At 33.1% G+C, this 135,529-nt stretch overlaps 11 protein-coding genes, 2 long non-coding RNA genes and 1 other non-coding gene across 15 annotated transcripts; 10 read left to right on the top strand and 4 right to left on the bottom strand.

Moving 5' to 3' along the window:
* The first annotated feature begins 14,908 nt into the window (after window positions 1-14,908).
* On the top strand, window positions 14,909-36,591 carry LOC25491123 (linamarin synthase 1). Its single transcript, XM_013605634.3, is given in 4 exon segments — window positions 14,909-15,168; window positions 29,786-30,275; window positions 35,510-36,115; window positions 36,118-36,591. Coding segments are annotated over 4 exon segments (1,482 nt in total). The 5' UTR covers window positions 14,909-15,117; the 3' UTR covers window positions 36,453-36,591.
* LOC120579414 (uncharacterized) lies at window positions 25,662-26,097 on the top strand. Its single transcript, XR_005645211.1, has 3 exons — window positions 25,662-25,720; window positions 25,807-25,843; window positions 26,010-26,097. It is a non-coding gene; the product is annotated as an uncharacterized lncRNA (long non-coding RNA).
* Window positions 36,592-42,293: 5,702 nt separating the features above from the next.
* Window positions 42,294-46,527, top strand: LOC112417833 (linamarin synthase 2). The gene is made up of 3 exons (XM_039831522.1): window positions 42,294-42,620; window positions 43,594-43,917; window positions 45,515-46,527. Exons 1-3 carry the CDS (start codon window positions 42,449-42,451, stop codon window positions 46,456-46,458), a joined length of 1,440 nt encoding a protein of 479 aa, XP_039687456.1. The 5' UTR covers window positions 42,294-42,448; the 3' UTR covers window positions 46,459-46,527.
* Window positions 42,696-43,584, bottom strand: LOC120579413 (uncharacterized). Its single transcript, XR_005645210.1, has 2 exons — window positions 43,253-43,584; window positions 42,696-42,908 (listed from the first exon to the last, which is right to left on the bottom strand). It is a non-coding gene; the product is annotated as an uncharacterized lncRNA (long non-coding RNA).
* A 1,430-nt stretch (window positions 46,528-47,957) lies between the features above and the next one.
* Window positions 47,958-51,151, top strand: LOC25481837 (linamarin synthase 1). The gene is made up of 2 exons (XM_039831520.1): window positions 47,958-48,621; window positions 50,134-51,151. Exons 1-2 carry the CDS (start codon window positions 48,105-48,107, stop codon window positions 51,075-51,077), a joined length of 1,461 nt encoding a protein of 486 aa, XP_039687454.1. The 5' UTR covers window positions 47,958-48,104; the 3' UTR covers window positions 51,078-51,151.
* Window positions 51,152-51,693: 542 nt separating this feature from the next.
* LOC25481472 (linamarin synthase 1) lies at window positions 51,694-56,234 on the top strand. Its single transcript, XM_013586041.3, has 2 exons — window positions 51,694-52,357; window positions 54,805-56,234. The coding sequence occupies exons 1-2, from the start codon at window positions 51,835-51,837 to the stop codon at window positions 55,746-55,748; spliced, it is 1,467 nt and encodes a 488-aa protein (XP_013441495.3). The 5' UTR covers window positions 51,694-51,834; the 3' UTR covers window positions 55,749-56,234.
* A 17,470-nt stretch (window positions 56,235-73,704) lies between these two features.
* Window positions 73,705-76,119, top strand: LOC25491120 (linamarin synthase 1). Its single transcript, XM_013605631.3, has 2 exons — window positions 73,705-74,369; window positions 75,023-76,119. The coding sequence occupies exons 1-2, from the start codon at window positions 73,847-73,849 to the stop codon at window positions 75,964-75,966; spliced, it is 1,467 nt and encodes a 488-aa protein (XP_013461085.2). The 5' UTR covers window positions 73,705-73,846; the 3' UTR covers window positions 75,967-76,119.
* Window positions 76,120-76,288: 169 nt separating this feature from the next.
* Window positions 76,289-77,362, bottom strand: LOC112420046 (uncharacterized). The gene has a single exon (XM_024778649.2). It carries the CDS (start codon window positions 77,249-77,251, stop codon window positions 76,484-76,486), a length of 768 nt encoding a protein of 255 aa, XP_024634417.1. The 5' UTR covers window positions 77,252-77,362; the 3' UTR covers window positions 76,289-76,483.
* A 187-nt stretch (window positions 77,363-77,549) lies between these two features.
* On the bottom strand, window positions 77,550-84,453 carry LOC25491119 (disease resistance protein RPV1). The gene is made up of 6 exons (XM_024778966.2): window positions 83,741-84,453; window positions 81,039-82,116; window positions 80,459-80,758; window positions 79,078-79,384; window positions 77,828-78,961; window positions 77,550-77,701 (listed from the first exon to the last, which is right to left on the bottom strand). Exons 1-6 carry the CDS (start codon window positions 84,244-84,246, stop codon window positions 77,550-77,552), a joined length of 3,477 nt encoding a protein of 1,158 aa, XP_024634734.1. The 5' UTR covers window positions 84,247-84,453.
* Window positions 84,454-90,072: 5,619 nt separating this feature from the next.
* Window positions 90,073-96,351, top strand: LOC25491118 (linamarin synthase 1). The gene is made up of 2 exons (XM_013605629.3): window positions 90,073-90,792; window positions 95,144-96,351. Exons 1-2 carry the CDS (start codon window positions 90,297-90,299, stop codon window positions 96,085-96,087), a joined length of 1,440 nt encoding a protein of 479 aa, XP_013461083.2. The 5' UTR covers window positions 90,073-90,296; the 3' UTR covers window positions 96,088-96,351.
* Window positions 96,352-112,025: 15,674 nt separating this feature from the next.
* Window positions 112,026-115,065, top strand: LOC25491117 (linamarin synthase 2). The gene is made up of 2 exons (XM_013605628.3): window positions 112,026-112,616; window positions 113,985-115,065. The coding sequence occupies exons 1-2, from the start codon at window positions 112,100-112,102 to the stop codon at window positions 114,923-114,925; spliced, it is 1,458 nt and encodes a 485-aa protein (XP_013461082.1). The 5' UTR covers window positions 112,026-112,099; the 3' UTR covers window positions 114,926-115,065.
* A 5,758-nt stretch (window positions 115,066-120,823) lies between these two features.
* On the top strand, window positions 120,824-124,823 carry LOC25491116 (linoleate 13S-lipoxygenase 2-1, chloroplastic). Its single transcript, XM_013605627.3, has 9 exons — window positions 120,824-121,187; window positions 121,432-121,700; window positions 121,854-122,094; window positions 122,313-122,639; window positions 122,764-122,849; window positions 122,943-123,053; window positions 123,139-123,440; window positions 123,527-123,793; window positions 123,930-124,823. The coding sequence occupies exons 1-9, from the start codon at window positions 120,839-120,841 to the stop codon at window positions 124,687-124,689; spliced, it is 2,712 nt and encodes a 903-aa protein (XP_013461081.2). The 5' UTR covers window positions 120,824-120,838; the 3' UTR covers window positions 124,690-124,823.
* Window positions 124,824-124,972: 149 nt separating this feature from the next.
* Window positions 124,973-130,647, bottom strand: LOC11442192 (linoleate 13S-lipoxygenase 2-1, chloroplastic). Of its 2 annotated transcripts, none has more exons than XM_024779887.2 (9): window positions 130,085-130,647; window positions 128,919-129,184; window positions 127,792-128,032; window positions 127,280-127,606; window positions 127,085-127,170; window positions 126,865-126,975; window positions 126,483-126,784; window positions 126,133-126,399; window positions 124,973-125,889 (listed from the first exon to the last, which is right to left on the bottom strand). In XM_024779887.2, the coding sequence occupies exons 1-9, from the start codon at window positions 130,428-130,430 to the stop codon at window positions 125,130-125,132; spliced, it is 2,706 nt and encodes a 901-aa protein (XP_024635655.1). In that variant the 5' UTR covers window positions 130,431-130,647; the 3' UTR covers window positions 124,973-125,129. The 2 variants fall into 2 exon arrangements, with proteins under 2 accessions (XP_024635655.1, XP_003601325.2); XM_003601277.4 differs by having other exon boundaries at window positions 128,919-129,187; window positions 130,085-130,645.
* Window positions 130,648-132,969: 2,322 nt separating this feature from the next.
* On the top strand, window positions 132,970-133,088 carry LOC112420601 (U5 spliceosomal RNA). The gene has a single exon (XR_003010772.1). It is a non-coding gene; the product is annotated as a U5 spliceosomal RNA (small nuclear RNA).
* The last annotated feature ends 2,441 nt before the right edge of the window (window positions 133,089-135,529 follow it).

The raw sequence follows: 135,529 nt of genomic DNA, 5'->3' as shown, positions 1-135,529 counted from the left end.
TTAATTGCCTTTTGAGTTTTGAACACAATATCGTATTCAGACAAAAGCATCTGCCAGCGTGCAATCTTCCCAGTAACAGCAGCTTTCTCAAAGATATACTTTATCGGATCCATTCTGGATATCAACCAAGTTGTATGATTCACCAAATAATGACGCAGGCGTTTAGCGGCCCAGGCCAGAGCACAACAAGTCTTCTCAAGCATTGTGTACCGAGTTTCACAATCGGTGAACTTCTTGCTTAGATAGTAGATAGCATGTTCTTTCTTTCCAGTCTCATCTTGTTGACCAAGTACGCATCCCATGGATTCATCAAATACTGCCAAATACATAATCAAAGGCCTTCCTTCCACGGGTGGGACAAGGATAGGTGGTTCCAGCAGGTAATTCTTGATGCTATCAAAAGCTTCTTGGCATTCATCATTCCATACAACAGGCTGATTCTTTCTGAGTAGCTTGAAGATCGGCCCGCAGGTTGCGGTCATGTGAGATATGAATCGGGAGATGTAATTCAAACGTCCGAGGAAACCTCTGACTTGCTTCTCGGTCTGTGGTGCTGGCATTTCTCGGATGGCCCGGACTTTATCAGGATCGACTTCAATGCCCTTTTGGCTGACAATGAAGCCTAATAACTTCCCGGATCTGACGCCGAATGTACATTTGTTGGGATTCAATCGAAGCTTGTATTTTCTCAACCTTTCAAACATCTTTGTCAAATATTCAACATGTTGCTCCTCATCTATTGACTTCACAATCATATCATCCACATATACTTCGACTTCTTTGTGAATCATGTCATGAAACAGAGTAGTCATTCCCCTTTGGTAGGTAGCACCAGCATTTATTAGGCCGAATGGCATCACTTTGTAGCAGAAAGTACCCCATGGAGTGATAAAAGACGTCTTTTCTCTATCTTCAGGAGACATTTTGATCTGATTGTAACCGGAGAAACCATCCATGAAGGAGAACACCTTAGACTGAGCGGTATTATCAACAAGCACATCAATATGAGGTAATGGAAAGTTGTCTTTTGGACTGGCTTTGTTCAGGTCTCTGAAGTCAACACACATCCGGACTTTACCATCCTTCTTTGGCACAGGTACAATATTGGCAACCCATTCAGGGTACTCAACTGTCATGAGGAAACCCGCATCAATCTGTTTTTGAACCTCGCTCTTAATCTTGAGAGCCATATCTGGATGAGTCCTTCTCAATTTCTGCCTGACGGGAGGACATTCAGGCTTGGTGGGGATCCGATGCTCCACAATCATAGGATCTAGACCTGGCATATCTTCATACGACCATGCAAAAATATCCGGATATTCTCGGAGGAGTTGGATGATCTTCTTTTTAACCCCTTCCTCTAGAGCAGCACCGATCTTGATCTCTCGCTTGTTCTCCTCGGTGCCTATGTTGATGAGCTCAATCTCTTCCTGGTGAGGCTGAATGGCTTTCTTTTCCTGCTCAAGTAGCCGAGTGATCTCATATGGTATGTCATCACCTTCCTCATCTTCGGCCTCATACACTGGGAACTCAAAATTCGGAGGGAATGCAGGGTTACTGTGCCCAACGGGTTTATTATAGTTCAATCTGCGTAAAATGGTTGGATGATTTTAGAAAGAGGTTTTTTATGCAGATTTTTGAAATTAATAAGAAAATACAGATGTTTTGGTTTTTTTTGGCATTACCATTATTTCCAAGGAAAAAAGGCACTAAAAAAAAAGCAGTCGTGGAAGAAACGACAAAATTTTTATTAATCAACGGCAATGCCGAAACAAACATGCCCTTACAGAAAATATCACTCTCGCTTTGGGCAGAGCGAGAGGATTGTTATTTTGAAAAAACAAGATACTTAAGCAACAAGGTATATTACTCAGAAACATGCATGATTGAGGGAATGTCAATGGCATCCCAATCTCTCGCAATGCCTCCTGGTATAACAAATACAGGCCTCGGGCCAAATCCAGTTGCTTCTTCTGTGATTGCGTTGACAAACCCAGCACTACAGAATGCCCCGGTGGAAACTCCTGAAGTTGGGGAGAAGCCAAGACCTTCCTTATGCTTGTTCTCACGAAGCTGTATTAACCTGCCCCAGCCGGCAGCTTGACCCTCTCGGACGGCTCTATGTGCATCCTTCAAAGAAGCCATTGCAGTCCCATCCCTCTTGGGCTCCGTACCTTCGACAGTTAATCCTTGAAAAGCGGTCCCCTCTGCAGACCCTGCCTCTATGCAAGAGAAAGATGATAGCTGGCTAACCAGGTATGCCTCCTCTCCATGAATGGTAACAAGCTTTCCACTTTTTGCAAATTTCAACTTTTGGTGCAAAGTAGAGGTCACTGCTCCCGCGTCGTGTATCCATGGTCTCCCCAAGAGACAGCTGTAAGAGGCATTAATATCCATGACCTGAAAGGTGATTAGAAAGGTTTCGGGGCCGATAGTTATTGGCAAGTCTATCTCCCCGAGAACGCTCTTGCGGGTTCCATCAAAGGCTTTGACCAAAAAAGTGCTCTTCCTCAAAGGAGTTCCCCGGTAACTCAGCTGATCCAGCGTTGACTTGGGCATCACGTTCAAAGATGAGCCAGTGTCTACTAACACATTTGAGATCATGTCAGACTTGCAATTCACGGAGATGTGCAAGGCCAGATTATGATGCTTTCCTGCTTCGGGCAATTCATCTTCACTGAACCACAGATTGCTGCAGGCGGTAATGTTTCCCACTATGCTACCAAAGTGATCCACAGTTACTTCATGATCCACATAAGCCTGCTCCAATACTTTCAAAAGGGTATCTCTGTGGGCAGCGGAACTCAGGAGTAGAGACAAAATGGATATCTTCGACGGAGTTTGCAACAGCTGATCCACAATCTTATAATCACTTCTTTTGATCAACCTCAAAATCTCGTCCAGATTAGAATCCTCTATAGACCGGCTTGGTTGGCTCGCGTCTCTGTTAACGGGAGAAACATCAGTCGGGGTTGGCTTGTCAATGGGTGGCACGGTAGGCGTAGCTGCCTTCTTTTGAAACAACGGTGGACGGACTCTTCCGCTCCTAAGGGCTGCTGAAGTTCCTTCGGCGGTATTGTTCATCACGGCCAAGGACACCAGAGGCACTTCTACTCCGTTTTCAATTATGGTAGCATTATATTTGTACGGGATAGCCTTATCTGAAGTATACGGTACCGGTCCGGGCAACCTTATCACCAAAGGCTCAGCATTCTTCTTCAAAGGTATACTCTTGACAGGCGGATCGTGAAAAACTGGCACAATCACGCAGACGTCACTAACAGTCAAAAAAATTTCATTCATCAAGCTTTGGATGTCGTCTTGAACAGTATAGCAACCCAAAGGATTACGAAGGCATCCTAGGCACTTGGCATGATCATGGCTGAACAGAGAAGCTTTGCACAGCTTGATGTGTAGAGGCACCAGAGGAGTTGCGACGTTACGGACATCAAGTCTAGGAGTTTCCTCACATACTTCGATCATATTCACAGCGGCATGATTTGGAAGAGGATTGTCGAGGACGTGTGGGACATTATTCTCAAAAGTCAGCTTTCCTTGATCAATGAGCTTTTTCACGATATACTTCAAAGCATAGCACCCCTCGACATCATGACCTAGGGCGCCTTGATGAAAATCACATTTGAGATCGGACCTGAACCTTGGAGGCAGCGGATCAGGTGGGGGCTTGCCCTGTTTGGTTGTACAATGCCCTCTATGGAGTAAAGTTGGAAGCAACTCAGCATATAACATCGGTATCGGAGGGAAAGTAGGTCTAGCTTGCTGATTTTGTTGTTGTTGTTGAACTGGCAACTGTTGTTTCATCTGTTGAGCGATTGCATTAACGGGTACTTGAGGTTGACCCGGTGGCAGAGGGTACTGATGATAAAATGGCGGAAAGAAAGGATGCTGAGAATACGGCACATATGGGTATGACGGAGGCATTTGAGCTGCATTGATAGGAGCAACAGTAGCCATGGATTGACCGGCTCCAGCTGACACCATCCCTACTTCCGTTTCTTTCTTCTTGTGGTGTCCATTACCATACCTCTTCGATGCATTCACAGAGGATTCAGCTTTCTCGAACACAATGATTCCATCCCTGACGGCTTCCTCCAGACGGGTTCCCATGGTGACCATCTCCGAAAAGTTATTCGGGGCAGCAATGATCATTCTCTCAACATAATCCTTCTTCAAGGTCTTTAAGAATGTCTGGGTCATTTCTTCTTCATCAAGAGCGGGAGTAATGCGGGCAGCTGCCCCCCTCCATCTCTGTGCGTATTCACGGAAGCTTTCCTCCTTCTTCTGGGAGAGAGATCTGAGGAATTCCCTGTTCGGCTTCAATCGGGTGTTAAACCCATAGTGGCTCTTGAAAGCAGCGGCTAATTCGTCAAAGGTATGGATGTCATTTTTGCTCAAACTAGTATACCACTCTGCAGCATCTTCCATCAAACTATCCTGGAAGCAGTGGATCATAAGGGAATCATTGTCTTTGTAATTGCCCATCTTTCGGACGTATTTGATGATGTGGTTCTGGGGACAAGTCAGCCCGTTGTACCGGTCGAAATCTGGGATTTTGAATTTCTTAGGGAAATCCACCTTTGACACCAAGCAGAGATCTTGAGTTTTGAAAGAGTCCGCATTTCCTCGATTGGCTTTGATCTCATGACGGAGTTCTGCAGCAAGTTCCTCCATCATCTCTTCCATGGTTTTGGTTACGGGGATGCTTCCGTGCTGTGTGTTGATGTTAATACCTTGAGGCAGGGTATGCACAAGAGGCTCGGTGACAACTGCCGTTGTTTGTGGCAAAGTAGCATTGATGGAGGCAGCATTTGTTGCAGGGATCAGAACATTGTTAGCAGTGCCCGAAGTGCCCGCTGCAGTACTGGGAGTGAAGAACGGTGGAAGCCCATACGGAAACCCAGCTGGCATAGCAAAGCGAGCGTCTGCAGATGCGGTTGGGAGCATGCTTGTAGTCACCGGTATAGCTGTGGCTATAGGGATAGCCGTGGCTGATTGTTCTTGAGCGGCTAGCAGAGCGGTCATGACATCATTAGCTTTGGCCAATTCTTCCCTTAGAGTGGCTAACTCGGTACGGAGCTGAGCGTTCTCTTCTTCCATGGCTGCCGAATTCTTCTTTCTGTAGAGTCTTGTCCGGTGTATTCTGTCTGGTTCGTAAATTTTCCGAGCACGAGCCACCTTTCAATCTATGTGGCAGAAGAACCAGGAGGCAGTGAGCACTTGGAAATCTTTTGTGGCTTGATGAATGATGCACATGATGCATGATATGTACAAATGCAAATGCAAAAGTTGTTTTTGGACATCGAAGGATTTTTAGACAAATTAGGAGTTTTGTAAACAACATCTAAACAAGCAAAGCAAAATGAAGCGTTTACAAGATGAATCCCTTTGAAATACTAAGCCAAGGGAGGACTTTTGAAATATAAACAAATAAAACTCTCAAGCATAGGAAGTAGTGGGATGATCCTCAGACTCAGACTCCGAATCCGAACCGCAGTATCTAGCATAGAAGCTGCGTCGTCCTCTGGCTCTCTTGGAGTCCCGCATAAGTAGCTCATCCTTTTCTTCAAGTTCCCTTCGGACCTTAACCAATTCCTTCTTCAACATTAGGTTCTCATGAGTCTTCTGCTCATCCTTACCATCCAAAGTCATGATTAGATTCTCAGCCTCATTGTATCGGGCCTTCCACATTTGTTTCTCACGACTTTCCATGGCCAGATGCTCCTGATACATCTCCTGAGTAGTGGGAGGTAGAGGTAAAGGTATAGATAGAGCAGATGCAGCCACATGTCTCATAGCAGGGTATGGCATACCAATCTCTTCGGCTCGGTTTATTACCCACTGAGTATAGGCCTCATGAGCAATGCCAGATCTCACACCCAAATGCTTCACACTCTTCCTACGGACCTTAGACCAAGCCCTTGCGAAAGCCTCCCTTTGTCCGGTGGGGGCGTTCGAATAATAGAAGAACTCCGGAGATGTAGCAAGATTGATGGGCTTTGTCTTCATAGGGAACCCAAACTGTCTCATAGCAAGCTCCGGATTGTAGTTGATTCCCCCACGGGTACCAAGAAGAGGTACATTGAGAAAGTCTGCACAACCAGTAATAATCTCCTTGACTTGAGCGGCGGGAGTGATCCAGACCACCTCATTAGGAGTGAGAGCCATAATCCGCTGAGAGTAGGACCAATTCTCCGAGTTGTCATGGAAGGAACTCGGAAGGTGCGAAATAAACCACCTATATAGAAGAGGTATGCAGCAAAGAATGTATCCACGACCTTTGAGAGTCCGATCATGAATAGCATGGTAAGTGTCAGCTAGCAAGGTGGGAACCGGATTCATGGAATGGAAGATCTCGATAGCATTCATGTCCACAAAGTTGTCGAGGTTTGGAAAGAGAATGAGCCCGTAGATAAGCAATGCAAGGATAGCCTCGAGCGTGTCCTGACAAGTGGTTTCGAGACTAGCTTGCTCAAGTAGATACTTGGAAGTGAACCCTCGGATGTGAGACTTAGTAGTAAGATGCTTGGAGACATCGGAAGTCTTGAGATAGAGATCCTTAGCAATAACCAGAGGAGTAAGAGAAGCTCCGGGACCGGTGAAGGGCGTCTTCTCGGCTATAGGTAAGCCTAACAAGTATGAATAGGCCTCAAGAGTAGGGACCAACTGAAAATCCGGGAAAGTGAAGCAGCGGAAACTCGGGTCATAGAATTGCACTAGAGTGTGCACGAGCTTCTCTTCAACATTAGTCCGGAGAATAGTAAGCAAACCACCATACCGGAGTCGGAAACCTGTTTGATTCTTCACCTTGAGTGCCAACTCTCTCAAACTAACCAAATCAACCTCCTTGAACTTGTAGGATTTAGTCTTCTTCATACCTGTAATGTTTACAAAGTTTTTAATTTGTCCAATCCTTCGATGAATGCATGAGAAAAAATTTATGCATGAATGCATGTATGCATGATAGTTTTTTTCAATTACAGAGAAAACATGGAGGGTTGAGATTAAAGTCGAGGAGCCAAGGGCGGACACGGTGCCCGGTAAACTAGGGCTTAGGATAATAATACCAAGGTTCTAATCCAGTTCCCAAACTTCAACCTCTCTTACGTATATCATGGTAGCACGGGACAACGTCCGTTCCATGTTTATTCGCAAGAAGGTCTAGTTTGAGTGTAGTATCGCGTGACGACTAAAACTCGAGACAACACTCGGTTTAGCCACCGCACTACGTCCTAAAAAGGCCAAGGATGGGTTTGGTAACTACGGTCCATAGCATCGTCGAACAATTGAAAGCAAAGTGCCTAAGCATGACAACACACGCCGACAATATTACTTCCAAAATGCCTCAGCTATGTGAGATTGATCGCATAACCCAATACACGAGGCAACCCTCGGATCGAATTGTCGATTATATCTCTACCTAATCATAAGTTCACTCAGCCCGGGTATAGGACTTTTGATATTCTCACCCCACACGTCAAATTAAAATAAACAAGTATTCACATATGTAAGCAATAAAACAAAGTGTAAATATAAACTAAGGAAAACTAGGCGTGACCCGCTAAAAGAGATTCCCCAGTGAAGTCGCCATTTCTGTTATCGCGATTTTCGGGTGTCAAGTCATTAATTAGGCTTGAACCTTTCAATCTTTGATATTCTCTATTTTTTCTTGGGAAGGGCAAAATTGAGAAAAAACCCTTAGATTCGAAGTTCGGGGGTCGCTTTCGCTACGGGAAGGTGTTAGGCACCCGGAACGATTATGGTATTCCATAAGAACCGTTCTCCTAAGTTTATTTCTACGCTTTATTTTTATTGCCTACTTATTTAAAAGAGAAATTTTATTTGAGTGAAGAATGGGGGAAGAAGATGATTGAGATTTTATTTTACTTGGCTTGGAGGAGTTTTAACTCATTGCCTACGTACCCTTTTAAGGGATCAAAACCAAACGTAGTTCGTTCTCAAAAAGGTTTTTGGTGTGTTTGGTTGATTTTAATTTTTTGTTGGAAAATGGTTTTGAAGAAAAGAAAGAGGCCTTAAAGGCATAAGAGAAGGAAATGGTGAGTGTTGGTTCAATTGTTTATCAAAAAAGTCTAAGTAGAAATTAGGGTTCATTTGGATTTGTTTAAGAAAATAAGGGAAGAAAATCAATGGAGTTTTGACTCCAAGGTTTGTTTGGAAAAATTTGAGTGATGGAATTGTTTCATTATTTTTTGAAAATGGGCATTTGTCTAAAAATCGCGTTTCCTAAGCATACATCTAAACGGTAGTCATGCAACGTGTGTGCGTGTCGGTGCTTGTGTCAGTGTACATCACTTATAGTGTCCATAGTCCTTTACATTGTCCTAGATACATGCTATGGTCTTTGTGAAGAATTTTAAAAGGAACTAATCTATCTAAAATGTTACACCATTTATCATATGAATAAAAGTAAAAAAAAAAATGGCTAAACTAGTGGAAATAGAAATGGAATTGTGAAATGCTCATGAGATGAATGAAACAAAGGGTGAGATGATTAGTAAAACAAAGCATAGAATAATAGAAGTGCACAAGAAATAATATTGAAAGGAAAGACATAAAAGAAGCAAATAAAGTGGCAAAATGTGTGTGAAAATGGACATAAAACTCTAGCACATGTATGACCCATAATCCCTTTATTTTGGCGTTTTTAGAGGTCTTGCTTTGTGTAAAAAAAAATGAAAAAGATGGGACATATTTTATGCTAGAATTTATGGCGCACTTTCAAAACATTTTGACACTTTATTCACTAATGAAAATGCATACAAATTGCAAGGTGAAGAGGGAATTAAAATTGATATACAAAAGCAGCAAATTGCACATATAATCAGCAGCAAAATCATCACAAAATTGCACTCCAAGAAGTCATATCACATGTCAACGCTTCATGAGGAATATTGCACTAAAAAATGCACATACATGGACCAAAAATACACTAATTGAACAAAAACATCACATGTGATCTTTATCATTTTTTTTTTAGTTGAAAAGCATCACAAAGATATGAGAATCCACCAAGAATCATGTGATATTTTTTGTGCAATTTTTAGAGTATTTTCAAACATGCAGAGGTTCAATTAGTAAAGAAACGGGGTGCAGATAGCAAAAAAAAAAAACAAAAAAAACGAAAAAAAAACTAGGCCCAAACCCATGCTGCTGGAAACGGATCAGGTGGAGAGCACAGGGACCGTTGGATCGATCCAGGAATTAAAATCTAGATCCAACGGATGAGAAAGAAAGAAAAGAACCAAGAATAAACCGGTTCGGTTCAGCAGCCTATATATAGGTGTGAAAACCGGTTTTTCTCATTTTTCTTCTCCTCTTTCTCTTTCTTCCCTCAATCTAGTGAGAGAAGCTCTCACTTCTCTCTAGGATTTCCGGTCACCTTCTCCGATTCACATGGCTTTTCCGGCGCGGCGGACGGCGGTGGCGCCTCCGCGCCGGAGTTCGAAACTTCTCCGATTCAAAAACTTTTTACGTTTTTGGACATCCTTTTTTGCATACTACTCGAATCCGAGCTTAGATTTTTCAAAGGAGTTTTGAATCGGAGTAGATCTAAACTTGAACCTTGATAAAAAAAAGATTTAAGAAAACGGAAAAGAAGAGAGGGAGAACGACGGCGGTTACCTCTTTGGCACTTCGAACTCACGATTGCAGCGGCTCTTGGCTTGGCGTTGTTGCTTCGTGTTCTTCGCGTGTGCGCTTCGTTGCTGTTGCTTCGGCTTCGATTGTTGTTGCTTCGGCTTCGATTGCTGTTGCTTCAGCTTCGTGTGCTTGTGTTTCTGTTGCTGGCTTCGATTGCTTGCGTTTTTTCGATTCTGTCCTCTTCTCCTTCCTCTGTACAGATTCGATTTTCCCTTCCTCTTCTCCCACCGTGATCGGTGCTTGAGTTCTTCACTTCCGGTGAGGAATTCGCACCTTGTATTGCGGTGGAATCGATTCAATGATGAAGATTCGTACACGAATCTCTGAGAATTGATGATGAATTTCGGTTAGGGTTCTTTGTGTTCTTGAGAAATTTTTTGTTTTGATCTAACAGAAAAGAGAGAGAAAGTGAGAATCTGTTTTTTCTTTTTTGGTGATGTGTATTGCAATCAATGGATCTGTGCAGAAAAAGTCTATTTATAGACTGCCATGTGTGATTCTGGACCAATGAGAAAAGGACATCTGTTTTGGGACCTTTCTGCAAAAAAAATGAAATTAAAGGACTGGACAGCAAATAAAAAAAAAAGGACTAAGAATGCAATTTTTAAAGAGTAGTGGACTGAAATGCAATTCTGGAAATTGTTTGATGGACTAAGATGTAATTAAAAAATAAAATTGAATTAAAATTGGTAAATTGGGCAAAATGTAAAGTGAAACCAAAAATAAAATCAACAAAAGGACTAAAATGAACCAGTTCCAAAAATGAGGTATTTTAAAATACCTATCTGCCGAAATTTTGACAAGAAAAGACCAAAATGCCCCTAGGGACTAAACTGACTCAAACTGACTCAGATGCAATTTTTGAAATGATTTTTAAACAAAGACTCAACAAAGATTTGTACAAACAAATTGAAAAGACTCAGAGACAACCACAGGGATTAAAATGGGTTCCACTGCAGGAAATGACCAAAATACCCTTTTGTATGATTTTTGAAATAAAATGCAAGAAAATGTAACGCGACGTTTCAGAGAGTTCTTAAATGACTTGTAATGCAAGAAAAGACAGACAGAGGCAGTAAAATATGTTTTAAAAAGAGAGTAAAGATTCAGAGAAAAATAACAGAGAATTGACAAACATCAGTGTTAAAAAAGAAATTTGAACGAGTATTTTTAGGTCCAAAATCAGGGTATAACACCCTTAGATTATTCTACAAACGGTATCTTCCACGCGTAAAATAATTTTCTATGAGGACAAAAATATATATTAAACTAGGTATATAACCCGTGCGTTGCACGGGTTTCATCAAAATACTGCTTGCAATTTGCCCAAGAACCATACCCAAACAATATTTTTAATTGGATCCACCAATTTTCCCACATTATCCATCCCACCTTGAAATATAATATTGTTTCTAATATTTTAAATGCACCATATTGTTGCCAATCAAATCAATTGCTTAAATTTCTTTATATGACTTTGTTATAACGAAGCTCTAAAACGTTCTCTCGTATTGTTATGTATAGAAACTAAAAACAAAATTAAAAGAAAAACAAACATCAATCTTGTTAAAAATAATAATGTGCTCTCTCTAAAAATAAAACACAGCAACAATCTTGTTAAGAAAATAATGTGCTCTTTCAATATATAATGATACAAAATTGAAGAATATCATCCAAGAGTTGGTTGAAGAAAGTGATAATGGTGATCCAAAACCAAAACAATACCACCGAAATTTATACCCAGAAGGATATGACAATAGCTTCTAATTAAAATTATAACCAACCAATTTTCAACAAAAGTGTAAAGAAGTATTTGTTGTGAAATTGATATCAATAGAAGGCATGGTGGAAACATCCCGGGATTGACTGAAAATGAATGTGGCATAAGTTGTGGTTATAAACGGTGAGTGGGAATTATAAAAAAAATATATACTTTAAATTTTTCCATTTTGTAAGTTATAATTGAAGGAATGTTAAGATACATTCAATGGTGATGGTGTAAGAAATTACATAACGTTTGAATAGTTTGATAGGTGCATAAACTGTTACTATTAGATTCTTAAAACATGGCTATAGAAAAACAATGATGTTTCTATTCATTAACGTAACATCTTTGTTATTTTTTGTCTAGAGTGAGATCATAACCCATTATTTTCTAATGCATTGTATGATTGAGTTAGCATTGTTGTGAAGAAAAAAATGTGAGAGGTTACGTATTAGATTAGTTTATTAGATAGAATGATTAGAGAATAGAAATTAAACCTTTTTTAGAGGTGTCGCATAGGCACAATCCTAGCATTAGAGTTAGTCAAGTTTAGTTTACAAAGAGAAGAAGATATAGATAGATAGATGCTCCAAAGATGCGACACCCATCTTGTTCCTCAGCTCCTTAAACTTGTCATGCTTCACAAATTTTGTTGGAACGTCTGCTTCATATATAGTGATAGGACAATGTAACGGTTTTAGTCTCCTTTTATTTACTTGATCTCATGATTCCTTGTCTCAATGTGTTTACGGTAAAATGTCACAATATTTTTTTTTAGATAGGTAAAGTTTCATAGTGTTTAATTTAAGTTTAACAATTAGATTGGAGAAAAATATGACAACTTATAATTTTTTTTCTTGATTTACCTTGTATTTCAAATGGTTCAAGTAAAAAATAATAATTTATTTAATATGGTTCATAATCTTCACAAATTCTTTTCCCATAACTTATAATATATTAAAATAGACCTCGAAATTATTTGTTTACAACTCATCAATTATACACTACATGATTACCTCACATCCTCCTCTAATCACTACACTCCAAAAAAATCATTCCCAACACTTCTTTTAATTCATTTCTCATTCTCTTTTTTTTTTTTTTTTTTTAACTCTTTCTCACATTTTCTACTCTCTAGGCCTTTTTTAATGGAGGATAAATAATAACTACAAATATATTAAGAAAGGATGATAAGTTTTGTAACTTAAAATTACTTCCACTGTTATAATTATTAAATTAGATAGATTAGATAGAATAAGAAAGGGTGAGAAATTATTATACTATATGGGAGAATGATTTTTTAGAGGTGACGCATATGCATAATCATAGTTTAAGAATAATGAGTCAAATTTAATTTATGGGAATATCTTTGAGGTACCATATCATCACAATGCTAGATCAAGAGTAACTCAAACTTACTTTACAATATAAATATAGAAGACAAATATATAATTGATATAAACACTTATACATTCAACCATAACCTCATACTTTCAAATATATAAAATCCATATAAACTTTCTTAAATTAAATCTAAAAATATTGCTAATAAATTTATTAAACCTTAATTAAAAGAAAACAACTAAATGACAATAATGCCATTTAATTATCCTTAAAATAAAGTAATAATAAAACTTCCCCAAAAGAATGTGAGTATAGTTAGACAATTTCATAAGATGCATCCAAATTTACTCTTAATTGTAGGAAACTCAATTGATGGAAAGTATGAAGGTCAGCCAATTCCATGATCAAAGGTTAAATTTCCATGTAAATCATCAAAACATGATTTTGACTCTCCAATTTCACGAAGATCAAGAACATTCCATTAGAATTTTGAATAGATGTGTGCTTCTACAATTAGTTACCTAGGCCTTGAATAGATGTGTGCTTCTACAATTAGTTACCTAGGATACTTGATCTTATAAGAACCTATTCAATTAAAAATATAATAAGAGTATTTTCACTTATTACAAAGACACGAATACTTGATCAAATTAAACTAACACCTATGGATAAAGATTCTTACTTTCTCTTATTCGACCCTTTAGGATTTTTGGTGTTGAGAGTTGAGTTTCTTGTAAGATCCAACCAAATCCTCCTCCATCTTATGGCAATTAGTTGAGAAGGAAAAATCTCTAATAGTTATAGCAACAACCACATGTTGGCTTGGAATAAAAATGAATAAAAAAATATTCATTTTTTATGCATTTTTAATATGTTTCCTTCCACATGTTTAGTGAACTCTTGATCTCATAACAATGTTAAATAAAAAATAATAATGAAAAAATACTTTAATTTCAATGAAAAAAATACAATCACCATTTCATGTATGAAGTGTCCTTTCAACAAAACTCTCTCTTTTCCCAAAACTTGTGTATTTGAAATCAAAGAAAAAATATCCATTAGAGAATACGAAAAATTATAGAAATAGAAACATACACACACAAAGCTTGAAGAGAAAATCAAAACTATCAAAAAATGAAATGGAAGAAGAAATGAAAAGGATAACATAAGCAACATATATATAAGTTTAGAAAAAAATGAGGACCTTTATAGTAATAAACTTGTGTGTGTAAGAGGATTGATTAAGAATATGAATAATTTTAAAATGTAACCTCTCAATATTAATAAAATGGATTATAATGCATTCATTGTGTAACTTGCATGAAGTGAAGTAAATGGAGAGTTTTCGCAACTGATGGAAAATGAAAGATAGATAGTAAGGAATGACTAGTAAAGAATCAAGAAGAAAAGATAGCCACATGGCATAAGTATGAGAGATTAGTTAGAAAGGGGGGCATTGGTAAGGTGACACATAGAAAAAATGTAGCTTAGAATATATATATATATATATATATATATATATATATATATATATATATATATATATATATATAGATAGATAGATTTTAGTTAATGGAAGCAATTGCCATGCCACATAAGTTAGGTTAACCCTCGGATGTTAGGCCCAGCCAGAAATGTCAAACGTCGACCACTGGTAGTCCCATAATGTCGGGATGGGTTTGCCTGCTGTAATAAACACACACTGTTCCACACTAATCAATCTCAGCCACACATTTGCAATTAGACGGTTCAGCTTAACGCAGTTATAAAATTACTGTAAACCATCTCAGCCACACATTACAATCTGACTATCCTAATTCGTTACAGCGTGCTTTTTCTACAGCACCAAATCCAAACCCCATAACATCCCCTTTGGTGGTGCAGGCAGTAAATTTCAAGCAAGCATGAATCAGTAGATTAATGATTAGTGTGTTGTAAATTTTAGTTTCGCGATATGATAAAAAAAAAGTAAAGACCGACAAACAAGAATTTTCTAAAGAAAAAAAATAAAAAATGTAGGTTCGAATCTACAATTCGTCGTTTCTAAACACTTAATGTTGTAAATCAGCTAGCTATACTATATATAAAGAAAATAGAGCGCAACACGCGATCCGGTGTGTCCTACTATTTTAAGGAGTAAAATAATATTTGATTACAGTTTATAAAGCAATCAATTACTCATTATATTGTTATTATATATACAAGATAAGATATATAGTAAGGAGAAAGCTTCACCGCCATTGTACTACAACTCCTTCTTCTTCTTCACCCTATTCATCCAAAAACATAAGTGCTCCATTTGAATCCAAAAAAATATCAATCCAACAGTAATGTCTCAAGAAAAGCAAAATAAAATAGAGTATACTCCTCATGGTCATAGCCAAAAGCCTCATGTTGTATTAGCACCATTTCCAGCACAAGGTCATGTGAACCCTTTCATGCAATTAGCCAAACTCCTACGTTGCAACGGTTTTCACATAACCTTTGTGAACACTGAATTCAACCACAAACGTTTGATAAAATCTCTTGGAGCTGAGTTTGTGAAGGGTCTACCAGATTTTCAATTTGAGACCATACCTGATGGTTTGCCAGAGTCAGATAAAGATGCAACACAAGATATTCCAACGTTGTGTGATGCAACTAGAAAAAATTGTTATGCTCCTTTCAAAGAGCTTGTGATTAAGCTCAACACTTCATCACCTCATATTCCAGTTACTTGCATAATTGCTGATGGTAATTATGACTTTGCTGGAAGAGTGGCTAAAGATTTGGGCATTCGAGAGATACAACTTTGGACAGCTTCTACTTGTGGGTTTGTGGCATATTTGCAATTCGAGGAGCTTGTCAAAAGAGGAATTCTTCCATTCAAAGGTAAATTTAACCGATCTTTTTCTCTATGTTTCTTAATAAGTCATCGTGGTTTTGTAAAAGCTAAATTTATAACTTCAATTAACTCGTGATGAAATTAGTATATACTTCCCTAAAGACTATTATATATAAATAAAAAAAAAACAATTTTTAGATGCATTAAATAACTGATTTATATAATAGTGTTTGTAAGAAGTATTCTGCAGATTTGTACGTTAGATACTCAACATACAATCTTTAATGCTATGTCATTTTATAATTCAATTATTTTAAATTTACTTTAAATTTGAAATTATTTTTTCCAGAGACTATTGGTATCTAACAAATCTCAAAAGTACCTAAGAATATTCCAAAAATAATTTGGTTATTCATATTTTCTTTCACCTATAATCTAATGAGATGAAAGTTCTTAAACAGCATGAAAAAAAAATCCACACCCCTGTTATTAAGTAGTAAATTTTTTTTGGATAAATCAGGAGAGAGGACGGACATCGAGGAGAAACAACGAGATTGACATCTCGATGAGCTCTCATCCTATACCGCCAATCTCAAATTTTAGGATCTAGGGAGATAAATATTAAATACGTATGAATTTTGAAATTAAGTAGTTCAAATCGGATTCTTTATGGTCAATTTTTTTACACATTCAAAATATTTCATGGTCATTGAGTCGTCCGTTCTAAAATTCAATACATATTTTTTTTTTTATATTTTAATAAAACATACTCCCTCCGTCCCTAATTATAAGACCCTTTTGAGAATTTTTTTTGTCCCTTTTTATAAGACCCCTTTGTTATTTTCAACTACATTAATTATTTTTTTACATACACACCCCTATTTATTATACATCTTTTTCTTCAATCAACAATAAATAACATGTTGAAAACATAAACTAACCTTCTTTCTTAAAGGATAAAATTATAAAAACAATAGTGATTACAAACAACTTTAATATAAATATGCCCTATCTTAATTCCCGTAATTTTGGCAAAAGGATCTTATATATAAGGACGGAGGGAGTACTAAATTTAAATTTAAATCGTTTGATCTTGATTCAACAATTATAATTACTGTTTTTTTTTTTTTTTTTTTTTGTGTTAACCTCTTACGATTTTTAAAAGAATGCGGTCTTGTTAATCCATAATCCAATATAAAATAAATAAAAATTGGTCAATAATTTTATTTAAAAATCGAATTCGATTCTCTTAAATAATTTTTCATGTCCTAAAGACCTAACATGACCCTTATATTAAATGCGTCCTCATACTTTGATGGATGCCAATCATGGACCCTAGACATAGTTGTCACTTGCCAAGGTACCAACAAAAATGTAGTGGGCACAGAACATGTCTCTATCAGAGAGAGAGAGAGAGAGAGATTGGATCCACCCTACAAGTGTGCCTTGACTAATTCCAATTCTAAACCCAAGAAGTAGCTAAACTAATGTTATGTTCGCATACTTCTCCATCGAATGAATCGTAACGTTGCTTCAGATAAGTATTTTATATTAAACTAATGAAAACGACATTAGCACCTAGGCATATTCTAATCATATCTAATCATATTCTAATTGTTAATGCGATATGTTGACATATTAGATGTTGTTAAATTTTTCACTATTATATAGAGATAAATGATGACATATTAGATGTTGTTAAATTTATTTCGATAGATATTTTAAAATATTAAATTTTTAATGCTATATAAATTTTTGCGATTGATATGGTTAGGATTTTTATCCGTCCACATAATTTAGTTTTTTTTGTTAGACCTAATTTTTGTCGTGTACATGTTTTTTTATTAAGAAAACAAAATATACAATTTACCTTGTTAGACCTAATTTTTGTGGTGTACATGTTTTTTATTAAAAAAATAAAATATACAATTTACCTTAGTTTATATTGAATTTAATTTGCATACATCGTCAGCGTACACTGTCAAATCATTAAAAATGTTTGATTTTTACCGTAATTACTTCTTCTAAATCCACACACACATTATCGATGTTGACATCATTTAGTTTATAAAAAAAAAAAATTATTATTTCATAATTTTTTTTTTTTACAAGTATTATTTCATAATCATTAGATTGTGAAACTTGAGTAACTTACTTTTGTCAAATTATCAGATGAAAATTTTATTGCCGATGGCACCTTGGATACAAGTTTAGATTGGATCTCTGGAATAAAAGACATCAGATTGAAAGACCTTCCAAGCTTCATGAGAGTCACTGATCTAAATGATATTATGTTTGATTTCTTTTGTGTTGAGCCACCAAATTGTGTGAGATCATCAGCAATCATCATTAACACATTTGAAGAATTAGAAGGTGAAGCCCTGGACACCCTTAGGGCCAAAAACCCTAACATATATAGCATTGGCCCACTTCACATGCTTGGTAGGCATTTTCCTGAGAAAGAAAACGGTTTTGCAGCAAGTGGTTCAAGTTTTTGGAAAAATGACTCTGAATGCATAAAATGGTTGAGTAAATGGGAACCTGGCTCAGTACTATATATTAATTACGGAAGTATAACTGTTATGACAGATCATCACTTGAAAGAATTTGCTTGGGGAATAGCAAATAGCAAATTACCATTTTTGTGGATTATGAGACCAGATGTAGTAATGGGTGAAGAGACTTCATCTTTGCCTCAAGAGTTTCTAGATGAAGTTAAGGATAGAGGATACATAACTAGTTGGTGCTATCAAGATCAAGTGCTTTCTCATCCATCAGTTGGGGGATTCTTGACTCATTGTGGTTGGAATTCTACACTTGAAACTATTTCCTATGGTGTGCCTACTATTTGTTGGCCTTTCTTTGCTGAGCAACAAACAAATTGTAGGTATTTATGCAACACTTGGAAAATAGGGATGGAAATTAACTATGATGTGAAAAGAGAAGAGATAAGAGAACTTGTGATGGAAATGATGGAAGGAGAAAAAGGAAAAGAAATGAGACAAAAGAGTTTGGTGTGGAAGAAGAAAGCTACAGATGCTACTAATTTGGGAGGATCATCATACATTAATTTCTATAATTTAATTAAAGAGCTTCTTCATCACAATGCTATTTGAGTTATATTATAATCGGTCTATTACTTTTAGTTAAAACATTTCTATTTGATCATCATCAATCATTGTCATGTTGACTATTCTGAATTTGGTGTTATCTTGCATTGGTGCAGAGAGAGTTTGTGGCTTTTTTTCTTCATAATCTTTCAACTGTAGGGACATGAAAATATCGTGGTTCTTGTTGACAAGGACGATTGTGACTAATGTTGCTTCATTTATCCTTGATTATGTTCCATTGTATTGCTCATTTGGTTGATTTGAAAATGTAATAGTTTTGTTTTGGTAAAAAAATTAATATATTGTTCCATTAATGTTGGTTCTTATGAGATTGATATTATTTCAAAAGTTAAAAGAAAAAAAATGTATTAGATATATCACCAATGATAATTGAACACTCCAATTTTTTTCTACTAACATCTCATTTTCTCATTATATCTCTGTTTCACATTATCAATCTATCACATATCACTCTCTTTTATCTCTATCTCTCAAGATGTATACATCTAAAAATATAAAGTGTAAGTCTACCCTAGTTTTCTAGTGAGAGAAACTTCAACTTCTCTCTAAACTTTCTTTCTCCTTCGTTCCTCGAGGAGGGGTGGTTTTAGGTCATTTTTGATCTAAAATCATCCTTCTACATCTTTTTTCCTCTTTTCTTTCAATCTAAATAAGTAGTTTTCACATATATCAAGTTTTTCTTTTGTGTTTTAATTTGTGATTTCGTCGTCTAATTGCGGCGTTGTGTTGTTAGTCGTCTTGTGTGGCGTTTGATTTTGCGTCTTTTCGCGGTGTTCGTTTAGTTCCTATTGAAAGATCGACATCAATCAATTACAAATTCAATCAATGATTTGGACGTTAACATTGCAGATCTGGAAGCATGAGTAGGCATTTTGCCATTGTATGCTATTAACTTGGATGTTGTGAGGTTGTTCGCAAATTCATTTTTTACGTTTTTAGAGATGTTTGTATCTGATGTGATGTACTCTATCAATTTGAATGAACGAATATCGTTTTATTTTTGTTAAAAAAAAAATAGTAATGATATTTATAGTATATTATTTTGAGTTATTAATTATTAATAGAGGGAAATAAATTGGTACTCCATCTCGATACAAATATTTGGTTGTCGGTTTGTGTGAGTTTCATTACTAGGGTGTTATCGGTCCTGCAATCAATGGTAAATGAATATCTTCATTGTTATACGATAAGATTCTCGGTGAGCAATTGATGTCCTAAATGACGGTGCTCCAAAATATCTTACTTGCTGCGAAATTTTCGTTGACCATAATTAAGAATTTCATAAACAATTAATTCATTTTTGTTTAAAGACTCCAAAATTTGATGGTTAAGATTCTTTAACTATACTATATATAGTGACGGAATCCAGGATTTTTGAATAGTGGAGGTATCATATATAAAAAAAAATTGCATTATGAAAATTTTATGATTTTTCATATTATGGAAACTTTCAATGATTTTTTTATTTTCAATACAAGGAGAAGTATCTTTCTCTATATAAACAACTAAACAATCATTTAACCGATCATCTCTCATTCAATTTCGCATTCAAATCTTGATAAAATTCATATTATCAAGAAAGAATTTGAGATATATGATGATATGTGTAGGCCAAAAGAGAAATGATTTGTGATAAGTGAGGGCAATGTGGTAAAAATATCAACTATTAGTACATTATACAACAAAAAAAAAAGTTTCTGAAATTTTTGTGTCGGCAGAAAGCCCACACATTCACCATCGTACATCCGTCCATGACTATATATAAAGAAAACTACTATTTTGAGCACTTTTGGGTTTGAATTTTATTTTCAAAAATGCCCTTAATTTTAAATACAAATAACACATGTAACAAATAGATAAGAATAAATTTAATTTAGTCCTCGTAAGCTTAGCTCAGTTGGTAAGGACAATACATAATATATGCAAGGTCTGGGGTTCAAACCTCGGCCACCACAAAAAAGAAATTAATTTAAGGAGAAAACTTACACACAGTTCCTTATGTTAGCCAATTATAAAATAACACGTGGATTACTAATCCATGTCACTAATCGTCCCCGTTAACCATCTTATATCTTCGTACCACATATCAAACTCACAAGAAACTAGCACAAAACAAAAACTCATGTTACTTTTTTATCAGCCTTTTTTATGTTGTACGTATGTGTTGTTCCCCTCATTACAACCGACAAAGATTGCCAAGTATTTTCACATCCCTTACACAAAAAACAGTATTTCCATGTTATTTTATTTTATTAATATAAGTTACTCTTCATTAGCCTTTGATCAGGTGTAACAAACGTGAGCAAAAAATAATAATAAAGATTGCACTTTAAATCCTCTAAAAAAAAAGATTAGTAACAAATGTGAGCAAAAAATAATGTTAAAGATTGGACTTTAAATCCTCTAAAAAAATATTAGTAACAAATGGTAGCAAAAAATAATGTTAAAGATTGGACTTTAAATCCTCTAAAACAAAAAATAATGTTAAAGATTGAACTTTAAATACTCTAAAAAAAATATTAGTAACAAACATGAGCAAAAAATAATGTTAAAAATTGGACTTTATCCTCTAAAACAAGATTAGTAACAAACATGAGCAAAAAATAATGTTAAAGAAACTAATCCCAGGTTATGTGAAGTTATTAGAGTACCATATTCAAGTTATGTGTCATCCGGTTCTACTCAATCCCAATTCATGGAGTTTATCCTAATCTCAGGATTTTCAAAGAAGTGATGTTTGATGCCTAATTAAATTATGCTTTTGGAAAATGTAATATTTAGACTGCTTAAATTATGCCCCCTAGTTGGGTTTCTTTTTGGATATGTAATATTTAAGAACATGGAATGTATGACTCATGACTTGTTAATGCCCCACAGTTGGGTTGCTTTTTGCCTATGTAATATTCCTGCACTTGTAGTGTAATGACTGAATTACGACTTATTTGATGGTCTAATCAAGGATCAAATTGTGTCTCTTTACTTTTTTACTTTGTTCTGCACATATATGCAACAAGGATCACATTGACATCTGTTTAAATAATTCAAGGACTTATCTGATTGTATTTTTATATAATGTAGAAATCAATTTGATATTTAGGCAAACAATTTAAGGACTAATTTGATGGAAATATTTCGACAAAAAGGTTTCATTCATTCATCTTCAACCTTTTTTCATTACAATATTGCACACACCTAATACAATATAGTATGTTAAACAACTCAAACAAGCAAATTATGATTATCAAATACTTAATCAACTTAAGCTCGCTTCCTACACAATCAACTTTGTTCATCAACCTTGCCATGCAAACCTCTTCATTGCCACTTTCCTTAGGCTTAACCTTGGACTAAAACTTCTCCATCAATCTTGCCTTTCTTCCATGACCTGCATCAATTCCATTGTTTTTAAAGTAACCTAGTTCTTCAACTTCATTAATCCAGACAAAAAATTCACAATTTTCAACATCATCCTGTACAAAGAAAATTCAGAATCAGTAGAAGTTAAACAAATGACATCACACAATAATGGTTAAACAAACCTTTGGCTTAGGGCAAGCATAGAAAGGCCTTCCTGAGTTTTTGACAGTATTGACTTTTCTTAAAACACAAATTATGGGACACCAACACTCAAACACTCTCACATCACCATTAAACATAGAGCTTGAAGATGAAAATCAACTTTGATAATTGTTTTTGCCCATACGTCCACCACCCATCATTTCAGATTCAACCTGAACACCAAAACTTGAAGGAATTTTGGGGATCTTTGAATTTCGGATTCAATAAAAAAAAATAGGTTTAGAAGTTTTTTAAATGGGGAAGAATGTTGTCATCAATTAAAGGAAGATATTTTTGGGGATTTTGGACTATAGATTACAAATTTTATAATTAGGGTTTCAATTTTATAGATTTGGGGAAGAAAGAGCTGTTGTATAACGACCATTTTTCTTCAAATTAGGGTTCCAATTTTCTGCAAATCAAACGATTTCATCTTTGGCAATTTTGTTAATTTCAGCCAAATTAGTTCCTGCTTGTGTAGCATCTGACATGGCAAGCCTTTTGAGAGGTTCACAGACTACATCAGCATCGTTAACACCACAACTTGACAGAGAGACTAATTTGATTGACATTTGACAAATTCAAGGACTAATGTGATATTTTGACAAATTGCTGAACCTTGCAAATTTAAGGAAGAATTTGATGATTTACTCTATTTTTAAAATTCTAAATATGTATGTAAAAAATCATGAAAAATTCAACCTCTAAGCATGTGTTTGGAGTGACGTATTTTTCTAACATGCGGCAAGGAATCACAGTACTGTGAAAGCTATGAAACAAAGCTTTTCTATTTCCACGAAAGTAGATCTTTTACACGCGAGTTTGGCTTTCCCACCTCCAAACCAAACAAGCTCAAATCACCTTTATGAATTTTATGTCAACTTGAAGAAAAAAAAAAAAAGTGGTCACAAATAAGAATAATTACAAATTAAGTATTTCTTTACAGAGTCATTTTCTGAGTTTTACATATATTACAAAGTCAATTTACCACACCAAACAACAAATTGAATAAATAAATATGACACTTTTATCACATACCGTCTCATTATCTTGTGCATCAAAGGAATCATGAAGTTTTGTTAAATACGTACATCCAATCAATTAATGTCATATTATATTTTTTGTTTTTATGTTTTGAATTAAAATTTAATTTGAACTAGTTACAAACCCGTGCTTCGCACGGGTTGAATAACGTATTTTTTTAAAATTTAGTTATGAAGGAGAAATCTTATAAATTACGGAAAATTGTTGTCCTTTATAAATGTGAAATCAAAGCTGCGTAAACCAAAAATTTGCAACACAGAGCCTAAAGCACTACATAAAAAATAACATAACAACTATTGCAATCTCTTATTCCTTCAAGTTAACCCGAACGCAAAATTTTGCCATAGATTTAACATAACTTTTGTGCTTAATTTTACTGTATTAACCCTATTTAATTTAATCAAAATGTTAAAGTTAATTGTTAGGGAAATCAAAATAACAAATCGCTCCTAATTTTTCTCCTTAATCTTCTTATTCCTAAACAACTTCTTATTCCTAAACAAAGCTTTGTTGCCCTAATTTTAACCTAATATTTTAGCAACTTTTCCCTCCTTTAAAACCTAACCATATTTCCTAATTTCCTTCCTCCAAACGCTAACCATGATTTCCTAACTTCACTCCTCCTAAAACCTATCTAATTGATTTCCATAAACCATATCTCCTAACTCCCCTCCTCCAAACCCTCACCAATATATCTTATCTTCTTATTCCTAAACAAAGCTTTGTTGCCCTAATTTTAACCTAATATTTTAGCAACTTTTCCCTCCATCAAAACCTAACTATATTTCCTAATTTCCCTCCTCCAAACCCTAACCATGATTTCCTAACTTCACTCCTCCTAAAACCTATCTAATTGATTTCCATAAACCATATCTCCTAACTCCCCTCCTCCAAACCCTCACCAATATATTTTAATCCTTTCTCCTAAACCGAAATCTCTTTTTAAAACCATACCTTTCACTTAAACCGAAATTTCTACCTATCTAATTGATTTCGATAAACCATATTTCCTAACTCCCCTCCTCCAAACCCTCACCAATGTATTTTAATCCTTTCTCCTAAACCAAAATCTCTTTTTAAAACCATACCTTTCTCTTAAACCGAAATTTCTACCTATCTAATTGATTTCGATAAACCATATTTCCTAACTCCCCTCCTCCAAACCCTCACCAATATATTTTAATCCTTTCTCCTAAACCGAAATCTCTTTTTAAAACTGTACCTTTCTCTTAAACTGAAATTTCTACCTATCTAATTGATTTCAATAAACCATATTTCCTAACTCCCCTCCTCGAAACCCTCACCAATATATTTTAATCATTTCTCCTAACACGAAATCTCTTTTTAAAACCATACCTTTCTCTTAAACGTTCCTAAACAAAGCTTTGTTGCCCTAATTTTAACCTAATATTTTAGCAACTTTTCCCTCCTTCAAAACCTAACCATCTTTTTTTATAAACCTAACATTGTTGCCCTAATTCCACCTAATATTTAACCTAAAAAATTATAGCCACTTTTCCCTCCTTCAAAACCTAACCATATTTCCTAATTCCCCTCCTCCCAACCCTAACCATGATTTCCTAATTTCCCTCTTCCTAAAACCTAATTCTCCTCCTTCAAAACCTAACCATATTTCTTTTTATTTATAAACCTAACATTGTTGCCCTAATTCCACCTAATATTTAACCTAAAAAATTATAGCCACTTTTCCCTCCTTCAAAACCTAACCATATTTCCTAATTCCCCTCCTCCAAACCCTAACCATGATTTCCTAATTTCCCTCCTCCTAAAACCTAATTCCCCTCCTTCAAAACCTAACCATATTTCATAATTCCCCTCCTCCAAACCCTAACCATGATTTCCTAATTTCCCTCCTCCTAAAACCTATCTAATTGATTTCCATATTTTCTGTTGCCATATTTTTTTCCTCACTTCCTCAACTCATTTACCCTAATATATTATCTTTTATCTTTTATTTATTAAAGTTAACCCGAATGCTAATTGTTGCCCTAATTTAACTTAAATTCAGTGCTTGCTTTTACTGTATTACCCATGTTTAAAATATCAAATTGCAGAAATCTCCTTTTTTTTTTTTAAAGAAAAATTGTTTCCTACTAAACAGATAAACTTAAAAAAAAGAAAAACAAATCACTCCTATTAACAAATTGTTCCTATTTTATTGCAGAAATTCCCAATTCTTTTGAATGAAACAAATCCCTCCTATTCTTTTGAACAAAACAAATCACTCCTATTTTTTTTTAACAAAACAAATCATTATTTCCTGCTACTACTGCTAATTGATTTTGTTACTCGCATCCTTGGAGGTTGACTGGTCTAAACTCCCATAGAATTTCTGAATCTGCTAATATCATTTGTGTAAGATGATGATATATGCAATGATTTTCAATGTTTTTTCTTTCTCCACCATGTTTTGATATGTAGCTTTATTTTACAAATTGCAGATTTTGTTGATGGAAATGTGGATTTGGGGATATGCAGGTATGTTTGTTTATTTCACTTTCATTATGTAATTGTTTCATTCTAATTATTATTTTTTTCTTCCCTTTTTTTGATTTTGTATAGAAGTTTTTTTTTTTTTTTTTTATAAAATTGCCTCACTTTCTCTGATGGTCCCCGCTATGTCGTTGGATTTATCACCAAGAAGCTGGAAGGGTTGGTTCTATCCAGAAAGTTGCAGATAGGCTTCGTTGTTACACTTGGTCATGACTTCTTCATCTCACTTCAAAATTGCAGGTGCGTTTTCTCTCTCCATGCGAAAATTATTAGCTTATCTTACAATGGAATTGATTTAATTAATTAATTTATTAAGTATGTAACAAAGAGGGCTCCACAATGATTTAATTGTTTCATTCTAATTTAATTTTTGTGTTTATATAGAAGCATTGTTATTGTGTTAACATTGAGAAGAAAAATCAAATGGATTTTTAGCTGCTCCTCCTCTTTTCTGTGACTAAGGTTAACCACACATCTTTCTTTCCATTCAATTCCTCTATTGTACAAAATAGCTTGCAATAGCTTTTTAGGCTTCTTACAAAATCAAAGTAATTGTTATATGATTGGTGTGGGGTTTGGTTTGTTGATTTTGCAGTTCATGAATTTTCAAATTCGGGGTTGGAATAAGAGTAGGAGCATTTGTTTAGTTTGATTTTTGGTTATTTGTAATCTGATGACTTTTTGAATTGCATTGCTATCTAATTTATTATCATCTCTTTTTTTGTTTGTTATATTCTAGAAGGAGGTTTATGCGGTGGTGGTTGTTGCAAGAAGGCCCTCGCGGTGATAATTTATACAGTGGTGGTTGATTATACTATTGTGATTGTGTCTTAGATATCCCCTGAGCTATGCAAACTACAAATTAAGTTGTAAACCATGATTCATATCATTGTTTTAATAAGGATTGGCCCAATGCTTCATGTGATATTCTATTGGCTGAATAAGGATCTATCTAAGCATATGATTGTGTCTTCAAAATATGCTTAACTTACCATTAACTATAAGCATGATCATTGCAAAACATTAATTGTAAATCATACCTTACCTACATAATATAGCTATATATTTCATGTTATTTTAATTTACGGTTTTTATGTGATATTGAACTCCTAAATTACTAATATATTGTGCTCATCATTGACCCGTGTGGTAGCACGGGTTAGCAAATTATAAGGTTTTGCTTGACATGAAGGCAATTTCCATTATCTGTCGTCTCATTTGCAATGACTATTAACAAGAGTCAGGGTCAGTCGTTGAAACATGTTGGTGTTTATCTATCTTCTCCTGTTTTTTCACATGATATTCTATTGGCTGAATAAGGATCTATCTAAGCATATGACTGTGTCTTCAAAATATGCTTAACTTACCATTAACTATAAGCATGATCATTGCAAAACATTAATTGTAAATCATACCTTACCTACATAATATAGCTATATATTTCATGTTATTTTAATTTACGGTTTTTATGTGATGTTGAACTCCTAAATTACTAATATATTGTGCTCATCATTGACCCGTGTGGTAGCACGGGTTAGCAAATTATGAGGTTTTGCTTGACATGAAGGCAATTTCCGTTATCTGTCGTCTCATTTGCAATGACTATTAACAAGAGTCAGGGTCAGTCGTTGAAACATGTTGGTGTTTATCTACCGTCTCCTGTTTTTTCACATGGACAGTTGTACGTCGCAATATCACGGGTTACTTCGAGAGGTGTTTTAAAAATATTGATTAATGACGACGACGGCGATGATATCGATGTTGCATCAAATGTGGTCTACAAAGAAGTTTTCCGTAATGTGTATGACTTTTTTGTGTACTGTTCATTTTCTTACTTATTGAAACTATTTGCATGTCAACGAAATTCAATTTCCCTTTCAAAATTATATGTTATTTTAAAGTAACAGGAACTACGTACTAGAATTATGGAACAATAACAAAGTCTTTGATATTGACATTATACTTTGATTCACGACAATTTTTATATTCACACGAACTACAGTGTCTTATTTTTTCAGTGAATATTATCATTTTTAAATGACACGTGCGTTAGCACGGGTCAATGGTCTAGTTTTACTAAACAAATTATATTAACCCTAGATTTAATTTATGTAAAATGTTAGCTCATTTATAAACGTTAACCCATGACGCAATATTAACCCTAGATTTAACCTAATTTTTTCGTGTGACTTTACTATATTAACCCTAGATTTAATTTATGCAAAATGTCATCTCTTATTTTTAAATGTTAACCCGTGACGCAATATTAACCCTAGATTTAACCTAATTTTTTTCGTGTGACTTTACTATATTAACCCTAGATTTAATTTATGCAAAATGTCATCTCTTATTTCTAAATGTTAACCCGTGATGCAATGTTAACCCGTGATTTAACCTATTTTTTAGGGTGACTTTACTATATTAATCCTAGATTTAATTTATGCAAAATGTCATCTCTAATTTTAACCTAATTTTTTCCTCCACACTTTTGCATTTAATGTTTATCTAAAGTAAAATAAAAGTATGTTCCCAATTATATGTTGTTTTTTTGGAAAGGAATAACCGTTAACCCGTCTCGCTATACTTAACTTAATCTCTTACTTATAAATGTTAATCCGTCTTGCTATATTTAACTTATTTTATTTTTGAAAGTTAACCCGAACGCAAAATTTTGCACTAGATTTAACCTAACTTCTTTGCTTAATTTTACTGTATTAACCCTATTTAATTAACCCTGTTTAATTTAATCAAAATGTTAACTTTAATTGTTAGGGAAATCAAAATAAACAAATCGCTCCTAATTTTTCTCTTTAATTTTACTAAACAAATTATATTAACCCTAGATTTAATTTATGCAAAATGGCATCTCTTATTTCTAAATGTTAACTTGTGACGCAATATTAACCCTAGATTTAACCTAATTTTTTCGTGTGACTTTACTATATTAACCCTAGATTTAATTTATGCAAAATGTCATCTCTTATTTCTAAATGTTAATCCGTGACGCAATATTAAATCTAGATTTAACCTATTTTTTCGCGTGACTTTACTATAGTAGCTCTAGATTTAATTTATGCAAAATGTCAGCCCTAATTTTAACATAATTTTTTCCTCCACACTTTTACATTTAATGTTTATCTAAGGTAAAATAATAACCTTAGATAATCACGGCATAAAAAAAATTCTTCGAAAGAATGTAGAAGCAACTGAATTTGGGAGAAAAAATAAAAAAATAGTTAAAAATATAAAAATTGGAAAATAATTAAAAGTTATTAAAAGTATAAAAATTAGAAAATAATTAAAAAAAATTGGTTAGGGGCAAAAATGGAAATTCATAGCCCATGATTCAAAAAAAAACTTAACCAATAAATAGATTACCAAATTGCCCCTTATAGGGGCAAAATGGTAAATTTAAGGGACATTTCTTTTCTTATTAGTATTAGTATATAGATACATACAAATCGACTCGAATGTGTTTAAGAATTTAACAAAAGTATATCACAATTATAATTGGATTCGATGTTGATTGCGTTGGAATCAAAACTGGATACGATGTTGACTTTTGGCAACTGTCCTGATCGTGTGATTAGTAGCTATTAAGTTGAATAATTTTCTTCAAATACCTCTATCTAACCATTCTTAAAAAGTTGCTAGCTATCCTTTTATTCTTACCTCAAAAACAAAAAGACAAATCCATCTTAAGATACATATTATAGCCTCACAATATCAATTATTGATATTGCCTAAACATTATCCTCAAGATTACATTATTACACTAATATATATAAACGACAAGAAAGGAAAGCTAAACCGCCAACATTATTGTAACCAGAAATAAAAATCACCAAACATTATACAAGTCCCTCGGGCCTATTTAATCATTCAAGTATCACTCCCACCATCACAGAAAAACAAACTAAAATGGACCAAAAGCCTCATGTTGTATTAGTACCATTTCCAGCACAAGGTCATGTGAACCCTTTCATGCAATTAGCCAAACTCCTACGTTGCAACGGTTTTCACATAACCTTTGTGAACACTGAATTCAACCACAAACGTTTGATAAAATCTCTTGGACAAGACTTTGTGAATGGTCTACCAGATTTTCAATTTGAGACCATACCTGATGGTTTGCCAGAGTCAGATAAAGATGCAACACAAGATATTCCAACGTTGTGTGATGCAACTAGAAAAAATTGTTATGCTCCTTTCAAAGAGCTTATCAATAAGCTTAACACCTCATCACCTCATATTCCAGTTACTTGCATAATTGCTGATGGCATAATGGGATTTGCTGGAAGAGTGGCTAAGGATTTAGGCATTAAAGAGCTACAGTTTTGGACTGCTTCTGCTTGTGGCTTTGTCGGATATTTGCAATATGATGAGCTTGTTAAAAGAGGAATTCTTCCATTCAAAGGTATATTATGGTTTGTTCAATAAAACAAAAATATGAACATCTAAAAATGATTTAAAGGTGAACGTTAATTTTCCTTCAAAAAAAGGTGAACATTAATTTATCATCTTTAGTAAGATATACAAAATTATAATAATTAAAAAAAGAGGAGATCAAATATTTTATTAAAATTTACTAAAAATTGTAAAAGACAACTTTTAAACTTATTTTTGGAGAGGAGTGTTAAGAACACACTTTATCCAATACTCAATCTTTTATTGAGTAAAACTAACATTTTATGTGAGATCTATTTATAAAGTGTGAGATCCGCGTACGTAGATTTCATCTAACAACATGGTTGATTGTTTGGTGGTGCAAGTAGACCAACAACACATGACCCAATAATTTATCAAATTTTGAATTTTTTGTGCTTTATTTGGTCAAAATATAATATTTTGAAATAATTAAGAGCTCAACTGCACTTTATTATTTTATCATAGGTTCAATTTTTAAGATTAAATTGAGTTTTTGATGTTTCATTGGATAAATATGTAATATTTTGAAATAATTATGGGTCACGTCCACTTTCTTTTTATTAGAGGCTCAACTTTTAAGATTAAATTTATAGTTTTTGATGCTTCATTTAGTAAAAATGTAATATTTTGAAATAGTTACGATTTCACCTTTCTTTTAGTAGGGACCCGATGTTAAGATTAGAACGAGACCAAAATCCTACCTAAGAGAATGAATGTTAGGGTGAAGATTAAAAATAAGAATTCTGCTTTTTATCTAAACGGTTTTGTTCATTTTCAAAGTAAATGTTTATATTATCTATATGTGAGTTAACTTGCGTTGCGTGAGTTAAGCCACGCTTAAGGGGAAAAAATATAAAAAAAATTCACAGAAGTTAAGTCCGCTAGGCATTCTTACCCGTACTAGTTTTTCTTTATTGGTTTGAGGGTAAGACCATTTACAATGGTTCACACTCTCAACACCCACTTTTTCTCTTCCCAACACTCCACATCATTTTCTCTCTCTTATTCAACACTCATTCAACTTTTACTATCTCCAATGGTTTTTTCATTCAACACTCTACCCCACCGCTTTTATTTCATATTCTTATTTAATTTTATATTTTTGTTTCTCTGAGTACATAAAATTACAATTCTCGATTATAATTAAATTAAAATAATAAACACTTAACAATTTATTTTTTAGTTTTTTTTGGAAAAACAAAATTTATTTAAATAATTTATTTTTATTTTCTTAACTTAAAATGCAATACAACAATTTAAGCGCACGACAAAAAAAAAAAAAAACTAATAGAAAGATAATCTTAAGATTAAGATAGTGAAAAACTTGGTTTTTTTTCTGTGTCCAAATCAAATGAACCAAGTCTCTATTTATAGACAAAATAAAATCATGAATTTTGGTAAAAAAAAAAAAATTAAAAATAATAATTTGCAATAAAATAATTGAGTTCAAATTATTAAAATAAGTAAAATCCAGACAGTCAATCAGAATTTGCCACGTGACGGCTACGGGTCCCGCATGGCAGAATTCAACATAGTTGAACCAATTCAACTCCTCTCTCCTCTCTCCTCTCATTCAACACACCATTGCATTGCATTCAAGTGTTGAACCTTACTTTCAACACCACTATTCAACACCATTGCACATGGTCTAACAAAGCTAAGCATGTCATGCTCCTCCTCGTAGCTCCTCGTCCTCCCCCCACCTATTCACATGTTGACATCCTCAAACTAAAACCTCCTCCCTAGCTTTTTAATTATTGTGGTGGCTGTCATCACAACTCAACCAACTCACAGCAACTCGACTCTACTTAACTCGCCGAGTCAACTGACCCATCCCAACCTTAAATCAAAACCACAACAACTCTCTCTTTTTCCTTTCTGCCGTCTGCACCGTTAGTGATATTCATGCTATTTTCTTCTAGTTTAAAGTATTGAAAATTAAATAATAATCCAAATCGACAATAGCTTAAAGTATTGCACATGAATTCTAGAACAGTTTCACATGGATTTCATCATTAACACGGTTTTTAAATTAAATAATAATCAAAATTTGGATATTGCCGATTGGGTTGGGTTTATGTGAAGCTTGCCTGAGTTCTGCTTGAGAGGGAGGAAATGGCTGTTGTAATAAACGTAAGTCACGTTGAAATTTTTTTAAATTTACATTAGCGTGAGTTTTACACTAGCGTGAATTAACATGCGTGGGGTATTTCCGTTTGATTAAAGAGCAGAATTCTAAAAATAAAGTGTTCTCAACACGTTTCTTTTTTTTGAGTTCATATTAGATGCACCTACGTAAAATTAAATTGTGTATATTTCACTGGGTTGGTTTTCAATTTGGTATTTTTTTTTACATTGCTTTAAATGCCATTTTGGTTTCCCTATTTTAAAAATCAGTTTTCTTATCTCTAATTTTATTATATTTTTTCTTCTTCTGAATTTTGGTCTCTCGTCTCATTTTCATGTCATTTATAGCTATGTGGTCTATTCATTTATACTTAATAGGTGACCAAACAATCGAGCTCAAATGGAAGAACCCGAGTTCGATTTTTGGATGGAACAATTCTTGACAAGACTTTCCTTACTTTATGACCAAACTCCGGATTACTAGGACCTCTTTCTCTTGAAAACCGGAGGATTAACGCAAAGAAAAAAAAATATCTAATAGATGTTGCCACGTCATCTAAAAAAAATGTTGTCATGTCACAAATGAACTGACCACATCATAAAATTTTACCCAAAAATAGGATAACGGACCATAATCTAGGAAAAAAAAGTATAATTGAAGGACTAAAAAAATCGGTTTTTAAAATAGCGGGACTACAACTTTAATTTTTTTTAATTGGAAAATTAAAAGTGCATTTAAACTTTTTAACATTTTTATTATCAATTAGTTATGAAACAGCAACAAAAAAAAACTGAAATTAAAAATATTGGGTGAAACTATAATTTTTTATTGCTCTATAATTTTATCAAGCAACCCACTATATATAACTTCGTATCTCATCAACAACAATACTACAATTGACTTCTCTCCTTATATGGTTTATATTATAGACTCATACAGTGACGGACCCAAAAAATTTAAGTAGTGTAGGCCAATAAATATAAGTAAACAAATATTTAACCATATTCCATGCAATTTTGCATCGAATTCTCGTTAATACTCGCAATAAAGAAAACTATTTAATTAGTTGCAGTTGCCATGTTTTCTCGTGGAATAGGGTTTGCAATTTGGGAATTGAGATATACAATATTTGGTTTTTAGTTTATGGCAAAATTACATAATTCGTCTTTTAATTTAATTTTAGGTAACACTTTCGTTCTTCATCTTTTTTTGTCCCGATTTAGTCTTTTATGTTATAAAATGACAATACCTTATCACTTTTTATGAGATTTTTCAATAAAATCTAATTTTCTAGGTTTGTATGATGAAGATTTGAATTTGTTTATGAGTTTGATGAATTGTTTTTTAGTTTTTTATTATTATTTTTTTCATAAAAAAGGATATTTATGTTGATATTTTATATCATAAAGGACTAAATCGGGACTAAAATCTTACCTAAAGTTAAGTTAAAAAAAAAATTGTATAATTTTATCATAGTTTATTAAATGTTGGCCTTTTACCGTTCATCTATTTATTCATCAAATAGAGTATATATATATAGGTAAAAAAAATTAATGAAAAGTAGTGAGGGCCTTGGCCCTCAATGTCATTGACGTCGGTCCGTCCCTGGACTCATAAGATATTAATCATAAATTATAGATAATTTAATCATTTATAATATTTTGGCCAATATACACTACAAAAAATTAGGGGGTTAGTTTACTTTCTATGTTTTCTGGTTTTATTTTCAATTCAACTAATAAAGATGAGAGAGTACTTTCTTCACCATCTTCTTTTACAATTTTTGAAAATATATACAAACTTTTCAAAATATATAAAGATGTCAAAATGGTGCTTTCATTATTTTTGAACATGCATTCTTTTAGTTTTCTTTCCACCTTCTCTATCATAGATTTTCACTACATGAATCTTCCCATTTCCTTGTCCGCAATTTAAAATGAACATAAATGTCAAAAAATAAAAACTGAAACTGTTTTTATAAAGTAAATGGGTTGAGTAGCTCAACTTATTTAAGATAATAGTTAAGGAGTTGAAGGTTAAGTTTAAGTCTTGCCATTATTTTCAAAATGTAAAAAGGAAATTATTTGGAAGAGCTTTACAATTATATAGCTTTTCCTTATGGTTTTGTTTTAAATATATATCATTAACTAATATAAATTTTTAGGCAAATATAAAATCGTTGGATATGTTATTGAGACCCATAAAAATTAATGGTTTATGTTCTTTTATTGAATATCATTAATTTTGGTTGGTCTCAATAACATATCAAATATTTTAGATTTGTGTAAAATTTTACATGAATAATTTGTATGATATTAACTTACAATTAAACGGTCAAATTTCAAGAATTTTTTTTACCTGAATAATCTATACGATATTAACTTACAATCAAACGGTCAAATTTAAAGAAAAAAAAAAGATATCGAATAAAACGATATTGTAAAGTGTAATATTTATGAAACATTATTATATCGATATAATTTGATTTCTCCGCGTGTGTGTATATATATTAACATAAGGGAATTATTTTTTTTTGGTCTAGTAGTTTAGTGGCTGGAGCTCACACAATTAAATGGGGAGAAGTGGGGTGTTTGGGGTTCGAACCCCGGCCCCTGCATAAATTATGCAATGTCGTTGCCATTTTTTTATCTTAACAAAAGGAAATTTTTATCTTGTTTTATATTTAGACCATTTTTTTCTCCTTTCTTCCTTAAATACATGTAGGCTGCTTTTTGAAAAGTTGCCCAATAAAAATTCTCTTTCTTTGTCCCATAGCTCAGTTGGTAGGACAATGCATTATTATATGCAGGGACTGTGGTTCGAACCTCAGACACCCCACTCAAGCTACCCGACAAACAAACAAAAAAATTCCCTTTCTTTCCTTTGTGACATAGAAACGAAACACATATTCTATTAATTAAACTTTCTTTCTTATTATTTTCTTTCTCCATCCTCTCTTCAACCAGATGATACTTAGATATGAGAGACATTACATTAGAGAGAGGAATTTTATTTTGGTCGTAATTCTTTTGACACTTTAACCATGATAATGTTTTTCTTTTGTATTTTTGACATTTTCACTATGACATTTTTAGATGAAAATTTTATTGCCGATGGCACCTTGGATACAAGTTTAGATTGGATCTCTGGAATAAAAGACATCAGATTGAAAGACCTTCCAAGCTTCATGAGAGTCACCGATCTAAATGATATTATGTTTGATTTCTTTTGTGTTGAGCCACCAAATTGTGTGAGATCATCAGCAATCATCATTAACACATTTGAAGAATTAGAAGGTGAAGCCCTGGACACCCTTAGGGCCAAAAACCCTAACATATATAGCATTGGCCCACTTCACATGCTTGGTAGGCATTTTCCTGAGAAAGAAAACGGTTTTGCAGCAAGTGGTTCAAGTTTTTGGAAAAATGACTCTGAATGCATAAAATGGTTGAGTAAATGGGAACCTGGCTCAGTACTATATATTAATTACGGAAGTATAACTGTTATGACAGATCATCACTTGAAAGAATTTGCTTGGGGAATAGCAAATAGCAAATTACCATTTTTGTGGATTATGAGACCAGATGTAGTAATGGGTGAAGAGACTTCATCTTTGCCTCAAGAGTTTCTAGATGAAGTTAAGGATAGAGGATACATAACTAGTTGGTGCTATCAAGATCAGGTGCTTTCTCATCCATCAGTTGGGGATTCTTGACTCATTGTGGTTGGAATTCTACACTTGAAACTATTTCCTATGGTGTGCCTACTATTTGTTGGCCTTTCTTTGCTGAGCAACAAACAAATTGTAGGTATTTATGCAACACTTGGAAAATAGGGATGGAAATTAACTATGATGTGAAAAGAGAAGAGATAAGAGAACTTGTGATGGAAATGATGGAAGGAGAAAAAGGAAAAGAAATGAGACAAAAGAGTTTGGTGTGGAAGAAGAAAGCTACAGATGCTACTAATTTGGGAGGATCATCATACATTAATTTCTATAATTTAATTAAAGAGCTTCTTCATCACAATGCTATTTGAGTTATATTATAATCGGTCGAATGTGAAATATATATTGTTCTATTACTTTTAGTTATAATATTTCTTGTTTGATAATCAACAATCATTGTCATGTTGACCATTATTAATTTGGTGTTATCTTGCATTAGTACACAGAGAATTTGTGCCTTTTTCTCTTCATAATCTTAGAACAGTAGGATTGCATAGTTGAATTTGATAATACAAGATTATGCTAAACACATTCATGTATCATCATAATGAACTTGTTAAAGATTATAACATATAAAAAGAGGAATGATGTATTTCTACTATACAAAGGAATTATTGTATCTATGATTCCTCTAAAAAGTCTAATACTAATTTTTTATCATGTATTATTGTTGTTATGAGTTTAACCTTAGCGAATTTTGCATCCAAAAGCTTAAAATTTAGTTAATTATATGAAGATGGAAAAAAAATTTAGGGACTAAAAACTAAAGAAATTTTTTAGAGGGACTAAAACGAAATGTTGACATATTTATAGGAACCAAAAACATATTTAATCATTTTCAATAATACTGGTGCTAGTCACACAAAAAAAAAAACAAGTTACACCTCAGAATGACTAATATACCCTTTAACTAAAATAAAAATTTCAAATCAACTAAATTTACATTAACGTAAATTGAACATATGTAAACTTAATTTACATTAACCTAAATTGAACATAAGTAAACTTAATTTACATTAACCTAGATTGAAAGTAAGTAAACTGAATTTACAAACTTAATTTACATTAACCTAGATTGAACGTGAGTAAACTGAATTTACATTAACCTAGATTGAACATAAGTAAACTTAATTTACATTAACCTAGATTAAGCGTAAGTAAACTTAATTTACATTTACCTAGATTGAACGTAAGTAAACTGAATTTACACTAACCTCTTATATACATACGTAAACTAAATTTACATTAACCTAAATTGAACATAAGTAAACTTAATTTACATTAACCTAGATTGAATGTAAGTAAACTGAATTTACACTAACCTAAATTGAACATACGTAAACTTGAATTTACATTAACCTACATACGTAAACTACATTAACCCCTTTTATATACATACACGTAAACTTAGTTTACACTAACCTCTCACTTAAAATCAAATTGACAGGCATATCTTATACCAAAACAAACAATAAACAAATAGAAACTCATCGAAAATGAAATTCATGAAATTCACTAACCTTTATGAATATAGTACAGATCAATAACAAAGATGTTGATTCAGATATTGGTTGCACATCTATGGTGATTTGTGGATGAAAGGGGGTAAGGGTTCAGAATGATCATAAAAGATGGGTTTTTAAAAATTTACATGAAGAGGGCAATTTTGGTATTATTGTAAAATTTTAAATAAATTTGGGTGTAACTTGTTTTTTTTTTGGGTGTGACTAGCACCAGTCTTTAAATAATAATAAGAAAAATGATAACATGTGCCCAGGACACATGTTAAAAAATTTAAAAAAGAAACAATTGTCTCAAAAGCTGTGCATTCAACTTTATTCAATTTTTAAAAGTTAAAATTTTGTTATTTTCTATAAAAAGTTTCAAATTTTGAATTCCTTAACTTGTGCCCTAAAGGCACAAGATAACAAGACCCTAATAGCACAAACATCAGTGGTGGCATTGCTTACGTGTGGCATCTTGTGTCCGTATGGATACCACTATTTAACAAGGTGGTAGTAGCATTGGTTGGAACCGTGGTAAAAAATGGAACCGTATCCATACCATTTGCTTTTGAGTTTTTATTATTATTTTATTAATAATTAGCTTTTGCCTATTCTATTTTGAAGACATGTTTTTGAAATATGACATAAAATTATTAGAAAATATTAGATTAGTGGGACCCATTGTAAGTTTTGTAAGAGTGGTAGGATATTTAGAAAATGTAGTTGAATGGTTTAAATAATTGAAAAGTGTAAAATAATATAAAGTATTACGTGAGACCCATTTATTCCACCATCTAGAGTGACATGGATGTGGGTGCTCTAATAATAATTGGACTTGGCATGTGTATAAACCAACTGTATTATAATCATTAAAATAGTCCATGTGACATTGCAGCGTCGTTATCTATTAGAGTCATACTTGACTGGGAAGACAAAAAATGTAGACGAAATTTTGTATTGGAACCAAATTTGATGAATTTTTTTAGAGGGGTCATAAAGAAAAGTTGTGATACTTAAGGGGCCGAATTGTGGCCATAGAGAAAAGTTATATTTATTAAGATTAACTTTCGTTCTATGAGAATCTTCTTAAGAACTAAGCTTTTTATTTATGATAATTTTATTAAGACTATGAAAACTTCTTAAGAACTAAGATTCTTACATGTGACAATCTAACTAAAACTAACTTCTATTTTATGAGAATTTTCTCAACAACTAAGATTCTTATCTATGCCAATCTTACTAAGACTAACTTATGTTCTATGAGAATCTTCCCAACAACTAAGGTTCCAATTACCAATGATAATGTTATTAAGACTAACTTTCTTCTATGACAATCTTCCCAACAACTAAGATTCTTACCAATGATAATCTTACTAAGACTAATATTGATATTTTGAAAATAATCGTAAATTTTTAAAATTTTATCATATCGACTTTCTTATATCAGTACATAAAAATTTACCTCCGTAAATATACACACATAAAATCTGGAACAAGGACTGTCGAAATATATAAAGATGTTTTGCATATTAAATAACAAAATATTTAATAACTATGAACTTGAGTAAATTGGTACGACAGAATTTGACTGGTTTCACATGAATTGACCACAACATGAGTATTGGAACAAAAAGTTTCATTTAACATTTTACAATCCTGTGTTTTGTCCTTATGGTGAGAAAATAGAGAAGCGTGAGATCATAACCGTGTAATAGATTGGATGGTTGAGATTTATTCGACTGCGTGGCTGACTGGAGTGAATCGCGAAGGTTATGACTATACAAATATTTCTCTATTCCCCCGCTTCCTTTCCTGTGTTTATGACAAAAATTTAATAAATAGATAATTAAATTTTTCAAAACTTATTTTATTTTAAAAAAACTTTGTTACTTAATAATAGTTGAGTATATAATTCTTAAAAAGTTGCTAGCTATCCTTTTATTCTTACCCCAAAAATAAAAATATAAATCCATCTCAACAACACTAATTTCTGATTGCTCTACAGTTTTATCAAGCAACACACTATATATAACTTCATGTCTCAACAACAATATTACAACCGATTTCTCTAGTTATATGATACCGATACACCTCAATTTGTGAGGTGTACCATTCAAGTTCCCTTATATCACTTACAATATATGAAAATAAGTTACTATCAAAATTACTTAATTACCCATACCTAATTTTCTTTCAAACTTTTTCCTTTATAACTTTAGGGTTATTTTTGTCAAATCCACTATCAAAACCCATTTTACTAAAACCCATTTTCTCACATTTATTTATGGGAGCTTTTACGGTGCAGTTATGAAATTGACTTTTTTGAAAAAGTTAATTTTAATTTTAATGTTTGATTTATTTTTAAATTGTTGACATCTTTAACATGGAAACAAAGTTACTGATATCATGTGATATCTTAAGTGTTACACTTTGTAGGGTGTTACACTTAAAACTAGGTAGGATAAAAATTAGATTAAGTGTATTCTTGTTAATCTGATGAATTGATGATACTATGGGGACTAAACTTTTGATGTCACTGTACAAACAGTGAGGTGTTACTCACAACATTTTTGTTGTTATAGTGTTAACTTCACCAGAAAAGTCATTATCATGACTTCACCATAGAATTTTCCTTTATTTATTTAATAATAAACTTTTCTCTCTCATCTTTCTTTATTTATAATAATAAATTTTTCTCTCTCTTCTTTATTTATTTAATAATAAACTTTTCTCTCACCTTTATTTTTTAATAATAAACTTTTTTCTCTCAATCTCACTGTCCTCTCTTACTTTTTCTTACCAACTTTCTTCATTTTTCATTTTCTCTCTTTATTTTCAACTTCATTTTCTCTACTAATTTTCAATTCGGTTTTACTAACAAGTTTTTTTTTATAGAGGAAACTAACAAGTGTTGTTGTTATAGCAGAATATGATTTTTTATTTTACGATAACATTATTATATAATACGTTAATTATGTTTTTTCACGGGACACATATTAATATTTTCACACTCAAACATATTAGTAAATAAAATCTATGATTATTTTTATTTATTAGCTTTTTTCATATCGTCAATACTAAAATAAGAACAATATTATAATATACTTTGATTAATCATACTTCAATTTTTTTTAAAAATATATCACTAAAAAACCCGTTGGAGTGTACAATTGTAACACGAGACCCATTTTAGTAACTACAACGAGTGATCAATTTTAATTAGTATTTTTTTTAATATCTCTAATTAAACACCGCGATTGCCTAAGTTTTATTAATATATTAATAAAATATATGTGGGTGTATGTACTATATATTAATAAAAATATATATGTGAGTATATGTTTGTTTTACGGGAATATATTAGTATATTCTTATTTCTGAAATCTAATGGAAACTATATATTGATAAATATTTATGAGTGTATGGACTATATATTAATAAAAATATATCTCACTATATGTTTTTATACGGGAATATGTTAGTATATGTTTATTTGTGAAATGTATTTTCATTTTTTTTAATATCGTCAATACTAAAACAAAGAAAAAAATTATAATATAATATGATTAATCATACTTCAATTTTTTCCGTTTTTTTTAATTGTATCAATAAAAAACCCGTTGGAGTGTACAATTGTAACACGGAACCCATTTTAATAACTATAACGAGTGATCAGTTTTAATTAGTATTTTTTAATCTTTCAATAAAAAATTAGTATTTTTTAATATCTCTATTTAAACACCGCGACTGCCTAAGTTTTATTAATATATTAATAAAGTATATGTTGGTGTATGAACTATATATTAATAAAAATATAAATGAGTATATGTTTGTTTTACGGGAATATATTAGTATATTCTTATTTCTGAAATCTAATGAGAACTATATATATTGATAGAATATATGAGTGTATGGATTATATATTATTAACAAAAATATATCTCACTGTATTTTTTTTACGGGAATATGTTAGCGTATGTTTATTTAGGAAATATATTTTACGATAACAATATATATAATACATTAATTAAGATTTTCACGGGATGCTTATTAGTATTTTTCACACTAAAACATATTAGTAAATAAAAATTATGATTATTTTCATTTATTAGCTTTTTTGGTTACTATTTATTAGCTTTTTGGTCACTATGCCAAGCGCAGTCGAGACGCGACATGCGGCGGAGCCGCAGTGAAGCCGCGCTACCCGTGATATAGCACGGGTATCTCGACTAGTTATAGACTTATAAGATATTAATCATAAATATTAATCATAAATTATAGATTATTTTGTTCATATTATTATATTTTGGATACATACAATATACACTACAAAAAATCAGGGTTAGTTTACTTATGTTTTCTGATTTGTTTTCAATTCAACTAATAAAGATAAGAGAGTACTTTCTTCACCATTCTTTTACCATATTTGAAAATAGATCCAACCTTTTCAAAATATATAAAAATGTCAAAACAGTGTTTTCATTATTTTTTAAAATGCATTCTTTTAGTTTTCTTACTACATTCCCTATCATAAATTTTCACTACATGAATCTTCCCATTTCCTTGTCGGCAATTTAAAATGAACATAAATATCAAAAAATAAAAACTGCAAATGTTTTTATAAAGTATTGGGATAGGTAGCCTCACATATATCAATTATTGAGTATCTCAGATGTGATATTGCCTAAACAGTAAACATTATCCTCAAGATTACACTATTACTACTACAAGAAAGGAAAACTAAACCACCAACATTATACAAGTATCACTCTCACTCTCACTCACAGGAAAAACAAATTAAAATGGACCAAAAGCCACATGTTGTATTAGCACCATTTCCAGCACAAGGTCATGTGAACCCTTTCATGCAATTAGCCAAACTCCTACGTTGCAACGGTTTTCACATAACCTTTGTGAACACTGAATTCAACCACAAACGTTTGATAAAATCTCTTGGACAAGACTTTGTGAAGGGTCTACCCAGGGGCGGATCTAGACATTGCATATTAGTGTGGCAAATTTTTTAAAGAAACTATAATACAATTATACTAAAAATAATATATAAACATTTAACCATACATTTGTTAAATTACAATGAAAATCGTCTGCCATCCATTTGTTGAAAATGAGCTAGAATAACATCAGTGCTAATTGTGAAAAGAACATCTCTTTCAATAAAAGTTACAAGCCGATCATTTAACCATTGATCACAATATTCATAGCTGAAAAAACACGTTCAACACAGGGAAGAATTTCTTCATCCTATAATTTATAAACACCATTGTACAATAATTAATCAATTATCATAAACAAGCAATTTTTAACTTGTATTATTAATAAAACAAAACAAACAAAGCCATAAAACTCGGCATCGGCAGTAGCAAAATAAACAACGAAAATGATGAATTGTTAAACTTGCACATACAGGTTGAAATCATAGTTCACATCACCCTAAAGTTGCTTAAATTCATTCATTGCAGAATTTTAAAACCCCAATTCAAACCCTAAAAAAAAAAAACAAATCCCCAATTCACAATTCTAAAACCCTAAAAAAGCAATTGTAGAATGAATGAGAAAGTAGAGAATCAATTGACTATTTCACTTACCTTGGCTTAGACTTAGAGTGAAGAGAGAAAATTATGTTGTTGACTGATGAGAGTGGAAGGAGAGGTTTGTTTGTTTGTTGTAAGAAGATATTTGATTTATTGATTGTGAATTGTGATTTTTGAGAAGAGGAGAAGAGGAGAGTAGAATGAATGAGAAGAGAAGGAGAAGAGGAGAATAGGAAAAGAAAAGTGTTTGGTTTTCAATTTTCAATTCCTTCTCCCCGTGCCAGGCCTTTTAGAATTATGCATATAAAAAAAAAAAAAATAAATAAAAAAAAAAAAAATATTAGAAACTGGTGTGGCATATGCCACACCTTGTTTCACGCTGCCTCCGCCCGTGGGTCTACCAGATTTTCAATTTGAGACCATACCTGATGGTTTGCCAGAGTCAGATAAAGATGCAACACAAAATATTCCAACGTTGTGTGATGCAACTAGAAAAAATTGTTATGCTCCTTTCAAAGAGCTTATCAATAAGCTTAACACCTCATCACCTCATATTCCAGTTACTTGCATAATTGCTGATGGTAATTATGACTTTGCTGGAAGAGTGGCTAAAGATTTGGGCATTCGAGAGATACAACTTTGGACAGCTTCTACTTGTGGGTTTGTGGCATATTTGCAATTCGAGGAGCTTGTCAAAAGAGGAATTCTTCCATTCAAAGGTAAATTTAACCGATCTTTTTCTCTATGTTTCTTAATATGTCATCGTGGTTTTGTAAAAGCTAAATTTGTAACTTCAATTAACTCGTGATGAAATTTGTATATACCCCTGAAGACTATTATATATATTAAAAAAAAAACAATTTTTAGATGCATTAAATAACTAATTTATATAATACATGGATCAAATATATTAGTTATACGATAAATTTATGAAAAAATTGTTTGTTTATAATAGTGTTGTAAGAAGTATCCTGAAGATTTGTACGTTAGATACTCAACGTACAATCTTTAATGCTATGTCATTTTATAATTCAATTATTTTAAATTTACTTTAAATTTGAAATTATTTTTTTCAGAGAGTATTGGTATCTAACAAATCTCAAAAGTACCTAAGAATATTCCAAAAATAATTTAGTTATTTATATTTTCTTTCACGAATAATCTAATGAGATGAAGTACTTAAATAACATGAAAAACATTCACACCCTATTAGTAAAGAAAATGTTACATAAACACCCTTTATTCCCATACACTCTTGTACACCCCATGCACTAGGAAGAGAGAAGAGGAGAGGAAAGAGAAAGTGTGCTTGTGCGGGATTCACGTGACTACGTGTCAGTTTTTTGTGTGGATGTTAAAGGGTGTATTGCCACCTAAAGATGTCTATGTATCATTACTCATTAATAAATAGTGAGCTAATAAATGGGATAGACACTGGAACTAGCCAATAAATGAGTCAACAAGTAGTTCAAATCTTCCTTAAAAAAAAAGTAGTTCAAATCGGATTCTTTATGGTCAATGTTTTTATACATTCATAAAATTCATGGTCATTGAGTCGCACGGTCGAAAATTCAATACATATTTTTATTTTTATTTTAATAAAAAATGTTGAATTTAAAATATAATTTGTCTAATCTTGATTCAACAATTTCAACTATTGTTTTCTTGTCTTAACCCCTTTCGGTTTGTAGAAGAATGTGGTTTTGTTAATCCATTATTCGACATAAGATAAGTAAAATTTAATCAATAATTTTTCATTTAAAAATCAAACTCTATTCTTCTAAATAATTATTTTTATTGGAGATCATCATTTAAAGATAGTAACTTAATTAACAATTATATTAAGAAAAACGATAACAATTGTATATCCAATATATTAAAACATGAAAAAATAACATTTTCTACATAAATGTTATTAATTGTTTTCAATTTTAAATACTCCTATTTAATAAGTATCCGTGTCCTAAAGACATAACATTTGACGGATGCCAATCATGGACCCTAGACATAGTTGTCACTTGCCAAGGTACCAACAAAAATGTAGAGCCAATTTGTGGTGTACATTTTCTTTATTATAACAACAAAATATAAAATTTATTTATATTGAATTTAATTTGCATACACCGTCAGCATGGATAGTTTTTAAACTGTAAATTAATTATAATTGATTTTTTTTTTTTTTTTTATCATAATCACTTCTAAATCCACACACATGATCGATTGTAGACATCGTTTCGCTTATAAAAAAAAAAAAAAATTATTTCATAATCATATTTTGAAACTTGAGTAACTTACGTTTTTTTGTAAAATTATTAGATGAAAATTTTATTGCCGATGGCACCTTGGAAACAAGTTTAGATTGGATCTCGGGAATGAAAGATATTAGCCTAAAAGACCTTCCAAGCTTCATAAGAATCACAGATCTAAATGATGTAATGTTTAATTTCCAAGGTTCTAAAGCACACAATTGTTTAAGATCATCAATGATTATAATCAACACATTTGAAGAATTGGAAGGTGAAGCACTTGACACCCTTAGGGCCAAAAACCCTAACATATATGACATTGGTCCACTTCACATGCTTGGTAGGCACTTTCCTGAGAAGGAACATGGGTTTACGGCAATTGGTTCGAGTCTATGGAAATCTGACCCAGAATGCATAACATGGTTGAATAAATGGAAACCTTGCTCAGTCCTATATGTTAATTATGGAAGTATAGCTGTTATGGCAAATCATCAATTGAAAGAATTTGCTTGGGGAATAGCAAATAGCAAATTACCATTTTTGTGGATTATGAGACCAGATGTAGTAATGGGTGAAGAGACTTCATCTTTGCCTCAAGAGTTTCTAGATGAAGTTAAGGATAGAGGATACATAACTAGTTGGTGCTATCAAGATCAAGTGCTTTCTCATCCATCAGTTGGGGGATTCTTGACTCATTGTGGTTGGAATTCTACACTTGAAACTATTTCCTATGGTGTGCCTACTATTTGTTGGCCTTTCTTTGGTGAGCAACAAACAAATTGTAGGTATTTATGCAACACTTGGAAAATTGGGATGGAAATTAACCATGATGTGAAAAGGGAAGAGATAACCGAACTTGTGATGGAAATGATGGAAGGAGAAAAAGGAAAAGAAATGAGACAAAAGAGTTTGGTGTGGAAGAAGAAAGCTACAGATGCTACTAATTTGGGAGGATCATCATACAATAATTTCCATAAGTTAATCAAAGAGGTTCTTCATCACAAGGCCATTTGAGTTCTATTATAATCATTAATTAGTCTAATATGTTATATTACTTTTAGCTAAAATATTTCTTATTTGATTAGTATCAATCGTTGTCATTCTTACTATTCTGAATTTCATGTTATCTTTGCATTAGTGTAGGAAGTTGGAGGGGGTGTAATAGTTCGGTTTGGACTGGTTTTCAGTAAAAAAATCTCCAAACCAATGAAATCTTTATCGATTTGATTTGGTTTGGTTTTTACTCTTTCTCAAAAAAGGAACCAAACCAAACTAATTGATTTGGCTCAGTTTAAATCAATTTGGTTGATCAGTTTATTTGAAAATACCATTAAAAAAATTCATATTCTTAAAAACTCATAGTTCTTGCATACAACATAGATCATACTAAAATATTTTTTGGAATTTTGTATTTCATATTGTGTTTTTTCATGTTTTCTATTTTTAAAACAACTTTTTATAAGTAATCTTATTCAATATTTCATACATCCACGTCTTTAAAATAAATATTTTATATATCCAAGATCCATTCATCCATCATTTATCAAACACAACTTCATCAAGCTCAAATATTTCAATAATCCATGATGCATACATCCATCAATCGTCAAACACAAAAATTCCAAATCACAAGTGAATGGATCAATGACATTATCAAATAAAAGGACTTGATAATGTCATTAATAAAGTGATGATTGGTTAAAGTGAATGAATTAAAAAGTATATTATGTTGGATTTTAATTTTAGGCCTAATCATAAATGTGTGTGAGATGAGAGATAATATTAATAAAATGGAGAGTGAGGTTAGCATCGGTTCCTTGGATCTCAAAAAGAAAAATCGAGAACCAAACCAAACAAGTTGGTTTAAATTGGTTCAATTTTGAGCCGAACCAGACAAAGTCAAATACTTTTTTAATTTGATCTGGTTTGAATTTTCAATTCATCGGTTTTATCTGAACTGCTTACACACCTAAAGAGTTGTGCTTTTTTTCATAATGATTGAAGCTCAAATAAGAAATACGCCCTCCGTCCCAAATTCTATGGCGTTTTGGGCATTTCACATATATTAAGAAATGCAATTAATATTGTGTGGAAAAGAGATATTATAAGTTGTTTTACAAAATTGTCCTTAATAAATAATATAGGAAAGATAAATGAAAGAATTGGAAGAAGAGAGAGTAATAAATAGTTAAGGTTATAATAGGAAAAATAACATTAAAGTTACATTGGTATTGTAAAGCGACATATAATTTAGGTCAAATATTTTTCCTTAAAGCGACGTACAATTTAGGACGGAGGGAGTACTTCAACCAAAATGTTTTTTTTTTTTTTTTTAAGCAACCAAAGTGTTATCTTGCATCAGTGTTGAATATATATATATTCCATTTTATTTTACCCCACGTGGATATTCCCGAACATTATCCTTAACTCCCTTTTCAAAAGAAAAAACATTAGTATTACATTATTATATATAAAAGACTAGAAGAAAAAACTAAACCTGCCGCCATTGACTTTATCAACAAAAAAAAAAAAACCTGCCACCATTTTACTAGTTGTTTAGTTCTTCACTTCTTCTTCACAAGCATATAGTGCTATTGAAATAACCACAAAAATATCAATCCCACAATACAAAAATATTCAAGAAAAATAAATTGATTAAAATGGAGTCTAATCCTCATCATACCCAACAAAAACCACATGCTGTATTTGTACCATTTCCAGCACAAGGTCATGTGAACCCAATGATGCAACTAGCCAAACTCTTCCGTTGCAAAGGTTTCCATATAACCTTTGTGAACACTGAATTCAACCACAAACGTTTGATAAAATCTCTTGGAGCTGAGTTTGTGAAGGGTCTACCAGATTTTCAATTTGAGACCATACCTGATGGTTTGCCAGAGTCAGATAAAGATGCAACACAAGAAGTTATACCGTTGTGTGAAGCAAGTAAAAAAAACTTCTATGCTCCTTTGAAAGAGCTTGTCAAAAATTTGAACTCTTCATCACACCATTTTCCAGTTACTTGCATAATTGGTGATGGGCTTTCTGGGTTTGCTGGAAGAGTAGCAAAAGATTTGGGGATTCTAGAGCTACAGTTTTGGACTGCTTCTGCTTGTGGATTTGTGGGACATTTGTATTTTGATGAACTTGTCAAAAGAGGCATTCTTCCATTCAAAGGTACAAATAGTATTATTTACTTTTATCTCTTAATTTGCTTTAATTTTTTTAATTGAATATTTTTTATCTAAAAATCGATCCAAAACGAACTATATATCGGTGTGTTAAGTGTCACCCACATTAAATAAAAAGTGGATGTTTTGGAATATATACCTGAGAAAGATAACCCATGTGATAATATCTCAAAGTTTTAAAGAAAGATGTGGAATATTATTATTTTAGATAGTGGGAATGGTAAGGTAAAGAACTTGAGATGCAAATGTTTACCTTTGGAAATTTCACCATTTGAACAAGTTTGGTGTGACACATCACACATGTGACTTTGTTCACAAATACTTTGAAAAGAGGATAAGTACGCACCCATAAACCTAAGACTTGTGACTCTGTTTCACAAATAGCTTTGAATATTTACCATTTTGACAAGTTTGTGTGAGATCTATGACTGTTTCACACATAAAGTATGAAAGTTATTCTAATTGACTAAACTATATTATTTTTATTATCATTAAATTAGTGTTATGACTATTTATTACTCCCTCCGTCCCTATATATAAGACCCTTTTGCCAAAATCACGGGAATTAAGATAGTGGATATTTGTATTAAAGTTGTTTGTAATCACTATTGTTTTTACAATTTTATCCTTTAAGAAAGAAGGTTAGTTTATGTTTTCAACATATTATTTATTGTTGATTGAAGAAAAAGATGTATAATAAATAGGGGCATGTATGTAAAGAAATAATTAATGTAGTTGGAAATAACAAAGGGGTCTTATAAAAAGGGACAAAAAAAATTCTCAAAGGATCTTGTAATTAGGGACGGAGGGAGTACTGTATAGTTAGAACTTATAATTCATCTTGTGATCATTTATTTCTTACAGGATGTTCTGCTACATGATTATGAATTATACATTGTTGGAACTTTTTGGTGAAAAATTGAAAGGGTAAACATCAAATTCTAAGACTTAGTATCAGTGTTGTGTGAATTGAAAATGGTGAAAATTTCATATTGAAAAGTTAGCACCACCTAAGTAGTGTTTATACATGAAGGCGAGACTTCTCTGTTCAGCTCATTACTCCCTCTATTTGTGTGGAAGAAAAACTTTTTTCGATCATATTTTTGAACTTTATTCGAAGAACCGTTAAAAAGATTAAAACCTTTTTTAGAAGTAATTTATATGAGATTTTACATCGGGGAATGCTGCAAATACTTCAGCAACAAAATGATGAAACGAAGAGCATGATGATAGTTGCACAAATAAATTCTGAAGCTATGAGTACACACCATAGTAGTTGCATTCTATATTCATGGGAATAAAATTTCACACCCTCAAAACATGGAAATATAAAAGTAAAAACTCAAGCGAACTTGTAATTTTATAAACTTCTATTAAACATGAAAATGTTATATTTTCAACCAACTTTTCCGAGAATATTTATAAGAACCATGAAACAAATCATCCTAATTTATATTTTGGAAAGTGTTTTCACAACTAACTTTTCTTAAATTTTCAGATGGAAATTTTGTTGTCGATGGCACCTTGGAAACACGTTTAGATTGGACCTCCGGAATGAAAGATATTAGACTAAAAGATCTTCCAAGCTTCATAAGAATCACAGATCTAAATGATGTAATGTTTAATTTCCAAGGTTCTGAAGCACAAAATTGTATAAGATCATCAATGATTATAATCAACACTTTTGATGAATTGGAAGGTGAAGCACTTGACACCCTTAGGGCCAAAAACCCTAACATATATGACATTGGTCCACTTCACATGCTTGGTAGGCACTTTCCTGAGAAGGAACATGGGTTTAAGGCGAGTGGTTCGAGTCTATGGAAATCTGACCCAGAATGCATAACATGGTTGAATCAATGGGAACCTTGCTCAGTCCTATATGTTAATTATGGAAGTGTAACTGTTATGACTGATCACCACTTGAAAGAATTTGCTTGGGGAATAGCAAATAGTAAATTGCCATTTTTATGGATAATGAGACCAGATGTAGTAATGGGTGTGGAAACTTCATCTTTGCCACAAGAGTTTCTAGATGAGGTAAAAGATAGAGGATACATAACTAGTTGGTGCTTTCAAGATCAAGTGCTTGCTCATCCATCGGTTGGAGGGTTCCTAACTCATTGTGGTTGGAATTCTACACTTGAAGCTATATCTTCTGGTATGCCTACTATTTGTTGGCCTTTCTTTGCTGAGCAACAAACAAATTGTAGGTATTTATGCAACACTTGGAAAATAGGGATGGAAATTAACCATGATGTTAAAAGGGATGATATAAAAGAAATTGTGATGGAAATGATGGAAGGAGAAAAGGGAAAAGAAATGAGACATAAGTGCTTGGAATGGAAGAAGAAAGCTACAGAAGCTACTGATTTGGGAGGATTGTCCTACAATAATTTTCATAAGTTAGTCAAAGAGGTTCTTCATGAAAATTCTGCTTGATGTTTTTAGGCGTTTTTAATATTTAATTTAAAATAAGAGAAGTGTTATATAGAAGTTATATATGTTTCATCCAAGAGCTGTAATTTACAATTTGTTAGATTGATCTGTTTATGGGTGTTGTGCCAACAATTTTTATCCTTTAATAAAAGTCACATCGACTATATGAGTTGAGTGTCACATCAATCAACGATATCTTTTCACATTGAATTTGGAGAAAAATTGAAAGGGACTAGTATTGCCAAATCACAAGGGAAGATAAATTAACGGATCAAAATCACTTGAAAAAAAATGATGTGCCAAAATTACACAAATATGATACTTAAGAGGCCGAAAGTACACTCAAATTAATCTTCAATGTAAAATGTCTTCCACTAAAATATTTTAAATTAATTCAAATTATCTTGATTTTTTTTATTATAAATATTTATTAGAATAGTTATAAACTTATAACAAACAAATTGTAGAATTTGCTTGTAACAATATTAATAAGTCTTTCAGAAAGAAAAAAAAATTAAGATAAGGTTCGCTACCATATGTAGTGTCCCTCAAAAAAAAAAAAAAAAAGTGGATATATAGTGATTTAGGACCTGTAAAAAAATGTAGTGATTTACGTATATGCTTGAAAATTTGCTATCTCTTTGTTCTTTCTGACCCCCACAGATAAAATGACAAACCGATCCCATGACCCTATACAAGTTTGTCTCCTATTAATTCACAAACATATAATAGTGCTTAGAAAATTGATATTTGAACAAAAATGGATTCTTATTCTCCCTCTACGCATATCCAACAAAAGCCTCATGCTGTATTTGTACCATTTCCAGTACAAGGTCATGTGAACCCTTTCATGCAACTAGCCAAACTCTTTCGTTGCAAAGGTTTTCACATAACCTTTGTGAACACTGAATTCAACCACAAACGTTTGATAAAATCTCTTGGAGCTGAGTTTGTGAAGGGTCTACCAGATTTTCAATTTGAGACCATACCTGATGGTTTACCAGAATCAGATAAAGATGCAACACAAGATATTATACCGTTGTGTGAAGCAAGTAAAAATAACTTTTATGCTCCTTTGAAAGAGCTTGTCAAAAATTTGAACTCTTCAACACACCATTTTCCAGTTACTTGCATAATTGCCGATGGAATTTCGAGCTTTGCTGGAAGAGTAGCAAAAGATTTGGGGATTCAAGAGCTAGTGTTTTGGACTGCTTCGGCTTCTGGCTTGTTGGGATATTTACAATACGATGAGCTTGTTAACAGGGGAATTATTCCCTTCAAAGGTAAGTTAAACGAGTAGTATATCTCCTTCTGTAATTGTTTTCTGCATATATGAAGCACGGCACTTCAGGGACTAGGTGTGTCGTGGTGTCAGACACTTGAACGATACATGTTAGACAACTCAGAAAGTGCCCGAAATAAAGTTGTTTTTTCCTTTACTTCAACATTCTTTAGACCAATGTCCGACACGTGTCGGACAAATGTATGAATTTTTTTATTTTTGTCTTTGCTTCCACACCGTGGACACTCCTTCAACACATCTCAGGCATACCTATAAGAGTCAAAGATGTTTAGAAGCAGGGGTGGCAAAATGGGTTGAACCAGTTAGGTTGGCCTGTTTAACCAACCATTTTTAGCGGGGTGGGTTGAGATTTTGAACCTGCTACAAGTAGGGTGTCCACTCTGCCTAACCCGCTAAAAAGCGGGGTAGTGATGGGGCGGGGCGGGTGGGTTGACCCGTTGGGTTGATATGTTAAAAAGAAACTCTCTTTTTCACTTTTTATTTATTTATAAGTTACAATCAATTTTTCAATTTTCACCTTCATATATTGGGAAAAAATTCAATTAATTTTATAACTTTTGTTTTATGATTTTAGCCTTATATTTTTAACAATTAGTTAATTTATAACTCATGGAATTTTTATTTTCAATGTCTTATTGATTTATTATAGAATTTTAGAAGATGTAATTTATATGTTTGAATAATTATTTTTATATTTTTAATGGAGTCATCAGTTATATATTTAAATTTATTTAAATTGGCTTTAAATTTATATATTTTTACATTGTTTATGTGAAGATTTTAATTAATAATTATAAGAAAATGACGGGTCAACCCGCCGGTCCGCCATAAAACGGGGTGGGGTGAGATTTTCATCTATACTAGACCATCGATCCGTGCTAACGCACGGGTCATATGGAAGGTAATATTTGACAGTAATAGATAACAAAATAGTTTAGATGAATGTCATGATTGTCATATAGTATTTCATAATATTAAGAAGCATAGATGTTGGTACTGTACCATAACATAATTTTCCATGACATCGTCCTTGATACCGTAACGTAACATTATAGATTAAGTATAGGGACGGAGTTAGGTACTAATGAAAAGGGGCACCCGCCACCCATGAAATATATAGGACCCCTATAGGACTCATGTGCATATTAACCGTTCGCCACCCATGCTTTCATATCCACTTGGTTCACTTATACTAATTTTTTTTTTTTTTAATTAAAGGTCCACTCATGTTCTCTTTTTTCTTACCATCCACTCATATTTTTTTTATAATAATAAATATAGCATATTGAATTGATCAGTCTATTAAGTTTTATTCCTATTTTCAAGTAGAAGCCAACAACGTTTGGAAAATTAGGGGTGATAGAGATACCCTAAATCATACATTCAAGAACAATTATATTCTAAAGTTCCAATTTCTAAAAATTTCAAGTACCTATTTTGATTAAATAAGAGATAAGAGATCTCTCCGTTTGTAAATAAGATTTTGATTAAATTAACTAAATTCAATAAGTTTAATTAAACAGGGGTAATAATATAGTAAAAGTAAGCATATAATTTATGTTAAAATTAGGGGAACAGTTACCGGGTTAACTTTAATAAATAAGAGATAAGAGATAAGAGATCTCTCCGTTTGAAAATAAGATTTTGATTAAATTAACTAAATTAAATAGGTTTAATTAAACAAGGGTAATACAGTAAAAGTAAGCATTGAGATTTAGGTTAAAATTAGGGCAACGGTTAGCGTCTGAATTAACTTTAATAAATAAGAGATTTATTTTGTTGGTCTGCCCCGCTCTGCCCCTTTTTAGACGGGTTATTGACGGGGCAGGTTGGCCCTTTTTGCCATCATTATTTAGAAGTATAAACCAATGAGTTTTTTTTGTTTTGTTTTTGTAAGAATAACCAATGAGGGTTATAGATATTCTTGTTGATTAAAACATTTTTAGCTTTTAAGATTGATAGATAAAGGTCAAATATTATCGTATCTTATTTTATAACTTTTTTAAAGAAATAAATTGCTCAAGGTAGATGCACATGTACGTATTTTGATAATCAATTTAGATCTCTTATAATAAATTAATATATATGCAGGAGTGTTGGTGTCCTTTGTTTTATACATTAGTGGTGCCGACATGTCCGTGTCAGTATCGTGTCAGGTGTCTCCGCTTCATATAAATAGCTTCATTTTCATAATAATTTTATATCGAACAAAAATATCTGAAATTAAAATATATAGGAGAAAAAGTTCAAAATTTCACTCCTTACAAAGTTCTACAGACAAGTTCTAATGAACAATATTACAACTCTCCTTGTATGATATATTTTGAAATTATTTTGGAATCCCACATTGCCAAAGTTCTAAGCTTGTTGGGTGTATAAATGGTTTGAAACTTTATTCCCTTGAACTTACTTTAATCAAATTTTTAGATGAAACTTTTATCGATGATGGCACCTTGGATACAAGTTTAGATTGGATATCAGGAATGAAAGATATCAGAATAAAAGATCTTCCAAGCTTCGTCAGAGTCACCGATCTAAGTGACATTTTGTTTAATTTTGTGGTCTCCGAGACACAAAATTGTTTGAGATCATCGACAATAATCATTAACACGTTCGAAGAATTGGAAGGTGAAACCCTTGACACCCTTAGGGCCAACAATCCAAACATATATAGCATTGGCCCGATTCACATGCTTGGTAGACATTTTCCTGAGAAAGAAAATGGTTTTAAAGCAAGTGGTTCGAGTTTATGGAAATCTGACCCGGAATGTATAAAATGGTTGAGTAAATGGGAACCTTGCTCAGTACTATATATTAATTATGGAAGTATAACTGTTATGACAAATCATCACTTGAAAGAATTTGCTTGGGGAATAGCAAATAGTAAATTACCTTTTTTATGGATATTGAGACCAGATGTAGCAATGGGTGAAGAGACTTCAACTTTGCCACAAGAGTTTCTAGATGAAGTTAAGGATAAAGGATACATAACTAGTTGGTGCTCCCAAGACGAAGTGCTTGCTCATCCATCAGTTGGGGGATTCTTGACTCATTGTGGTTGGAATTCTACACTTGAAACTATTTCTTATGGTGTGCCTACTATTTGTTGGCCTTTCTTTGCTGAACAACAAACAAATTGTAGGTATTTATGCAAGTCTTGGAAAATAGGGATGGAAATTAACCATGATGTTAAAAGGGATGATATAACTGAAATTGTAATGGAAATGATGAAACGAGAAAAGGGAAAAGAAATGAGACACAAGTGCTTGGAATGGAAGAAGAAAGCTGCATACACTACTGATTTGGGAGGATATTCATACAATAATTTTCATAAGTTGATTAGAGATGTTCTTCATCAAAATGCTATTTGAGTTCCAAATATTAGTCTAATATGAATTATATTTTGGTTTAGTTGTAATACTTATATTCTATTACCTATCTACTTTGACCAAACAGTTGAACTCAAATAGTTAATAAGCTTCACCAAATGACAAATCGTTTGGGAGAACCAGAATTCAATTCTTGGATGGAACAATTGTTGGTAAAACTATACTTATCTCACAACCAAACTCTAGATTATCAGAGGAAAGAGCTAAGAGAACTTGTGATGGAAATGATGGAAGGAGAAAAGGAAGAAGAATTGAGACAAAGTGCTTGGAGTGGAAGAAGAAAGCTAGAACTAATTTGAGGGATCATCATACAATAATTTCCAGAAGTTTATCAAAGAGGTTATTGATAATAAAGCTATTTGAATTCCAAATACAAGTTTAGTATGGTCTATGTATTTTGTTGAGATGCAACATTTCTGTTCTATTACTTTTAGCTAAACTATTTCCACTTCATATTTATGGTTTTATTATTTTAAGTTCTTATGATTGACTATATGCAATATTTTATGGGGAAAAAACACTTAATTAATCATTATACGATTGATAGAAATAAATAGTTATCATAATGATCAAATGTACATATGTCTTGAAAATCTTGGAAACATATATTTCTAAAATTATCTTCCAACACCTATAAATATGCAACATATGAATGTATTTTGTATGAGCACTTGATTCCTATAGTGTTCCAACTATCCATCACTGTTATTCTCCTATGATAATGCCATTGTTGTGAATCTGATCCAAAATCACACCAATAACAATTTGATGTGTGGAGTAAGGGATAATCAAGCAACAAAGTCAAAGCGTATGGAACAATTAAATACAAGCCAAAAGTAGAAAACAATGGCGAGAAGAACAAAAAAGAAGAAGAACAACACAAAGGAATTTGTTGATCCAGTTCGGTCCAAATTGACCTAGTCTGGGGGAGAGAGCAGCCCTCCAATCCACTATATGATGAGTACCGTTACAAAGAGAAATCAATGAGTTACAAGAATAAGTCTCCCGCCTAATTCTACCCAAAGTCCCAATCTCTTCCCGTAACCAAGAGACTCCAATCCTAATAGTGTTTCCCAAGGTGAATCAACCCACAAACCCCAGTGTTTGTTCCGAAGAGACAAACTCTATACAAACCCTAGTTTTGTTGTTGCTTTTCTAAACCCTTGTTTCAGCCCCCTCTATCTCAAAGTTTGCTTTGATACAATGTCTATATTTATAGTAAAAGTCTTGCTTAAAATCTGTAACAAATCTGCACCCAAAAATATGTTTATGTTTTTGCTGCCAGCGCACCATCGTGCCACGATGCGACCCCATCGTGCCACGATTTTTCCAGTGCCTTGCCCAAAAAACTAAAACCTCCATCGTGCCACGTTGCCTAGCCGTCGTGCCACGATTCTGCAGAAACCTGATTTTAAGTTAACTCTCACAATTCTCCACCTTGACTTCAAATCAGTGATGATGCCGATCATCAACCTCCTTGCTGCTCAAACCCTTGCTTCCCACTACTCCAAGTAGCTCCACAAGTTTACACCCTCAACCTCTTCAGCCATCGGAATGTCTTCCGCCTTCTCGAAGATGCTTGTAGTCCAACTACGCTAGGAATTTCAGGTAGTTCTACAAGACTATACCATAACCTCTTCAATACGAGATATCTCCCGCTTTCCTTGAAGATCTACTTGTACCCAATCACCCTTGGCTTTTAGAGTAATCCACAAGTATACACCTCAACCCCTTCAGCCATCGGAATATCTTCCGCCTTCTCGAAGAGTCCTTGCAGTCTAACTACACTAGGGGTTTTAGGTAGTCCCACAAGCATTCACCATAACATCTTCAACGCAGAACATCTCCTGCTTCCTTGAAGATCACCTTGCATCCAATCACCCTTGGCATTCTTTTAGAGTAATCTCGCAAGCCGTGCTACACATTCTCCAACTTCATGAAGAAATCCCTTGCTCACCATAGAGCATAGCACCCAAGGTCTTCATAGTCGTACCATTACCGGTGTGTTCAACTCCACCTCACGCTGAGCGTACTTGTTATACCCCGTTTTTGGACCTAAAAATACTAGGGCCCAATTTCATTTCAAACTTTGTCAATTATCAAATTTCAACTGCACAGTTCAATTTGTCTCTGCCTCGCAGTATTTTCAATCACAATTTTACCTATGTTTTTCTTGCATAAAACCTTTTAAAATGTCTTTACTTGTCTTGTAAGTCATTTAAAAGTGTCTCTGAATCATTACATTGCTTTTTTCTACAGTTTATTTCAAAATTTGCAAAAAGTCATACAGAAGGGTATTTTGGTCATTTCCTGCAGTGGGACCCATTTTCATCCTTGTGACTGTCTCTGAGTCTTTTCAAATTCATTTTTAACTTTCCATCAGTAAACCTTGCTAATTTCATTTCAAACTTGCATCTGAGTCAGTGTCGAGTCAATTTGGCTCTGTTTAGGTCATTTTTAGCCCTAGGGGCATTTTGGTCATTTCACATAAAATTTTGGCATGGGGAGGTTACTTTGAAGTACCTCATTTAAGCCATTGGTTCGTTTTAGTCCGTTTTGTCAGTTTTATTTTTTGTTTCACTTTACGTTTGGTCAAATTTTGTTTTTTATTCAAATTTTATTTTTAATTGCATTTTGGTCCCTCAATTGAGGTCCCAAAATTGCATTTTTTGTCCAAAACTGTTGTTATTTATTTCATTTCGAGTTTTTTAATTTTGCAGTCCAGTCCTTGTCATTTTCACAATTTGCAGATTGGTCCTTAAAATAGCAAGCAGCGCCCAAGTGAGCAAATCCAGATGTCACAATTCTATTGGCTCAAGTGTACACATGTCAGCTATAAAAGCATTGAGTCAGAATCAGAAGCATATAATCACACGCCAACTCATAAACACAAATTCAATTTTCTTTTTCCAGCAACTGAATCAAAACAGAAAAATTTCTCAGATTCATCAAGAACACCAAGAACAAAAACCCTAACCGTTTTCCAGAAACCCTAATTTTCATCAGAATCAACATTTTTTTTATCAATCCTCAGAGATTCGTGTGAATCTTCATCACCGGATTGAAGGTTTTCCTGCAATTCCAAGTGCGAGCTCACATTGAAGCAAGCTCAAGCACTGATCACAGGATTTCCTCGCGTGGATCTAAGAAACATTGAAGCAAGCTCAAGCACGTAATCACAGAGAAGCAGAGAAAGAGTCAGAGAAGATGAAGAATCTGGACCGGTGAAGCAAACAGAATCAAAATCATCAAGAACAGAATCAAGATTTCCAAAGATTTCCTCCATTAAAGGTTTCAACCAAAACCTTAGGTAAAACTCATAAACTTTCCTCAGAAATAATATCACTGTTAAACCTAAAAATCACGCAAGCAAAATAGATCCAAAATTTCCAGAATTCAAAGCCAAAACCGTAACCGTAAACACAAAACCTAGATCCATAAGGATCTAAGTTTTGAAAGCAAAAACAAACATCAAAGAGGTGTTAAACAACGAAATGATGTAGATCTTCAAGGATCTAAACGTTTTCTTTCAAAAAATCAAAATCAAATTCAAAGCCGTACGGCAAATTTCCAGATCTACATCGTTTCGAATTGAATTTGAAAAAACAACTGCTGGATTCGTGTTTAGGGTTAAAGGACGAATTGATTGATGAAGAAATTTTGAAATTCTGGAAATTTTAGGTCACCGGAGTTCTTGAACTCGCCGGAGAAGATGAAGTTTCCGGCGGACCTTCAAGGTCTCCGCCGTAGCTTCATCCTCGCCGGCGGCGAGGTTAGAGAGAAGTGAGAGGAGAGGGAAGTTTAGAGAGAGAAGGAAATGAAAGAAATGGACTGGACCGGTATCCATGTCCTTATATAGACGCGTGAACCGGTCCGGTTTATTTCGTTTTCATTTTGAACCGTAGGATCTAGGGTTTTCTCCTTTGAACGGTTGTGATGCATTGTTACCATATGCTTGATTTACGTTGCCACGCGCTGTGTGTTCTAAACCGTCAGATCTGAATCTGGATCAATCCAACGCCTCTGAAGCCTCTGGATGATCCAGGCCCAGTCTGTATTGGATTTTGGTTTGGGCTGGAAGTTTTTTACGTTTTTTGCTCTTTCTCTTTGCTACTTGCACCATAATTGCCTGCTGTTTGCACCCTTTGTTCATGCTAATTTTCACCAATAAATTCCAAGAAAATTACCATGTCATTTTACTATTTTTTCTTGATAAATTTCAGTGGCATTTTACTTGGAAAAGTTGGTAAAATTTTGGTGTTGATTTGTCAAGGGTTTTTACTATTTTAAGTCACTTTTCTCGCATTTTTACCCGTTACCTCGTGTGCATAATGTTCGTATTCGTCATGTTTGATTTGCATACTATTTCATATGAATTTTGCTACTGTTTGCTATGCATATGTCACTGTTTTGACGTATTGAGTTTTATTCTTGCATCATACGCATTATTCATCACACGTTTCCGGCTTATTTTCATCGTCACTCTACCGTCTTATGCCATACTTTCTTCTATCACTTTATGCCATATTCTTCTTTTACCATTTTCTACTAACATTTCCTTTCATGTTGATCACTTCATAGCACTTCATTATCTTCACTATTGTCTTCTTTAGTTTAGTTTTCTCTTTTACAAATTGTAATTCATTCGGTGATGTAATATTTTACCATTGGTTTGTAGCTTGGCAAAGAGGCCATAGAATGTATTTAGGAAATGTTGTAATATGGACTATGGACACTATGACGCACCGACACACACACACTCACCTTAGATGTATGCATAGGATTGTATGGTTAGATAAGCGCTTAGGTTTCAAACACTTAGAGAAAATCCATCTTTTTTTTAAAGAAAAAACAATTGAACTTCACTTCAAAAAATTTCATAATAAATATGAAGTCAACACTTCATTTTTTTCCTTTCTTTTTTTTTTCTTAAGAAAAATTCAATTCATCTTAATCATTTAGACTTTCTTTTTAATCACTAATCAAACCTCACTTTTTTGCTAAATCTAATGCTCATGAAGCCTCCCAATCTCCTTCTTCAAAACCTTTTTTTCAAAACTTAAAACCAAACAATTAAAACAAAAAACAAGTTTTTTTAGCAAGAACTACGAACGGTTTTGATCCCTTAAAAGGGTACGTAGGCAATGAGTCAAAACTCATCCAAGCCGAAATAAAAATCAAATTCTACTTCTTCTCACCCCCATTCTTAACTAATCACACCTTCTTTTTTTACAAATAAGCAATAAAACTAAAGCGTAGAAATCAACTTAGGAAAGCGGTTCTTATGGAATACCATAATCGCTCCGGGTGCCTAACACCTTCCCGTAGCGAAAACGACCCCCGAACTTAGAATCTAAGGGTTTTTTCTCAATTTTTCCCTTCCCAAGAAAAAAGAGAGATATCAACGGTCAAAAGGTTCAAGTCCAATTAATGGCTTGGCACCCGAAAACCATGATAACAGAAATGGCGACTTCACTGGGGACTTTTTTTTTAGCGGGTCGCGCCTAGTTTTCCTTAGTTTATATTTACGCTTTGTTTTATTGCTTACATATGTGAATACTTGTTTACTTTCATTTGACGTGTGGGGTGAGGATATCAAAAGTCCTATACCCGGGCTGAGTAAACTTATGTTTAGGTAGAGATATAATCGACAATTCGATCCGGGGGTTGCCTCGTGTATTGGATTATGCGATCAATCTCACATAGCTGAGGCATTTTGAAGGTGATATTGTCGGCGTGTGTTGTCATGCTTAGGCACTTCACTTTCAATTGTTCGACGAAGCTATGAACCGTAGTTACCAAACCCATCCTAGCCTTTTTAGGACGTAGTGCGGTGGCTAAACCGAGTGTTGTCTCGAGTTTTAGTCGTCACGCGATACTACACTCAAACTAGACCTTCTTTCGAATAAACATGGAACGGATGTTGTCCCGTGCTACCATGATATACGTAAGAGAGGTTGCAGTTTGGGAACTTGATTAGAACCTTGGTTACTATTATCCTAAACTTTAGTTTACTGGGCACCGTGTCCGCCCTTGGCTCCTCGACTTTAATCTCAACCCTCCATGTTTTCGCTGTAATTGAAAAAAAACAATCATGCATACATGCATTCATGCATAATTTTTTTTCTCATGCATTCATCGAAGGATTGGACAAATTAAAAACTTTGTAAACATTACAGGTATGAATTTGCTTGTTTAGATATTGTTTACAAAACTCCTAATTTGTCTAAAAATCCTTCGATGTCCAAAAACAACTTTTGCATTTGCATTTGTACATATCATGCATCATGTGCATCATTCATCAAGCCACAAGAGGTTTCCAAGTGCTCACTGCCTCCTGGTTCTTCTGCCACAGATTGAAAGGTGGCTCGTGCTCGGAAAGTTTACGAATCAGACAGAATACACCGGACTAGACTCTACAGAAAGAAGAATTCGGCAGCCATGGAAGAGGAAAATGCTCAGCTCCGTACCGAATTAGCTTCTCTGAGGGAAGAATTGGCTAAGGCCAATGATACCATGACTGCTCTGCTAGCCGCCTAGGAACAATCATCCACCGGTTCACCAACAACGACAGCAGCAACAAGCTAGACCTACCTTTCCTCTGATACCAATGCTATATGCTGAGTTGCTCCCGACTCTACTTCTCAGAGGGCACTGCACAATCAGACAGGGGAAGCCTCCACCTGATCCGTTACCTCCCAGGTTCCGGTCTGACCTCAAATGTGATTTCCATCAAGGTGCTCTGGGTCATGATGTCGAAGGATGCTATGCTTTGAAATACATTGTGAAGAAGCTCATTAACCAAGGAAAGTTGACTTTTGAGAACAACGTCCCTCATGTCCTCGACAACCCTCTTCCAAATCACGCTGCTGTGAACATGATTGAGGTATATGAGGAAGCTCCCGGACTTGACGTCCGTAATGTTACAACTCCTTTGGTGCCACTACACATCAAGTTATGCCAAGCCTCTCTGTTTGACCATGATCATGCCAATTGCCAAGAATGATTCTGTAATCCTTTGGGTTGCTGCGTTGTTCAAAATGACATCCAGAGCTTGATGAACAACAATTATTTGACTGTCAGCGACGTCTGTGTGATTGTGCCAGTCTTTCATGATCCGCCCGTCAAGAGCGTGCCTTCAAAAGAGAATGTTGAGCCTCTAGTGATAAGGCTGCCCGAACCAGTACCTTATACTTCTACAAAGGCTATTCCTTACAAGTACAATGCCACATGAATCTTCTACAGTGCTGAGTTATCAATGCAATTACTGAAGAGGCGACTGGATGTAGTCCTAGGCCTATGTTTGTTATACCAGGAGGCATTGCGAGAAATTGTGATGCCATCAACATTCATTCAATCATGCATGTTTCCGAATAATGTGTCTTGTTGCTTAAGTGTTTTGTTTTTCAAAATAACCATCCTCTCGCTCTGCCCGAAGCGAAAGTGATATTTCTGGAAGGGCGTGTTTGTTTCGGCATCGCCGTTATCAACAAAAATCGTCGTTTCTTTCACGACTTTTATTTTTTAGTGATTTTTTTTCTTTTTTTCTTGGAAATAATGGTAATACCAGAAAAAACCAAAACATCTTTATTTTTCTTATCAATTTCAAAGAACTGCATAAAAGAAAAAAAAAAACCCTTTTCTAAAATCATTCAACCATTCTATGCAGTTTGAACCATAATAAACCCGTTGAACACAGTAATCCTACGGTTCCTTCAAATTTTGAATTCCCTGTGTATAAAGCCGAAGATGAAGAGGATGATGATATACCATATGAGATCACTCGACTGCTTGAGCAAGAATCAGCCTATTGTATGGAACGATGAATGCCAGGAAGCTTTTGATAGCATCAAGAATTACCTGCTGGAACCACCTATCCTTGTCCCTCCCGTGGAAGGAAGGCCTTTGATTTTGTATTTGTCAGTGTTTGATGAATCTGTGGGATGCGTGCTTGGTCAACAAGATGAGACTGGAAAGAAAGAACATGCTATCTACTATCTGAGCAAGAAGTTCACCGATTGTGAAACTCGGTATACAATGCTTGAGAAGACTTGTTGTGCTCTAGCTTGGGCTGCCAAACGCCTGCGTCATTATTTGGTGAATCATACAACTTGGTTGATATCCAGAATGGATCCGATAAAGTATATCTTTGAGAAAGCTGCTGTTACTGGGAAGATTGCACGCTGGCAGATGCTTTTGTCTGAATACGATATTGTGTTCAAAACTCAAAAGGCAATCAAAGGTAGCATTCTTGCCGATCATCTTGCTTACCAACCTCTTGATGATTACCAACCAATTGAGTTCGATTTCCCCGATGAAGAGATCATGTATTTGAAATCAAAAGACTGCGAAGAACCGTTGATTGGTGAAGGTCCAGATCCCAATAGCAAGTGGGGTTTAGTCTTTGATGGTGCTGTCAATGCTTATGGTAAAGGAATTGGGGCAGTCATTGTATCCCCGCAGGGGCATCACATTCCTTTTACCGCCCGAATTCTGTTCGAATGTACCAACAACATGGCTGAGTATGAAGCATGTATCTTTGGGATCGAGGAAGCAATTGACATGAGAATCAAACACCTCGACATCTATGGAGATTCCGCGCTCGTCATCAATCAGATAAAGGGTGAATGGGAGACCCACCATGCTAAGTTGATTCCTTATCGTGATTATGCGAGACGTTTGCTGACATATTTTACAAAGGTTGAGCTGCACCATATTCCTCGTGATGAGAACCAAATGGCTGATGCTCTTGCTACTCTATCCTCCATGTTTCGAGTAAACCATTGGAATGATGTGCCAATAATCAAAGTGCAACGCCTTGAAAGACCTTCACATGTGTTTGCTATTGGGGATGTGATCGATCAGGCTGGTGAAAATGTGGTTGACTATAGACCCTGGTACTATGACATCAAGCAGTTCTTGCTGAGCCGTGAGTATCCGCCGGGTGCTTCCAAACAAGACAAGAAGACCTTGAGAAGATTGGTCAGTAGATTCCTGTTAGATGGAGAGATTCTGTACAAGAGAAACTATGACATGGTATTGTTAAGATGTGTTGATGAACATGAAGCAGAGCAGTTAATGCATGATGTACATGACGGTACCTTCGGGACCCATGCTACAGGGCATACTATGTCAAGAAAGTTGTTACGAGCAGGTTATTACTGGATGGCTATGGAGCATGATTGCTACCAGTACGCCAGAAAATGCCACAAATGTCAAATCTATGCTGATAAGATCCATGTGCCTCCGCATGCTCTCAATGTTATGTCATCCCCATGGCCGTTCTCAATGTGGGGCATTGACATGATCGGAAGAATTGAACCGAAGGCTTCAAATGGTCATCGTTTCATCTTGGTGGCAATTGACTACTTTACTAAATGGGTTGAAGCAGCATCTTATACCAATGTGACCAAGCAAGTGGTAGCTAAGTTCATCAAGAACAACATCATCTGTCGATATGGTGTTCCCAGCAAGATTATTACCGACAATGGTACCAACCTGAACAACAATGTGGTGCAAGCTCTTTGTGAAGAATTCAAAATTGAGCATCATAACTCTTCTCCTTATAGACCTCAGATGAATGGTGCAGTTGAGGCCGCCAACAAGAATATCAAGAGAATTGTCCAGAAGATGGTAACCACTTACAAGGACTGGCATGAGATGTTACCCTATGCTCTGCATGGCTACCGCACTACCGTGCGCAGTTCAACAGGGGCAACCCCTTTCTCTCTTGTATATGGTATGGAAGCAGTTCTTCCTTTGGAAGTGGAGATCCCATCTCTCCGTGTGATCATGGAAGCAAAGTTATCTGAGGCTGAATGGTGCCAAAGCCGGTATGATCAGTTGAATTTGATTGAGGAAAAACGTATGGATGCCATGGCTCGTGGACAGTCATATCAAGCAAGAATGAAGACTGCTTTTGACAAGAAAGTCCATCCTCGAGGATTCAAGGTAGGGGAACTTGTATTGAAAAGGAGGGTAAGCCAGCAACCCGACCCAAGGGGCAAGTGGACGCCTAACTATGAAGGTCCTTATGTTGTCAAGAAGGCCTTCTCCGGTGGTGCTTTAATCCTTACACACATGGATGGTGTGGAACTTCCAAATCCAGTGAATGCCGATATAGTCAAGAAATATTTTGCCTAAAAATATGAAAAGAACAGCGTGGTAGGTCGAAAACCCGAAAGGGCGGCCTAGGCAAAAATGCGCTTCCCGGTGGATCGAAAACCCGAAAGGGCGGTCCAGGCAAAAATAAGGGACAAAAAAAATATATATGAAAAGCTCGCTGAGATTGTACACAACTCAGGCAAGAATGAGCGTCTCGATGAGCCGAAAACCCGGAAGGGCGGTTCATGCAAAAATGAGATTGAAACAAAAGGCAAGTAACTATATCTGACCAACCACCGTCCCCCTTGGGACATCTGCTGCTGTTAATGACTATCTTCATCTAAAGCTCCTACGCTTGCGAATTCAAAGTTTCCAGGAAGTGTAATGATTGCTGTGTTCAATGTACCACCAACCAATAAAATTACCATTTTCCAAGCTTTGTGAATCCGTGGAGTCATGCCTTTGGCTGACCACCACTCTTATACATCAATTTGAGCCTTTGCTTTTGTTTGAAAACTCTATTTTCTTCTACTTTCAAAGTTATATACAAAAATATTTTCTTTCTATTTTGATAATGACAATGCTTGAAACAAACATTTTGAAAATTGAAAACTTTTTGTCTATTTTGAAAAGCAAACCTGAGCAACAGGGTACATTCAAATGAAACATGCATGAGTGAGAGTATGTTGATGTCTATTTCAATATGTGTTACAAGCAGGTTCTCCTCCAGGATAGTCTGTGGTCAATGGCAAGAATGAAAAAACAGAATAAAAATGCATGAAAATAAACGAGCTCGCTAAGTTGAAAACCTGAAAGGGCGGCTTAGGCAAAAATGAGCACCCCGCTGGATTGACAACCCGAAAGGGCAATTCAGGCAAAAATGGGGCATTGAAAAGAATTTATTGCCCCGGTGGATCGAAAACCCGAAAGGGTGATCCAGGCAAAAATGGGATGCAATGAAAAATGAAAAAATGAAAATAAGAATATAACATGCAAAAAGCATTGACCACAGATGCAATGTCTACAACATACCCAGCGTTGAAATGCCCAGCACAACGGCGTTTTCCCCGGTGGAGTCTCTCAAGACTTTATCCCCCAGCAAGTTGCATACCTACCTGCCCTCAGCCATGGTTCCGATACGTCTCCCAACGACGTCATCTCCAAAGAGGATTTCCGAGAATGTGTAATATAGCACGAGCCACTACGTGCCCAATACTCTAATGTCTTGTCTTCCTCGTGAAACTGTGTCTACAAACTGCCAACAGTCATGCATTACAAGCATTCATACATGCATAATCATGCATATTACGTGCCCATGCATTTAATGAAACTGTTATATCATCCATGCATATTGCATTTCCAATATCAAACATCCGTCTCATTTCAATACTCATGTCAGGTTCTCTGTCAAAACCTTGTGAGCCAATAATATCGGTCAATTTCTACCTTTCAATTTAAATCGACGTCAAGCCAATCTCAATCTATATTTTGTCAAACAAACCAATCCCCGGTGAATATGTTTCCGTTTGGTCAAGTGGCTAGCTCAATCCAAGAGCAGCTTGTACCTGTCTATCTGTTTCTGTCCGGTGGAGTAACCAGTTCGCATCCAAGAACAAGCTCACACCTGTTTATTTGCCTTTGCTTTCGGTCGAGTGACCAGTTCGAATCCAAGAACAACTCGTACCTATCTACTTTTCCATGACCCCGGTCGAGTTACCAGTTCGAATCCAAGAACAGCTCGTACCTGTCTATGTGTCTATGATTTTGGGTCAAGTGGCTAGTTCAAGTCCAAGAACAGCTTGTACCCGTCTATCTGTTTCTGTTCGCTCAAGTGGCTAGCTCGATCCAAGAGCAGCTTGCGCCTGTCTATTTTGTATTTGTCTCCGGTGGAGTAACCAGTTCGCATCCAAGAACAAGCTCGCACCTGTCTATTTGCCTTGCTTTCAGTCGAGTAACCAGTTCGAATCCTTAAGAACAACTCGTACCTGCCAATTTTACATGTTTTCAGTCGAGTCACCAGTTCGAATCCATAAGAACAACTCGTACTTGTCAATTTTCTCTTTTTCCAGTCGAGTCACCAGTTCGAATCCGTAAGAACAACTCGTACTTGCCAATTTTCTCTTTTTCCCAGTCGGGTCACCAGTTCGAATCCATAAGAACAACTCGCACTTTCCAATATCCCCAAGTGAGTTACCAGTTCGAATCCATAAGAACAACTCATGTTTGTCCAGTAACCTCTATCCCCTGTGAAGTGACCAGTTCGAATCCATAAGAACAACTCGCAGTTGTCTGTTTGTTTCATTCCCGGTCAAGTGGCTAGTTCGAATCCAAGAACAGCTTGTACCTGTCCAACTTGTTTCTAGTTTCCCGTTGCTCTGCTATTCACTATCTTTGTCAATGTCTACCAATCCCGCAATGGATACGACGTATTTTGTTAATTCCAATCCCCATGGGGTCTTGCATTCATAATCCAAATGATGCATGGCATGCATATTATTTGAAAATGGGTAGGCGTATTTTTACGTCCAAACACAGTGCAAATGCTAATATTTAAGTGTCTTCGTCCTGTCAAGCCAAAGACTCCGTCTCTTGACTCTCCAGACAAAGAAACTTAAATAGGGGCAGCTGTTATACCCCGTTTTTGGACCTAAAAATACTAGGGCCCAATTTCATTTCAAACTTTGTCAATTATCAAATTTCAACTGCACAGTTCAATTTGTCTCTGCCTCGCAGTATTTTCAATCACAATTTTACCTATGTTTTTCTTGCATAAAACCTTTTAAAATGTCTTTACTTGTCTTGTAAGTCATTTAAAAGTGTCTCTGAATCATTACATTGCTTTTTTCTACAGTTTATTTCAAAATTTGCAAAAAGTCATACAGAAGGGTATTTTGGTCATTTCCTGCAGTGGGACCCATTTTCATCCTTGTGACTGTCTCTGAGTCTTTTCAAATTCATTTTTAACTTTCCATCAGTAAACCTTGCTAATTTCATTTCAAACTTGCATCTGAGTCAGTGTCGAGTCAATTTGGCTCTGTTTAGGTCATTTTTAGCCCTAGGGGCATTTTGGTCATTTCACATAAAATTTTGGCATGGGGAGGTTACTTTGAAGTACCTCATTTAAGCCATTGGTTCGTTTTAGTCCGTTTTGTCAGTTTTATTTTTTGTTTCACTTTACGTTTGGTCAAATTTTGTTTTTTATTCAAATTTTATTTTTAATTGCATTTTGGTCTCTCAATTGAGGTCCCAAAATTGCATTTTTTGTCCAAAACTGTTGTTATTTATTTCATTTCGAGTTTTTTAATTTTGCAGTCCAGTCCTTGTCATTTTCACAATTTGCAGATTGGTCCTTAAAATAGCAAGCAGCGCCCAAGTGAGCAAATCCAGATGTCACAATTCTATTGGCTCAAGTGTACACATGTCAGCTATAAAAGCATTGAGTCAGAATCAGAAGCATATAATCACACGCCAACTCATAAACACAAATTCAATTTTCTTTTTCCAGCAACTGAATCAAAACAGAAAAATTTCTCAGATTCATCAAGAACACCAAGAACAAAAACCCTAACCGTTTTCCAGAAACCCTAATTTTCATCAGAATCAACATTTTTTTTATCAATCCTCAGAGATTCGTGTGAATCTTCATCACCGGATTGAAGGTTTTCCTGCAATTCCAAGTGCGAGCTCACATTGAAGCAAGCTCAAGCACTGATCACAGGATTTCCTCGCGTGGATCTAAGAAACATTGAAGCAAGCTCAAGCACGTAATCACAGAGAAGCAGAGAAAGAGTCAGAGAAGATGAAGAATCTGGACCGGTGAAGCAAACAGAATCAAAATCATCAAGAACAGAATCAAGATTTCCAAAGATTTCCTCCATTAAAGGTTTCAACCAAAACCTTAGGTAAAACTCATAAACTTTCCTCAGAAATAATATCACTGTTAAACCTAAAAATCACGCAAGCAAAATAGATCCAAAATTTCCAGAATTCAAAGCCAAAACCGTAACCGTAAACACAAAACCTAGATCCATAAGGATCTAAGTTTTGAAAGCAAAAACAAACATCAAAGAGGTGTTAAACAACGAAATGATGTAGATCTTCAAGGATCTAAACGTTTTCTTTCAAAAAATCAAAATCAAATTCAAAGCCGTACGGCAAATTTCCAGATCTACATCGTTTCGAATTGAATTTGAAAAAACAACTGCTGGATTCGTGTTTAGGGTTAAAGGACGAATTGATTGATGAAGAAATTTTGAAATTCTGGAAATTTTAGGTCACCGGAGTTCTTGAACTCGCCGGAGAAGATGAAGTTTCCGGCGGACCTTCAAGGTCTCCGCCGTAGCTTCATCCTCGCCGGCGGCGAGGTTAGAGAGAAGTGAGAGGAGAGGGAAGTTTAGAGAGAGAAGGAAATGAAAGAAATGGACTGGACCGGTATCCATGTCCTTATATAGACGCGTGAACCGGTCCGGTTTATTTCGTTTTCATTTTGAACCGTAGGATCTAGGGTTTTCTCCTTTGAACGGTTGTGATGCATTGTTACCATATGCTTGATTTACGTTGCCACGCGCTGTGTGTTCTAAACCGTCAGATCTGAATCTGGATCAATCCAACGCCTCTGAAGCCTCTGGATGATCCAGGCCCAGTCTGTATTGGATTTTGGTTTGGGCTGGAAGTTTTTTACGTTTTTTGCTCTTTCTCTTTGCTACTTGCACCATAATTGCCTGCTGTTTGCACCCTTTGTTCATGCTAATTTTCACCAATAAATTCCAAGAAAATTACCATGTCATTTTACTATTTTTTCTTGATAAATTTCAGTGGCATTTTACTTGGAAAAGTTGGTAAAATTTTGGTGTTGATTTGTCAAGGGTTTTTACTATTTTAAGTCACTTTTCTCGCATTTTTACCCGTTACCTCGTGTGCATAATGTTCGTATTCGTCATGTTTGATTTGCATACTATTTCATATGAATTTTGCTACTGTTTGCTATGCATATGTCACTGTTTTGACGTATTGAGTTTTATTCTTGCATCATACGCATTATTCATCACACGTTTCCGGCTTATTTTCATCGTCACTCTACCGTCTTATGCCATACTTTCTTCTATCACTTTATGCCATATTCTTCTTTTACCATTTTCTACTAACATTTCCTTTCATGTTGATCACTTCATAGCACTTCATTATCTTCACTATTGTCTTCTTTAGTTTAGTTTTCTCTTTTACAAATTGTAATTCATTCGGTGATGTAATATTTTACCATTGGTTTGTAGCTTGGCAAAGAGGCCATAGAATGTATTTAGGAAATGTTGTAATATGGACTATGGACACTATGACGCACCGACACACACACACTCACCTTAGATGTATGCATAGGATTGTATGGTTAGATAAGCGCTTAGGTTTCAAACACTTAGAGAAAATCCATCTTTTTTTTAAAGAAAAAACAATTGAACTTCACTTCAAAAAATTTCATAATAAATATGAAGTCAACACTTCATTTTTTTCCTTTCTTTTTTTTTTCTTAAGAAAAATTCAATTCATCTTAATCATTTAGACTTTCTTTTTAATCACTAATCAAACCTCACTTTTTTGCTAAATCTAATGCTCATGAAGCCTCCCAATCTCCTTCTTCAAAACCTTTTTTTCAAAACTTAAAACCAAACAATTAAAACAAAAAACAAGTTTTTTTAGCAAGAACTACGAACGGTTTTGATCCCTTAAAAGGGTACGTAGGCAATGAGTCAAAACTCATCCAAGCCGAAATAAAAATCAAATTCTACTTCTTCTCACCCCCATTCTTAACTAATCACACCTTCTTTTTTTACAAATAAGCAATAAAACTAAAGCGTAGAAATCAACTTAGGAAAGCGGTTCTTATGGAATACCATAATCGCTCCGGGTGCCTAACACCTTCCCGTAGCGAAAACGACCCCCGAACTTAGAATCTAAGGGTTTTTTCTCAATTTTTCCCTTCCCAAGAAAAAAGAGAGATATCAACGGTCAAAAGGTTCAAGTCCAATTAATGGCTTGGCACCCGAAAACCATGATAACAGTACTCTACCTCAACTAGCAAATGCGTACATCCCACTATGTCTTCAACCTTGAAACTCCACCTCAACAGGTAGATCATGAGTATTCTTACCACCGCCTCTCCAGGCTGATGTTGAGTGTTTAACGTCTCTCCAGACGACCACCGCTCCACTAGGCATCAATCCCAAGGTGAGACACATCACCTTCTTCATCCTCCAAACAACACCACACCATCAGAGCACTCGCATCCTCAAGATGCAACTTAATGTTCTCCAAATCACCAATGATTTTGTTGAACTTCACAAGTAGCTCCATGATAGCCTTATACTTTACCATCTTGAATAAGTAAAGTTGTTGCTTTAGGACTTGCCGATGAGCCAAAGACTTTATCATATACAAAGATTCCAACTTTGCCCACATCGATGCCGCGGTTGCTTCCTTTGCTACTTCTCTCGAAACTTTATCCCCGAGGCACAAGACAACGGCACTCCTGGCCTTGTCCACCATCTCGGTCTTCTCCGCTCGTGACATGGTGACCGGTAACGAACCTTCACCCTTCAAAGCTTTCTCACACTTTTGCTGTATTAACACCGCTTCCATCTTTACCTTCCATAACCCGAAATCGTTATCTCCGGTAAACTTCTCGATATCCCACTTTGAACCCATGGTACTTAATTATCCTTCGACCCTTGCCCCACGGTGGGCGCCAATTGTTGTGAATCTGATCAAAAATCACACCAATAACAACTTGATGTGTGGAGCAAGGGATAATCAAGCAACCAAAATCAAAGAGAAATCAATGAGTTACAAGAATAAGTCTCCCGCCTAATTCTACCCAAAGTCCCAATCTCTTCCCGTAACCAAGAGACTCCAATCCTAATAGTGTTTCCCAAGGTGAATCAACCCACAAACCCTAGTGTTTGTTCCGAAGAGACAAACTCTATACAAACCCTAGTTTTGTTGTTGCTTTTCTAAACCCTTGTTTCAGCCCCCTCTATCTCAAAGTTTGCTTTGATACAAGGTCTATATTTATAGTAAAAGTCTTGCTTAAAATCTGTAACAAATCTGCACCCAAAAATATGTTTATGTTTTTGCTGCCAGCGCACCATCGTGCCACGATTTTTCCAGTGCCTTGCCCAAAAAACTAAAACCTCCATCGTGCCACGTTGCCCAGCTGTCGTGCCACGATTCTGCAGAAATCTAATTTTAAGTTAACTCTCACAGCCATGATAGTGTCTCTTTCTCCTTTTCCATTGATGGAATCGACAATTTACATTCTAATATCAAAATAACCCGATGTTATTATACAAGTTTCATCCAATGACACACAAAAGCGATTAACATATAAAATAAAGAGGGGGAATAAATGTGATGTTATTATTTAAGTTTCATTCAAGAGCTATAAATTTACAGTTTGTCAGGTTGACGTACTTGTGAGTGTCGTGCCAACAATCATTTTCCTTTAATAAAAGTCACATCGACAATACGACTTGAGTGTCACGTCAATCAATGATGTCTTTTTATAGTGAATTTGAACAAAATTTGTAACGGACCGGTATTACCAAATCACAAGGGGAGATAAATTAATGGAACAAAATCGTTCGAAAAAAATGAGGTGCCAAAATTACAAAACTATGATACTTAAGAGACCGAAAGTACACTCAAATTAATCTTCTAATGTAAAATGTCTTCAACTAAAAGATTTTAAATTATCTTCAGTGACAATTATCTTCATTTTTTTTTTTTAAATATTTATTAAATATTTATAAACTTATAACAAACAAATTATAGAATTTGCTTGCAGCAATATTGAGATAAGGTTCACTATATCTTTGTTCTTTCTGACCGACCTCCAAGCAGGGCAAATCTATATCACCACCGCCATTGTACAAGTTTGTCTCGTATAAATTCACAAACATTGTAACAATAGTGATATTTGAACAAAAATGGATTCTTATTCTCCCTCTACGCATATACAACAAAAGCCTCATGCTGTATTTGTACCATTTCCAGTACAAGGTCATGTGAACCCTTTCATGCAACTTGCCAAACTCTTTCGTTGCAAAGGTTTTCACATAACCTTTGTGAACACTGAATTCAACCACAAACGTTTGATAAAATCGCTTGGACAAGACTTTGTGAAGGGTCTACCAGATTTTCAATTTGAGACTATACCCGATGGTTTACCAGAATCTGATAAAAATGCAACACAAGATGTTGTACCGTTGTGTGAAGCAAGTAGAAAAAACTTTCACGCTCCTTTGAAAGAGCTTGTGAAAAAGCTCAACACTTCTTCACCACATATTCCAGTTACTTGCATAATTGCTGATGGATTTTCGGGCTTTGCTGGAAAAGTGGCAAAGGATTTGGGGATTCAAGAACTAGTGTTTTGGACTGCTTCTGCTTGTGGCATGTTGGGATATTTACAGTACGATGAGCTTGTTGAGAGGGGAATTATTCCCTTCAAAGGTAAGTTAGTATCTCTTTCTGATTGTTTTCTGCATATATATGAAGCACGGACACATCTATGACTAGACTTGTTGCGGTGTCCGCAACCTGTATGACACTCCTTCGACACATCTCATATATATCTGTAAGAGTCAAAGATGTGTTTAGAAGTAAAATCCAATGATTACAACATTTTAGCTTTTAAATGGATAAATAAATGTCAAATATTATATATAATGTTATGTTTTAAAAGTTTTTTAAATGCACATGTATGTATTTTGATACTCGATTTAGATCTTTTATAAATAATTTAATATATATGCAGTGGTGTCAATGTCCTTTGTTTTGTGCATTAGCGATGTTATGCTTCATACATAGCTTCATTTTCAAAATATTTTTTTATGCAACAAAACTGAAATTAAAATACATAAAAGAAGAGTTCAAAATTTCACTCTTCATTCAGTACTAAAGACAAGTTCTAATGAAGTTCATTATTACATTTTCCCTTGTGTGATATATTTTGAAATTCTTTCGGAATCCCACATTGCTCGGGTTCTAGGCTTGTTGGATGTAGAAAATGTTTTAAAGATTGACTAATTCAAACAAGATGACATCCGTTCAAGTTTATATTGTGAAACTTTATTCCCTTTAACTTACTTTAATCAAATTTTTAGGTGAAACTTTTATTGATGATGGCACCTTGGATACAAGTCTAGATTGGATCTCAGGAATGAAAGATATCAGACTAAAAGATCTTCCAAGCTTCATGAGAATCACCGATCTAAGTGATATTTTGTTTGATTTTGTGGGCTCCGAGACACAAAATTGTTTGAGATCATCGACAATAATCATTAACTCGTTCGAAGAATTGGAAGGTGAAACCCTTGACACCCTTAGGGCCAACAATCCAAACATATATAGCATTGGCCCGATTCACATGCTTGGTAGACATTTTCCTGAGAAAGAAAAAGGTTTTAAAGCAAGTGGTTCGAGTTTATGGAAATCTGACCCGGAATGTATAAAATGGTTGAGTAAATGGGAACCTTGCTCAGTACTATATATTAATTATGGAAGTATAACTGTTATGACAAATCATCACTTGAAAGAATTTGCTTGGGGAATAGCAAATAGTAAATTACCTTTTTTATGGATATTGAGACCAGATGTAGCAATGGGTGAAGAGACTTCAACTTTGCCACAAGATTTTCTAGATGAGGTTAAGGATAGAGGATACATAACTAGTTGGTGCTATCAAGATCAAGTGCTTTCTCATCCATCAATTGGGGGATTCTTAACTCATTGTGGTTGGAATTCTACACTTGAAACTATTTCCTATGGTGTGCCTACTATTTGTTGGCCTTTCTTTGCTGAGCAACAAACAAATTGTTGGTATTTATGCAAGTCTTGGAAAATAGGGATGGAAATTAACCATGATGTTAAAAGGGATGATATAACAGAACTTGTTGTGCAAATGATGGAAGGAGAAAAGGGAAAAGAAATGAGACACAAGTGCTTGGAGTGGAAGAAGAAAGCTAGAAAAGCTACTAATTTGGGTGGATCATCATACAATAATTTCCAGAAGTTAATCAAAGAGGTTCTTCATCATAAAGCTATTTGAGTCCCAAATACAAGTCTAGTATATGGTCTATATATTTTGTTGAGATGCGACATCGACATTTCTGTTCTATTACTTTTAGCTAAACTATTTCCACTTAATAAGGTCTTATTAATGTTAGTTCTTAATATTAACTATAAGCAATATTTTCTGGGATATTTTTTTTACTTAATTAATCATTATACGATTGATATTAATAAATCTTCTGGAGAATGTGATACTAATTTCTAAGAATAGAATAGAAGTACATAGAAGTAATCATTTATCATAATGATCAAGTGTAAAAATGTCTTGAAAATCTTAAATCCTTTAGTGTTCCATCCATCACAATTATTCTCCTCTGGTAATACCATCATATATGTTTTTTTTTGCTATCCACAGAGGTAGTGTCTTTCTCCTTTTGCATCGATGGAATCGACAATTACAATCTAATATAAAAAATAACCAGATGTTCATTGTGAATTTGAATCCACAGAGGTGACAAAATTACTAAATGTTAATATATGCATGAATTGATATATCAAATTTTATTGGCGGAAAATGCCTTTTTAAGATCAACCCATTCATCTTCAATTTTCTTCTTATTGGATAAGGCCACTTTGTAAGAAGTTTCAGAATCTCTCAAATTTATCAAGACAGTCTTGCATTCTGGAAGCCAATGTTGTGCAACCTCTGTCTTAAGGTTGCTATTTATCACTTCAAAATGCTCAACCTCCTTCTTCACCTTGGCTCTAAGCTCAACAAGACCACTTAACTTTTGTTCTAACTCAACAATCTCAGAATTGATCTTTTCAAATTGTATTTTACCTCGAGATATTTCAGAAATAATTTGGGATTCTCTGGCTTTGGAACTTTCCAATTTCTTTGATATAAGTGACCTTGATTGAAGCAGTTGATCATAATCTTGAATAGTATTTTGAGCACTCGCAAATTTGACATCAACCCCTTCAATGAAAGTTCTTAACTTGCAAATGACATGATGAAGCCTAATAGGGATTTGATTTGCAAATTGGCCAAGTTGTTCCAAAATTTGATGGAACTTTTGCTTCACTTCATCGTCTGAAGAGAGAATTTCAAGTGGTGTCTCCAAAAGGGTTTCTAAATTTTCAAAAATAGCTGCAACATTTGAAGCTTGGAGCACTGAAACAGTTGTTGAGTCAGTGCACATAGGAGACAACTTATAACTATCATGTAACAAACTTTCTAGTTCGGAAATCGGATCCCAAGAGTCTGATTCAAGGTGCGGACTGTCGATCTTCACATGACTACTATCAACTCTGTCCAACATCACTTGCTCATTGTTGGTCAAGTCTTCTTCTTCTGACACCACTTTAATAGTCTGGTTTGGGTCCTTGTTGGAAGCTATTACAGTGTCAAACTGAGACAAAAAGATTCAATAAAAACCAAGGAAATTTTATTACATATCCTATAATTAGAGAGAGGGGTTATATATTTGATATAAAATTTCAATCAAGTGGTCAATTTTGTAAAATATGTATATGATAGAGTTATATGCAAAGTTGTAGGAATACGAAAGAAAAAATACTTATGTAATTTAGCTGAAAATGAGGAATGGTAGCACTGATTTATGCAGATGAGTGGCTTACTTGATTCGTAGGTGCTGAACTTGTATTTGTATAGCAAGCATTTAATTTTTTGACAGAACTTGCATAGCATTCCTCTTCCTCCAAACATTGTGGTTTTCTCGTGCAACCATTTATATTTGTTGCTGTTGGAACTGAAGCAAACAAAAATACAAGATTAATAAGTAATTTTTCCGTTGATTAGCCTTTTGATTGCTCTAGAAAAATTAAACTCAATTAGTAATAGAGAATATCGATAGAGCAAAGATTTCAATACATACCTACAAAGATGTGAGACGAAGACGTTTTATTGGAGTCTAGTTTTTCGTCTTTAATGCAAGTCGCAACCGTAACTTGATGTAATTTCTTAGTCTGGTCCTCTTCATTTACATGATAAGATCCAATTTCTGTGACTTGCAACTCATTCATCTCATCATAGTTGTTGGATTCTTCTAAGTGATAAAGTGGTAACACCCCACAACCTTTTATCCTCTCTGTTGACCATTCTCCCTCCTCATTTTCAAGTGAAAATTGAAAGGACATGTTGTAAGGATTATCCCACCCTCCACGTTTTTGTATTTGGCCATGCAAAGAAATGTGTGTAGCACCACCTCTAATATCAAGATACCAAAGAAACACGTGATCCCTAACCAAATGTAAATTACCCAAAGAGGTAGCTTTTCCACCTATGTATTTTGAATTTTGGTAAATGTTGCACTGAATAGCTCCGTACTTGTCATTTGACTTGGAAAGGACCAGGCACAACACAAAACCGTATAAACCAGATTCAGGAAGATGCCCAACTGTTACTTCAGAAGTTGAACACTGAGGATGATTTTCTTCAGAACAAAAACTAAATCTTTTAGGAACATGAGTTCCAGGGAAGAACACAGATTGAGGATATGGTTGAGGTTTCGATCTATGTTCAAAGGGTATGTCCAATGTAGTAAGGTCAGTGACAAGAGAAATGCAGTTAATAGCACTAAACAATCGCAGTGACGGTGGAAAGTCAGACACAGATACGGACACGAGTTTCTTGCAGTAGTCTAACCTTAGTTCTTTGAGGTTGTTGAGATTTTTTATGTTTGGTGTCAAACTCTCAACATTGCTTCCACTTAGCCTTAAGCGTTGCAACGATGATAATAAACCAATGTTGTCAGGTAGTGCCTTTAAGTTGCAACAGTTTTCCAAATTCAGCGAGGTTAAAGTTGATTGCCATGCTTTGATGTTGAAATAGAGATTTGATGCATTGAGTTGTTTGCACCCAGAAAGGACCAGAGTATTAAGAGATCCAATTTCTATATAGTTTTCAATATTGTCCCCAAAACCTAGAAGATTGTCACAATTGTGTAGATCAATCATCTTCAGTTTCTGGCAACACCAAATTGACGAGGGCAATTCTTCGATAGATGTACCTATTCGATGCAAAATATTACTTCCATTAGTTAGTTAGACTAATTAGTTAATCACAATTCTCTCATTATTCAATATATATTTTATCAATGACTTCTATCAAAAGTATTATTCGTACCATCGAGCCAAAGATTCTTGAGATTGTTAGAGGTGACTGAAAATTCTCTGAGAGATGAGCAGTTGCTGAGTGTGATGCTTTGGAGAGACTCTAAATGATTGTCAGTCTGAAGACTTGTAATCTTTTTACAACCTTCTAATTCGAGATCTTGAAGCTTGTCGAGTGATAAAATAGAAGGATGGATTTCACGCAGATTTTTACATTGGGAAAGTGATAATCCTTCCAAATTCTTAGCCATAGACAAATCTGGTACCTCAACCAGCTCTTTGCAGAATCTAAGGTCAATTTCCTTCAAATTCACAAGATTCTAAAAAGGAAACATAAAAGTAGAATTAGCAACGGAAAATTAACGTGAATAGTATAAAAATATTTGTTGTGAATTTTGACTCAAATCACACCAATAAACTTAGATTTGTTAAGCAAACATCAATAACAATTAAGAAACCGAACAGTCCAAGCAACAACGTGTAAAGTAAATTCACAATAAAGAGAGTTGAGAAACAAAACACATCAAGATTTTATTACCCAGTTCAGTTCAAAATGATCTATATTTGGGGAAGAGATCAACATTTATACAATCCACTATGAATGAGTTTCTTAGAAAGAGATACAAAGAGATTGCAAAGACTTGGTTCAACAAATTCTCGAAGAATAACCTAATTTCTACCAATTTTCCATTATATTTCCATAAATACGAGACTCACCACCCAAAATGTTTACAATGTGTTTCTCAACCCAATAATTTCACCTCAAAAGACATAGCTTTTTCTCAAGAGCCCCCGCTCTAAGTTCTCTAAGATTATTCAACAAAACGATGAAAGAATGCTTAAATTGTCATTCATGATTGCAACAAATTGCCTCCGGCCAAAACAGGATCTCCTATGAGTTTCATGATTTCTAACTATCTCCTCTTTTTGATAAACCCTAGTTTTGCCTCAATCTCACCTCTCATGTGTTTCCACCCCACCCCACAGCACCCCATGAATCCTTCAACGACCCTTTTCCAAGAGTCCCATCTTTTAGTTTCCCAAGATTCACATCATTCCACACACTCTCAAAAACTCAAAATCTAAGCCTTGTATATATTACATGACTATCTCATTACACCACTTAATTTAAGCATCATTCTCATAATCAATACAATTTCTATTTTACTTGTACAATACAATATCTATTTTACTTTCTACACTTTTCTCTTATCCATATTTTCTATTTAGAATTGTAATAAAAATTGATTTTATTTTTTCTCGACAGTAGTTTCTATCGATAATTTTTTTCTTTCAAGTGAACAAGAAATCAAAGCAATCTAAACTCCTCTCCCAAGCTGTGTACAAGAGAAAGCAATCACATTCTTACATGAATTCATTTATACTATAATTACCTGAACTCCGTCCCAAAGCTTTTGAAGGTTGCTATAAGGCATGCAAAGCTCTACAAGCAAGTTAGCATCGAATTTTAATGGCAAAGACTTCAGACAGTATCTATGCCACTCAAGGTACCTCAATTTGTCAGACAATGAGTCCAGACCTTCAGGAAGATATATATTACTTGTCCCGTTGTACTTCCCATAATAGAATTTAAGAAATCTCATCTCTGACATTTTTGAAAAAGAATTAGAACTCAAATGTAGATCCTCAATTTTAGACACATCTAAAGTTATGCCTTCCACAGATTCAGTTCCCTGGAAGAAGAAAAAAATATTAATATTCAGTGACAAATGATAATGAACGTAGCAATTAGACCGCGAATGCATGTGTGGATCCTATACGGCAATTGTTGTAGGGGATCCAAGTCCAAATTAGACCACATTTCTACAATTAATACACAAATTAATTGTAAAAAAAAAAAAAAAACACAAATTAGCAAATATTCGTGCATGAATGCATTTTCAAAATACTATTTTACAACGTCAAAAAAAAAAAAAAAAAAACTATTTTACCGACCCTATTATATTTCAGTACATCGTACACTTCCTTGGGATCCCACAATCGACTTCTGCTTCCAGGATCTTTGGGAGATTCTTGATGAACAATATTCCAACCCATTTCTTGTATTAAGTCGTGCATTTGTATCGTACCCTTATTTGAAATGGTTACAAGAGACTTTTCGACAAGGTCATCTATCCTAATGCCCGGGAAGAAATTACAAGCTTTCAAAAAGCTTGTCACGCGATCTTTAGATTCTCCTTTGACGAAGCATGCTATGTCTAGAAATATGTTTTGTTCATCACTATCTAAGTCATCATAACTCAATTTTAACACATTCTGAATTTTCATTTCTGGAATCTTCTGGAGTTTTTCCAATTCATTTTTCCATGCTTCTTTACTTCTTGAACGAAGACGTGCACCCAAAACTTTTAAAGCCAAAGGATTGCCTTTGCAATAGGCAATAACACTTTCTGAGAGCTCTTCATATCCACTTTTAGGATGCTTTTCTTTGAATACAGTCAAACAGAAAAGCTGAAGAGAGTTGTGCTTATTCAATTCCTTGACCTCGTATATTTCATCAACATTGCTAGTTATATGCTTATCTCTGGTTGTTACAATCACTCTACTTCCTGGTCCCAAACATTCATAATCACTGTCACTGATTAGATCATCTAACTGCTCTGAGTTAGCCACATTATCCAAAACAATAAGAACTTTTTTACGTCTAAGCCTATTGTTAACATGACGGTATTCAACTTTGGGTACATCAACATGGAGATTCTCTTCCTCTAACAGCTCTGAAAAAAGCTTGTTGCGCAAGAAATCTATACTATTCTTTTCTGTTTGTTCCCTTACATTGGCCAAAAAGCAATGACCTTCAAATTGAGAAAATAGTTTGGCATGTAAAGCAATTGCTAGGGTGGTCTTCCCTATGCCACCCATGCCCCATATCCCAATCCTTTTAACTTCTTTTGATCCCATTTCTAATAATGATTTAACACCTTCATAATTTTCCTCAATCCCAACCACTCCCTTCAACTCAATTGGTTGAACAAAATTCAGTCGTTGCAAAATGTCTTTAACAATGTCTTTGATGAATTGAGATTCAGACCTGACATGGAAATGGTCACAAGTGTAACGAAATGAATATCAATTTAATTCAAAAAATTAAAAAGAGAAACAAAATGATATGTACAATATCAAACTTTCTCCATCCCACGTTGATTAGTTTTTTTATCAAGACGGTGATTAGTTGTTATATTAGAAAAAAGATGCAGCAAAATAAGTTTTTTTTTGGTATTGACCGGAGTTTGAACCCGGACCTTGCATATATTATACATCGTCCCCTACAAACTGAGTTAAGCTCCGCAAAATAAGTTTTATTTTCAATGTAATGTTAATTATTTAAAAAAAAAATAAAATCAACCCTTAAAAAAAAAGAACCAAAAAATGGCAAAAAGAAAAGTAACTTTGTAAAAAATAAAATAAAAATCGGTACAGGTGATTTTGCAAAAAAAAAAAAAAAAAAAAATCTCTTTACGATTTTCTTTATCTTTTTACAAGCTTTACGACTTTTGGTAACATGTATGCATTGACCTTGAGTGACATTTAATATAGGACAACTGATGTATATATTTTCCACTTTTTTAGCCTCACAAATATTATCGTATGATAAATAGTTTATCATTTTATATATCATATTGAAAAGGTCATTGTTGAAATGGACGTAAGTGCATAAAAATCAGAAAAAACCATCGTTTACTTAACATTCAAATTCGCAATTTTTTTTTTGGTCATGAAACTTGCATTTTTTTAACAGCACATGAAGTATTTTATTGAAATAAAAACAAGTGGTACTAAATTTTCACGGTGAATCAAAGTACAAATATTACCTCTCCCCTAAAAAAAATATGAAACCTATTCAAAACTATACCAACAAGATCACCTTAACATACAGCCGAATGGTAACATACCATTCAAATTTCTACCCAAAAACCAATTTCAAGATAAAAAAAAAATGGCTAATGTTGATTATTACGGAAAAGTAAATAACAAAAGAGAAGAATGACTATGGTTCGTTGATTATACATTCACCCACCGCATGATTTCCGTGAAACGTGGAGATTACAGAGTTGAGTCCTTTAGAATGTTCCACATGTGCATTCTTGTCTTTCGTGTCTCAATTCTTTCGTAACATTTAGCATCACTCAAAAAAAATTATTGCCTCAACCACCTCCCTCACTTTGTATGATCTCGTTCAAATAAAACAACTTGAAAAGGAAAGGACACATGATTTGAAGTACAATTTTTATCATGTTGTGTATGAGAAGTTCATATACAGCTATATATGAGCCTATAAAAAAACTTGATATATGAAAATATGAGAAAATCAAAAAACTATATATATTTTTTGATTGTTCAAAAAAAAAAAAAACTATATTTAAGTTATTTAATTGAAGGATGAATTGTTTGCAAAAATCCGAATTCAAATCTAAATAAAATAATTTTTCACTAGACTTAATTACTTATGGCCGAATTTTGGATTGTCAGACTCAAATACCTTCTCCATAAAATCGAAGGGTTTAGAAAGAAGTTAACTTCAGAGATTAAAGAAAGCTGCAATTGAAAAATATGATGGAAAACCCTTTGGCTGCATGAGAAACAAGATTGAATGAATATGAATATAAAGTCTTATATATATATATATATATATATATATATATATATATATATACCTATAAGTTTGAAAGTCCCATCCAGCCAAATTGGCAGCTTCTGTGACAGCACTTCTCCAATTGAACACCCTATTTTGACTACTGTTGCTCATGAGATCTGACTCATGTTTTGCAAACCATTTCTTGTACGTTCCTCTCTGATTTCTCACATGTGATGGATCTATTTTATAGAACACAGGTATCACAATTTGTCCCCGATCTTTCTTACATTCCATGATCTTCACAATTTCATCCAAACACCACTTGGATGAAGCATAGTTTTCTGAAAATATGACAACAGAAACATGTGACTCTTCAATGGCTGTGATGAGTGATGGCCCTATCCCCTCTCCTTTTTCAAGCCTGTAGTCTATATATGTTTCAACTTTCTTTTGGTTCAATGCTTCACAAAGATGGCTTGTGATGTTGTCGCGAGTATCTTCACCTCGAAAGCTAAGAAAAACATCATATTTTTTAGGAGACGGCATCAGAGAAGAAGAAGAAGAAGCAGCAGCAACGTTGATCATTTTTGACAGATTTGTTAACTTGTTTGCTTACACTTAGGAAAAATGAGTATTCTGCTCTAACAAATTAGATAAGACGTAGGAGTAAAGCAGGGGCGGAAACACATTCAATGCTGTAGGGGATTGACCTATCCAAAATTTATAAGTCTTTCTCATTTATTTCTTTGTCGATCGCTAACAATTTTTACAATAATGATTGAGCACTTCAACTTTTCCGGTACTCATTTAATTAACATCTTATTTTATCTACTCCCTCCGTCACTATATGTAATTCCCCTTTGTTTTTTTTCCACATTTCTTAAGAAAAGTTATCAGTGTAATTAATATGTCTGTTTTGTGTATTAATATTACCAAATTGACCTTGTTTATATCATGTGTATTAAATTTGACTTTTCAAATTTCAAAACAAGTTAGTAGTATTAATTATAGGTATGTTTAGAAAAAAAATAATAATAAATACATCTATTAATTTGAAAATGAGATTATATTTAGAGAAAAAAATAAAGTCAAATAAGTGTTTAGATATAGGGACGGAGGAAATATATCTCTTTCATCATATTATATCACCAATACATTACATCTATCATATAACTCTCAGTTTCACTTTTGTTCTCTCTCATTCAATTGTGTATACACTCATACGAAATGTACATCGAGTATTTTCTAAATTTTTATGTTGAGTAATGATATTTGTACAACAAATATCATTTTAGTGACGCATTCTTTTTCTTTCTTTTTATTGGTTAAAAATAATAGAGAGACAAAAAGAAAGAGAAAGTAAGAACATAATAAGAATATGAGAGTGTTGCTCAAAAAATTTCCTAAAATACACGTTGATATTAATATAAAAATTGTTGTTTAGTTTCTTAATAACGCTAGTATACAAATTGTTCTTTAGTTTTTTTTTTTAGCACGTGTAGGAAGTTTCGACAGTTGTTTATAAGAGTGACTTATCGTTGTTGACAGTGGCGTTGCCAGGACCCCGAGTCAGCGGGTTCAAACTTTTGAACTTTAATTATCAATTGAAATAATCATAAAAATCATCTATTGAAAATTATATTGTAATGATTGTAAAAGAAAGAAAATATAGCAGACTCAAATTGTATATTGAAAAAATTATACCAATGCATATTTTTTATCTTTAATATCTTAAATTATCTATTAATAAAATTATGAAAATTTTACATTTTGAAAATATTCATCTAGACGAATACAACAACAACTTATATAATTTATCTTTGTATATTAAAATGATCAAAGTATGTAAGGTCAATAGTGCACAATGTCAAACATGTCATCTAATACGGGACAAAGGGAGTATGACTTTTAGTTTCGACCAATTTTTTAAAAGATCGCTTTTGTTTTTTATGATCAAGTATCACCAATTTAGTTGGACAAAATTCATTTGGATAAAATTTTGCAAATATAATCGATAAAGAGAGTTGAACCTACACAATTATGTTGTATGAATAAAAATTTTATCGATTGAATCAACACATACTGACTTGCCAATTTTAATATTTACCGTTAAAAGTTTAGAAGAGTAATATATAAAAAGAAAAGAAAAAACTTTATCAAAACAAAAGGAAAAAAAGAAGAAGAGATTGAATAAAATATAAATGAAGAGAAAACAAAGATTTTTTGACACAGTAATCAAATATTACTCTAAGAAAAAAGTTATGAATTACACTTTTCTTTTAGAAGGTAATTAATGAATGAATTACTAGAAAGTAATATGTATATAGCATTTGCCGTTAACTGATTTAATTAATTAATAATAAACAAAGTCAAAATATGTTACTGCATCGCTTGGTCCTTTATGGTTTTATCTTTGAGTCAGGTGGTGCAGATCTCAAATATGAGAAGATTCATAATCATATGAGATAAAAAAATTGGTACAAATCTCACAATTTCAGGGGATGCAGCTGCATCCTCTCAGCTGTACGTGGCTCCGCCGCTGGTTGTTGAAAAATTTATTGGCAAATAATCTAATGAGTAGAATTTCACTTCTAAAGTGAAATAATTGAATAATATAGTGTTTGAACTCTGACCCCAAGTGTATAATATAATGTTTTTACTAACTAAGTTGTGTTCATGGAGAAAGAAAAAATAAAAAATGAACAAAGTAAAAAATAAGAAATTGAATGATTAGTGCCAATGTGTTGGATTATAAAGAACCATGATTACCTCTGTTTTTGACAAACCATGATTACCTATAACCCATTTTTTCTAATGTGTACCCTTGAACATTCGTATTCCAAATTAACAAATCATTGTTTAAAAATTAAAATATTTTTTATCCAAAATAAAAATTAAAAAAAAAATTACTTTTAATGCATTGAATACATAAATTTTCATAAAATCTTATGATTTAATATTTTCAAGAGTGCTTTCATAACATTTGTTAGCATTTTCTAAAAAGAAAAAAAATGAAAATACTAACGTGTGTAAAATATCGACGTCATATCTAAGCGCAAATTTTTTTTTTGGTGAGATCTAAGCGCAAAATGTTAACAAATGTCTGAAGAGAAAAGATAATCTTCCGCCTTTTTTCTTCATTCGTCTCTCTAGTTTTTCTAATCTAACAGTTGGTGGTTAACTCACAAAGAAAAAATAAAGAAAAAAATATCTTAAAAGAGAGAAAAAAAAAGTGGGTGAACGGCTGAAAGTAAGTGTAGAAGGAATTATAACCATGCAAGAGTGTGCAAGAAGGATCCAAATTCTTTCCAAGGGCGTATGTAAAAGAAGTTATGTTCCTTAGTTTTTACCATTGAATTGTGGACGGTGACATTAGATCAAAGGTTTGTACGGTTTGTGGTGTAATAATTGAGTTTTAAATGCTAAACATGTTTCCTTTGTCCCAATTTACGATCTTGGGACATATTATGTCTATAAATAGGCTTGTATCCTTCAACATTTTCATTTATTCTTCAATTGTCACCCATTCAAGAAATTTTCCTTTTTTTTAGTTTTTGATTGGTTTAAAAGATATCATGGTCAGTGTTACCCATTTATACGATCCCTAAAATTGTTTTGTAGTTTTTGTAGAAATCGCATGATAGTCAGCATAGACCATCGATATCAATTACATAGCAAATAGTATTTTGAAACGAAAAAAATAGGATGGAAAAAATAATAACCTTATTCTTTTCCTTTGTTTTGTGTACTACATATTAACATTAGTTTGGGGGCCAGTAATAAATAAGTAAATAACGCTTAATTGATTTAAAATATTCTCAAACTGTATTAAACTAACAATTTTCTTTATAAAATCAATTGATAAAATATTTTTTAACTATCAATTACTTTCTTATTTATTTATCAATTACTTTCTTATTTATTCTCAAACCGCTTGTTGCTATCTTTTTTGGCGTTGGTGACTTCTTCTGGTGTTCCGTCTATATGCGGCACCTTGTTGTACCTTATTGTATTGTCCTTTTTGTTGCGAGGTTGGTTGCTTCTTGCAGCTTCTCGTTGTTAATAAAATTTGCTGATTAAAATATATATATATATATATATATATATATATATATATATTGAAATTGAAAAGGGTTAAATTAAAAAGGTCTTTTCTTCTTCTTTGTCTTGGTTCTTGTACTAATTTAACTTGGTCTTTTGTAAACTTTCATGTTGATTATGCAGGTTGGTATGCTTCTCCGTATGCAAGTTAATATAAATAAATGGAGGTACGATAACTTTTTATTTTTGAAAACGGATTGGGACTTTTTTTTAATAGATGTCATATTATATGCATATAAAAGATGCAAAAAATATGGAAAAAAATTAAGCATCAATAGACTTTTACTAATAAGCAATAAAATATTACAAAATAAAATGCTAAATATTAGAGAAATATAGGCATGATTGCTTGTTTAGTGTCGTAGACTTGCACTTGAAGAAGTTCAATGCTAAGTTTGATAAAGAGAATAATAAACTTTTTTTTTTTGGTTAAAGAGAATAATAAACTTTTACGATGTGTTTGTTGTAGACTTGCACTTGTAGAAATTTAATAATTATAATAGATTTGATGAAGAGAATACTAAACTTTTACGATGGTGTTTATATTTGAGTCTAACATCATTATTTACAGTCTTTTATCTGAATAAATTTCAGTCACGCTAAAAAAATTCTTGGATCCGCCCCTATACATATCACATGATGAGTCATCTTGATTTTTTGACAAAATACTCTATCATCTTTTGTATCTCTGTTCTCTTCCTCTTTTGGTTTATTTTCTAATTTCTTAATAGAGACGTGTTCAGGTACTAACTCTTTTTTGAATAAACAAATTATAGTGATTACTATTATTAGATTCAATGTTAATTATTAATTCCATTGACTTTTTATGAAATTCATTGACTTTGATACTCTGTCACAGTCATGTGATTAGTTGACTTCATCTACCAGTAGGGGTGAAAACAGGTCAGATCAAACCAGGCTTTGATGGATCTCAACCTGCCCTACGAAAAAATTTACAAGCCTAAGTCTGACCTATGGCCTATCATAGGCCGTTTTTCTTGGCCTGGCCTGACCTATTTAAAAGTCTGGACCGGCCTGAAAGCCTACTTACAGGCCTACTTCACATTAAGGCCATCAAATAGTCATTTGACCTACTAAATAGGTTAAACATGTCATAAAGCCTACTTAAAAGCCTGTTAAGGGACTAATAGATAGAGAAAAAAATATGTTTATATTTTTAATGTATGCAATTATTTTAATATATATATATATAAATTAATAAATAGGTATTAATAGGCCGGCCTATTAGGCTTAACAGACTTTTCTGGAAGTCTCAACCTGACCTATTTAACTAAACAAGCTTTCTAAAATGTCTAAGCTTAGGCCTATCCACTAAACAGGCCAGACCAAAACAGACCTGACCATAGATCCCTGTAAGTCGTCTAGCCTATTCCCAACCCTATACTGGTAGTACTAGTTGCGTTTTTCATTTGTAGGCCAAAGTATTCGTAAACAACAAACAAATTTATGAAAACAAATAAGTGTTCACAAATCAGAAGTTAGTGATTAACGGTGAAGATTTATTTAAGATGCATACATCTTCAACTTAACGGATCTAGTGTAATCTTTCAATTGTATTTTTCATTAGCAAAAAAAAAATTAAAGAAATACAAGAGAAACTTCAACCTATATATACTTTGTACTCCCCCTCTTTCTATATAAGTAAATTTTACTTTTTAGATTCATTTAATTAATAATGTATGTGGTTCATATTATGAACCACATGCATGATTAATTGAATAAACATAAAAAGTAAAATTTGCTTATATTTAGAAACGGATGGAGTATTTGTTGTAAGTAGGATCCTTTCTATCCCTACCGATGTTGTTATAGTGAGGGTGGTGATGTGTTTGTGGTTATGTCAAAAAGTCCCAATCTCCTTTGAAGCCAACCTTTTCTTTTATACTAATAGGAACCGTCCCTTCTTTAAACCGCTCGAAAGTTATTATTCGTCTGTGTGCAAGGCACATGGTTTCCCTAAACCATCAAAGGAACTCCCTTATTTAGGATGGGGCATTGAACTATATGTCATATGATGGTCCACAACCTCTCAAATACGAAACTAAAAATTAGGAGAAGTGCTTTATGAGCATAACATTAAAATGTCTTTTTGATAATAGTTCACAAATATGTTAAGGGTGTCAAAAGATACTTCTTTTGATAAGTATTTTTTAACAGCTGTTACTTACTCAGTCGATAATGAAAATTTGCTATCCCTTTATTCTTAAACCAAAAGCATAAAATAAAAAATAAGACAAGCCATCTCAAGACAATTATCATAGATTCATATACATCGATATTTTAATCCTACAATAAGGATATTCCCAAACATTTATCAATAAAAAACAAAAAGGATATTCCCTAACATTTTTTATTAACAAAAACAATAAGGATATTCCCTAACATTATACTTAACATTACATTATATAAACGACAAAGGAAAACTAAACCTACAACCATTGTACAAGTTCTTCTCCGGTCTAGAATTGATATTTCAACCTCCCAAAATAACAATCCCACCCCACCAAATTAAAATGGACCAAAAGCTACATGCTGTATTAGTGCCATACCCAGCACAGGGTCATGTTAATCCCTTAATGCAACTAGCTAAACTCCTGCGTTGCAACGGTTTCCACATAACCTTTGTGAACACTGAATTCAACCACAAACGTTTGGTAAACTCACTTGGACAAGATTATATGAATGGTCTACCAGATTTTCAATTTGAGACCATACCTGATGGTTTGCCTCCTTTTAATAAAGATGCAACACAAGATATTCCAACGTTGTGTGATGCAACTAGAAAAAATTGTTATGCTCCTTTCAAAGAGCTTCTCAATAAGCTTAATACTTCATCACCACATATTCCAGTTACTTGCATTATTGCTGATGGTCTTTTTGGTTTTGCTGGAAGAGTAGCAAGAGATTTGGGCATTCAAGAAATACAGTTTTGGACTGCTTCTGCTTGTGGGTTTGTGGGATATTTGCATTATGATGAACTTGTCAAAAGAGGCATTCTTCCATTCCAAGGTACATCTATCTCTCTTCATTGCATCTTTTCATATTTTATTATGCTATGAGCTAATCCAAATAAATACGTCAAATCAATCCAACAAAAATAATATATCACATACCATACAAGCTTGAATTTTATTGGATGTTTTTTAATAAATGCTTAATTGATCTGCCGGTCCCTTAACTTATTTCTTTTATTCAATTTAGTCCCATAAGTCTTAACTTTCTCAAACACGTCCCTTAATTTATTTCTTTTATTCAATTTGGTCCAATTTTGATAATTTTAATCTAAAAAAAAAACAGACCGTTGGATTACGAATGTCTATCAGATTTTACAGTGTATCACCAACACCTAATTTATTTACTTTCTTCTTCTTCTTCCCTCATCTTCATCTACATTCATCATTCATCATCTTCATCAAATTAGCAAAATGGCATGAGAATGGACAAAAATACCCTCATCTTCCTTCTTCTTCCTTTCAACAACGCATATGGTGTACTGTTCTCCGAATCTCCGCCGCCGTCGCTGACATCATGTAGTCACTCCTTCCTCTTTAATCCACTTCCTCCATCACCGTTACCATCCCAAATTTGAAGGATTCATCTCTTAAATTTCAAAATCCAGATCTCAAATTCGAAGGTTTCATCACCGATTTTTTTCAGAATAAAAATGAAACAATATTGTTCAGATTGCTAAGATCAAAATCAAAATCAAACAATAAGTTTTCAAGATCCAAATTAAAAACGAATCACTGCAATTTCAGAGTGCAAAATGACACTATTTGTCGGAATATCGTCGGAGAAAAATCGAAACCAGCATGACAAATTCATTCACCACGGCGCCTCTTCCCTCTTTTCTTCTCTCTTTAGAAACCTTTTTCTTCCCTCAGCATTTAACACACTGATTTTTAAGAAAAACATCGACCCATCACCTAAGCTTTTGGATGGAGAAGGTGGTGGTGGTGGTGGTAGTGACAATGGTGGTGAGAAGAGTGTTTTAAGGGAATGAAATTAATTGAATTAAACATGGATGGAAGACAAGAAATGGGTATAAAGAGGTGGGATGAAGAAGATTTTAGTTTTTATTTGGTTTTAGATGAGAATTTTGGTTTGGTGAAGGAGATTTTGGGTGTGAAGGAGTGTTTACGTGAGGGAAGAATTTGGGTGTGCAGGTGAACTTGCGTTGAAGAACAGGGAAGAAGAAAAGAAGGGGTATATGAAGATGATGTAGAAAAAAAAATTATGAAGATGATGAAGGATGAATGTAGATGAAGAGAGGGAAGAAGAAGAAGAAAGTAAATAAATTAGGTGTTGGTGATACACTGTAAAATCTGATAGACATTCGTAATCCAACGGTTTGTTTTTTTTTTGGATTAAAATTATCAAAATTGGACCAAATTGAATAAAAGAAATAAGTTAAGGGACCGGCAGATTGATTAAGCCTTTAATAAACTTTTGTGGAAAGGTGCGTTTGGACTTTTTTATGAACTTTCTGCGGAAAGGTACGTTTGGATCGATCTGAATGGATTTTTTAATTATTATTTTTGAATCCAAACTGCACCAAACCCAACAAAATATATAAGTTGTAATATTTATCTTTTTATATAATTAGTATGAAATGTTGCATTATTTTTTCATTTGTTAATTTTATTTTTAATAATACTAGTTTATTATAATTTTTTTTATAGTATGTTTCAACATAATTTTTTTAATAAATATGTTTCAACATAATTAATTCTTCGTATTTATTCGTTATTTAGTTTGTATAAATCATTTGTCATAATATAAGCAAGTAGTAATTATGCTTCGGTAAAATCAGAATGAGACGATCCCGTGAGCATATTGATAGAGACATTGCATAATATATGCAGGGATCAGAGTTGGTCATCCCACTTATTCCACCTTAAAAATGTGGATTTCTAACCCCCCCAACTACTTGGTAAAAAAGAAAAGAACCAATATAATTTTTTTTTTCTAGAATAAATGAACCAATATCGTCTTAATTGCGTTTAATCAAATTGGATTTTATCAAGAAAGCAATCTAAATCAAATTGAAGCTCATGTTATAAGATAATGAGTCTTTGTCTCAAACTAATCCAAACTAAAACATAAACACTGATGTTGTCCTTGATCTTCAAAATAGTTATGGATCATAGAAAAATACTTGAAACCAAAATATAGAAGGAAACTTTAAAGTTTGACTGCTAAAAAATGGTTCTTATCTCAAGAACAATACTACCCTTCTCATATGTGGTGTGCAGTATAAGAAATATTACATATAGTATGAAAAATAGTTTATGTATTAAAGACACCATAAATTGTCCAAACCTTACATGTAATGCCAAGTTCTAAATTTTAGACCATTTCGAATTATATATAATCTGAATTATTGCTAAATATTGGTTCATATTATATAATTTAAAATATGCATGGACGGTGTTAAAAGTTATGATTTGGGGGTATGACATGTTTCAGATAATATAATTTGAATCATGTCTAGAGCACATGAAATAGAAAAAAAGCTGCCATTATATGAAACATAACAATTTCAAAAAAGATGATTCAACAACAAAATACATCAACATAAAACATCATTATTAAATATAAACAATATCATGAATCAACCAAACTAACTTTTTCATAATGGTCTATACATGCAAGCCCTGATTTTTTCCGTAGATCCTTAGCCGAATGAAACTATCCCGAGTATCGCGAAAAGATATGACTAAGGAAACGTCTAACTCGATCAGTCCCTTCAAAATATACTAACAAATAGTCAAAGGGGGTTGTTCCTCTCCATCCTGTATTATAGATAATCTCTTTGGATCGGGGATTGTTTAGAGTAGGTCGACCTTCTCCTTCTCCATCAAGTGTGTTCCCAAATTCTTTTAATGGTGCGTTTGAGTAGGTCGACCTTCTCCTGTCCATATTTTTATGCTACATATTTCGTTTTAGTTGCCAACATTTTATAGTACACAGTGTTGTGATAATGTATATGTGTTATGAAATTATGTTCATTTACTAAAATGTGATAAATTATTAAGTTTTATTGTCAATTTTAAAATATATCATTATAATAACTTGAGTTTAATATGAACAAAACTAGGCAAACACAATTTGGATTTTATAATCCAAAAATGTCAAATATGCTTCCGATTATATAATTCTAACTTGGTAAAATGGGACATTTAGAGGGTGGGTGAGGGGTTAATAGGGTGACAAAATAAAATATCTTCGTCCATTATCATCCAAATCCGTCCATTTTGACACGCCTGAATTATATACCACTTGTTTTGATTGTTCGCACTTCAAAAGGGCATTATGTTATAGAGGTTTTAAATAGGAGCAATCATATTTGTACATCTATTTCATGACAACTTTGGTGACAACTTTGTTTTTCTCTCTTCTTATTGGTTAAAAACAATGGAGAGAGAAAAATGAAGAGAGATGATAACATTATGTGAGTATGAAAGAGAAAGTTGTTAAAAATTATCATAAAATGGTTGTTCAAATATCATTTCTCTTTAAATAGTGTGACATACTTTAAATATTTTTTTTAATTAAACACAATGCGCACTTTTTTTTTATAAAAGTCAACAATTTTATTAAACAAGAGATGAATTACAAAAATTGGGGGACCAAACAAAAACCCAATTAATTACAATTAAATATACATAGTTTGATAATTTTATACACAGTTTGATCAAGAAGTCTTAGCTCGACTGACAAAATGCCGAAATTGTTAGACCAGATGCCATGATCGGGGTCGAACATCAGTACCTCCACTTATGTGTGTGAGCTTATAATAGTTTTGCCATTTCTTTCTATCTACCAAAATATATATATATATATATATATATATATATATATATATATATATATATAGTTTGGCAAACTAAGAAGAAATCTAACAAAGTAAGTAAAGGTCTACCAAAACTTGGCAAGAAAAACCACCAATGTACATTTACAAGATTAAGTTCAAATCTTGCTAATGCATTAGCTACATATTTCCCCTCTCTAAAGTGTGAGAACATAAAATACAATTGGTCTTAGCCCAATCGGCGCAGTTTCTCCATCTTCTTCTAAACCTCCAAGGAACCAAATTTTCCTCGTCATCGTATGCTAACACACCACTACTTGAGAATCCTCTTTATCTAGAGTTTTCTTCAACATATCTCTTTGGCCTTTACAATGACATACATCACATCATAAAACTTAGAAAACAAAGCATTCTGATGCCCTATATTCTGGAGTAAAAGCTCCTAAGAATTTAGCATTATGGTCCCTAAATTTTTAGATGACATTATTTGGAATTCATATCATTAAACTTTATATTTGTAGTAACTTAATTTTGTCAAATTTTTAGATGAACATTTTGTTTGCGATGGCACCTTGGAAACAAGTATAGATTGGATCTCAGGAATGAAAGATATCAAATTAAAAGACCTTCCAAGCTTCATGAGAGTCACTGATCTAAATGATATTATGTTTGATTTCATGGGTTCTGAGTCACAAAACTGTTTGAGATCATCAACAATTATAATCAACACATTTGAAGAATTAGAAGATGAAGTCATTGCTACACTTAAGACCAAAAACCCTAACATATATAGCATTGGTCCACTTCACATGCTTGGTAGCAACTTTCCTAAAAAGGAACATGGTTTTAAGGCAAATGGTTCAAGTTTATGGAAAAGTGACCTAGAATGCACAAAATGGTTGAATAAATGGAAACCTTGCTCAGTTTTGTACGTTAATTATGGAAGTGTAACTGTTATGACAGATCATCACTTGAAAGAATTTGCTTGGGGAATAGCAAATAGTAAATTACCATTTTTATGGATAATGAGACCAGATGTAGTAATGGGTGAAGAAATTTCAACTTTGCCACAAGATTTTCTAGATGAAGTTAAGGATAGAGGATACATAACTAGTTGGTGCATGCAAGACCAAGTGCTTGCTCATCCATCAGTTGGGGTTTTTCTAACTCATTGTGGTTGGAATTCTACAATTGAAACCATTTCTTCAGGTGTTCCTACTATTTGTTGGCCCTTCTTTGCTGAGCAACAAACAAATTGCAAGTATTTATGCGACACTTGGAAAGTAGGAATGGAAATTAACAATGATGTAAAAAGGGAAGAGATAACAGAACTTGTACTGGAAATGATGAAAGGAGAAAAGGGAAAACAAATGAAACAAAAGAGCATAGAGTGGAAGAAGAAAGCTAAAAAGGCTAATGATTTTGGAGGATCATCATACACTAATTTCCATAAGTTAATTACAGAGGTTCTTCGTCACAATGCTTTTTGAGTCTTATTATTATTGGTCTAATATGAAATTTATCTTGTTTTATTACTGTGTTTAAGTATTTCTTATTTCAGCTGCAATCATTCTCATGTTGGCTATCTTGCATTAGTGTATGGAGAGGGTGTCTTCATTTTCTCATAATGTTACAATGGTTGGTTCATGTAATCACATAGGCAATTGTAACTAATGCTGCTTTATTTATCTTTGATTATGTTCTTTGTTGCACAACTCGTTTGATTGATTTGGAAGTGTAATATTTTGTTGGTATTTGTATTGTACTTATTTCTCAAGGAAAAACAAATTGTATCATGCTATGTCTCAATTTAACGTTTGATGACCAAATAAAATATGATACATTAATCTTAAAATTTATTATATAATAGGTTAAATTACATTTTTGGTACCTTAACTATTTAGGTAGTATCGCTTTGGTCCATTAATTTAAATTCGATTTATTTTGATCCCTTAACTTCTCTCCATCACATATTTTGGTCCTTTCTGTTAGTTTTAATTCAAAAACGTTAGGTTTTCTTCATCTTCTTCTCCTCTTTTTCATCTTCATATCATCTCCATCAACCTTCAACAACAAGAATCCCAGAAAAATTCCAAAAAAATATGAAGAAAACTAACGTTTTTGAATTAAAACTAACGAAAATGACCAAAATGTGTCACGTAGAGAAGTTAAGGGACCAAAATAAATCGAATTTTAATTAAGGGACCAAAATAAATCGAATTTTAATTAAGAAACCAAAGCGATACTACCTAAATAGTTAAGGGACCAAAAATGCAATTGCCTATATAATACCTCTAAAAAAGACTTATGTTGATAGATAAGTGCAAATAATTTCGATCATTACTTTGTCTATTCTATGAGTTTTTCGCGAGCTCTATTCGAATTCTAAAATATGAAAGGTAGATGCCTTCGATGTGGCTGTCGATTGTGTATGCACAATTGAAGAAAGGGATCATGTTAAAAAGAGGTGGTATGTGTTGCTTGTGATGTCGTTATAGCACATGATATAATTGACAGTGGTCTGTTTTTAAAAACTAAAAGTGACATGGACGAAAATTAAACTTGAGACTTAGAGAAAAAACACACTCTAATGATCCAAACCAACACCAATAATTTAGATATGGCAACGCTGCTGAGGCTGCCGCCTTAGGCCCACAACTTATACCCGCCAATGTCTAGTTGGTAATTTGCTAATAGTCAACAAACAATCACGTTGAAAGACTCTCACAAGTAGGCTAGAAGATGATACACTAGTAATAGTTAGTACCATTGCTAAATATTATTTCCATGCACGTGGAGTTTACTTTGAGGCAAACGAATAATATCGTTCATGTTTTGACACTTGTAATCATATCTTTAACTAGCTTTTATGTCTTTGTTGATTTATTGATATGTATTTTTAATGAGCAATGCTATTCCAAGCGAATAATTCCATTGTGAAATTCCGCGATGTTGACGTGTTGCTTTTAAAAGGCTTGCAGCATGACCCCACTTCCTTATTTACAGGGAAATATCAATGCAGAATGTGATTACAACCAATCTGGTGGATTCGCAATCCATTCGAGATACCAACTCTCGCGAGATTTAGCATTGGTCATTATTAATTTGATGTCTAATGAAAGAGTATTGCCGGTCGGAAATCATGGGAGATAATGGCGCAGTTTTTTTATGATGCATGGAGTATCTATCGGGAAACTTTCGCTGCTAAAAGTAGCAATTTCCCTAATGAAATGTTATAAATAAATACGTTTCTCTAAAAAAATATTATCTTTACCACAAAAAATAATAATTAATAATCGGACTATTAGCAACGTATAAGTCAGCTAACTTTGGTATATAAAATTGTGAGAGAGATTAATTTAAGTGTTTATTATTGTACTAAATAGTTTGCATTCAAATTATGAGTCATACTGTCATATTATGTTACTACAATGTGAATCACATCCTATAATGAATGATGTATAGAAGAGCTTAGTTCGCCAGAGTTTGCATCTTTGGAAGTGGGTGACGCCGTCATGGGTGATTTGTTGTGAGACAGTGAGGCCATAAAGAACAGGAGCTGGAATTTGTGTAAGTCATTTTGGGCCATGATGGTAGCTGGATAGGAGGATTCACTCACTTTGAAAATGATGTCGATGCACTCTTGGTGGAATGCTATTTAATTTGGGATTGCAACTTGTTATTTGGCTATACAAATATTATTTGTGAGTGTCTCTTTAGAAGCGGTAAATCTTATTCATAATTTGGAAAATGCAATTTTCCATATTTATGCCTCTGTGTTATTAGAAATCTCGAATACCTTCTGATAGACAATTGACAAGTGTACCAAAACTATCGAAGTAGTAAAAATATCGTTCCCACAAAGACTGATTTTAATCTCAATAATTCAATTATGTTGTAAAATAGGATGTATAAAAGTTATTTTGATTTGCCACTAGGCAGTTGGTTTGTTTGTTGCATAAAAATAACAACAGAAATTAAGATTGATTAAGAAAATATGGAGAGAGATGAGATCAGGTCTTTCGAATCATCGATGTTCCCCTAATTTGTATACTGCACCTTTTCGTATTAATGATTTTCTAGTTCTACGATAGTTAACAAAATAGTCCTAATCAATCCCTTGAGTTAGGACCCTCTTCTCAAACTACAACCCCTAATTCCTTAGGTGGTCTAATAATCTTTGAAGATTTTAAGCACGTTAACCTAATATCATTAACAAACGATTATTCATTCCTAGACTAACCATGTTTATTAGAACAACTCAATTAGGTCTAAGTTGAAAGCTAGACTCAGTAGTCATTTGTTTTTATATTTGATCAAGATATAAAAAGCATTAAGAACAATTGAATTGAATAAAAACTAGATTGTCATTAATAATAAATAGAGTTTCGCAGGAACATGGATCAATTAGGGTTACAAGGAATCATCTCAGACCTAATCTCTAAGAGATTTAGCTACTCATAATTGAGTTTACAAATAGCATAATCAATGGAAGAATTAAAACATACATAAACTGAATTAGAGATGATGAAATCTCCTCTTCTGCAGTCTTCTGGGAATCAAAATTGCACTTTAGCTCTCCAAAATCGTAACCCTTGTGTTTGGAACTGACTTCAGCTTAAATAGGCAAGTCTGGATGCGCGTAAAATCGCGCTACGGTAGTAAAGAATCGCACCACGATTTCTTCAAAACCCTAGATTCCTTCCAGATCCTTCCTCAAAATCGTAGCGCGCAACTAAAAATCGTATCACGATTTCAGCAGCTCAAAAACATGCCTCTCTGGTCACAAAATCGCGTCATAGTAGTGAAAATCGTGACACGATTGGTTGCTTTCAGTTCTTCTAAAATCTTTACTTTTAACACCCCTGGATACTCCATATTGCACAGAACTCTAACAAAATTGTCAAAATAAGTCCTAAAAATTACGTAATGACAAGATGTCATCATCTTCCATTATGAGACTTTAAATTTAGTTCACATTATGACGGAGCAGCATATATGTGCTGACTTTATGGCTAAAGACTGTCTATTCTGCCTACTCGTCTCACTTACTTAGACTCTATCCTTCTAGAGACAAACTAGATATTTTAGTTTTTTTTTTTTTTTTCTTTTGCTTTGTTACGTTGTAACACCCAAAAAAAAACTATTATTACGAAAGATGCTAAACAAAATGGGGGAAGCTACCCCTTGAATCATTCTGAATTAAAAGACCTAAGATATGATACATCAAGCTGACTAATTCCATTGTCATCAAGAAGAGATATTTGAATTGTGATTGAGGAGAAGCTTATGATTGGACCATCCGAACTGCACCATGGGAATTTAGATCATGAGCACATCTAAGACCAGGAAGGATAACATGATTACATGATTTCAGCATGGAGAGCAGAAGCACATCTAATTATATATTTGAACACTTTTAGTTTTAAAAAGCTAGCAAAAGAAGTTTAAAATAATTTTTTTCTTAGGATATTTGTATTCAATACCTTGAAACACCAAAAAAAAAAATTATTTATATGAAAGTTATCAATCTTTTTTCATTTTTGAATTCTTAACAAATGTTTTAAGACACTTGTTAGCAAGTCTTTTTTTACAAGATTTGAACACTTTTATATTAATTATCTAAATGTTTATATTATTATTTTGAAGGGAACATGTTTATATTTATAATAATTAATAAGTAAGAAACTACGATCAATATCATAATTTATTTTTTACAAAAAATATCTCTATTTTGACAACGTCTATCCGGGTAAGGCATGAACCATTTAAGTTTAACTATACATATATTTCCATATATACGAGTCATGTTGACCTATACTAAAAACCAAAATAGAAATATAATTTGTAAATAATTAATTAATATAGCAGACAATTGATTTTAACCTTCATGATATAGTATATTTTGAACCCAAAAAATAAATTTTATTTTTTATTGACAGCCACTTTTTTCGTCAAGATTGACAACTTTTATTTTGTTATTGTGTAAAGTATTAAATATAAAATTATAAGATTTTACAAATTTTGATTCTTATAAATATGAGTTCAAATGTTTTCATAAAATTTGTCTAAAAAAAAATAATTCTTCCTAGTATTAAATATTTACCAACAAGCAAAAGGTTGGTTTGTTTTGGCTGATTTTCATCAAATTAACTTGGGGTGTAATCCCATATTCATGAAGTAACAATACAAATTTTAAAACCTAAATCGTGTGCATTGAAAACTTTACAAGATTTTGAGTAGTATTTATTTATTTCGCTGATAAAAAACTGTCACAGTCATTAACTTTCTATATTATTTTCTTTTCATTTATTTTACGTATAAGTTTATGTATATTTGCCATAATTTGCATATAGTTTATTTTAAGGTAAATTCTACGGTACATCCAACATATTTGAGTGTATCGGTACACCAACCCTTTAATTTTATAGGTAAATGAGTTGTTTTTTTGAAGAAAAATATTATTTTTTATCATTTATAGTTATAATATTAAATCTTATTCATCAAAAGTGTAAAAGAAATATTTTTTTTTTAATTTTTATCGCTCATAATAGAGAACTTTGATTACTTTATACGATAATATGTAAAAAATTACTATGATTCTTATAAACAATGAATGATGCGTTTTTCTTCGGAAATCATATTTTTTAAAATATAAATGCCGACAAATAACTATTTATTTGATAAAATTGATCATTAATTTATAGATTTATGAAGCAAGAGTACCGATACACCTCTATTTACGAGTGTATCGTAGAAGTTCCCTTATTTTAAAGCACAACAGTTACTTTTTTTTTAGGCAAACAGATGGAAGATCAAAGTACAATTACTGTTTGATTCATACAATCTGGTAGGGACTAGGGAGAACCACATGCGTCTGGTATAGTGCAAATTAAAAGAGAAAAATTTGGTGATACTTCTTTTCACAGTAAAGATTTTTCTTTCTTTCCTTTTCTCCCAACATTCGTGAATCTTCTATGTAAACATGATGTGGCCCCTGGACAGGGTTGCTCTTATTTCTGTCGTGGAACTGAAATAATTGCACATTTCATCGTTTGATTTGATTTGATAGTACTCCCACATAAATGTTTGATTCCTTGGCCAATGATTTTACATCACTTCAATAATTATACGTTAATTCTGCTAACTTGTGCTTTAAAGAAGTTAAAAAAATAAATTATGTCTTAAAAATGGTTTTTTTTAGATTAGCTTTGAAGAATAGTGGATAATTTACCCACCAACCAATGAAAATGAGCAATTTGTTGGTGGGGTCAAGATAGTTCATGGATACCACTTAAAAATATGCTTATGTGGCTAATGTGTATTGGTTGGGATAAATTACCCATCATTCTTCCATGGATACCCTAGTTGTCACCTCAAAGAATAAATATTTAACTTTTGAACAGAGAGAATGCACAATTTCCTATTTCACATTATATAAATTTGTCTTAAAATTAACATTTTCTATTATACATTAGAATAATGATCAAGAGATTCACCATTTTAATAAGTGTACATTTTACTAACGTTATGAAGAGACTCGAACATTATATCACCACTTAAAACATTATAAACACAATAGCAAGGGATTAAACACTTGGATCCTAATAGTAGATCTAGACACGATCTTCGTATTTAAACATTTAATAAATGTATATTTTTTTAATTAAAAAAATTATAGGTAAAATTACACTTTTAGTTCCTTAACTTAATTTCAGGTAACAGTTTGGTCCTTTATCTATTTTTCATTTCAATTTGGTCATTTTTGTCCATTTTCATATGAATTTTTAAGCTTAAAATTCATGATTTTATTTTCTTATGCTCTTTCAGTCTTCAAATCTATGATCCTCGTCTATGTTTGCATAAGAATATAAGATTTGAAGCTTGAAAATGTATTTGAAAATGGACAAAAACGACCAAATTGAAATGAAAAAAAGATAAAAGACCAAGATGTTACCTGAAATTAAGTTAAGAATCTAAAAGTGTAATTTTGCCAAAATTATATGATAAGTCTAAATGTTCAAATTGCGCTGACGTATACTCATCAGTAAGATCTTCATTTTGACAGCGAGAACTTAATCCACACATTTATGATTTTTTATTGTTGAAGAAGCCAAAAAGACACACATTTACAATTATAAGTCAAATTCTTATCAACAAGACCAACTTATGTTTATTTCTTCATATCATTCATTTAGTCAATTTGAAAGTCCATATGAGACCAAAACTACTCACATTTAAATTATAGTTCATTCGATTACTATTATAAATAAAAATAATAAGTTTTTATATTCATAGAATAATTTATTTATTTGGTCGATAATATAGATCAAATGCATCAATTATTCAATAAATTTAAAAGGTAACTTTTTATTTATAAAGGTATTTGAACGAAGTAATAATTTTGTTGTTATTTATTGGAGACAAAAAAAACTCAAGTCTCGTGTTAGAAAGAGACATATGGTCCGAAAAATGATACTAGTAGTCATCAACTATCACATGTGATCTTGTAAAAAAAAACTATTACATGTGATGTGTACAACCTTTGATAACGAGGTTTGTCCTACAAGATAATAACAACAGAAGAGGTGAAGATCTAGTGAATATATTCTCAATCATTTTAAAAGAAATAAATGAAAGTACTCCTTCTAGTTTCAATCTCAAATATGAATATTTTTTTTTTCAACTTCCGTGAATAGTTGATATATCTATATATTATTATTAAATTAATACGAAAAAAATAATATTTACCAATTTTTTTTTTTTTGGTTACAGAAGCAAAGCTAAAATAGAGAACAGCAAATAGAGAAAAGAACAACAGACAGAGAAAGAGGCTAGGACCCAGAAAAGAAGGTGTGATGCGTCAATCTTCAGCAAAGGGAGAAGGTCATCGACAGGAGGCGAAGGATGCATGATAAAACATCTTCAGAGGAGGCTCCCATCTTTAGCCATATAGTCAGCACACTGATTTCTCTCTCTTAAGGTATGATGGAGAGTCAAATTGCAGTTACGAAGCAGATCTATAATATCTTGAAGGAGAACCACATAAGTGTGATAACTCGAAGTGTCAATAGATATGAGATTGATGGAGAGGAGGGAGTCTGAGTAGCAGATCAAATCATCTAGACCCATGTCAATAGTCATACGCAAGCCACGGTGAACTGCAGTGAGCTCTGCCAAGAGGATATCAGGAGAATGGGTGATGTGTCTTGAAAAGCCGGAAAGGTACGTAGAAACCATGGTTGTTGAGGATGACCCCACCAAAACCGGCACGGATAGGAGTACCTAAGCAGCTACCATCGACGTTGAGGATGGAACCCATGTGATTGTTACAGTTTCACTTATTTGAGACCAGATAGAGTATTTATTATTATAAGTATAATTGTTTAATTAATGTCACTAACATAAAAAAAAAAAAAAACATTTTTTTTTGTCAAGAAAAATATCTATTGTTATATTCATTTTAAAATTATAATAATGGACACCTCTATTTTATTTTTATTTTAAGAAATTGATAGTTTTTTTTTTTTTTAAGAAACTAAAATGGAATTTAATTAAACAAAACCTCCATGTTTTCCTCGCATAAGGTGTGCTGAAGAGAAGCAAAGAGAAAATTCATGTTACATCATAAACAGGCAAAGGACACCTTAATGAAACATCGTTGCAAAATATTTAAAGGATTGATCCATCACGAATGGTAGGCAAGATCAAGATTTTTGACTACTTGTCCACGAATAAAAGAATACTTTTTTTTAACAAGCGAATAAAAGAATACTTATTCACGAAACTCTAAAAAAATGAAGGTAAAATCTTTGAATTGACTATTTAGTTGGCTAGCTAAATTTGGGCAATGAATGTCGACGCTTTTATGATGTAGAGTTCTCCTCTCCCACAATTAGTTCTCACCTTGTTGGCCGACTCTTCTGGAGTTTTGAGGCAACGGGTTGACTAGTTTGCTTGTCTCTTGTTTTTTTCTTTCCCTTTAATAAAAAAAAGTCATAATGCAAGTCATTATTTTTTATCACAAAAATTATATTTGGGTTTTTAAAAAAGAAACTCAGAAAAATGGATTGGGATTGAGTTCTTTCGAATCTAGAGTTTCAACCAAGAACATAGGAAAAAAAAAAAAAAAAACAGAGAGAGAGAAGACTCCCGAAGACTAACATCAATCAATTAAAGAGGAAGATTGAGAAACATCCACAAAGGACTTATCAGAGAAAAACAAAGGTTTAATCTTAATCAATAATGATACATACACATCTTAATTTTTCGCACATTCAATTAGTTTATCTCCATCTTTGTCTTCATATTACATCACAAATCTATCAAACTTATTACATCATTGTTTCTCCATTTATTTTTCTTTTAAGGAGTCTACGAAGTGTTCGGGTGTTAGACAAAACATTTTCCAGTCTTAATAGAAGGGCGATTAATCTAAGGCATAATACTCATCATTGACGGCTCTAATCCTAGAAAACTTAAACAATCTTCTTTATTTTCAAGAATTTTTTAATTTCATTCTTACAACTTTCTCCATTATGCAGGAGCATCTTTGGTGTTGTGTTCTTTGCTTATTGGCTTCTTGCTACAAAATTAAGTCTTGTGCATTAGATTCACAGGGAGTGTATATCTCTAATTGGTTGCTGGGTGTGTATTTGGCTTATTATGAAAGGTAGCCTAGTAGCCTGTTCACATGCCTTATTATTGTTTGTTTGACCTACTGTTGTAATAAAACTTTGTATGGCGTTCCTTTTAATCCATCATTTGAGCAAATGATATGTTGGGCCCTTCATAGAAGGTGGGTAGAGTTCTTCTCACTGTGAAACTTCTTAATAAAAGGAAAATGTTAAGGAGTATCCTTAGAGCATTGATTAAAGTATTAAAATAAGTAATTTTGTAACAAATTAAATATGTGTAATTATTGGTAAGACAAAAGTAAAAACTTGCATTCCAATACATGATTTCTACTAATGGATTTCTTAACCAATACTCATAGTGCACTGATTAACAAAACCCTTAATAAAATTTTATTTATTGAAAAAAACTTTCGTGTCTCTGAAAAACTAGGAAAAATTACATCCAGCTTCGGTAAGATTTATTAAAACGACAATGACATCCCCTCTAATTTCAAAACTAACATTAACCTCCCTTGAATTTTAATCAAATAAACAAACACCCTATTCTCTATTAACACCGTTAATTTTTCCCTTAATTTTTTCTTAAAGAATCTTCTATTAAAATTGTGGGGACAAACCTTCATTGTTGAATCGAGTCAATCCACTAATATCATCAAGAAACCCTACAGCATTAGAATAGTAATGGGTTTGTAACATTTTGGCATTCCCTCTCAAAACTGAAACGTAAGTGTATTCCTAACTTTTTAATTATTGTCTTCTAATCACTAGTCTCCCAGCATAGAATGGGATCTTCATGACAAGATTGGTAAGTCTCATTGCGAATTAAGAAAATGGACATCTTATTTCTTCATCAAGCAATGGCACTTCAAACGGAAAAATGGAAGTGATGTTTATGTAAAAAAAATTGATCGAGAATGGAAGGTTTTTCTTTTGTTCTTCAAAGGGTGATTAAACAGAGGTAGTGTGAGGGGAGGTCAATGTCTTTTTAAAAAATAGAGGGGAGGTGAGTGATATTTGGTTAGAACTAGAGGAGGTTAATGTAATTTTTCCAAATAATAAACATAAAAAGCTAGACTTCGGCACAAGTTGTGCCAAAACATCCACCCTTGAATTAATCCTATGGTTAAGAGCATGTTCAACATGAAAATTATTAGATGGGTCCTTCTTTAAGTGGTAACCCACATCAATTAAAAGAAAGAAAGAAAGAAAAAGAAAAAGAAAAAAAGAAAAATGAAAAATATGAGTGTGTGTATTTGCATTGAGATTGGCCCATGTGTGTAAGAAAGAAAGGTCCCCAGTTGCTAAGATTTATAGCAACAAAAAAAGTATGAGAATTGCTGTTCCCACATGTTGTTTGGCTGTGCCACACGAGTAAAATACGAAAATGCCATTCGGCAGTTTGCTACCGAAGTTTAGGAAATCGGCGGCAGTTAACTGCCGAGGAAAACCTCGGTAGTTAACTGCCGAGGAAATATGAACTTAAACAATTTTGGCAGTTAACTACCGAAGAAAACTGCCGAGGAAATCTTCATCATTCTAAAAACTACCTCTGGTTCTGCGTTCTGGTTATGTTCAGTTTTCCTCGGCAGTTAACTGCCGCCGGTTTCCTAAAAACTTCGGCAATTTACTACCGAAGGGGCATTTCCGTAACTTACTCGTGTGGCACAGCCATACTATATGTAGCAACAACAATTCTCAAAAAGTATACTGCACATTGAAATGTACATGCATGAAGAAAAGGAAAGAAAGCAGCCGACGTAAGAACAAGAAAAAATAATTGTTCTGTGACAGATGGTTGGTTGTATTGTAGCAATTTGCTCTATTCTTTTTTATAAGAAATTTTATTAGAAATTTTACCTTCTTTTTTGATTGGTTTAGGATATCCACGTTCATGAAGGTGCTTATTTTGTTACCATCATTGGATGGATCATCGATGATGATTGTTTGATGTTGGTTGTTCTTTAGTGTTAGGAAGACTTCATTGTATATATTAATTATTTTATATGGTGAAATTTTTTCCCATAACTAGGTCCCATGATTTTTGTTATTTCATGAGTTTTGCACGTCAAAATTTGTAGTGGTCTATTTATAGTTTATTTTTTTCTCCTTTTATTGCATTATTGTTGGTGTTGATATTGCAAAAATTCCTGTTTATGTTCCACATGCAAGAAAGAAAATTTAACTGAGTTTCGAATATTCTATATATGTGCACTCTCCATCCCATGCAATTGTCAATATATGCATTATTTCAAATCATAAAAAAGTATTACCAAATTAGAGCATGACACTGGGAGCTGGTCCATCACAAATTGTCAATAGTATGCATTATTCCAAAACATAAAAGCCAAATTAGAGTCTGACATTTTAATTTGCTATAGCAGGACATAAATACAACTTGCAACCAAGTACTAAGTTACAGGGCCACATCAAAATATTGAGAATAGTGCATGTTTTGGCAAAAGCAAGCACGTCAAAGAAGATTAGTCACTATAACATTATTACAAAACTAACTACTTATAAGAATATATACATGACCCAAAAAAAGATTAACAAAATCAAAAAAAGGTAAACTAAATCATTAATGAAAATAATCTAAAACAATTACTACTCACACTTTGATTATTACAAACCTGATTAATAAAGAAAACTGTTACAATTTTTAAAGTGATTATAATTCAATATATATAGCAAGATTAATATCCCGTTAAGCAAATTAATTTTTGAATTTGTAAATTGTATGACTGCATATCACTAATGTACAATTTCTACGATGAAAAGGTCGGCAATTTGCAAACTGAATTTTTACTTCCATGATGCACAAAAGTAGGAATAAGTCATCATGTAAGCGAAGCTCGGTGTTAGTTGCAAAGACAATATCATGTAGGATTGATGTTCGAATATGAACTCACCACATCTCCACATTTAAAATAATGTAAATCTCGGCCACTGAGTTACTTGGTAAAAAAAAAAAGTATGAATAAGTCAGAACATTGTATTTTTAAAACTTATATAGCTAAAAAGACCAGACTACATACTATAAAAATTCTTTTATATATACAACATTAACATATTTAACTAAAAATAAAGGGTTAATACCACTTTTGGTCCCTGTAATATTAGCGAATTCCAGTTTTAGTCCCTGTAAAAAAAAAGTTTAGATTATGTCCCTGTCATTTTAGATTCTTCCGCTTTTAGTCCCTCAATTGAACACATCAGCAGAATCTGCTGACGTGTAATTGATGATCGTGTAATTTTAATATTTTTTAATCCACCTGATATTTATAATTATTTTTATTATTTAAAATTCTAAAACATAAATTTAAAAACACAAATATTTTCATCCCCTCATCTCTCTCTGCGATTTATCTTCCCCCCTCCCCCTCTTCACCTCCGACCACCATCTCGGCCGCCGTCCATCACCACCACCCACCACCCTCGTTCTCCCTCTCCTTCTACACCGTCCACTGTCATCTCTCCCTCATCAATCAATCACCACCACACCCTTCCTCCTCAATCACCACCACCATCCTCGTCACCACCACCATCTCACTTTAATTTTAAACCGTAATTTTCTTTTAAATTTTCTGGTGTTTTGATTTGAAAACCCCTAATCTTATAAGTTTGCATCAGATTCGTTCATACAATTAATTCAGATGCATTTGTCAATTTGTTTCTCAAAACTTCAGATCTAAAAATCTGAAATTTAAGTTGGGGTTTCATTTGACTTGTGGTGTTAATTGATTTAGGAGTTTCAATTTGATGTAGGGTTTTGCATTTAAGAAGAATAAGAAAGAGAGTGTTTGAAATGGGATGGGTTGAAACAAGAAAATGTGAAACAAAGAAATAGATGAAGAGGGTTAGTTTTTTTTTTTTTTTTTTGTTGAAGATGAAGAGGTTTGTTGAAGATGAAAAGGGTCTGTTATTTGTTTCAATTTTTTTTTATTTTTCTACTTTAACAATGTTTTAAAGTTTTTTTTTAATAAGTATAAATCATATCCCTCAAAAATGAAATAATTATAAATCATAGAAAAGTCACATGAAAATAAATTTAATAAAAAATATAAAAGAATTACACAGTCATCATGACATGTCAGCAGATTCTGCTGATGTGTTTTATTGAGGGACTAAAAGTGGAAGAATTTAAAATTACAGGGACAAAATCTAAACTTTTTTTTACGGGGACTAAAACCGGAATTCGCTAATATTACAGGGACCAAAAGTAGTATTAACCCAAAAATAAATAACCTTTTTTAATTACTATATTTTTTTATGGGAGGTTTTAATGTTATTAGTATTATACTAGATTATGTAATTTGTATTAATTTATAAATTTGTTAATCTTTTGAGCAATGAACACAATATATAATGAAGGTAAGTAAAATCCGACAAAAATTGTTTCAGCTAGAAATCAAATTCATGTCTCCTGAACATTTATTCCTTGATGGAACTCAAATTAATGACTCGATTCAAATTGCTTGCTAACACATGTTTTCGCCGGCTGTTTCTATTCGCGGGTTTTCTATCACCGGTGAGCTATTTGTTCGTAGAGGCTCCAGCGGCTTGGGTTGGTGCGCCTTCATTTGGTGTGGTCGTTCGCGCCGAAGGTTGGTTGTAGGTGGTGTTTCCGTGTTTGGTGGTTGGTTTTGTTTGGTTCGATGGTGGTGTGTGTTTCTGGATGTTCTTCGTGCTGGTATGTTTTTCATTTTTGTTCGTTTTGTTCGTGATCAAAGACTGGGTGGTTGAAGACTTTGGCCTTGTTTTGATGTGATTTGGTTTCAAAAACCCGAAAGGGAATGGTTCTGTTAGCCCGAAAGGGTCTAGCTATTAACGTATTGGACTCGTCCCTCGATCTGAGTTCTTATGCATCTGTTCGCATTCCGTTGTGTTTGGTGGCCTGATTGCTTCGAATCACTGATGTTTTCAGGTCTGTTGAGATTTGCAGGTTTCAAGTCGTCGCGTCTGCCTACACTTTGGTATTTGATGCTCGAAAGAGCTTTTATGCTTGTTGCTTTGTTCAGGGAGCTTGGCACTTGGATTTTGATAATGTGTTGGCGGTCAATCCATACGCCGTTTTCAAACCCTAACTATTATTGGCAAAGGTTTACTTCTCATATTTTTTTGTAATCTGGTTTCGTACCCGTACGCGGGCTCGCTGGGTTGCGTCCGTGATTAGTGAATTTTTTGTTTATGATAGATTAGGGTAGATCCATTGGGTCTATTTTATATTGTTGTATCCCCATTTGGGTTGTACCTGGGTCAGGTTTTATGTCCCCCAGTCTTTGTATCTCTCTTTTTATTTATTTTATTTTCCTTTTGCCTAAAAAAAAAAATTATAAAAATATAGTATAATTTAAAGTCAGATTCTTTAAAATATCATGTTAATCTCAAAATGAGGCTTAATCTTATTAGTCTATTTGTATAAATAGGTCGAACCAACCTATTTCCAATTGATGATCATCGGTTGATATTTCGATCCAAGTGTATGAAATTATTGAGGCAGATACCAACAAATCTTTAACTAGTTGTCATACTCAACTTTCAAAAAGTTTAGGTTCAAGTCTAAAAATAAAATTATGATAGATAACAAATCAGACATAAACCTTTTTATTTATTTTTTTTATCAAACTAGGCTTGAGTTTTGTGTAAATAACTCGACCCAACCTATTTCCAAGCGATGAACACCCGTTGATAATTGTATTTACATACGACCGCAGACATATGCAAGTGTATGAAATTATTGAGGCAGCCACCACCTCCAGTTGATTAAATATTTTATTTTCTTTTCAACTAAAAAAAAAGTGTTGACCACTAAATTAGTTATATTTCAAAAATACTTTCCTTCAGAGGTATTTCAAAAATACTTGTAGAGCTTAAAATAAATATAATGTATCTAATGTAATTCAAAAATACTTTATTATGTTTTCTTAAAAAAAATTCAAAGTTTCAAAGATAACCTATTGCGGAGACAGATTATCCTTGCAAATGTTGTCGACTGTGTTTATGGGTGTGGTAAGTTGGAATCTTCTCCTCACCTCTTTTTAGAATGCGAAATTCCTACTATGGTCTGGTTACAGGTTCAAAATTGGGTAGGCATATCTACAATGTTTCCTAGCCATATGCGCGAACATTTTACACAATTTACTTTAATGGCTGGTATGCCTTGCAGCTCACATTCTATTTTCAAAGTAATTTGGTTTGCTTATGTCTGGGTGATTTAGAAGGATCGCAACAACCGTGTCTTTAACAATACAGGTTCAAATCATTCGGTTTTATTTGAGAAGGTTAAGTTGAATTCCTTTTTGTGGCTAAAGGCTAAGCGGCCGTCCCTAAATTTTTGTTATCATGATTGGTGGCAATACCCATTTCCATGTTTTGGTGTTCGAATGTAATTTTATTTTCTAGAGGTGCCTCTCCTTTCTAGGCACTGTCAGTTGTAAACTTTTTATCGTGGCCTCTCTTTAGCACACCTTGTGCGGGGATTGGCGGCGTTGTTGTTAATATATACATCATTTTGGTTTGTGCAAAAAAAAAAAAAAAATTGGTGAACTAAAAATCAAAGAAAATATTTACACGATTAAAACGAAATTGAAATATGGATCAAAGTCATATTTAACCCTTTTATTTGTATCGAGAAAAGCAACTAGACCAAGAATAATAACGTCATTCTTTTATCATAATTTATTTAATTTTTATATAAATGATATAGCTTATGCTACCCTACGTGTGGAAATTTCTGACTATGTCCCTCCTTGCAACAGTAGATTCCTAGCATTATATAAGAGAAGCTATAGGAAGCAAGAACAGCACAACCAAATCATACAATATTTCTTTCACTATACTTAAGCATACATATCTTGTAAGAAATATGGTGGTGTCAGTGTTGTCATACTCACAAAAGCCTCATGTAGTTTGTGTACCATTTCCAGCACAAGGTCACGTAAACCCTTTCATGCAATTAGCTAAAATCCTTAACAAACTTGGTTTCCACATAACCTTTGTGAACAATGAATTCAACCACAAACGTTTGATAAAATCTCTTGGACATGACTTTTTAAAGGGTCAACCAGATTTTAGGTTTGAGACTATACCAGATGGTTTGCCACCATCTGATGAGAATGCAACACAAAGCATTGGTGGACTTGTTGAAGGTTGTAGGAAACATTGTTATGGTCCATTGAAAGAGCTTGTGGAGAATCTTAACAATTCTTCAGAAGTTCCTCAAGTTACATCTATTATATATGATGGACTTATGGGATTTGCTGTAGATGTTGCAAAGGATTTGGGCATTGCAGAGCAACAATTTTGGACTGCTTCTGCTTGTGGGTTGATGGGATATTTGCAATTTGATGAGCTTATCAAAAGAAATATGCTTCCTTACAAAGGTTATAGTTTGATTTTTTTTATATACTTAATTATACTAAAAATTGAGACATGAAGTTAATTAGTTCATGAATTTGAAAATTTTCACTCACATGTATGCTTAACAAACAATTTTAGGAACTAAATTAACTGGTGTTAAAGTAATATAAATGATTAAAAAAATTATTTCAATGACTATTTTAACTTTTTTGAGGTGGATTAATATTTTTAAATAAATATTGATAATTCTAATACTAACTAATGGTGGTGTCATTCTGTTTCAAAGACTAAATTACAAATTCAGTTATTCCAAGTCAAACTATCACATCAATATAACTAAGAAAAAACGTCTAAAATACATGTTTAATTACATAAAATTAGAAAAAGATTGAAATATGAGTCAAACTAAACTAAACTCTTTTAAATAACGATATCAATCATTGGACCTATTCTGAATCTTCCAACAAAAACAAAATTTCTTAACTTCCATAACTAATGATAAAATAAAATAAAATATCAAATGTGGGCTCATACAAGCATTATTGCATCATATTCCATCAGAAGTTATTAAAAAAGAAAAATCTCATCAGATCTCCATAGTTATATGTGCTTGGAGTCTTGCACATGACTAAGACACAAGTGACCTCTTGTGAAGTCATCGTGTTGAGCCTCTTGAACAGTATTCTTCACAAAAAATCTATACAGGTTCACATATGTTTAAATTTATTTATTATTCTGGATTTTTGTCAAATGTTTTACAATCATTTTTAAAAAATCACTTTTTACTTTTTTATTGTTAAAAAAATTCTTTCACCATCTAATTTAGGAATGCTTTTTTAAAATACCATCTGCCTAATGAGAACTTGTTTTGAATTAGTTCGATTTTTATGAAAACAATTCATGATCAGATTCTACTTATTTCTTGATCGAATCTCGGATTGTTAAGGTCTCCTTCCTTTGAAATCCGGAGGGTAACAAAATAGTCATTCACCTTATATTAAACCAATTTTACTTTTTTTCTATCAAGAAAAAGTGTTGGTGTAACTTATGGATATATTTTGTGCACAACTACTATTATAAATGAATTTCATTTGTATGCATTTATTAAATTATACTTTTCTGTATAAATCTGTCCAGTATTGATTTTTACTTTCAAAATAAATTAGTATTAGTATTACTTAAATATATATTAGAAAAAAAAATAAAATAAACGTGTCTAGTAATTTGAATTGAAACTTAGGGCAAATTTTTTCCATTCGGAACTTAAAATAATCAGATAAAGATGTAGTAATTAGTTATATAAGTTATAAATTTTTTATGAATCTCAATTATGATTAAAAAAAATGAATTATTTTTATTTTCTCTAATGAAGTTATTGTTTTTCTTTTCAGATGAAAGTTATATTACTGATGGCTCCTTGGATGTCCATCTAGATTGGACCCCAGGAATGAAAAATATCCGAATGAGAGACCTTCCAAGCTTTGTTAGAACAACCACATTAGATGAAATCAGTTTTGTTGGTTTTGGCTTGGAAGCTCAACAATGTATGAAATCATCAGCAATCATAATTAACACAGTCAAAGAATTAGAAAGTGAAGTCCTTGATGCTCTTATGGCCATAAATCCCAACATATACAATATTGGTCCACTTCAATTTCTAGCTAACAATTTTCCTGAAAAGGAAAATGGGTTCAAATCCAATGGTTCAAGTCTTTGGAAAAATGATTTAACATGTATCAAATGGTTAGACCAATGGGAACCTAGTTCAGTGATATATATTAATTATGGAAGTATAGCTGTGATGAGTGAGAAACATTTTAATGAATTTGCTTGGGGTTTAGCAAATAGTAAATTACCATTTTTATGGATAAATAGACCAGATTTGGTAAAGGGAAAATGTCGTCCATTGTCACAAGAATTTTTAGATGAAGTTAAGGATAGAGGTTATATAATAACATGGTGTCCTCAAAGTGAAGTACTTGCTCATCCATCAGTTGGGGTATTTTTAACTCATTGTGGTTGGAATTCATCACTTGAGAGTATTTCTGAAGGTAAGCCTATGATTGGTTGGCCTTTCTTTGCTGAGCAACAAACAAATTGTAGGTATATAAGCACAACTTGGGGGATAGGGATGGATATTAAGGATGATGTGAAAAGAGAAGAGGTAACTGAACTTGTGAAGGAAATGATCAAGGGTGAAAAGGGGAAGAAAAAGAGAGAAAAGTGTGTTGAATGGAAAAAGAAAGTAGTAGAAGCTGCTAAACCAGGAGGTTCTTCTTACAATGATTTCTATAGGTTATTAAAGGATGCTTATCATTGTGATGCTATTTAATTTGAGATGTCTAGTAGAAGCTGCTATTTGTGATATATAATATGCCTCTCTATATAATATATATATGTCTTCTACAAAGGCATGTGATCCTTTGATAAATAAATAAAATAATAATGTGGTTTATTGGCTTGTATTTCTAATTAGAGGCTAGATTGTGTAATTTAATTTGTGTTATGTATGGTGCAGATCGATGTTCCTATTGCTTTGTTGTGGTATATCATTTGTTGTATCATGTTGTATCCAACCATTAATGTAAGTGACCCGGCATGCATGGGTTTGTTTTTATTCATAATAAAAATGTAGATTATTATATACTATGATATGATGCGGAATTCTATTTATATTATTATTTTAATTATAATAAAAATATTTATTTGTTTTCAGTATTGGATGACACAAATTAACAACCATGAATGAATGATTAGGTTTAGAATTATATTATTTAGTATCAAATTGTGTATTATTTTGCTTCAGATCTTTATGCATCTTTTATGATTTGGGTTCTCGTATCTTGTGGGTTGTTGCTCGGTTCTCTAACGGCGGTAGCTTGAAGTTGCACCGTCTCGGTTCAGCTTATATGATTCTATTGCAAGATGGACGTGGTTAACATCTCTGACATAGCTTGGTGGTTCTTTGTATATTACAGTTTAGATAGATGATGGTTCTTCAGAAACGTTTTGATTGGAGATCTTCGTTTGGTTTCTCTAGCTCATCTATCTCTGGTGTTAGTTTGGCGTTTCATTTTTTTTTTTTTTTTCTTCTTCTTCAGATTTGTTGAGATATGCAAGTTTCTAAGCAGGGGCGGATGGTAGTATAAGGGAGGGGTAGCTCTTGCTACCCCAAAAAAAAATATTTTTCTGAGGGAGTAGGTATATTTTTATATTTAGTTACCCTTAATAATATGTATTTAGCTACCCTAAATTTTATTTTAAGTGAAATAATTTTTTTTCATCTATATTTAGCTTCCGCGAACTTGAAATTATTTAACATTATCATATAGGAACCGGAAGATTAACACCCAAAAGATAAATAATAATAATAATTTTTTTCCATCTTTATTTAGCTTCCGGTCGAACTTCAAATTATTTAATATTGCCGTCTTGTTTTGATACTCACAGTCTCCACAACGACAACAGAGAGAACTTTCTCATCAATGAAAAATCTCAAGACAAAAGAAAGAAACAAAATGAGTGATATTTTTTTCAAATAGCTTGGTTATCTACATTGAAAAGGACATTGCAAGTCAATTTAGCTCAGATGCAATTATGAATGAATTTGAGTCTTTGAAGGGCCGCCGAGTTCAATTTTTATAAGCAGCTACTGTTAGTTTTTATTTCTTTTATTGTAGCTTTTTTGGTACAACCCGCTATTTTACTGTAGCTTTTTTGGTACAAAATAGTTTATTGCCGCATTTTTTGGTATAACCCGTTCTTGTTGAATCAAGTGTATATTTTATGAAGAATATTTTATATAATTAATAGTTATTGTGAATTGTTTTTTGTCTAATGGGTTTGATTAGTTAAAAAAAAACTTTATATCTGACCACCTCATAGAATTATTGCTAGCTTCGCAGCTGTTTCTAAGTTTTTGGGATTGTGTCTGTTGCGTATGGGGATGGTCTTAAATCCGTTTTCAAATTCTTTGTGATTGAACTTGAACATATCAACTTGAGATGGCTTTTATTTTGTTGTTGTCACGGGAAATTGATGATGTATGGACTTGTTACCGTGTTGACTATTGGTTCAATTGTCGTTTACAAAAATCCGATTATGGTGTTACTCAACTCACACAAATCTAATTTATTTATTTATTTTGCAAATTTGATTTCGTATTTGATGGATTGCGCTAATGGTGTGAGATTGATTGCTCTTGATTAGGATTTGTAGTGACTTTACCCTATAGGGTTGTTGCAAATACTTCTGCACCCCATTTGGTTTTAAAAAAAAAAAATATCTGTGTTATTTGATTTAATTTAACTGACTTTTTTTTTGGTGAAATTTAATTTAACTTGACTTTAATAATTAAACTTATCATAATTTGATTACTTATAAATCTTGTGTACCATATCTAATTTCCTAACATGAAATTTTACCGTCTCATCTAAAAAAACAATATTAAGTCCCCTCTCACCTAAAAATAACTCACTTAAACAATTGCATTTCCAATAGAAAGATCCATTAACATGAGGTGACCATTTTGAAACAAAAGCAAAAATATTCTTAAGGGCTTTTTTACTATATACACCTAAAAATATTTTAAGATGTTAGTCGAATACACGAAGCAGCCAAAAATATAATAAGGTAACACATGAATAGATGTTCAATTGATTGTTCACATAGTTTTAGCATTAATTAAAACAGCTTGAGATTGAGTGTAACCAACGTTTATCCAGCAATGGACCAAAAAAAAAAAATCGTCTTAGACCAAACTATAGAGTATCCTTCGGTTATCTTGCCATGCATCCCATGCTCAGGGATGGATGGAGAGTGTGGCCAGCAAGCATGGCCTCTAGCCCCTCCCTCCCATTCCACCTTGTTATATATACACATACACACACTATACATGTGTTTTCTTTAGTTAAATCTAGGGATATGGCAATTGGACCCTATGGGCACCCGCAAAAAATACCCGTTATGGATAGGGTAAAACCCCGCTTTCATGAGTCCGGGCTTGGGTATGGGTAATTACCCGTAAATTTATATGGGCATGGACACGGATACGGACACTGCAACTCGCATATATGTATTTATATAATATTATAAATAATTTATTTATTTTTGGTGTACAATTAATTAATAAATTTAACTATTTAAGCCTAACCTTAAATCTAAAACAGATTAATAAAAATTTAACAATTTATTATGATTTTAACATGAAACTACAACTTTTTAACGTATAACTGATGTAAGGTATCTATTTTTTTTTCTTTCCAGGAATAATTTGGATGTTTTTTTATTTGGTTAAATATTACGATTCATATTATTTCGTAAGTTGATTTAAAAAAATTTGGATCATAGTTTTATTTCAAGTGTGGTGATTTTTATTATCTTTCCATGGCTAAAGTGTGGGTAATGAGTGCGGGTATGGGCACTTAAGTGCCCATAGGGTCTGGGGAAGGACACTAAAATTGTTGCCCACGAGGGTACGGGCACGGATACAGTCATTTTTTACAAACGCGGATATGAGGATGAATATTATAGTACCCTACCCATTGTCATCCCTAGTTAAATCTTTCATATAATCTCTTCAATTAATGTATACTTCTTCTTACATTAAATACAAGCAATAATATATTGGTATTTTGTCTAAATTTATATAGGCAAAATTACTCTCGTTGTCTCTTAACTTAATTTCAGAGAACGATTTTGTCTTTATTTTTTTTTTTTTCATGCTATTTTTGTTATCTGAAATTAAGGGTGGTGTATTGGATTGAGATTTTAACAGATTGTTTTGATAGAAAAAATCTTGAAGATTTTAAAAGACTTTGTTGGATTTTAAAAGATTTTTTTTGAAAGACTTTTTACGATCAAGATTCTTTGCAAGATTTTAATGGATTCATGATATAGATTTTAAAGGATTTTAAAGATTTTAAAAGGGTCAATAAATTTAAAGATACAATGCAGACCAAAAAATCTCAAAAACAAAAGTACAGTTATAAATCAACCGAAAAAAAACATTGAATCAATGAGTGTAATATTTCTTCAAAAAAAGACTATTAGATAAAATACTACTAGCAGGTTGATTGATCTTAAAAATTCTGGACATATAATATCAAAATAAATAGACCTAAAAATAAGTTATGTTAGTTTATTGATTATAATAATTTGATTGAAAAATGCATGTTACAGGTAGAAAAATGCAAGTAGAAAAATTATTATAATACCAATGAACGTAAAGTTTTGATTTTTATAATAATTTGATATTATAGGTAGATGGTAAATTAACCACAAAATTATACAATAAATTCTTTTTTTTTTAATGAACGTAAAAGTTATGTTAAGAAAAGTGCAAGTTAGAGGCATGATGATTTCAACAATAATAATAATAATAATAATAATAATTTGGAAGAGTATTACAAAATCTCAAGGCTATGTGTGGGAGATAGAAAAGTCTCAATGCTAGGTGTGAGATTGTTAGCAGGTGCATTTTACACTAAACAATCTCACAAAATCCATTACTCACAACAATCCATTAAAATCCGTAGAGTTTTGAATACCAGTAGACAATTTTTAAGTTATGCAAAATCTCAATTGAATACCACTGGATTTGATTGGACTCATTAAAAAATCTTGAAAATCTTAATTGAATACCACAAGAATGTTTTACATTCCTTAAAAATCTTGATTGAATATCACAAGACTTTTATAAAACAAAAAAATCTTTTAAAATCCTTTGAAATCTCAATCCAATACACCTCCCTAAGTTAATGAATGATGAGTGCAATTTTTCCGCTTATTTATATATTATTTGCTTATATTTAAAATTGGAGTGAATACGATATATTTTTAAAATATGTATTATTTAAAATTAATTTTGCTATCCCCCGCCTAACAAATTTCTGAATTCGTCCCTCCCAATGATGCTATTGGTATTAATCTTCTTTTCTGCCTATTTGGCAAGTGTGTACTGATCCTCTTTGTTTCTAAAAAAATAAAAAATAAATGGAGAGCTCTATAACTAAAGTTTTTAGTGTATACCTACTTTTGAACAACTCTTTTGGTACATTGATTTTTACCCATTGCCAGCGTGCATGTGCTAATTAGTTCAACAACTTTTATTCAAAACGGAGAATGGTATAAAAAAGTGTATACATTCAAATGAATAGTTATTTTTGATAAAACATATAAATGAGCTTAATTCAAACATTTTAGTAAAGAATATCATGGTAATATGATATGTATAACTATAAGCCTTACCTATGGATAAAATCTTGAAAATATGGGTCTGAATATAAAAAAAAAGTGTGATATGCAATTGGGAAAAACTTGAATGTGTCGTGTAAACACAACTCAAATGGTAGATATGTTTGATATGTTGTGCCTAATAAATTCGAATTCATTATACCCCATTTTTCTACATTTATGTAGGGTTTCACATTTAAAGCAGACAAAATTAATTTCAAAGATGTAAGATTATTTTTGACATGTTTAATTGATTTCGAGTAAAATTGATTCTAATATGAAGCATTTGTACTTGTGAGATCTAAACCTAAATTTAACATTGATATTTATTGTCCAACTTACTTTTACTTAAACATGTTTAAACATAATATAATTTACAATCAACTCATTTTAAGTAAAATTGCAAAATCAAATTATCAAAGATTAATTTTAATCACCGGATAATTTAATCACCGGATAATCAAACGTACACTAAATAAGATTCACCTAGACTCTTGTCAAAAAAAAAAGATTCACCTAGACTGTTTGGAAAGGGGCTGAGTTATGATGCAATTAAAGTGGCAAAGAGGAAAGACACGTTAGTTTTTTTTTTTTTTTTTTATCTTTTTGAAGTGAAAAGACACGTTAGTTTATGAAGTCAAGTTGTAATATTGAATTGTACATATTAATTTGTTTTAGAAAAATACAACGTGTAAAAATCTCAAACCTCAAACTAGCAAAACACACAGCTTTGGCCTTAAGAAATTAAATGTGAATCCTTAATGAGTAAGAACAATATTCCTATAAGAAATCTCCAATCAAATATGACATTAAGACTTCACCTAATTATGCTTGCTTTTCAACATTATTTGCAAAAACGTCAAACAATTTAATTGAATAGTTCCCCTAAGAATTACTCTATCTCTTGTTGCTCAACATATAGGCCACGATTAATGAGTCCCCCTTGGCAGGTCTCCAACCCTAATAAATGCATTATAAGATAACTTGTATAAACCAATTTATGTATTAAACTATGACGCTGTTGTTAAAGAAACCACATGTTCATCGACCATACACCATTAACAATGCATCTTTACCTTCCTATATAAGGAGAAAATATTCTCATAGTTGCTACAGCAAAAGTAACTGGTTCTTGAAATCTTCTTTGTCTCTAAGTAGTATTAGTATTAGTACAAGTAAAAAGGTTGTTTGTCCTTCCATTGTGATGGCAACAAAAAGTAGCAATGAGACCAAATCTCATAATGTGAAAGCTTTAGTGACGTTGAAGCAAAGTGATGGTGGTCTCATAAAGAATATTGTTACTGGTATTGTTGGTAACAAACACTTGGTTTTGGAGCTTGTTAGTGCTGAACTTGATCCAAGTAAGTTTCATTTTATTGCTTCCATTGTCCTTTGCAGTAACATCAAAACCATGGTTTATTTATCTTTTAATAACATTTTGTTTATAAAATATGAATATGTATGTATACAAAACTCTGGAGCACAGCACCATTCATTGTTACTAGTAAATTGTCAAATCATGTCAAAACTTAAATTGTCACATTTGAACGCAATTCTTCGAAGGCAACCTAGACCTCACATTTATTTAATATTATACGAATGAAGGAACAAACTCGAAGAAAGAGACAATAAAAGGAAAAGCGCACGAAACTGAGAAAAAAGAAAACGAGGTGCAATATGAGGCAACATTTGAGTTACCAGTAGATTTTGGAAATGTGGGTGCTGTTTTGGTTGAGAATGAGCATGACAAAGAGATATTTCTAAAGAACATAGTCCTTGATGGTTTCCCTGATGGCCCTGTCCACCTTACTTGTCAATCATGGATTCAGCCTAAGCATGATACTCCTACAAAGAGAGTTTTCTTCACTAACAAGGTAATAATGTTAATCAAATAGTATAATCATTATGTTATATATAAGTTAATTTAAGTTTTATATATACATGGAAGAATTAATAATCCAATTTTATTTACTTGACCAAATTTAATTTGTATGCTATTTTCATTGATTCATGAAATTAATTAACAGATGTATTTACCATCACAAACACCAAGTGGATTAAGAAAGCTTAGAGAAGATGAGCTAATAGAATTAAGAGGTAATGGAGAAGGAGAAAAAAAAAGCTCTGATAGAATTTATGACTATGATGTCTACAATGATCTTGGAGATCCTGAGACCAACATTAAACTCAAAAGACCTGTTCTTGGTGGCACCAAACAATATCCGTATCCAAGACGTTGTCGTACCGGTCGAAAGCATTCTAATACAGGTTATCTATTATATGTAATTCTAGTTGTCCAGCATATATAAATAATGCCTAAATAATTTTGATCAATTAATTTCTCATGTTCCTTTCTCTAATTTATAACATATAAAGTATTCTCATGAAAAAAAGTTATCATATAGTTTGTACATTCTTTGATTTTGAACATTTAAGCAACTTAGCATGTATATATAACACACAATTTTATTTCATCCGTTATATAGATCCATCATATGAAACGAGAGATTCGGATTTCTATGTTCCTCGTGATGAGGCGTTTGCTGAGATAAAGGACATACAATTCAACACAACCACAGCGTCCTCAGGAGTAAAAACAATTTTGCAATCCTTGGACACAATTCTCACTGACATAAATCTTGGATTTGACAGCTTTGAAGACATAGACGAACTTTACAAACAAGGATTTCCATTACCATCATCTCTTGGATCCAATAATTTAACATTGCTCCAAAAAGCCATTCCCAGGTTGATTAAAGTTGCTCATGATAGCCAAAACCTTTTGCGCTTTGATACCCCAGAAGCACTTAAAAGTAAGAAAATTTATGATTATATGATATAAGTGCTTCTTTTTAAAATTGTTAACAATAATCAATCAAATATTTATTATATTACTTGTTTTACAAGTTATTTGAGTTGGGAACTTCTGAATTGCAGGAGACAAATTTTTTTGGCTATCAGATGAGGAATTTGCTAGGGAGACTTTGGCAGGGGTCAACCCAAATAGCATCCAATTAGTCAAGGCAATAATTGTTACAAATATTTTGTATTACTTTTATAATAATATAATCTATGCCTTGTTCAAAAAATAATAATAATATCATTATGTTATGTAGGAATGGCCTCTGAGAAGTAAATTAGAATCCCAAATTTATGGTCCACCAGAATCAGCTATCACGAAAGAAGTTGTCGAGTCGCAGATAATTGGTTATACCACAGTTGAAGAGGTGCTAAGCATCAATGATTTTATTAATTACATTTAGAATCTTAAATTATGTTATGATTAATAATTTTTAATTTGAGTATATGCAGGCCATTCAAGAGAAGAAATTGTTTGTACTAGACTACCATGATCTATATTTACCATATGTAAGCAAAGTGAGGGAAATGAAGAATACTACACTGTATGGATCAAGAACATTGTTCTTCCTCACCAAACAAGGCACATTGAAGCCGCTAGTCATTGAGCTCACTAGACCAATTATTGGTGACAAACCACAATGGAAACAAATCTTCACTCCTGCTTCTGATTCTACCAATCTTTGGCTTTGGAGGCTTGCAAAAGCTCATGTTCTTGCTCATGATACTGGTTACCATGAACTTATAAGCCACTGGTGAGTAGATTCATATTATTTTTTACCATGAGTCTAGTGAGTATATGAAGTAGTTCTAACTGTGTACATGTTGCTGATTTTTATAGGTTGAGGACTCACTGTGTTGTAGAACCATTTGTGATTGCAACAAATAGGCAACTTAGCACCATGCATCCAGTCTACAAGTTACTGCATCCACATCTCAGATATACCTTGCAGATAAACGCACTTGGACGCGAGATTCTTATTAGTTCATATGGAGTCATTGAAAGCACATTCTTTACTAAAAAGTATTCAATGGAATTAAGTTCTGTGGCTTATGATAAGCTTTGGCAATTTGATTTGCAGGGACTACCAAATGATCTTCTCCATAGGTAAAGTCTATACATATCATATATACTAGGAAAAAATAAAAACTCGTCACTAATTATAGACGGATTTAACATTTTCCTCCCTAAATTTCTGTCGTCACTATATCAAATTTTCTGATGCAAATTGTTATTCTTTTAGAGGAATGGCTGTGGAAGATCCTAGTGCACAACATGGACTAAAGCTAGCAATTGAAGACTACCCTTTTGCCAATGATGGTCTTCTCATATGGGATGCAATCAAACAATGGGTGACAGATTATGTCAATCATTACTATCCAAATCCAAGCATCATAGAATCTGATCAAGAGCTTCAAGCATGGTGGACAGAAGTTCGAACAAAAGGCCACGGCGACAAATCAGAAGAACCATGGTGGCCAAATCTGAAAACACAAAAAGACCTCATTGACATCATCACCACTATAGCTTGGGTAGCATCTGCACATCATTCAGCAACAAACTTCGCACAATATGCTTATGGAGGCTATTTTCCTAATAGACCAACAATTGCTAGAAACAACATGCCTACAGAAGACCCTACAAAGGAAGAATGGGAGAAATTTCTGAACAAGCCTGAGCAAACACTTTTGGAGTGTTTCCCTTCACAAATTCAAGCAACCTTAGTGATGACCATTTTGAACTTATTATCATATCATTCACCAGATGAAGAGTACTTGGGACAACTCATTGAACCATCATGGGCTGAGAATCCAGCTATAAAGGTAGCATTTGAAAGGTTTAATGGGAGATTGAAGGAAATTGAAGTTATAATAGACTCAAGAAATGCAAATAGTAATTTCAAAAATAGGAATGGAGCTGGGATAGTGCCATATGAGCTAATGAAACCATTTTCAGGACCTGGAGTCACTGGAAAAGGAGTTCCATATAGCATATCTATTTAGTAATCAATCATGAATCACACATGTTGCATTAATTGTACTACAACAATAAGTCCTATATATCACATTTCCACAATTACTTCTGTTGTTATTTTTAAGTAATGTTTTCATGAATCTCTTTGATGGTATTGTTTTTATTGGTATGATGAATAATTTGTTAAAAAAATCATGGACGAACTATCTTCTTGGGTACAACAACACTACCACGTTTCTGGCTGGTGTTTTATTTGTTTTTGGTAGATTCTAGCTGTGTTTAATTACCAAACAAAAAATTATCAATGATAAATGTATATAACTTGAACCTTTATTCTTTATCAAATGAACAAAGTGAATTATTGATATGAATTTATTATAGTGCAATACAAATCTACCACATAGAAAATGTAGCTTAAGATATGATGAACTCTTGTACTACTATTCAAGCTTAAAGTACCACACTAGGTTTAAATGGATATGCTGTATGGGACTCCTTTTCCAGTGACTCCAGGCCCTGAAAATGGCTTTAAGGACTCATAAGGCACAATACCAGCTCCATGTCTATTCTTCATATTCCTATCTTCATTCCTTGAGTCTATAATACCTTCAATTTCATTCAATCTCCTTTGTAACTTTTCAAAAGCTGCCTTTATAGTTGAATTCTCACCCCAAGATGGCTCTATTTTTTGTCCAATGTACTCTTCATCGGGTGAATGTTCCGATAATATGCTCATAACAATCATAAATAAGGTTGCTTGAATTTGTGATGGAAAACATTCCAAAAGTGTTTGCTCTGGATGGTTCATAAATTTTTCCCATTCTTCCTTAGTAGGGTCTTCTGTAGGCATTTTCTTTCTAGCAATGGTTGGTCTATTAGGGAAAAAGCCTATATAAGCATATTGTGTAAAGTTCACAGCTGAATGATGAGCAGATGCTGTCCAAGCTATAGTGGTAATGATGTTAATAAGATCATTTTGTGTTTTGAGATTTGGCCACCATGGTTCTTCAGATTTGTCCGCATGTCCCACTGTTCGAATTTCTGTCCACCATGCTTGGAGCTCTTGATCAGATTCTATAGTCTCTGAGCTTGGATAGTAATGATTGACATATTCTGTGACCCATTGTTTAATTGCATCCCATATTAGAAGACCATCATTGGCAAAAGGGTAGTCTTCAATTATTAGCTTCACTCCATGTTGTGCATTAGGATCTTCCACAGCCATTCCTCTTAAAAAAAATAACAATTACATGAGCAAGTTAATATTCAATGTGCTTTTCAAAATGAAGGAAACACAAACAGACATAATATCTATGTAGCACCGACACATCTCTGTGTCCGAAATCTACACATGTTTACATTCAATTACTTTCATTTTCTCAAATTATTGTGATTGTCGACATGTCAGTGCCCTATCTGGTGTCTGATTTAGTGCTTCATAGCATTATATTCAGCATCTATATAAACATTACCTATTGATAAGATCATTTGGAAGTGCTTGCAAATCAAATTGCCAAAGCTTATCATATGCCACAGAGCTTAACTCCATGGTATACTTTTTCGAAAAGAATGATATTTCAAGGAGCCCACTTGCATTAATGAGTACTTCACGCGCAACTTTATTGATTTCCATGGTATATCTCAGATGTGGATGCAATAATCTAAATATTGGATGTATGGAACTGAGTTGTCTGTGTGTTGCAATTATAATAGGTTCGACAACACAATGAGTTCTTAGCCTGCAAACAGAATTAACATATTACTAAGTTAGTACTAGTTATAAGCTTGACATAACATCTCATACAACCTAATTGGTACTCACCAATGGCTTATAAGTTCATGATGACCAGAATCATGAACAAGAACATGAGCTTTGGCAAGCCTCCAAAGCCAGATATTGGTGGAATCAGAATTAGGTGTGAAGACTTGCTTCCACTGTGACTTGCCATCAATAGGTGGTCTAGTAAGCTCAATAGCTAGTGGCTTCAAAATGCCTTCACTAGTGAGGAAGAATAGTGTTCTTGATCCATACAATGTTGTTCCCTCAATCTCTCTCACTTTGCTTACATATGGTAAGTAAAAATCATGATAGTCTAGCATGAACAACTTCTTCTCTTTAATAGCCTGTAGTATTGAATTAAACAATTTCTTTTCAGCATTATACATCATTAATTTAGTAAAAAAAACATTGTTGCTCTTGGTACCTCTTCAACTGTGCTATAATTTGTCATTTGTGACTCAATGATCTCTCTAGTAATTGCTGATTCTGGTGAACCATAGATTTGGGGATCTAATTTACTTTTCAAAGGCCATTCCTATCAAATGAACGAAAAATAAAAGAAAAAACTATGAAAATTATTGCACATATATATAAGTTATTGTGAAAGGAGTAAAATGAATATTAATTTGTAGCAATGTCCATGCCTTAACCAATTGGATGCTATATGGGTTGGCACCAGCCAAAGTCTCTCTGGCAAACTCCACATCTGAAAACCAAAAGAATCTATCCCCTACAATTCCAAGGCACATATTCACGTTGATGAGAAACCAGAAAAGATTTTTCATTTCATGACAGTTAAGTATATATCAAATAAATCTCATTTATATAATATAACTTACTCTTGTATGGTTCCGGGGTATCAAAGCGCACAACATTTTGGCTATCGTTAGCATGCTTAAAAAACTTCGGAATGAGTTTTTGGAGAAAATTTGAGTCATTGGATTCAAGATTTGGTAACTGAAATCCTTCTTTGTAAATTGCTTCTATGTCTTCAAAGTTAGCAAACCCAAGATTTATATCAGTGACTATTGCGTCTAAGGATTGAATAATTGTAGTCAAGCCTAAAGATACGGCAGAAGTATTGAATTGTGTCTGCTTTGTTTCAGCAAATGCCTCGTCACGAGGAACATAGAAGTCTAAAGTACTCCTTTCTTCATATAGTGGGTCTGCATAAACAAATATTGTGCTATAAACATATATATCTTGAAATATCTCCACAATTATACCAAGTAAGAAAAATATATGCAATCAAAGTTATTGCTTGAAGAATCAAAGTTAAATATTGATAAAGTATAAGTAATATTATGAGCATTCTTCAGAAAAAGATATATAAGCATTGAGAATAGATAACCTGTATCAGAATGCTTTCGACCGGTGCGACAGCGTCTAGGATATGGATATTGTTTGGTGCCACCAAGAACAGGTCTTTTGAGGTCAGTGGTTATGTCAGGATCTCCAAGATCATTGTAGACATCATAATCATAGATTCTGTCTGATTTCTTACGCTCTCCTTCTCCATTTCCTCTTAATTCTATTAGCTCATCTTCTCTCAGCTTTCTTAATCCACTTGGTGTTTGTGATGGTAAATACATCTGTTAATTCCATGCATGAAAAATAACATACAAATTAAATTAGGTCATGTAAACAAAAAATGAGATATGCAAGATGCAACTATATACGGATTGTCAGTATATCAAGTGTGATAACAATCTCACAAGTGAAATGAGCCATATGTCTAATGCCTTAAAGTTTTGAGCAAACTCAAAGGTCAATGTGATGATCCCCGGTACCGTAAGGCTCTCCTCGTGAGTCATGCCTCAACAAGGATATAGTTGGGACTGACTAGGTCAATGTGAAGAAATTAAATTGAAAGTTTTTCTTATGTGTTTCTAATGTTGGGTTAAATAATTTTCTGCTTAATAGAAATCAACTAGTCTATCAACAATGACTTGATAGTTTTTTTGGATTACCACAATATAGGTATGGAATTTCCACCCTTATTTAGCGGTAAAGAATATTTGTCACAAACATATTGAACACACAAGGTGGGTCCTCTCATCCTAACCGAATTTTCTCCCTACACAAGAGTCGGTAATCGAACTCTGACTTGCTTGCTTAAGAGTTTACTAATAAGAAATTCATGGGTTCAACTTCTCAACTAATAAAATAACAAGCATAATAATAATGTTACAAACACACATTCCAACATGAATCTAGATCTGCTGGAGTTAACAATTTGACGCAGTCACGCTCGTAATTCAAACTCTATTTTTTAAATTACACGATAAAAATTAAATTTACAGTTTTAAACCATTAGTGCGAGATCAGGTAATCGTCGATGTTTTGATGACATGTGACTGCAATTAATGAATCCTACCAAATTATGTGGGTCCCAACAAAATTTAGTGCGACCTACGTGCACTTCATCATATAGAGGAGTGTGCTAGTGAGGAAGACCTATTTGATTAACATTATTACCTTGTTAGTGAAGAAAACTCTCTTTGTAGGAGTATCATGCTTAGGCTGAATCCATGATTGACAAGTAAGGTGGACAGGGCCATCAGGGAAACCATCAAGGACTATGTTCTTTAGAAATATCTCTTTGTCATGCTCATTCTCAACCAAAACAGCACCCACATTTCCAAAATCTACTGGTACCTCAAATGTTGCCTCATATTGCACCTCGTTTTCTTTTTTCTCAGTTTCGTGTGCGGTTCCTTTTATTGTCTCTCCCTTGGAGTTTGCTTCTTCATGCAAATAAGGTTGAGGGGAAATAAAAAGAGAATCAAAGTCAATTTATAAAAGGAAAAAAATCTATTTTGACGACTTTATATTTGTAATAATATATTCTATCAAAAACTATTTCTAATAATAAATAAATAATTTATGGCTGTCATTTTTCATCATCATAGATAAATCAATAGATAAATAAACTTGTTATTTAATTTATGGATTTAAAAGATATGCATTGTCATTGGAAGGTGATATAGAGATCACAAAGTATAAATAAACTTTGTTATTCTTAAGTGATATAGAGATCAGATAGATAGAGAGATGTGATAGGAAGGTGATGAAGAGATATAGAGAGAGAATAAAGGATGTTAAATTGGTGTAAATTTTTTAAAGGTATTAAAAAATCATCTCATAAAAATATACTACTTTGTTATTTCACTCTTTTTTTTAGCGTTGACTCTCAGGTTCTTAGGTGAATAGGTGTTAGTAATATGAAGTTCGGGCACTGATGTAAAGATAGTTTGACCAAGAATTGTTTCACCCATAAATTAAACTCAGATTCTTCTAAATTATTCTTTCTTTAAGGAAGTTCATTAACCATTTGAACTCAATTGTTTAGTTTATGACACTCCACTTTTGTTACTAATAGTTTTTTTTAGCACGTTTGCAACTGATAATGAAGTTGTGACGTTGAAAGATGGAGGGCTCCCATAGGGCCAGACACTATATATATGTCCATTGAACTCTTAATTTATGTTACATAAACTTTTGATTCAAATGATTAAGATCATTGAAAACGTTAACGTTAATTATAACTATTTCTAAAGTAACAAGCATGAATAATTATGATTTATCAACGGTATAATTTTTTTTACAGATACAATTAATTAAAATTAATCTCATAAACTTACTTGGATCAAGCTCAGCACTGACTAACTCCAAAATTAAATGTTTGTTACCAACAATACCAGTGACAATATTCTTGATGAGGCCACCATCACTTTCCTTCACACTCACTAAAGCTTTTACATTATGATGAGATTTGGTATCACTGCTGCTTCCTTTTGCCATCACTACTCTTATACAACTAGAACCACACCTTCTTACACAAACCTTTTTACCTAAAGAAGATTTCAAGAACGAATTAGTACTATTGTTGTGAGAAATATTTTGCATCCATTTATATGAATGAGAGAATATTGCACTATTAGTGATGAATGATTGATGAACATGTGGCTTCTTCAACAAATGTGTCATATTTCAACCAAGATATAATATTATATGGTTGGTTGGTATTGATCACAATATATTAATTTGATTTACTATCTATATTAGGGAAGAACAACAGCTATCATGGACAATTTAATTTGCCTAACTTATAAACACGTGAAGATATATAATGCTGGCTAGCTAGTAGCCACAATAATTCTTCAATTGGTAGGTTATCTACATATCTATATCGTCAATAAAATCTATCTGTACGGATATTATTTTTGGCTAGCAATGGTGGAAACTTTTTGCTCACGATATCTCTTCTAATCTTCTTAGCAATTCATGTGTCATTTTCATATTGAATGGTTTGTCCTAAACACTTTCGTTTCTTTCCTTTTTAGGCTAGACTTGCACATGGGCCACGTTTTCTACTTTATAAAGAAAATACTAAAAAAATGTAGAAGACCACATTTCAGAATAATTAAGTTGTCTTTAAAGCATCCTTCAAAAATATAAAAGTGTTGTTGTCTTTTGGACAGTTTGGCGAACATTTAAAGCACGTTCACACAACGTTACCGATTGAAATAAGTTAGGCAGAGAGTTACACTTTGCATCTAACAATAAAATTTAAGATATACTACTATTGTCTAAGATATAAGATCCGTTGACATCAAATCTTAGCCATTAATATGTTTAAACAAAGGGTCCTAATTATTGTGAAATTAACTCAATGAACCTTTCTTCATCTGATCCCCTAATATGGACACTCGCTCTTTCTTCTCTACGCTTACCAACAAAGCTTGAAAGAACAACAATAAAAGCGTCTTTTTCTTATCAATGATCTCAAATCCCGCCACTCCTTATTCATATCCAACAAAGACAACCACAATTAATTTCTATGTACATCGATCATTGACTACCACACAATTTAATTCAAAAGGTTTTCTAATTTGCTATAATCATAAAAGTTGATTTTATATATTGATGCATCATGAATTCAAATATGTATTTGCTTTAATGATTTACAAGCCAATCAATTGATTTATAAACCCAGTTCCTAGACTTATAATCCTGTTTCTATTTGCTAACGATTTCATGAATTTTGCATAAAAAATTGTCAACATAGCTTTCAAGTTGAATTTTAGTATCTTGTCAAAAAGGTTGAATTTTAGTATTGTTAAAAAAAAAAAAAAAAAGTTGAATTTTAGTAAATCTGCCAAAAACAAATCTAGTGTGCCTTGCTAGATAGACACACACGTGTCCCGTAAACTTAGCTCAGTTGGTAGGGACATTGCATAATATATGTAGGGGTAGCGGATTTGAATCCCTTACACCCCACTTCTCCACATTTAACAACATGTGTGAGCTTCAGGACTAAACTACTTTACCAAAAAATATAGACACACAAGTGAGTTAATTTCACAATAATTAGGACATTTGGATTAAACATATTAAATGGCTAAGATTTGGTGTCAACGAATCAAATTGATATTATCTCATTATTTAAAGGTCTATAATTGATTTTGAAAAAAGCAAGTTGAATAAATAAATTGATTTATATTTAAGAACATTCATAACCGTTAGTTGTGTGCTAAATAGAATACTTGAATTTACGAATAAAATTTCTCCTTTGAAAAAATAGAACTTTATCATGTTAGTTGTTGCAATGAGTAAGCCACTAAATTGATTCATGTATTTGTAAGCCGGTCTTTTAATTTTTAAGGGAAATGTTAACGAGTGTCCCAGGGTACTCTTTAAGACCTTTAAAAGGTACTTCATCCGTCTCATATTAGATGATTTAGTTGACTCTGACACACGTACCAATGCATATGTTTTATCCTTGATATCTTCAATTTTCTACTAAAAAATATTATGAAAATTTAATATTTTAAAAGTATTCATCGAGACGAATCCAACAACATCTTACATAATATTATTTATCTTTGTGAATTAGTAGAAAAATATGGTCAAAATATGTTAAGTCAATAATGTATATTGTCAAATACGTCATCTATTGAAGGACGGAGGGTGTAACTTTTTTATAAAAAAAAAATTGTAATCAATGCATTGGAAATTAAAACATTTGATTTTTTTTATGAAATAGTTTCTCCTTAATGCTTAAAGGAGCACTCGTTCACGAAACCCTTATTTCAAACTAATCTCTATCTTTATCAAAAGTTTTTCAATTGAATCACTATCTTTATTTTACACGATATTAATTGATAATTGACATGCAAAAGAAAAATCAGTCATTACAAAAACGTACAGAAAACAGAATAATTGTAATTTGCCCATTCCCTTTTGTTACATGAACAAAGTGCATGGAAGTAATTTCTAGCAGGTGACCGGTAAGAAGAGTAAACGTATCAGATCAAACTTTTGTCTTGCAGAATGTAGATGTCATGTTTCCACTAACCCTTTTGGTATTGTAGTGTCAAACTTGTGGAGAAAGAAACAGAAGGGTTTGGCATTGTAGTGTGTGTGTCTATGTTCTTGTATATAAAGCCCACATCCACCAGTTTACATATGAAAATAAGTTGTTAACGTTATAAAAAGAAATAACTCTCTTTGAAGGAAAATCATGAAGCCGTGTGATGAGCACATAGCAAACTATTATTTCGTCTTTTACTAAAAAAATACCATATGCGTATCACTTATAGCAGCATACACTTATTTTTTAAAGAGCTCTCTATATCGAGGGCTCTACAATATTAATTTAAATTTTCTCAACATCTCTTTGAAGCATGCTGTTTCTTTGGCCATATGAATTGATGGTACTATTTTATATATGCTCTTTTATTTGATACCATGAGCAACAGCATTAGTTGTATATTTTTTTTTTTGTCTAATTAGATGAAGTGGTAAATCATTAAAATTAAACTCACACACAATTAAGTGGTAAGTCACTCATTAATCTACCACAAATAACCAAAATCATATCAACTATGAAAAGTTATCCAATGAACATTATCATTCAAAACAATCCCAGATGACATCAAAAGGTCACCGAAACACCAAGCATCGATACCATCTTTTTATTCTTCTTGAAATCAATTCCACTTTGTCTCAAAAGCTCAATTGAATCATTTGCAAAAGCATCCTCATTAACATTAAATTCTCTAAACTTGAATTACCAGGTACAATTGAACAAGCTTCAACATATCAACATTATCTTTTAGGGTTTGGTAATGATAATCATAACTAGACCATTGACCCGTGCTAACGCACGTGTCATTTAAAAAAGATAATATTCACTGAAAAATAAGACATTGTAGTTCGCGTGAATCTAAAAATTGTCATGAATCAAAGCAAAATGTCAATACCAAAGACTTTGTTATTGTTCCATAATTCTAGTACGTAGTTCCTGTTACTTTAAAATAACATATAATTTTGAAAGGGAAATTGAAGTTCGTTGACATGCAAATAGTTTCAATAAGTAAGAAAATGAACAGTACACAAAAAAGTCCTACAGATTACGGAAAACTTCTCTGTAAACCACATTTGATGCAACATCGATATTATCGTCGTCGTCGTCATTAATCAATATTTTTAAACCACCCCTCGAAGTAACCCGTGATATTGCGACGTACAATTGTCCATGTGAAAAAATAGGAGACGGTAGGTAGACACCAACATGTTCTAGCGACTGACCCTGACTCTTGTTAATAGTCATTGCAAATGAGACAGATATCGGAAATTGCCTTTGTTTAAATTTGAAAGGAATTCTATTATCAGATGGTGTTAGCGATAACCTTGGAATAAACACCTTCTCACCGATATTAGAACCAGATATTACCCGTCCTTTCGAGCTGATATGTACCCCCTTCTTCAACCATGGACCTGAATTTTGACACCAAATCTTTTCTAGCTGTGGCGTGAATACGTCCACCCTATTGACGAAAACAACAACATTAAACAGCTGGTTAAATTACATAACTAAAAAACAACGATGACATTAGTTTAATTTTAAAGCTAAGAGTACAAACATGCAAAAACCTTTTCATCGACCAGTAACATGTTCATGAAAATGATGCTAGTGGGGACCTTCTTCTCTCGAATCAACCAAATGTGAGCAACTCGCACACACATCTTGAGATTCTTTCTTCCTCTAGAAACAGCTGAGATTGGAGTGTATTTGGCAGATATCATTGGCTTGTTTTTTCCTTTCCAAGAAAGAGGATGCTTATTTAGATTGAGATGGTTTGGCTAATAGGTTATGATATATTTATAGGAAAAAGGTGCAATACGTGTTAGTAGGATATGTCGGTTGAGCAATAAAGAGTATTAGTTATCAGGATAAGCACAAAAAAGTGGAACAAAATTAGGAAGTGGCCAACATTTTAGGATAAAGATTAATATGAATAAAATGAAATTAATATTGTTGATGGGGCACTTTGTTTTACTTAAGAATTGGCATGTAAATAGGGAAGGGGCGCAGAACAAAGGGATGTAGTTGAAGTGGAATAAAATTATGCTCAACATTTTTGGATAAAGATTAATATGAATAAAATGAAATTAATATTTTTGATGGGACATTTTTTTTTACTTAAGAATTACCATAGTTGACTCGCCAAAACATATTTTAGAGATGTGGATTAAATCTCTTCGTTACTTGAATGAGAGAAATTAGGATTAGGATTTTAATTTGTTTCCACCCAAAACATATTTTAGAGATGTGGATGAAATCTTTAGTAGTTACTTGAATTAGATGAATTAGGATTTTTAGTTTATTTCCACCCAAAACATATTTTAGAGATGTGGATGAAATCCCCTAATTATTTGAATGAGAGAAATAAGGATTTTAGTTTGTTTGCACCAAAAAGTTACTTTATAGATGTGGATGAAATCTCTTAGTTACTTGAATGAGAGAAATTAGGATTAGGAATTTAGTTTGTTTCCACCCAAAACATATTTTAGAGATGTGGATGAAATCCCCTACTTATTTGAATGAGAGAAATAAGAATTTTAGTTTGTTTCCACCAAAAAGTTACTTTAGAGATGTGGATGAAATTTCTTAGTTACTTGAATGAGAGAAATTAGGATTAGGATTTTAGTTTGATTCCACCCAAAACATATTTTAGAGATTAGGATTAGTAATTGTTAGTAATAATGTTACTAAAAGTGTCACCAAAAGGTAGTAATTG

This window comes from Medicago truncatula, chromosome 3 (genome assembly GCF_003473485.1).
Source record: "Medicago truncatula cultivar Jemalong A17 chromosome 3, MtrunA17r5.0-ANR, whole genome shotgun sequence".
In the NCBI taxonomy this organism is placed as follows: Eukaryota; Viridiplantae; Streptophyta; class Magnoliopsida; order Fabales; family Fabaceae; genus Medicago; species Medicago truncatula.
The sequence above is the reverse complement of the archived record's forward strand: the minus strand, read 5'-3'. Positions and strand labels throughout refer to the sequence as shown.

Coding starts and splice junctions, on each gene's coding strand:
- LOC112417833 (XM_039831522.1), top strand. CDS start 42,449: ATGGACCAAAAGCCACATGTTGTATTAGCACCATTTCCAGCACAAGGT. Junction 42,621..43,593: donor TGGACAAGACTTTGTGAAGG/GTCTACCCAGGG, acceptor CTCCGCCCGTGG/GTCTACCAGATTTTCAATTT. Junction 43,918..45,514: donor AGGAATTCTTCCATTCAAAG/GTAAATTTAACC, acceptor TAAAATTATTAG/ATGAAAATTTTATTGCCGAT.
- LOC25481837 (XM_039831520.1), top strand. CDS start 48,105: ATGGAGTCTAATCCTCATCATACCCAACAAAAACCACATGCTGTATTT. Junction 48,622..50,133: donor AGGCATTCTTCCATTCAAAG/GTACAAATAGTA, acceptor TTAAATTTTCAG/ATGGAAATTTTGTTGTCGAT.
- LOC25481472 (XM_013586041.3), top strand. CDS start 51,835: ATGGATTCTTATTCTCCCTCTACGCATATCCAACAAAAGCCTCATGCT. Junction 52,358..54,804: donor GGGAATTATTCCCTTCAAAG/GTAAGTTAAACG, acceptor TCAAATTTTTAG/ATGAAACTTTTATCGATGAT.
- LOC25491120 (XM_013605631.3), top strand. CDS start 73,847: ATGGATTCTTATTCTCCCTCTACGCATATACAACAAAAGCCTCATGCT. Junction 74,370..75,022: donor GGGAATTATTCCCTTCAAAG/GTAAGTTAGTAT, acceptor TCAAATTTTTAG/GTGAAACTTTTATTGATGAT.
- LOC112420046 (XM_024778649.2), bottom strand. CDS start 77,251: ATGTTGGACAGAGTTGATAGTAGTCATGTGAAGATCGACAGTCCGCAC.
- LOC25491119 (XM_024778966.2), bottom strand. CDS start 84,246: ATGATCAACGTTGCTGCTGCTTCTTCTTCTTCTTCTCTGATGCCGTCT. Junction 82,117..83,740: donor TGGGACTTTCAAACTTATAG/GTATATATATAT, acceptor TTTCCATGTCAG/GTCTGAATCTCAATTCATCA. Junction 79,385..80,458: donor AGCTTTGGGACGGAGTTCAG/GTAATTATAGTA, acceptor TTTCCTTTTTAG/AATCTTGTGAATTTGAAGGA.
- LOC25491118 (XM_013605629.3), top strand. CDS start 90,297: ATGGACCAAAAGCTACATGCTGTATTAGTGCCATACCCAGCACAGGGT. Junction 90,793..95,143: donor AGGCATTCTTCCATTCCAAG/GTACATCTATCT, acceptor TCAAATTTTTAG/ATGAACATTTTGTTTGCGAT.
- LOC25491117 (XM_013605628.3), top strand. CDS start 112,100: ATGGTGGTGTCAGTGTTGTCATACTCACAAAAGCCTCATGTAGTTTGT. Junction 112,617..113,984: donor AAATATGCTTCCTTACAAAG/GTTATAGTTTGA, acceptor TTTTCTTTTCAG/ATGAAAGTTATATTACTGAT.
- LOC25491116 (XM_013605627.3), top strand. CDS start 120,839: ATGACGCTGTTGTTAAAGAAACCACATGTTCATCGACCATACACCATT. Junction 121,188..121,431: donor TAGTGCTGAACTTGATCCAA/GTAAGTTTCATT, acceptor ATACGAATGAAG/GAACAAACTCGAAGAAAGAG. Junction 121,701..121,853: donor GAGTTTTCTTCACTAACAAG/GTAATAATGTTA, acceptor ATTAATTAACAG/ATGTATTTACCATCACAAAC.
- LOC11442192 (XM_003601277.4), bottom strand. CDS start 130,430: ATGACACATTTGTTGAAGAAGCCACATGTTCATCAATCATTCATCACT. Junction 129,188..130,084: donor CAGTGCTGAGCTTGATCCAA/GTAAGTTTATGA, acceptor ATTTGCATGAAG/AAGCAAACTCCAAGGGAGAG. Junction 128,033..128,918: donor GAGTTTTCTTCACTAACAAG/GTAATAATGTTA, acceptor TGGAATTAACAG/ATGTATTTACCATCACAAAC.